Source organism: Lynx rufus, unplaced genomic scaffold, assembly GCF_022079265.1.
Source record: "Lynx rufus isolate CCGP_SWC_20201006 ecotype Redwood Valley unplaced genomic scaffold, mLynRuf1.p SCAF_16, whole genome shotgun sequence".
Lineage (NCBI taxonomy): Eukaryota > Metazoa > Chordata > Mammalia > Carnivora > Felidae > Lynx > Lynx rufus.
This window is the reverse complement of record NW_025814830.1, coordinates 30,663,968-30,803,028: the sequence shown is the minus strand read 5'-3', so window position 1 is coordinate 30,803,028 and position 139,061 is coordinate 30,663,968. Positions and strand designations below refer to the sequence as shown.

General features: G+C 52.9%; 4 protein-coding genes across 9 annotated transcripts; 1 reads left to right on the top strand and 3 right to left on the bottom strand.

Annotated features, from left to right (window-relative positions):
• The first annotated feature begins 19,262 nt into the window (after positions 1-19,262).
• Positions 19,263-58,601, top strand: KIFC3 (kinesin family member C3). 2 transcript variants are annotated; one of them, XM_047078492.1, is made up of 21 exons: positions 19,263-19,461; positions 22,018-22,160; positions 26,007-26,145; positions 29,162-29,364; positions 46,688-46,753; positions 47,281-47,424; positions 47,562-47,801; positions 48,326-48,499; positions 49,172-49,319; positions 49,401-49,531; positions 50,686-50,797; positions 52,022-52,203; positions 53,014-53,118; positions 54,822-54,952; positions 55,480-55,603; positions 55,814-55,943; positions 56,034-56,263; positions 56,485-56,619; positions 56,990-57,098; positions 57,686-57,714; positions 57,904-58,601. In XM_047078492.1, exons 1-20 carry the CDS (start codon positions 19,296-19,298, stop codon positions 57,688-57,690), a joined length of 2,817 nt encoding a protein of 938 aa, XP_046934448.1. In that variant the 5' UTR covers positions 19,263-19,295; the 3' UTR covers positions 57,691-57,714; positions 57,904-58,601. The 2 variants fall into 2 exon arrangements, with proteins under 2 accessions (XP_046934448.1, XP_046934449.1); XM_047078493.1 differs by lacking the exons at positions 26,007-26,145; positions 29,162-29,364; positions 57,686-57,714.
• Positions 58,602-59,597: 996 nt separating this feature from the next.
• Positions 59,598-80,462, bottom strand: KATNB1 (katanin regulatory subunit B1). 2 transcript variants are annotated; one of them, XM_047078490.1, is made up of 20 exons: positions 80,381-80,462; positions 78,927-79,231; positions 74,650-74,780; positions 71,473-71,590; positions 66,109-66,209; positions 65,444-65,485; positions 64,734-64,817; positions 64,397-64,512; positions 63,898-63,969; positions 63,586-63,736; positions 63,295-63,485; positions 63,050-63,180; positions 62,588-62,638; positions 61,665-61,732; positions 61,406-61,525; positions 61,166-61,315; positions 60,805-60,881; positions 60,651-60,725; positions 60,278-60,394; positions 59,598-59,998 (listed from the first exon to the last, which is right to left on the bottom strand). In XM_047078490.1, exons 2-20 carry the CDS (start codon positions 78,964-78,966, stop codon positions 59,866-59,868), a joined length of 1,968 nt encoding a protein of 655 aa, XP_046934446.1. In that variant the 5' UTR covers positions 78,967-79,231; positions 80,381-80,462; the 3' UTR covers positions 59,598-59,865. The 2 variants fall into 2 exon arrangements, with proteins under 2 accessions (XP_046934446.1, XP_046934447.1); XM_047078491.1 differs by lacking the exons at positions 71,473-71,590; positions 74,650-74,780; positions 78,927-79,231; positions 80,381-80,462 and adding an exon at positions 68,432-68,513.
• A 3,379-nt stretch (positions 80,463-83,841) lies between these two features.
• DRC7 (dynein regulatory complex subunit 7) lies at positions 83,842-101,461 on the bottom strand. The gene is made up of 17 exons (XM_047077437.1): positions 101,265-101,461; positions 100,693-100,867; positions 99,545-99,670; positions 98,590-98,784; positions 96,727-96,885; positions 95,662-95,880; positions 92,838-92,966; positions 90,462-90,534; positions 89,546-89,674; positions 89,231-89,359; positions 87,756-87,976; positions 86,750-86,965; positions 86,061-86,171; positions 85,857-85,967; positions 84,761-84,955; positions 84,028-84,167; positions 83,842-83,935 (listed from the first exon to the last, which is right to left on the bottom strand). The coding sequence occupies exons 1-17, from the start codon at positions 101,459-101,461 to the stop codon at positions 83,842-83,844; spliced, it is 2,619 nt and encodes an 872-aa protein (XP_046933393.1).
• A 9,199-nt stretch (positions 101,462-110,660) lies between these two features.
• On the bottom strand, positions 110,661-138,691 carry ADGRG3 (adhesion G protein-coupled receptor G3). 4 transcript variants are annotated; one of them, XM_047078485.1, is made up of 13 exons: positions 138,577-138,691; positions 133,885-134,044; positions 121,743-121,878; positions 120,050-120,196; positions 119,059-119,193; positions 118,480-118,519; positions 118,210-118,310; positions 117,964-118,076; positions 116,619-116,834; positions 115,647-115,927; positions 115,358-115,451; positions 113,516-113,799; positions 110,661-111,646 (listed from the first exon to the last, which is right to left on the bottom strand). In XM_047078485.1, the coding sequence occupies exons 1-13, from the start codon at positions 138,635-138,637 to the stop codon at positions 111,534-111,536; spliced, it is 1,881 nt and encodes a 626-aa protein (XP_046934441.1). In that variant the 5' UTR covers positions 138,638-138,691; the 3' UTR covers positions 110,661-111,533. The 4 variants fall into 4 exon arrangements, with proteins under 4 accessions (XP_046934441.1, XP_046934443.1, XP_046934444.1 ...); XM_047078487.1 differs by having other exon boundaries at positions 116,619-116,804; XM_047078488.1 differs by having other exon boundaries at positions 133,885-134,075; positions 138,577-138,666.
• Between the last annotated feature and the right edge of the window lie 370 nt (positions 138,692-139,061).

Genomic DNA, 139,061 nt, shown 5'->3' with positions numbered 1-139,061 from the left:
AAGAAATTTTTTAAAATATTAAAAAAAAAAAGAACGGTTCCTGAGTTTTTCTTTGTATTTCATGACATTGACCTTTTGGGGGAGGCTAGGCCAGTTTCTTTACAGAATGAAGGCTCCTCTAGCAATGCCTGGCACATAATTCGCTCCTAGTAAGTGCTACCATACCAGGCTCTCACACACATCGTAGTCATTCATCTCTTCAACAGCCCTTTGAAAGACAACAGTTATATCCCCATTTTGCACCAAGGAAACGGGCTCAAGGAGGTTTGGGGGTCTCCTGAGGTCATTCAGCCAGCAAGAGGTGGGCCTTGATTTTAACCCCAGAGCCCATTTTCCTAACCACTGGGCCACTGTGCCCTGGGGGAATTTTCTTGGTCTTTATTTGCAGATGTTGTTTTTGTTTAACTCCTGGAGCAATGAGGTCAGCAAATTATTGTAAGATCTCCAACCATCCCCTACCTGGAACCCTCCCCCAAGCACCTATGGAGATAAGAAGGATGACCCTTGTACTTCCCCCGGGCCTGTAAGATGCAAGGTGGCAATTCGCTTTAGGAGCCTTGGAGAGATTGCATGCAAATGAGTGCAGAGGATTATGGGATGAAAGTTCACCTTTGAGTCTAACCACCCCTGCCCCCTCATCCAAGTTATGTTATGGGCTGGAGGAGGACGTGGACTAAGGAGCCCTCCCTGGTCAGGTCTCCATGTCTGTGGCTATAGCTGGAGCAGCAGAGGGTCACATGGCTCCCCTTCCTGCCTCTGCCTCTGCTCAGAGCTGCAGCCTGAGGCAGAGCATCCTCTCAGGGGGTCTGGTCACTCTCCTCCAGGAAGTCCCTCTGGCAGCCCCAGGCATCCTTTACCCTATCCCCGTCCCTGACGCCACTGCCCCCCACCCCCAGAGCAGCTCTCCTCACTGGTGGCACCTGACAGGTGTTTGATACTCATGAATGAATGAAGGAATGAGTGAGTGAAAGTGTGCAGGATGCGTCGGGACCTACTTTTTGTTTGTCACCCTAACAAGTAACTTTTCTTACCAGACTCTTCGTGGTCTCATCTGCCCACTGGTTGGCCACAAGGTCTGGTCTGCACGGCTGTTGAGAAAACAGCCTCCTTTCTGCCTGTTTCTGCCCTTGTTTGTGGCCAGGCAGTGCCTCGTGGCTCATACACTCCTCACCTCTCCCCGATTTCCCCAGCGGCTTCCACTCAGGCCTTGGCCTCATGGGCCGCTCAAGGGCCATCTCAGCTGCTGGCCTGGTCTTTCCCCAGGCTTTCTTTGGGTGATCCATCGGTGACTCTATATCTCTGTTGAATTCAAGCATTTATTTATTCAACAAACACCTATTGAGCACCCGCTATTGTGGGAGGCACTGTGCTAGCTGCTGGGGGAAGCAGGGGACAAGACAAAGTCTTTACCTTCTTGAAGGAAGACAATTAAGGAGCGGACAATAAATAAACAGGACAACTGCAGGTTAGGGAAAGTGCTCTGAAGGAAAGATAATCGGAGAGGCGGGGATTAGACAGATGATAACTGGGGACCATTGATACTGGATTGGTGGCCAGGGAAGGCACCGTGGGGAGGGCACAGCAGAGCTGAGATTCTGAGGGTGAGGAGTTAGATGCACCAAGTTGGTGGAATGGTGTTCTAGGCAGAGGGAACAGTAAATGCAAAGGCCTGGTGGCATGCTTGGGGAACAAGAAGGAAGCCTAAACAGCAAGAACTGAGTTGAGCTGAAGGAGGTCATTGGAGCCAGCCCTGCAGAGCCTCGTTGACCACAGGAAAGAGTTTGGATTCTGTCGTGAGCAACATGGGAAGCCACTGGGGCATTAAAGGCGGAAGGTGATGTGGTCTAGCTTTTCATGTTAGGACCTCTCTGGCTCTCGTGGTGGATCAGAGGAGAGGTCCTCCAGGGTCCTGCCTTCTGGCCTGCACCACTTTGTGACCCACCCACCCCCTTTCCCTGCATGGCCCAGAGCGCACTGGCTCCCGCGGCTGCTGGTCCTCAGTCTGCCTTCCCTCTTTCAAAACCTCCTCCAGTGCCCCCCACCCCCACATCCCTTGCATGTTCTAAGGTGCTCCCCCATCAGTGGTCATGCTCGTAGCCCTGGACCGTCCCTGAGCGCACTTTCTGCAGAGAGCAAGACTGGGGCTCTGGACTCAGAGGCCTGGGACCAAGTCCTGGCTTGGCCACTCGCCAGCAGTGTGAGCTTCCTCGGAGCCTCAATCTCCTCCTCCGGGAAAGTGGGGGAACCAACTTTGTGGGGCATTTGTGAGGATTAGCGGAAAGTGCTGCACTGTGCCTGCAGCCGGGCCAACGGTGGGCTGTGTCTGTGTCGTGACCCCTACTGTCTGGGAACGACTGGAGGGACGGTGCCCACTGTATCTCTTGCTGTGGCGGGGCTCCACGGCTCACCTGTGGGCTGTGAGCTCCTTCTGCGGTCTTGACCCGGTTTGCCTCCGCTTGGTAACCGCTTGAACAGCTGGCCTTGCTGCTGGCAGACAGCAGTCTGGGACGAGGGGTGAAACCTGAGGAGGTGAATTTAAGCCGCAGATTTACAATACCGTTTATGGGCTTGGTAAGTGTAGCTGAAGTAAACACAGAATGGGCATTGATCACGCTAGGCAAATGGCCTTGACTGGCGTGGCAGAGCTTTGGAATGTTCCCGTGAGACCCCCATTTGGAGCCTATGTAACAGGGAGTGCTGGGCCTGGGGTCTGAAAATCTGCTACTCGTTAGCTGTGTGACCTCGGTCAAGTTAACTAATGGAGCTTCCATTTCCATATGCTGTAAGCCAGGCCCTCAAGACCTGGTGAGAGGAAAACATGACGATGGCCAGGAGAAGCTTTGTGGCCACTGAACCACTAGGCCCCCGTGAGGAGATGGTGATGAGGATGTCTGGCACAATATAGTGTGAGTTGTAGAATCAGAGAGACTGCGTTCCATTCGTGGCTGTGTGACCTTGGGCAAGTTGCTTAACCTCTCTGAGCCTTAGTTTTATTACCTGTAAGATGGGGTTGTTGGGAGAATCACAGGTGATGTACTGGGTTGAATAGTGTCTCCTACGAATTCGTGTCCACTTGGAACCTGTGAATGTGACCTTATTTACAAGTAGGGTCTTTCTGCAGAGGTTATCAAGTTAAGATGAGCTCATACTGGATTAGAATGAGCCCTAATCCAATTTGACCGATGTCTTTTATTAGAAAAGGGAAATTTCGACAAAGAATACAGACACACAAAGAGGAGAACACCACGTAGACCCGGGTTGTGGTAATTTGTTACAGCAGCCACCGGAAATCCATATACGCGATAATCCAGAAAGTGTTCAGTGCGGTACCGGGCATAGGGACACGTATTATTGTTAACATTCTTATCATCTCTGTAGTAATGGTTCAAGGTGGGTTCTGTGATGGCTACAGACTTGGTTGGGGGAGAGTCCTGCCACCCCTCTGCCCTCCAGTCTTGATAGGGGTGAGGGTAGGGTGGTTGTCCAGGCCACGGTCCCCGAAAGCCCTTGCCTGGATGGGGTGGCTGCCTGTGGGGACGGTGGCTGGCTCCCATGAATCTCGGGGGTTATGCTGAGGTTTGGGGGTGGGTCTCCATGAGCCCTTGTTGTGGGGAGGGGTGGTGGCTGCCCCGTGGCCGTGGCCTCCTGGGAGCCGCCTGGTGTGGCAAGAGCCCAGGTCTGGTTTCTGGAGCCCATCTCGGCAGATGCCTCATAAACCTGTCTGGCAACAGCATTCCTCCGACAGCCTGAGCAGCCGGCTGTCACTCCACAGCCCGTTGTGGTTTTGTAACGCGTAGACGAGGAATGTCAGCTGTGACTCACTGAGCCCAGAGTTTCCCCTGTGTAGGCAGAACCCTTGCCTCCTGCCCAGCTTCTGTTCGGCGACAGAGGTGGGTCTTCTGAGACCTCCTTCTGAAGAAACTGAGGGAGGGCCCCGCCTTCCCTGGGGACCTGTCATGGCCTCTGGGTCTGGGTTTGGGTTTCAGGTAAGAGTGGGCAGGGGAGAGAAGTGGCCTGGATGCTTGGTTCTGGCACTTTCTTTGAACTGGCCACTTTATCTTTTAGGGCCTCTTATTGCTGTAAATGGGGATGTTTTGAGGACATGAGGAGCTATTGGAAGTGGCGGGCGTCCTCCCTCCCCTCTGCCCAACGGCACCAGGCACATTTGTGAATGACTATTAGGAGCAGGTCAAATGGCCGGTGACAGAGTTTGACCACATCCTTCCTGTTTGTGTCCAATAATTTACATCAGGGCCTAGGAAGCCTCAGGGAGAAAAGGGCACAGGAGTCCTGACCACCCCAGGTGAAGTTCAAGGATGAAAAGCCAGTCTGCTGGGCAGGGGCAGCCCGGCTGAGTCTATCACATGGACGCAGGGGCCCCGGGGCAGAGCTCACCACAGGACATGGACTTAGTCTGGGTGCCCAGCACTGCCTGTGTGCCCAGGTGGGGCAGTGGCAAAGAAAGGAGCGTGGGGGTTTTGGGGGTGTTTCTGGGAAGCCAGAACATTGCGACGCCATGAACCCAGGCAGCCTTACTGTGGGACAAACCAGGCCAGGCATAGTTGAGACTGCGGACCATTCTCCCCTCTTCCCTGCCACGAATGGAGTGTTTCTCAGAAGTGTGCTTCGCTTTTACTTTTGGACCTGGTGTTTCCAATGTCAAGAGGCAGCAGCACCCCTTTGGGGGTGGCCCCAGCTTCCCTGGTGAGGGGGTTCAGATGTTCAGGTTGAACAGTCAGGCCAGGACCACTGATGTGGTCCCAGCTCAGCCAGTGGGGGTGAATGGCAAAGATCCTTGCAAAGTAGCCCCTAGGGCTTCTGAGAAATGGTGGGGGGTGTGGGGGTCCTAGAATTCACTGGGGTGTTTAGAGCTTGGAGCACGAAGACACGGGGCATTCTTTGAGCTGGCAGAACCAACCCTGAAGCTATTTTAGTTATAGACGTATGCAGAATTCTGCTCCCGGTCAACCTCCCAGGACCCTCAGAGCCTCAGTCACCATCCACCCAGGAGGCCCGTTCACCAAGGGGCTCCGAACACTGCAGGGTGGGTTTGAGCAGGGTCTGTTTCTGTCTGTAAAGGCAGGGCTGATGGCCGAAGTGAAAACAGGCCACCCACCCCAGGTCCCCAGCCTCAACCATCTGCTGGCGTCAGCCTCCAAAGATGGAATCATCCCAGCCGGGACAGGGCTGGGCTGAGCACTCTGGAGCGCTTGGAGGGCCGTTTCCTCTGGAACTCTTTTTCTATTCAAGTCCCCTCCCGTTTCCACCACATTTGAACTTAAGGATCAGGATTTGAGTATCTGTTTCATGCTTGGCTTCGGGACAAAGAATGGCCATAATGTTAGTGGTGGTAATCCTAACAACAGTGATGGTTTCTGCATCTGTAAAATGAGGCAACAGTACCTTCTTCCTAGGGTGCTGGAAGGATTAAATGAGATCATGTACATAAAGTACTTACCACATAATGCCCCGATCATAATAGTGCTTAAGAAATCATAATATTTATTATTATTACGGCTGCCATTTATGAGGACAACGAGGCTCAGAGACATCAGATGCCTTATTAAGGTCACACAGCATAGGAGCTCCATGCCCAAAGGAGGATCCTGATAAGTTCCCCACAAGCTCTGACCCAGTGCACTAAGTGAGTTAAGGGAAGGTTCGGTGGTCCTGGGGGAATTCTGACTGGGTAGTGTCAGGAAGGTGCCATTGAGGTGATATTTCCACTGGGCTGTCATCATGGAGGTACAAAGGTGAAAGGCACAGACACACGGTAAACTCGAGGAACAGAGAGAGCTGCCTTGGGGGGATCGATGAGAGAGAGGGCTGAGCAGGTCAGCTGCAATGGATGATAAAGAGCCTTGAACGCATGCTGAGAATTAACACAGGTGACCAAAAGCACACTGACAGCACCCTTGAGAGGCAGTATGGTGCAGTGGTTCAAGACCTGGACTCTGGAGCCAGCCGCCTGGGGTCAAAGGTACAGAGTGGGGCCGATAGCAGTGCACCCCTTAGTAGGAAGAAGCAGGCAAGGGCCCTCAGCCCAGGGCTGGGGTATATTCCCCCTCGGCCTGTATGCCAGGCCCAGCATGGCTTTTATGCCGAGGGAGCATTCAGGTCTCCTCCCTGTGATGAAGCCCACTGCAGAGGACTGAGCCCATCCGGGTGAGGGGTGCCCCGCCCAGACGGCACCGGCCGTCCAGTGCCATTTGCCCCAGGAGGCTCACGTAAAGAGGATGTGAGCCGGGGGAGGTCTGTCTGGGAGAGGCGCCTGCAAGGTCGTCTGCCTTTGGAGATTTCCACCGGGAGGGAGGCCGTGGCTCCCAGACCCTCTGGGCGTCTCCCTTTTCAACAGCAAGCTGCCCTAACAGCAGGAGTGGATTGGGCTCCTGCCTCTTATGGACCAATTTTGCCCTCATTTTGGGTCCCCTGCACCTGTGCCCCGGCTCGGGGTCAAGTCTGGGCTGCCGTTGCCTCTGGGACAGCTGCATCGGACCGTTGGCCACTTCTGCCAAGCAGAAGACAGCGGTGCCGGTTTGCAGGGTGGGGGGCAGGTGGCGCCCGGGAGCGCAGGTGTCTCTTGTGCTCACTTGCTGGTGCGCCACAAGGGTTCCAAGCAACCGAGAGAGAGCCCCTGGCCGGCCCCACGTTTCCCAGCCGGGGTCTGTGTCTGGGCCCTCCCGACCGGAGCAACACTGTGCCCAGCTCAGGGCCTCTTCCTTGACACCTCCCTCTGCATTGGCTTTCACCCATTTTCTTGGCATCCCCACCCCTCTTCCCCTATTCCTCCAGCTCTGTGCCTGCTCTTTCGTTCATGGGTCCTTCGGCCTTCAAGGACAGCAGGAGCTCCTGACGCTTCCAGTTAGAACCTGGAGCCACCTCCTGCCACTTGGGTGTCTTCTTCACAGACACCCTCCCCAGGGTCTGGAGCGTGGGTGCTTGGAGGAGAGAGAACCGGGGAAGGGCTGGGTGCCGAGGGTCCCACTCCCAGGAGGTAAATCCCAAAGACAGCTCTGGCCCAACCTCTATACAGGTCTCCTTCCTCCCTCCCTCCTGCCCTCCTCTTTCCTTTCCTTCCTTCCTACTTTCCTTTCTTCCTTTCTCTCTTAAACAGCTTTATTGGGATATAATTAACGTACCATAACATTCACCCATTTAAAGTGTACAATGCAGTGGTTTTTGCATATTCGCAGGGTGTGCAACCATCACCGTAATCTAATTACAGAACATTTCATCACCCCCAAAAGGAACCCCATTAGCAGTCACTCCCCATCCCCACCCCCGCCCCTAACCACTAATCTCCTTACTCCTTACTGGCACTTATTTGTGAAGTGACTGGTAAACAGTGAAGCCGGAACCAGGCTGGAATGACCCCTCCCTTGGCCCAGGTCTTCTGCGGGTAGAATCTTGGAGTCATCCCTTCCATCTTGCCCACTCACTCCCATTGGACTCCATGGTCATGGAAAGGTCACTAGCCCACCCTTCCCATTTATCCAGGGAGTGACATGAGAGCCAGAGCAGGGGAAGAAATCTGGGCAAGGTCCCTCAGTGGTTGGGAACAAGGGCTCCTGCCCCAGAGTACCTGCCTTTTGCAGCGCCCAAAGCCATCTCCCCACAGCTGCCCCCTACTCATGCATGGGCCTCCCCCTAGCCATTCTTAAAACATAGTACCTCAGTTTCTCCAACTATAAAATGGGATGATAACATTGCCTGTGTTGTTGAGAGGATTAAATGAAACCGAAGACAATCCTTTCTGTCAAGAGTTCAGCCCAGTGCATGGCACTGTTAAAAAACAAAATTCGGGGCAACTGGTGTCTTGGTCGGTTAAGCGTATGACTTGGGCTCAGGTCATGATCTTGCGGTTCGTGGGTTTGAGTCCCGCATCAGGCTCTGGGCTGACAGTGTGGAGCCTGCTTGGGATTCTCTCTCTCTCTCTCTCTCTCTCTCTCTCTTTCTCCCTCTGCCCCTCCCCTGCTCTCGCTCTCTCTCAAAATAAATAAACTTAAAAAAATATTTTAAAAAATATAAATAAAAAACAAAATTCATCTGAATAAATTTAAAGATCAAATATTTAATGATTGGTGAATCAGGCAGCATCCCAACTAGAAAATGGAAACGAACCCTGTTGAGCTACAGACCAGAAAGGTTTTTAAAGGCAGAGAGGGAATGAGAAAAGAGGAAATTATTAGCAAAGAATGCAGTGTTAGGCAAGGTCACCTTTCTAAGGTGTCCGGAAGGGGTCTATCAGCAAATCTAGTGCTGACCAGGAAATTCCTATATTGCCTGGTTACAGATTACATTCTTGGGGGTCAGGGAGTGGAAACTGTAGTCAGATCAAGTTTAAGTCTTGGTGTACTGATACAGGGCCTCTGACACAAGTGACTGCATTTTGGGCCTGTGGTTTTCATTTTCATAACACATAGCTGTCTCTCAGCACAGGCAGACCGAATCAATTTAGATTAAATTCCCGCTGTGGCATTCCAGGCCCTGTGTGCATTCCAGTTGTTTGGGATGGATGGAGGCTCTCTCTCCCCCCTCCTCCACCCCCCCATCCCTAAGATGACGGATGAAGGCCACCGAAACTAGCGAGCTCCTAGTCATTTCTTCGCCGTCACTGTCACCTGAAGCTGGTGATGTCGGAGGGGCAGGCGGAAGGTTGAGACTTGCCACGATGACTAAGAATGCAGAGCCGTGGGAGTCTGGTTAATCAGCAGCGTCAAAACTTCCTGTGGCTGTTTGCAAACAAGGGCCACCCCCAGAGGCGAGGACCAGAGTCAGGTGGTGGGGGGGGGTGGTGGAGACCTCGGGGCTGCCGCAGAACCTGGGCGAGCGATGCCTGCCGGCAGTGCCAAGGGACTGACTGGGTGGTCCGGAGCTGTGGCTGCAGAGCACACAGCTTCCCTTACCTGGAGGCTGCTCTGTGTCCCTCCCCCCCGCCCCCCACCCCCAGGAACGGAAAGCTGACTGCAGATCCCAGAGCCTCTTGAGGGATTCTCTTTCCAGGAGTGACGGACTGACTTACTGTAAGAAGCCACAGAGAAGTGCCCGGCTGGTGTCAGAACAGGGATAACCTTAGTAACACTAAGGATCACCTGAAGGGAAACTTCCAGGGTTGTGGGATGGCCCGAGACCCACCTGGGCAGGTGTCTGGGGGCCAAAAAGCAGGCAGGGAGAGGGTGCACTGACTCAGTGCTCCCAGCCCCACCCGACCCAGCCCAGCAGACAGCAACATTGGCAAACAAAGCAGACACTCCTCCCCTCTTGACAGCCATCATTCAGACATCTTTTTATATGTCTCATGCTGCACAGGGGAACCAGCCGGGGCCGGAATCTCAGATCCAGGAGAAAAACTGTAAATTAGCGTAAGGAATAGTTCTCGTCAGAATTGCTACCAACGACAGCGTAAAGTGTAAATTTGGTACGGCCCCTTCTGATGGCAATCTGGCAACATGTTTAGAATGTGTAAAAAAATGCTCAGATTCTTTATTCAGAAAGCGTTTATGAAATTAACAACACCCCTTCCCCTGGGAATGAACAGGCTGCGCGTAGGGAGATGTCAACAGCAAGGCTGTTTATGCAAGTGAACATTTGGGAGCTACTCACATATCTGACCTCACAGAATGATCAGCTCAGTTGGGGCACAGCCATTCAGGGAATATTATGCAGTCATTTAAAATGATTGTTCTTTCCAGGTGTCTGGCTGGCTCAATCGGTAGAGCATGTGACTCTTGATCTTGGTGTGGTGAGTTTGATCCCTATATCGGGTGTAGAGATTACTTTACAAAAAGAAAGAAGGGGGGCGCCTGGGTGGCGCTATTAGTTAAGCGTCCGACTTCAGCTCAGGTCACGATCTTGCGGTCCGTGAGTTCGAGCCCCGCGTCAGGCTCTGGGCTGATGGCTCAGAGCCTGGAGCCTGCTTCTGATTCTGTGTCTCCTTCTCTCTCTGCCCCTCCCCCCTTCATGCTCTGTCTCTCTCTGTCTCAAAAATAAATAAACGTTAAAAAAAATTTTTTTTAAATTAAAAAAAAAAAGAAAGAAGGAAAGAAAAGGAAAATGATTATTCTTTCCAGTCATTTTTACTGAGCACTGGGCGTGTCCCCAGATACTGGGATCCCAAAGTTGATCGGGACCTGGCTTTATCCTTAGTCTGGGGCATGCAGTTCAGAAAACAGCAGGACATAGTAGAAACAAATAACTCGGAAAATGCTTATTATATGTTTTTAAGTGAGAAAAGGCGAAGTAGAAAATTGCATTCACACTTTACCTCCTCCTATACCTGAGCTAGTGTTTGTGGATTACTGAACACGTGCCAGATGCGGGCACATGTTTACCTCTTACAACGATCCACAGGGTTAGGTATCAGGGCTACTTCCATTGTCACAGGAAGAAACTGAGGCACAGAGGAAGTGATTGAGCCAGGGTTCAAACCCAGGACTACCTGACCCCTAAACCCAGGTTCAACCATTTTCCTACACGTCTCTCCTTAATAGGGAAATAATGTCTGCTCAAGGTCAAATACTGAAAATAAAACCTGGGCCAATGACAATAAGATAAGGGTGGTGGGATCTGTTTTTTTTCTTTTTTTTTTTTCCTTCCACTCTTGATTTCTACCACATTTGTGCTGGGAAAAAAAAAAATGAAGTTAAAAAAAATGCCAGCCACCTAGAATTTGCAGCAGATGGGTAAAAATGAATGGAGAAGCTGAAAAAAAAGTGGGAACGATGTTAATAATGCATGCCTTGGCTTCGAACAAGGAGGTAGAATGATTTAGGAGCAAGAAGCGAAGCGGGGTCAGGGGTTGGGGGGGTGGCGGGGAACGTTTGGGTGAGGAAGACCAGGCAGCTTCTGGATGGCGGGCAGGCAGGATGCGCAGACTCAGGGAGGAGGGGCAGGGGCAGGGGCAGGGGCAGGGCTGGTCTCTCATGGCCATTCTTGCTAAATCTTTTTATTACCTGGCGCATGAGTACATATCTTCTCAGTGTTTGCATTCCTCTCATTTTTTTGACTACAGGAAATGATAACGGAAAAAAAAAAACCCTCTGTTTGCTTATCACCCTGGAGTGCCAGGAGAGGTATCTGCCAAATTTTTTCTCAGGTCAGGAAGAGGTTTCAGTTTTCCCTCACCTGAGAGCCCAAGGAAGCACTGCTGGGTCCAATCTCCCTGGCAAATGCAGAAAGGTAGTCACTGTCTAGACATTCTAGGGCAAGGTGGTTTTATTGAGGGAAGAGTTGCTTGGTTCCCTGCAGAGACTTTTGTAAATAGGAGAACTGTTTCCTCTGTTAATACAGCTTTTAGAAAGAAGGCACCCTTGGGCAGGGATGGGGGAGTGGGCGGTGCACAGAGGGAGCTGGAAGGGAGAGGAGAGAGAAAGGTACCAATTGTTCAAGTGTCTATTGAGCACCTAGTGCCTAGAGCTTAGTGTGTAGCAGATGAGAACGACGGGAACTTACAGACCAGCCAAGGGTTGTCCAAGCCCCCACCCCTTCATGTCCACTGAGGAGCGTGGCTTCCTGAAAGCTGGCAGGTGTGAGCCAAGAACCGAGCCCTCCCTTCCCCCCACCCCCCAATATGCTCAGAGGTTAAGGTGCCAAGTCCTGCAGCTGGGAGTCAAACTCATGATTGCAGGGCTGGGTTCAGAACCCATGGGATCCTCCATGGGATTCCTCCCCAGCTCTTTCTGCGCTGTCCATAACAAACTCTTTCAGGAGCATTGGAACGTGTGGCTTCAAAACAGTGGCTAATTGAGTCAGGACTGCTTAAATATTTGACTCCTAACTCTAGAATGTTGCTCTTCAACTTCAAGAAACTGTTACCCAGAATCGTGCAAGGATATATACTTTTCATAACTGCAGGGTGCTCCTTATTGACCACATTGAAATAATTGTTTAAGGATTTATCTCTTATCTCCTTTTGATAAGAATTATCATTAACTTACACAAGAAGAAAGTCTGTTTGCAAATGCTTTAAAGTACCTGTTCTTTCCCTCTGAATTATATGTAATCTATTTATGTAGTCAACGAAAATTTACGTGATACCAGGCACTGTAGGGGTTTTCCTTGGATCAAGTCAGGAAAGGGCCCTGCCCTTCCAGAGCAGTGTAGACAAAAGAGGCCATTATAATCCAGTGTAGTGGTGTGGTGGGGGGATGGGCAGTCAGGAGATATACTGCCTGGGAGGGTCAAAGAGCGTGACCTCTAAGCTTGAAGGACTTGAACAAGCAGGAGTCAGCCAGGTGGGTGGAGGCAGGTGGGAGTCGGTGGGAGGAGAGAGGCCTTCCCGGCAGAGAGAACAGCATTGCAAAGGCCTGGAGGTGATTGAATCTCAAGGTCAATCATTAAAACTGGAAAATCATGTAAATCTTAGGTGTGCTTTATTCTAGCTTACTGTGAGAACCAGATCAAACCCAATCCATGTTATTCCCCCTTTTTACTTCCCTCTGGGTGTAGAAGTCTTGGGCTCCTGGCTACATCTCAGACACAGACCTGAGAGTGAAGGAGTTTCAGGCTCTTTGAACCCAGAGATGGTGCTGCCGTCCCCCGGCTGGAGGGCAGGGTGGATACGAATATGGATCTGCTGTATTTTGCCTACTGCGTCTTGTGTGGCCCTTCCTATGTTTCTATATTTCTGCCAGAAGGTGGGCAGGAGGTCAAGGCCGAAGGCTGAACCGAAAAGTCCTCACTCCTGGGTTCAGGACCTCAGCATTGGGATGGCCAGGTTTCTGGCAAATCTCTACCTTCCCTGTGGCCAGGAGAGAGTTAGCAGCCTCCATATCAAGGCATCAGTGAGGTTTCTGGCATAGAAATGACCTTGAAGTCATTGGTATGTAGTTCTTGGTGACATTTTATATTTTAAACTAAATTCCAACAATCATAAAGCAATTTGCTTTTACATTTCAAGTCAGAGTTTTGTGAGAATTCCAAAAATGTGTCCATCTAATACCTCAATTTTCTTTTTTCTTTGGTGCTTTGATCTTAATAAACTCTTGCATCTGATATCTGAAACTCATTACATATCACAGTATTATTTGTGTGTACTATGTATTATACATACACACATACCTATGTGTGTAAGGTACATTTATCCTATGAGCTCTGTCACACACTGGGTTTGTGAATGAACTATTAGAGGCTCAGTTTCCTCTCCTGAAAACTGGGGATATAATGGTGTCCACCTCCTAGGGTGGTCAGGGTTAAATGGGGTCTTGTTTATAAAGAGCTTAGCCCAGTGCCTGGCACAGTGTTAGCTTTGGATAAATGGTAGCTATTATGTGCATACAAAAAAAAAAAAAAAACTACTAAAATGTTGGCAGCACTTATCTCCAGGGGGTGGGATTATGGTTACAATGAACATTTATTACTTTTGCAATCAGAGAAAACGAACAATAAATGTTATTATTAATTTAAAAATCTGTCTTTGGCTTTGTCGGAAGGAACCTGCAGTTAATGTGACTGTACCAGCCTGCAAGTAAGACAAGGCCTCCAGTTTCATATGAGGACTTTAAAGACAAACAACCTTGTTCAGTCGAATAATAGAGACTGTAGCAAAGGGAGATACTTAGTCAGGATTCTAGAGAAATGCTGCCCTCATCCAACCCTGCAGTCCCCCTGACCACTCTTGTCTGGAGAGCAGGCAGGGGGTTCAGAGAAGGTAATTCTCAAATTACAGCCTTCTCTCCTATTGGGAGGTTATCTGGGGTTCTTAGTTGGAAATCTGTAACTCTCCAAGGAACCATTCCAGGAGAGTGACATTTATCCTCTTCTGGGCCTTTACTTGGGTGTCTCAGAAAAATAAAACACACATTAGCCCACTTCCAGTAGGGGGATTGTGAGTGTCCTATTCTGGCATCCAGAACAATCTGAGGCCCAGGACCTTGGCTATGTTTCCGGCTGAGATTCTTGACTGCCAGCCCAGTGCCTGGAGCGGCAGGAGATAGAACTCTCCTTGATCTGAATGCCCCACTCCAATCCCTCCTTGCACCTCTTGGGCCATGACCTGAGAAGCAGGAAAGAGCCAACTGCCCACCCTTTGCCGATTATCTGCAGAACCATCAGCCTGCACTGGGCTGGTTTCTGAGCTTCTTTCTCCTCCTTCTGCACCCTGGAGGGAGAATACTGCTGCAGACTCTGGAGTAAAATGCCGCCTCTGTTTGGAAGACAAAGAACAGAATAGCTCCTCTGGGTCAGCTGTCTCTCCTTGGCTGGCCGGCTCCCTGGCCTCCCCTGTGCTTCTTCTGAGACATAAGGAGGGACTTCTGGGCTACCCTGGGTGCCGCTGCCTGCTCCTGAGCGGTTGCATTCTGGACGTGTTTTCACTGGAGCTCAAAGGAATATTTTACTTTGAAAAATCTTAAGCACTGGAAGACGTTAATTTGGGGGTGGTGCTGTGGCTGGGGAGGCAACTGGCATGTGTATCCCTACTAGAACTAGTGAGAACATGTGTGCATAAACAGGAATGGTAACGTGTGACACGCATGCATACCCATGCATGCTAACCCGAGTGTGAGAAGTGTGTATGAAAGCGTGGACTCAGGTTTAAAAGGATGTGTATGTTACAGTGTTAGAGAACGTATGTGAGCAGGAAGAAGGAGATATGTGCACTAAGGAGCAAGTAGACCATTTGTGGGAAGGCATGAGTCTGAGCTCCAGACCATAACGTGAGTGGGTGTGTAAAGTGAATAAGAACGTGGAAGTGTACACATGTACCATCTAGAGTGTGTGAGAGCATGTGTGAAAGCGTGTGTGTTAGAATGTCAAGAAACGTGCTCGCGTAAGGGAGTTTGTGAAGGGCAGCACGGGAGAAGCCTAAGTGTGAGTAGTAACGAGTGTGTGCGAAAGTTCCGTACGAGGGTTAGCAGATGTGCGCGTGTCGGAGTGGAAGTTTACCTGCAAAAGCACGTATGTAGGACTAGCGTGGGGACGTGTGTTGAGAACTGAATGTGTGCGTGTGTGCGGACTAGAGCATGTGTGAAGGCATGTGTGAGGGAGGTGTGTACTGGCTTACGAGAGCCCATACACGAAAGCACAAGCACGTATGACGCTCCGTGTGCACCAGTGGGTGTGCGCGCACGTGTACACTAATGTGTGCCGAGCGTGGGGGACCCCGGGGACGGGCGGGAACATCCGGGCGGAGCTGAGAGGCAGCCGCCGAGTGGGCGGCCGCGCGTGTGAATGTGAGCACGCGCGGGAGAGTGAGCAGGAGCGCGCGCGCGCGCGCCGCCGACCCCCGCCTGGGAAAGAGCCGGTTGCCATGGGAACGCGCCGCGGCCCGAGTTAATCATTTCCTGTGGAAAGTGTGCGGGAGGGGCGGGAGCGGGGCGGGCCGAGGAGGCGGCGGCGTGGAGCTGCCTCCCGCCGGCGGGCCGGGTCGGGCCGAGCCCCGGGCTCTGCGGCGACGCCGGGATCCTGCCTCCGCCAGGCCGGTGAGTCGGGGACCCTGGCGGGCGGGGGGCGGGCTGGGCTCTCGGGGTCTGCCCGGTCCGCTATTCTGGGCGCCGCGTCCGGGCCCGCCTTGCCCGCAGGACCCCCTCCCCTGCCCGGACCCGCCGCGGGGCGCGGGGAAGGCCGGGTGCCGGAGAACCAGCCCTGCGCAGTCGCCAGCCGCCCCCCGCGCCGTCCAGCCGGAGCCGAGGACCTTGCCCACAGCACGGCCTGGGGAAGCACGGCCCTTGGGGTCCGAGCAGCCTCGGGACCCCCCCCCCCTTCCAATCTCTTTGGCCCAGGAGAGCCGGAACCTACCGCGGGAACCGCGTGTCCCGTCCGCGCACCCCCCTCCCTTTACAGAGATCCTCCTGGACACCCAAGGATCTCTTAAGGCTGCAGTTTCCAGCCCTCCCACCATGTACGTTCCCTGGGCAGTTCGCTTTCCCCCTGGAAGGGCAGGGGGAGGGCAGGCCAGCCTAAGGTTGGCAGGAGGGCCTGGGCCAGTGCCCTCCTGGGCAGTGGGGAATTGAGCCACTGACAGCAGCAGCCTAGGGGATCCCAGTAGGGAGAGCAAGCCAGAAGCCACCTCCTTCAACCCCCTGTTGTGAGTTAGAGCAGAACTCTGGCGCAGTGAAGGGCCTGGTCCTGGAACATTTTAAAGAGGAAGCTGTATTTAAATTCTCAAGTACTCCCCCAGTCCCCAACGTATCTGTCTCAAGGTTGTGGGTCAGCTGTCCCTGACCTTTCACCTTCCCCAGCCCTGAGGCTGAGTGAGCACCTCTCCTTGCCCAGGCACACTCCCCATGCCCTTGATAAAGTAGTTGTCTCCTTGGCCAGAGAGTCATTTGCAAGGAATGCAGCCTCAGAATGGGGCTGTATTTGCAGTGACTGGACTTTAGGGACATAGGGTGATGAGTTCTGCTGTCCTTATGGAGCCGAGGTTTTGAAGTCTGTGTTGTCCTGGAAAACCCAGGACGTGTGACTGTGTGCAGGGGAGGGCCCAGCCTCTGTCCAACCTTCCTGACCTTTTCCCCCAGAGAGACTAAGCCCTCCCCAGCAGCAGTATCTGGGCAGTTGTCAAATCTGTCCCTCAGTCATTGCAATATCCCTGGTCTGGGGGCAGTGGGGGCTGCACTCTACTGCCATAGCCTAAACAAAGAGGGGCAAATCTGTTCCTCTCTCCAAGCCAGCCCCCCTGCATTCACTCATCCCTGGAGAGAGGGAGATCACTGAAAAATAAAGATTTTCAGTTCCTTGTATATGCCAGTATTGTTCTGAATACTTTATATATGCTTTGTCTAATTCTCATACCAACCCTATAAGGTGGAGTTCTCCTCATTTTCAGATGGAGATAGTAAGACATGGAGAGGCAAAGTAATTCTCCCAAGGTCACACATCTACCAAGTGGCCAAGCTGGGTCTGAACCAGTTTTTGGTCATAGCCACTCCACTACTTGTCCCCATTACCCCACCCCGTGAGTCCTAAGTTGGTAGAAGCCCCAGCCTTGGGCTTATTTGAGTCCTGGATACTTTTGACCTTCCCACCCTTCTGGCTGCTAAATTCAGCTGCTTTTTCCTCTTCAGGATCTTGCACACACCCTTCCTCTTTCTTCCTGATATCTTCCTGGCTGCTCCTCTGACTTCCCTTCCAGAAAGCCACAGCAATATTGTCTCCTCCTGTCCCCACCCCTCAGACTTAGAGGATCTCCTTAAAAGTCTTCTCCCTCACCCGTGGAATCGACCTTCAATGCCCATCTCACCTATCCGGTGGCTTTGGCATGTAGGTGGAGCCTCTCTCCCTCCTTGCCCGTTGCAGCTGGTCCTCAGCGTTGGTCGTGTGCCCAGCTCCATGCCAAGCAATCTGGAGCAAAGGACATCTGGCTGTTCCCCCTGGTTCCTTCCACTCCACACTGGTCCACATCCATTTTCCTCAGTGGGATCCGGTGCACATATTTGAATTAGTGTCTGCCCTGTCCTATGGACCATAGTCCAGTAACACTGTACCCAGGAGCTTCCTCCAAGTTGTCTTCCTCAGTCCAGGAGCCTGGCATTCTTCCAGAGCTCAGCTCTGTGACCTTCGGTCACCAGATCTTCTGCCACCCAGCCCTGAACTCTTCTTTGTCTCTCCGTGCTCCGGTTGTTCCTGGCTCTGTTGACCCAGCATGCTCAGATCTCTCCTATTCTAAATACCACATTCTCTGAATTCAGCCTGTCCTCCTCATCCTAGCCAAACTTCCCCAAAGAGAAGGAAGTGGCGGCTTCCTTTAGCCCCGCCCACCTCTTGGGCCTTCCCAGGTCTGCCCTCTGCCCTGCTCCACTGATATGCTCCCTTCAAGAGCCCCAGCCGCTTTCTTCCAGTTTGAGCTCTCTGTGGCGTCACTCACTGGGAACTGACCATCCTCTCCTTCCCACTCAGCATCCAGTCACGTCTGAGGACTCTGCACCTGCCTGGTGCTGTTGTCACCTCCGACCTTCCTTCTCCAGCTTTCCTTACCACCCAGAGTGAGCTCTGGTTACCTCTAGTATCACTTTTAGTGATTGTATCCTCACCTGTGGCATTGGGACGCCCAGAAGCCTCTCACCTCCGAGTCTCCTTGTTTTTTTCCAAGATGCAGCCCGAGCTTCTGTCTGCATTTATTTCAGGGCATTCACCCATCAAGCCACTGCCCGGAGCTTAGTGTGGGTGTTGCTGCAGCTCCAGGCTGGGTGGTATGGGGCTGCACAGATGATCGTTCTGTGGGCCCCACCCTGGGGAGCCATCCAGGGTCAGGGGAGTGGACACCGATCAACCAGATAATCTTTACTGTCTGGTAGAAAGCAGTCTGCGGCCCAAGTGGCACCATTAGTAAGTCCCCGGGTGCCTGAAACTCCCATTTTAAAACCAAAAGCAAATTCCACATCACCTCCCTGAGCTGACTTGACTTCTTCTGTTAACGGCATCACTGTCTGAGTCTGGGACTGTAGCTTGGTACTTTAAATGCCCTCACAGCTGCTTTGCCACACGATAGGTGCTCCATAAAGACTCGTGTAGTGAATGCTTAAAAGTCTGTCCTGTCTATTGCTCAGTTCGTGAGGGACTTCTGGGGCTTTCTGTCCAGACCAGTGCTCCCCACCCCCTGCCCCCCATTCTCCCATACCACCTGGTGCTTCCCTGCATTCCTGTTCTGATTGTGAAGGTTTGTTGAAGTGCTTACCACCCTCCTGACAGGGAGCTTTGAGGCCCCATCTCTCCAGATCAAAGAGGACCCCTGGTAGGTGTCTGACACACAGCAGACACCAGATAAATAATTATTAAATGAAGAAGGAATGAATCTTTGCCTCTTACTGCCTGCCAAGTTGTAGCCACAGAGTGAAGGCTAGTTGAATACATGAATGAGTGGCCTGTAAAAGAATTTGATGTATATAAGCTTAGCTTGTCACTGGCCACAGTCAGGCCCGGTCTGATTACGTTTATGGAGATGCTGTTGACTTTTGCTTCCTCCTTGTGGGGCTGTGACCTGGTGGAGGCTGCCAGGCTTCCCGTGGAGGGGCTGAGATGTGAGGTCTCCACAGTGTGCCGCAGACACACCTGACGGGCTCCTCACCCACCTCTGAGCCTCCTACTTGGAAAAAAAAACCACCCCGAAATGGTGCCGTGTTCTGTCTGTTTTATCCCACAAGCCCCGGGGATCTTTGGGGTGGGATGGCGGGAGGGGTCGGGGGTGGAATTGCAGTCGGGGCTGCCCTTCTGGGTAACAGGTGACCCTGTTGCGGATGGCGGGCTCCGATCTGCACCCCGCCCCCCCGGGGTGCCGGCCAGCCCGCTTAGTCTCGCCTCCCCTGTTCTGTCCTCAGGCTGCCCGGCGCCCCGACGACGAGGCCGCTGAGCCCCGGGCCATGGTCCCGTCTCGCCGGCCGTGGAACCTGGGAGCCACGCCCTCGCTGCGCGGCCTGTGGAGAGTGGGCCGGGCCCGGGAGCCCGAGCCCGGGATGGCTCGCCCCGCCCCCGTCAGCCCGGCCGCCCGCCCTTTCCCACACACCGGCCCGGGGAGGTTGAGAACTGGTGAGTCCGCATTTTTAAAATGCCTCTTTATTTCCCTTCCTTCCTCCAGATAGCAGCGATGAGGCCGGGCTTTCTCGCAAGTTCCTAGGCTCAGTCAGAGCTGTCAGGTAATTACAGGGTGCCCGGCAGCCCGCGGGCCGGCGCGGAGTCAGAGTCGGGGCGTCAATCTCGCCGGCGCTCCTGCCCCGCGCCCGCCTGTAAAGAGAGGTCCTGGACGCCGAGTTAAACTTCAACGCGGTCGCTGGAGTCGGGGGACAACGCCGCCCAAACCACGCGATCTCCGGCCAGCCGGGTCGGGGCGCTGCGCGGGCGGCCCGTCCTTGGTCCTTGGCCGAGCGCTTGCGGTCTCCCTCCGGTTTCTGCCCACAGCTGGTAAACAAGGTAGGTGAAGTGGCAGCCCGGTGCCCGGCGCGGCACTGACACCTGATCGCGGCCGGCCCGCCCGCGGGGGACGTGAGGAGCGGACCGAAGCCGCGCCGGAGCGTGGCCCCGCGGAGTTTGGGTGCCATGCGCTGGGTTTCAGGTGCCATCTGGGGCGGATCCTGTGGGGGCCCCGACAGCAAGTGGGCAGTGAAGGAGTTTGAGTCTGGACCCCTGCTGCCCCTTGGGGGAGTGTCCTTCTTTCTGGGTCATGTCCCCTGGTGCCTCACACGCCAATAAGTGAGGCACCTCTGATTTCCAATGCGGACTGGATCATCGGGTCTGGCGCACTGCCCCATGACTGTCTCCTGAGCTGAGCTGGGGCAAGTCATCCTGGAAGTGTGGAGGGACAGAGGGGTCTTCAGTCAAGATGTCTTCAGAGGCTTGCTGTCTGTTGTTCTGACCCCCAGAGGAAGAGGGTTAGATTACCAGCCTGTCTGAACTAGCAAATTCCCTCTGGGCCATCAGATCCAAACCCTCTGATGTACAGAAGGGGAAACTGAGGCCCAGAGAGGGCACACAGCAAACTCCTGTTCAGTTCCTTCTCTCCCACCACTTTGTGCCACTGATGGCAGCCAGAGTGATACTCTACAGAGTTTCTCTGTAGGGGACGGTGAGGCTGGGGATGGCCCCGGGGGGGTCTCTGGAAAAAGCTTGGGCTCTTGGGTCAGATAGCCTCAATTGTCTGGAAGGGGATGAAGATGTACTCCACAAGGTTTTCCTAAGGATTACAAATATAATATGAATGAGTATTGCTTTTCTGGTTAAAAAAAAAAAAGGAAAAGAGCAAAAAGAAAACAAGAAGCAAAAGACGAAAACAGGTTCCTTAGAACACTAAAAAAAACCCTTGAAAAATCAAGAACACAGAAAACCCCAGAAAAAGTATAAAAAAGAAAATAAAAATTACCTACAAGATCGTTAGTGAACATTTTCTATAGTTCCTTCCAATCTTGTGTATGTGCGCATGCACGCATATAAATGAGTATTATGAAGATACAGACTTAGCCACTTTGAAAATTTAAGACAAAGGTCAAATGAAATCCTGTGTGTGAAATGCTAAGCAGAGTGCCTGCCACTGAGTAGGGTTCCAGCCAGCTTGGTTCCCCCCCTCCCCTGCTCACCCCAGCCCCTCTGTCTCCACCCCCACTCTTATCACTACCTTCAGAGGGATAGTCAAACAGAGGGTGGTGGGTCAGCACATGGGACTGGAATACTGGGTCAGCGTGACCCTGGTCATGTTATTAACCCTTCTCAGTTGTGGTCCTGACGGCCTGCATTTGTGGCCACTTTCTGTGTACCTGGCACAGAGTGAGCGTTTTACATGTGTCATTCCGTTTAACCCTCACCACGGGACTATGAGCTTGGTTCCTTATCCCCATATTCTTGACAAAGAAACTGAGGATCGGGAAGGGCATTAAGGACTCGGAAGCGCTTGGCCCAGGATATCATTACCCCCCAGCGCGGTGGCTCTGCAGCTTGCCCCTGTGAGGTGCACCCCCTTTCCCATCCCATCCCACCTCACGAGCTGTGGTGGGGGGTTGAGGTGGGGTGCATGGGATACCCATACCCCACTCAGCTCTTTCCCCCATCCAGTGAGGGAGGCAGTGTGTCAGAGGCTCAAGGGGATGTGCTTTAGCTGGTCCCGAAGATGCTTTTGGAGGCTGCAGGGACCAGGCCACCCGGTGTGGGGTTGGTCTTTATGAAGGCAGGGGAGAAATTGCCACCTAGAGGCAGCCTTGGTAATAAAACCACAGCCCTGGGGTGTACCTCCTGTGAAGGTTGGCACAGCCAGGTTGGTGTCGGCTTCCCTTTGCTGCTCTCTGTAGAGGGTGTTCATGAACGAGCGCCAGCCCCAGAATCCACTGTGGAGTGCGGGGAGCACCCCTCCTGCCCCGGAGGCCTTGGGTGCCTTCCTGAGGAGAAGCTTGGGGTGGCTTTTGGGAAGAAAGGAGCACAGCCCCTGCCTGGTGCCAGGCCTTCCCTCTGAGTAGGTCAGGCGTGTGAGGGCGTGTGAGTCCCTGCTGGCCGCGCCTGGGCCGGCCCGGAGTGTGGGGAAGCAGAACTCAGCCAGGGCCCTGGCCAGCGGTCTTCAGCCGGGGGCCTAGCATCTTACCCATACTCTCTGTCCCGGAACAGGGCGTGGAAAAGATACCCCAGTCAGCGGTGACGAGGACTCCAGTGCCCGAAGCGCAGCTCGCCCGGCCCTAGCTCAGTGCCGGGCCCTCAGTGTGGACTGGGCCGGCCCTGGGAGCCCCCACAGGCTCTACCTGACCGTGCAGGTAAGCACTGGGGCCTTCGGGAAGGTGAGGGCCCAAGCCAGGCTGATGTGTCTTCGCCCTCTGAGCTCCCGGCAGCGGGGTCCCCAGCAGGCTCTCTGGGGAAGCAAGCACTGAGAGAGAGCCGGGGACCTGCCTTGGTAAGCTTCTCAGCACGCAGAGCCCGGATGGAGCAGTTTGCTTTACTGGGTTATCTCAGGGAAAATCGCAGAGCAGATGACAGAAAGCTTTCAGCCACGCCCTGGCTGAGGCGTTAAAGTGAGAACTGCGGGGCCTTCGCTGAGAAGCTCTTAGGAAAACAGGCAGGTTTTGGGGTAGCCGTTAATTCCTACTCAGCATGTTTGTCCGTGGGGCAATACTTGTATTTCCTATTTAACGTGAGGATCCAAAGCCAGACAGAGGACTTTGCCAAAACTTGGATTCTTTTCTCTCGCAGTTATCACCAACTGACTTTCAAAAGACAAATTTTATATATATTTGTATATTTGGTTGTAGAGATCATACATAATGATAGTAATAATAGCTGCTATTTATGGAACACTGGTTTTGAACCAGGCACCGGTGCCATGTATTATATAGCTCACATTAGTACTCATGGTCCTCGTAACAATCTCAAGACACAGCTACTGTTTTATTGGAGGTGTATGGATGAAGTAATGGAGGCCCAGAGAGGTTATGTAACTTGCTACTGGTCCCACAGCAAGCGGGGATCTGAATAGCTAAGCATGACGTGCTCGATAACGTATGGTATAAAAGAATTCACACAGGGATATAACATCTCGAAGCTGAATGTTTTTTCCAGTCCTGCATCTTTTGAGAAATCCACTATTAAGAGTTTGGTGTTTATGCATCTTTCCTATATAATCACTTAATTATATTTATACAATTTTATTATTTATTTTTACAAATTATTTTGTGACTAGCTCTTTCCCTCGACAGGAAATCTGGTGATTTCTTCATGCATGTCAGTATACAGAGAACTACCCCATTCTTTTGAACTGCTTCATAATATTCTACTTCAGGGTTTACCATAGGTTATCTAACTGGTGCTCTGTATTATTTCTGGTTGCAATGAGCTACTTAAATATCGATGCATTCTCACAACTGTGGCTTTGAATAATTTAAGGATGGCATAGGCACTGCACTTTTTAAAGGAATACAGATATTTATGAAGTGCCTCTTCTGTGCCAGGCTCTGCGCTAGGTGCTGGCCCATAACCCAGCGGAGAAATAGACCTGATAGCCTGGCAGGCGTGCCACAAAATAATCAAGTGATCACAAGTGTATGAATGCAAACTGGACAAGGACCATTGACACAGTGATGGAGGATGAATGACCAGAGTCACTTGGGCGGGTTGCAAAGCTCCCTGCCCAAGAAAGATTGCACACAAGAGGGCTCACTTTGAAGGGACATGGGCACATGGGGGGCAGGAGGGAGGGGAAACCCAGGTGCCCTTTGAGGGCATATCCTCCCTCATGCAGATGAAAGTCCTGGGCCTGGGCGGCATGTGGCCCCAAGTCCTGATCTGAATGTGGCCCAAAGCTTGATGTGGCTTCAGGAGCAGTCTTGGGCTTCAAGGCTTTTCTTGGCCCTTCTTGTGTGGTTCATCTGCAAACCGAACCAAACAGTCCTTCTTTTATGTTAAGGTCTGCAAGAAAAGCAGGTCTGGTGTGGGAACAGTTAAAGAAACTGGAGAAGCCATTTGTTTTTCCTCTGAGTTGAGCCATTGGTAGTTAAATCGGGAGGTGGTCAGAAACCGGCTGCCTTGAGTTGGGCGGTGGCTCTGTTCTTGAATTTTGATTATGGGGTGTTGGGTTGTGGTTGCTGCTGAGTCCTGGGGTCAGCAGATCTGCTGAGAATCTGTGAGGAGCTCCTGTAAGCAACCAGTTTCCATGTTGGTGTCCTTCTGGGCCCCCATGAAGCTCCATTGTGTTTATAGTTTGCTTCGAGGACAGGGATGTGGGGCTGAAGGAGGGACCCGGGCACTGTGGGGTGAGCAGGTAGGCTTAGTGAACCTCCCCCCTGCCCCAGCCTCTCAAGTAGTTAAAACCTGAGATGCTCCCTCTGAAGGTGCTGCAGAAATCCCCAACCCCCCTGGCGTCCCGGCTGCCCTTCCTGTGGCTTGGCCACCAGGCCAGAAATAGCGTGACCTTTGCTCTGGTCGGCAATTGGAAACTTCCAGCTGCTGCCATTGCCGCCACCACTGACAAGCCTGCTCGTGATGGTGTGGCAGTTGGTCAAAGGGTGGGGACAAAATAAAGTCGGGGGGGGGGGATTTTCCTACATATGAGAGACTGTGCTCGCCACCCTCCCTTCTCAAGTAGAAGGTGAGGTCGAGAGAGAGGGAGTCAGAGACGGTGAACGAGGCTGCTGATGTTGCTCTTTTCCGCTTTTCCATTCTGTTTATTGGATTCGGGGTTACAAAAGTTAAAAAAAAAAAAAAGGAAGAGTGCAGAAAAAGTACAATGCTAGTGGCTACCTGATATCGAGCCCTTTCTGTGTGCCAGAGGCTTTGAGGACTTTGCACAGTTCCTGCAGTTCCCCTTCACACCAGTGGCATCAGGGGGCTAGTACTGTTTCTCTTGTAGGAATGGGGAAAATGAAGCTTCAGAGAAGGTAAGTAACTTGCCCAGAGCCACACAGCTCACCTGAGGCGCAGCCATGTTTCACACCCAGCTCTTGCCGACTCTGGACTCAGAACGTTCTTTTAGACAGAACGTTTGTCTTTTGTTTCCAATACAGTGGGCACAAAGACACCAAAAACGTGTCTGTAGGAGCACCCGGCTGGCTCTCAGTCGCATGAGCGTGCAATTCTTGATCTTGGAGTTGTGAGTTCGAGCTCCCTGTTGGGTGTAGATGACTTAAATAAATAAAACTCAAAAAAAAAAAAAATGTGTCTGTAATGCCCCTTCCCAGATAATTTCTATTGACATTAAAAAAACAAAACAGAACACTGTAGATGCTTATAAGGCTAAAAATAGGTTCAAAGTGAAATGTAAGGACTCTTTGCCCTTTTCCCCCACATTCTCTTAGTTTCTTTTTACTCCCCCAAAAGTTTAAATGATGCACGTTTCTCCTCCTAGTTGCTGCGTCACCTGACCTGCCAGAGACAACCATTGTTTATACAGTTCCCCAGATTTTTTTCAAGGCCTGTTTTATTTCTCTTATCCTCAAATGGGATTGCACTTTGCATGCGGTTCTGCGGCTTGCTTTGGATGTCTTTCTGTGTGAGCTGCAGGTGATCGTCTCCAGATGACTCTTTCTGCCCCTCCCTTCTCTCTCTCCCTGCCTGTCCACCTGTCTGTTCCTCCTTCTTGGCCTCGGATTCTCCTTGACCAGGAGATGGGGGGCATGGGCTTCCCCTGCTTGTGCGGATTTGTGTGCCCCCCTCTTGGCAGTCTCGAGCTGGGGGCAGCTGACGTCGCGGCGGGTGTTGCCCTGAGATTGCCGTGTGCCTGGTGGGGCTGGACAGCCCTGTGAATGGTGGGGCTGTGGGCCCGCAGCAAGTAGGCTGCTGCACTGGTGACTCCCGCCCCACAGAGCCTGCAGGGACAGCCCAGTGAGCTTCACCTGAGAACTTCTAAGTGCCCCAGAACCTTCTTTGCCGGTGCAGATAGCTGGCTGCCGAATGGGGGCCAAGAGAATGCACTGCCACTGTCCTGTCGTGGCATCTGGGCACATTTCCTTCCAGACCCCAGGCCTCATTGTCCTCACCCACTCACACAGCAAGGGCTGGGTCCCTGTGCCCGGGATGCTCCCAGCTCCAGGAGCACACCATCCGCAGGCTCAAGGGGGTCCCCTCCCGCCTGTAGTCCCCTTCACGTGAGGATTCTGGTTGTGTCTTGGCAGCAAGCCCTGCTGGACAAGGGGTGCGAGAACAAGAGTCAGGGGACGAAAGAAGAGAAGCTCCTGAAGAGGCAGGCGCCGGGCCCCAGGCGGGACCGGGAGGCCCAGGAAGCTGGTGGCGCCATGAATGTAGAGAAAACAGGTAAAGGAGGTCTGCCCGCCAACCTGGAATAGCCCTCGCTAAAGCTGGCACTGGCAGGGAGGCTGCTGTGGCATTTGGACTGTCCTCACACCCTGTCCTCCTCACCTGGAGGTGGCCCAGCCAATGCCTGGCCACCTTGACGTGGAACTCAGAGACCCCGGCCTGCCCATCCCACTCCAGGGATACCCTCCTCCCACTGCCCGTAGGGCCCCACCAGTGATAAGAGGCTTTGGCCCGTGTGGGCTGGGGTTGAGTTTCCCTGCTTTTTGTCTTTTCCCCAGTGCTTGTCAAAAGCAGGCCAAGGGTGGCAGCCTCAAAGACGCCACGGCCTGTGGAGAGAAGCCTGACCCCATCCCCTTTATCTGTGGATGCGTCAGGGACCCAGAGGCTCTAGGACAGGGCTTTGCTCTGCTCCCTCAAGGCCAGGGTCGAGGAGCCGGTGGCTCCATTCTTCTCTGACCAGGATGACTGGTTCTGGAAGATTCTATGGACCCCCTTTGTGGGGCTTCTCCAGCTCAGGGAAACCTGAGCTCAGTAATTGGGGAAAAAGCATCCTCAGGAGCCCAAAAGGAAGTCCAAGACTGTGTGGAGAAAAAGCAGCTGGTCTTTCCCCTGTTCTCTTCCTCCCGTCACCAGGGGTTGATCTGTGTTTCTGAACTTGCTGTGTGGTGGAAGGAGCCACTCCCTTCTCTGGGGTTGTCCCAGAGCTGCAGTCGCCTGTCTGGCATTCAGGGACAGGTGTTGGGGTCTGGCTGAGGTGTGGGCAGACAGGACTTGGGAAGGGGTGAGCTGTCCAGCCAGTCAGATCGGCTCTCCCAGTTTGTGGAGAAGAGAGAGACCAGTTTCTGTCAAGGGGGTGGACTGAGCCTTGTCAGTGGGGCTGGGGCCAGACTTCCGTCTTCCTGAGCCTAAGGCACAGTGAGCAGGCAGGGTCTCTGAGGCATGCTCTCTTTTAAAACTTGCACTGACATCCGACCCGCTGAGAGGCATGTGGCCTTCTCAGGGCCAAGTCCCATTCACTCCCTGGCCCCCAAGTGCCTCTTTGACCTCACCTCTCCCTCCCTCCTCTGGCCTTCCCTTAGCTTCTTCAAGGTCTTTTCTCCCCTAGCAAGTGCTCTCTAGGCCCTGTTTCAGCTCCCCTGGCTGTGCCCCTCTGCTGGGGTCAGGATGAACCCCCGTGTGGGCTCCAAGGGCGTCTCAGAACCTTCCGAGTGTCCTGGACGAGAAGGACTATTCTGTGTCTTGTTCCAGCCCTATGGTCTGTGGGATGACGCTCACTCACTTCTATGCCTCCTTCATGGATCCCAGGCTCCTTTCCCAAGGTTGCCTCACTGGGACCATTGTCCCCACTTCACAAAGGAAGACCCCCAAGCCCCCCCTCCCCACACCCCCATCTCCCAGGTGGCAGAGCGAGCTCTCAGGACCTAGAGCCCTGGTGTGTTCCCCACCACACCATGGCAGTCTGCAAAGGGCTGAGGGCCACGCTGGTCACATGCTGCTCATGGCAGCCTCGTGTGCAGGCCTGGAAGCATCCACCTGACCTCACTCTCTCTAGAACAGATAGCAGAAGCTTGGCCAACTGTGTATGATATGCATGCTGTGTCACATGCAGGCCACACTGCCAGGGCCACTAGCCAACCGGTAACTGAGCCTGCTCCAGCTCTCCAGAGGGTCTCGAGTCGAAGCTATTCCAAGGGATTGTGAGGAAGGGAAAAGCCAGCCCGTGTGTGCTTTACTTGCCCTCTTGAGAGATCCCTCAGGGTCTACCCTCCTGGGAGCAGGGCTGTGACATCCCACCCAGCCCGGAAACTCTATTGTGGCTTCTCTGAAGTCTCAGTGAGCGCACTTGCTGCCTCCCGGTGGGTTGAAGCTGCCAGCAGGGTGTGTGACTTCAGGTGCAGAGTCTGGAGGTCCTCCAGTCCTGCCCCATAGGGCTCTGGCTCCTGGGATGTAGCGTGGGGGAGCCCCGAAGCCTGGCTGCCCTCAGACTGGAGGCTTGGAGACAGCAGGTGCCACTTGTCACACCTTGGACCCTTCTTTCTGCCTCCTGGGGCTTTGGTTGGGTCCCAGTTCAGGCTGCCCAAGGGGAGAGGCAGATCTCCTGCCTTCAGAGCCTCTCCTCTACCCCACTCCTGCACACCCCCTGCTCCCCACCTGCAGAGACCATGAGCGTTCTTGGTATCCTCCAGGCAAGCTATGACAGGCATCCCAAGCCCTATTGGCACATCGTGGCCCTTGATTCTGTCTTTGTCCTTCCGTCAGTCTGTCTGTTTCTCTCCTGCTCCTGGTGACAGGACAGTGGAAGGCCGTGGGAGGAGGAGGATTCAGGCTGAGGTACCACCCTCTCCCGCTGGTATTTATCACTTTGTCGTGCCTGTGCAGTCCCTGTGCTCAGCGCAGGTGTCGGCCCCAGAGCGGGCCTGGCTGTGTTCCTGCTCACATGCTGTATCTGTCTCTGTGCGTCCTGGTCTGGCTGCCCCTTGCACACGCACACCCTCCCCTTGCCCCTTCTCTGTGTGCAGGTGACCACTCCCTGCAGAGGTCAGGGCACAGGCTGGGGAGCCTCTGCCTCTCTTCTGTACTCTAGAGGGGGTTTGGGGTTTAAAGAAATCACGTTTTCCCCCAAGAATAGTGTTTTCTGGGGAGAGAACCCCGGACTCTTAATCAGCTGTTGCCAGAAGGCATGTCTTTCTCAGCTGCGATTCCTTGCGGCCTGGCCACAGGGAGGGTATCGCCCATCAGACCTCGGACACATACTTTGAAGGGAGTCTAGGGCGAAAGTCTCTTGCCTCAGTCCTTATCCAGGCAATTCTGTCTCCCAGAAGCTGCCCGCTGAAGCGGCTTCCTCCAGGGCCTGCCCCGGCCAACCCACGCCGCTGCCGCCCCCAGCCCTCGCCCCGCTGGCTTGCATCCCCTCCCCATCCCTGACGGTCTGCCCTGCCGTGACGGGCCCCCTCTCCTCATCCAGGGTGGGTCCTCTGCTGTCCTTTCTGATCGGCCACTACTTTGCTCATAGGTGGGCGGCTCTTTGGCAGCGGGAGGTGCTCGAGCCTGGCGGGGCCACCAGGTGCAGCCCCCATGGTGCATAGGATGGTGGAGGCCATGTCCCAGCTGCAGGAGGAGAAAGCCCGGCTACAGGAGGAGCTGGCAGCCCTACAGGAGAGGCTGGCCCTCCGAGACAGTGACCAGCAAGCCACATCCACCCAGCTGCAGAATCAGGTACCTGGGGAGGATGGGATGGGCAGAGGCCACTCCCCCCCGTGGAGCAGATCAGAGGACACTGCGTGGGCCGCCCGGAACCAACCCACCGGGCGGCCGACGTGATGGACAGATAGGATCTCCTCTCTCGGCTCAGGAATGCATGAGGGGGCAAGGTGGCAAGAGTCAGAGGCCTGGGTCTCCCATCCTGCTCATCCTTGTGCCCCATTCCTCGTGGTTCCGGGGGGCCAGGACGTGCCTCTCCAGGAGTGACAGGCTGTGTGTGTAGATGTGAGGGAAGCAGGGAGGTACGGGGTCGCTCCCAGCCCTCAGGCCGGTGCCGAGTCCACCCCATCTTATTTGGTGCCTTGGACTGGGCAGTCCAAGTGGACAAAAGTCACTGCAGTGGTCACCCCAGGGAAAACCGGTAGGAAAGGAGAGGCTGGTGTGAGTGCCTGTGGGAGGAGAAGCATTCAGACTCTGGAAGCCAGGGAGGGCCTCAGGTTTATGCTGGCGAGTGCTGTCTCCTTCCTCGGCTGGTCAGGACATTCGGGACCTCGGCTGCATGCCCTGTGGGACTGACCGTGGGCCCTCCTTCCCCACTTGCACGTGGACCCCGAGGCCCCTTTCCAGAGGTTCAGCTCCCCACACCCATGGCCAGTGTCTGTCTTTTGTGTCTGTCTGAACTTTCCCACTTCCCCAAGGTCCCCCCACCCTCTCTCTACATCATCTCTGCCTTGGATCTGTGCCCTGAGCTGTGGGCCCAGGACTCTCTGTTGACGGGCCCGCCTTCAGCTGGAGCCAAGTTCTTACTCTGTGGTTACCCACCATGTGGACCTTTTGCTTGGGGAGACATCACAGAATACTGTGACTTGTTCTCAGTTCCAGGGAGCAGCAGATTCTTTTTATGCATTTTTAATTTTTATTTTTTAAAGAGGGAGGGAGAAAGAGGGAGCAGGGGAGGGGCAGAGAGAGAGTGAGAGAGAATCCTGAGTAGGCTCTATGCTGTCAGCGTGGAGCCTGATGCAGGGCTCGATCTCATGAACCGTGAGATCATGACCTGAGTTGAAATCAAGAGTCAGATGCCTAACCCACTGAGCCACCCAGGCGCCCCTATGCATTTTTTAATGTAGGATTTTTCCCCCAGCTTACGGATGTATCCTCTTCTCCGGAACTATCTGTTCTGACCACTTGTTCCTTGCTGGGCTAGGTGGGCCTCCTTGGGGCATCCCTAGTGCCCTGTGTCTCCTTCATACACTGACCCCGTTGTTTGCTGCCTCTGGGCCTGTCTGCCTCACTCTCAGGGGTTCTTCTAGGCAGGGTGATACACTAGCTTTGTGTCACTGTTGCTTCCTTCGGTGCCTGCCTGCCTCTCTCCCTCAGCTGTTTGCTGAGTGCGCGGTGTGCCCTGGGCACCAGGCTAACCACTGGGGATGTCCAGGTGGGCAGGTGTGCTCTGGCCTGTGGAGGCTATGGTCTAAGGGAGGACAGACATTTGTTACATGTACCCATGTGAAGTTAGAAGAGCGACAAGGGCTCTGCAGGTGGGCACACACACAGGGCATGAGGGCTTGTACCAGAGGCCTTTGTGAGGGACATCAGGGCCTGGCGGGGAGGTCAGGGACAGCCTCCTTGAGAAAGTGGTGCTGGAGCCAAGGTCTGGCACAAAGCAGAGGAAGGGGGTTCTGAGCTAAGGGAATAGTCTGTGCAAAGGGACTGTGGCAGGAGGAGCAAGATATAGGGGCAGAACCAAAGCTTGGGTAGCCCTGTGGGACTGGGGGCTCGTCCAGGGCCCACCCCACAGGGCACGCCTGGCCCGTGGCAAGAGCTTATCCGCAGCTCTTCCTTCCTTGACCTTCTCCAAGATAGACTGTCCAGGCAGTTAATTTTTGAAATAAGTTTTTTTTTTTAAAGAGGTTTACTGAAATATAACTCACATACCATACAATTCACCCCTTTAAGGTGCACAATTTAAATATATTAAGTATATTGAGATGGTGATACCACCATCACCATCATCCAATGTCAGAACATTTTCATTACCCTAAAAAAGCCTAGTCACCCTCCTTTCCCCCTCCCCCCACAACCCCTGGCAACCGCAGATCTGCTTTCTGTTTGTGTGGACTTGCCTTTCCTGAACATTTCATGTAAATGAAATCATAACCATGTGTGGCTTTTTGTGACTTTAAATGAATTAAAAAAAAAACATTTTTTCCCTTTCATTAGCAAAGTTGGCTTACTTTTTAGAGGGGAAGTTGAAGGTGAAGGATCTTGGCTTTTTTGTGGTCTTTGTGCCCCCAGGTCTGCAGATATCCCCAGCCCCTGTCCTCTCCCATCCCCAGCCCCTCTGGATGATTGAGAGAATTCAGAATGGTTCTCCGTCTTTGCTCAGGCTTTATCCTTGAACTTCTGACTGCCAGCTCTTTTCTGAAAACTTCAGGGGGTGCACCTGAAATTCCAGGTCCCTGGAAGGTCCGACTCTGTGGAGCTATGTTCAACCATATGGGCCGGGAGCCAGGTTCAAATCCTGACTTTGGACACTACACAGTTTCAGCTGTGGGACCTTGGGCTGGTTAATTACCACTCTGCACCTCAGTTTCCTCATCTGTCAAGTGGACATAAAAGCACCTGATGAGATGATCCAGTATTGTGGTTGTTGCTGCCAGCACCGCCATCTTTACTGGGAAGAGTTTTGGATTTGGAACCACACAAACAGGGTTCTAGTCCTGGCTGTGCCACTCGCTAGCTGTGCGGCGGTAGGAAATGACTTCCTCTCCGAGCCTTCGTTTACCATTCTCTAAACTGGGACTAATCAATGTTGCTTCATGGTTATTGGACAGATCAATTGTGAGACTGGACAGAAAAATGGGTGATAAACTGTAAAGTGCTATTGCCTCGTGAGGTATTACTTCTGTGTGCTCTGGTCTTCTGTCTGCCTCACTGTGGTTTGACACAGATTGACCTTCCTCCTCCTCTAAGAAGAAAAGCCCATCAGTGGGGGACACTCTGCCTCACTGCCATGGTGCCTTATTCCCAACCTTTTCCAGACTTGCCTTCTGGGTGTGGCTGTTCCTGAAAGGCAGGGTAGCCTAGTAGTTGAGTTTGAGGGCCCTGTAGTGGGGGTGGTCACTCAGACCCAAGTTTAATCCTAGGTCCACCACTTAGTGGTCAGGTGACCTTGAGCAAGCTGCTTAACTAAGGCTTTCACCTCACCCCACCCCACTCTGAACCATGTCAGAGTTCGCGGTCAGACTTGAAAACACTTTAAACCAAGTCCTTGGCAACCTCCAAATTATCCTTGGTGACTCTGATATCCCTGTGGCCATAATCTTGGGACCAAAAGGGCATATAAAAAGCCCCCTTAACTAAGGCTTAATCTCTTGGAATCTCAATTTCTCTTCCTGCAAAGTGGGGATGATAATAGTGTCTACCTCATAGAATTGGGGATTCGAAGTGATGATCTCAGGAAGTCCTGTACCATGCTGGCAAAGCTGACTCAGGAAATGGGGCTGCCATTATCACTGTTGGAACCTGGGCTTGTTGGGGGCGGTGGGAGTCTTTTGAGGCTTATGCACTGATAAGTGTCAGATGGCGATAGCTGTATTTACCAGGAGCCCACCGTGCTCCTTGTGGGGAGCACGCGGGCCCAGGTCCTCAGTGCTCAGGAGGACCCAAGCCACAGAGGCCACTGGTCTTGGTCTGGCAACAGGAGAGAGACCGTGGCTGGTCTGGATGACCCTCCCTGATGTTGGCAACTATAGCCCCGGGCCACATGCTATAGCTCCCCTCCCCTTTTGTGGATGTGCCTGGAGCAGTGGCCTCCACACTCCCAAGGCCCTGCCAGTGTTACACATTCCCAGACTGGCCACCCCCCCCCCCCACCTTAATGCCCCTGAACCTCCAGATAGAAGCTTAAAAAACTGCTCAGAGACCACAGGCTGGTAGACTAGATCAAGCCTTCAAGTGTGTCTGATTTGTTTGCCTTTTTTTTCTTTTTAACCATTAAAAAATTGTGGTAGAATACGCATAACAGAAAATTTATCACTTTAACTATTTATTTATTTATTTATTTATTTATTTAATTAATTTTATTTTTTAAATTTACGTCCCAATTAGTTAGCATATAGTGCAACAATGACTTTAGGAGCAGATTCCTTAATGCTCCTTACCCATTTAGCCCATCCCCATCCCACACCCCCTCCAGTAACTCTCTGTTTGTTCTCCACATTTAAGAGTCTCTTATGTTTTGTCCCCCTCCCTGTTTTTATATTATATTTGCTTCCCTTCACTTGTGTTCATCTGTTCTGTGTATTAAAGTCCTCATGAGTGAAGTCATATGATATTTGTCTTTCTCTGACTAATTTCAATTAACATAATACCTTCTAGTTCCATCCATGTAGTTGCAAATGGCAAGATTTCATTCTTTTTGATTGCCTATGGACATTTGGGCTCTTTACATATTTTGGCTATTGTTGACAGTGCTGATATAAACATTGGGGTGCATGTGTCCCTTTGGAAAAGCATACCTGTATCCCTTGGATAAATATCTAGTAGTGCAATTGCTGGGTAATAGGGTAGTTCTATTTTTAATTTTTTGAGGAACCTCTATACTGTTTTCCTCAAAATGGCAGCCCCATTTTCTGAGTCAGCTTTGCCAGCATGGTACAGGACTTCCTGAGATCATCACTTCGAATCCCCAATTCTATGAGGTGGACACTATTATCATCCCCACTTTGCAGGAAGAGAAATTGAGATTCCAAGAGATTAAGCCTTAGTTAAGGTGACTTTTTATATGCCCTTTTGGTCCCAAGATTATGGCCACAGGGATATCAGAGTGGCTGCACCAAGTTGCCTTCCCACCAGCAATGCAAAAGACATCCTCTTTCTCTGCATCCTTGCCAACATCTGTTGTTGCCTGAGTTGTTAATGTTAGCCATTCTGACACACGTGAGGTGGTATCTCATTGTGGTTTTCATTTGTATTTCCCTGATGATGAGTGATGTTGAGCATTTTTTCATGTGTCAGTTGGCCATCTGGATGTCTGCTTTGGAGAAGTGTCTATTCATGTCTTTTGCCCATTTCTTCACTGGATTATTTGTTTTTTGGGTGTTGAGTTTGATAAGTTATAGATTTTGGATACTAACCCTTTATCTGATATGTCGTTTGCAAATATCTTCTCCCATTCTGTCAGTTGTCTTTTAGTTTTGCTGATTGTTTCCTTCACTGTCCGGAAGCTTTTTATTTTGATGAGGTCCCAGTAGTTCATTTTTGCTTTTGTTTCTCTTGCCTCCGGAGATGTGTTGAGTAAGAAGTTGCTGCAGCCAAGATCAAAGAGGTTTTTGCCTGCTTTCTCCTCGAAGATTTTGAAGGCTTCCTGTCTTACATTTAGGTCTCTCATCCATTTTGAGTTTATTTTTGTGTATGGTGTAAGAAAGTGGCCCAGGTTTTTTTTTTTTTTTTTTTGCATGTCGTTGTCCCGTTTTCCCAGCACCACTTGCTGAAGAGACTGTCTTTATTGCATTGGATATTCTCTCCCGCTTTGTCAAAGATTAGTTGGCCATGCATTTCTGGGTCCATTTCTGGGTTCTCTATTCTGTTCCATTGATCTGAGTGTCTGTTCTTGTGCCAGTACCATACTGTCTTGATGATTACAGCTTTGTAGTATAGCTTGAAGTCCGGGATGGTGATGCCTCCTGTTTTGGTTTTCTTTTTCAAGATTGCTTTGGCTATTCGGGGTCATTTCTGGTTCCATACAAATTTTAGAATTATTTGTTCTAGCTCTGTGAAGAATGCTGGTGTCATTTAGATAGGGATTGCATTGAATATGTAGATTGCTTTGGGTAGTATCGACATTTTAACAATATTTGTTCTTCCTATCCAGAAGCAGGGAATCTTTTTCCATTTTTTTGTGTCTTCTTCGGTTTCTTTCATAAGCTTCCTATAGTTTTCAGTGTGTAGATTTTTCACCTCTTTGCTTAGATTTATTCCTAGGTATTTTATGGGTTTTGGTTCAATTGTAAATGGGATTGATTCCTTGATTACTCTTTCTGTTGCTTCATTATTGGTGTGTAGGAATGCAACCGATTTCTGTGCATTGATTTTATATCCTGCAACTTTGCTGAATTCATGAATCAATTCTAGAAGTTTTTTGGTGGAATCTTTTGGGTTTTCCACGTAGAGTATCATGTCATCTGTGAAGAGTGAAAGTTTGACTTCCTCCTGGTCGATTTGGATGCCTTTTATTTCTTTGTGTTGTTTGATTGCAGAGGCTAAGACTTCCAGTACTGTGTTGAATAACAGTGGCGAGAGTGGACATCCCTGTCTTCTTCCTGACCTTAGGGGGAAAGCTCTCAGTTTTTCCCCATTGAGGAGGATATTAGCATTGGGTTTTTCATATATGGCTTTTACTATCTCGAAGTATCATCCTTCTTTCCCTACTTTCTTGAGGGTTTATATCAAGAAAGGATGCTGTATTTTGTCAAATGCTTTCTCTGCATCAGTTGAGAGGATCATGTGGTTCTTGTCCTTTCTTTTATTGATGTGATGAATTATGTTGATTGTTTTGCAGATAGTGAACCAGCCCTGCATCCCAGGTATAAATCCCACTTGGTCGGTCATTGTGAATAATTTTTTTAATGTATTGTTGGATCCGGTTGGCTAATATCTTCTTGAGGATTTTTGCATCCATGTTCATCAGGGAAATTGGTCTATAGTTCTCCTTTTTAGTGGGGTCTCTGTCTGGTTTTGGAATCAAAGTAATGCTGGCTTCATAGAAAGATTTGGAAGTTTTCCTTCCATTTCTATTTTTTGGAACAGTTTCAAGAGAATAGGTGTTAACTCTTCCTTAAATGTTTGGTAGAATTCCCCTGGAAAGCCATCTGACACTGAACTCTTGCTTTTTGGGAGATTGTTGATTACTAATTCGATTTCTTTACTGGTTATGGGTCTGTTCAAATTTTCTATTTCTTTCTGTTTCAGTTTTGGTAGCGTATATGTTTCTAGGAATTTTTCCATTTCTTCCAGATTGCCCATTTTATTGGCGTATAATTGTTCATAATATTCTCTTATTATTGTTTTTATTTCTGCTGTGTTGGTTGTGATCTCTCTTCTTTCATTCTTGATTTTATTTATTTGGGTCCTTTCCTTTTTCTTTTTGATCAAACTGGCTAGTGGTTTATCAATTTTGTTAATTCTTTCAAAGACCCAGTTTCTGGTTTCATTGATTTGTTCTACTATTTGTTTGATTTTTGGTTTTGATAGTATTAATTTCTGCTCTAATCTTTATTATTTCCTGTCTTCTGCTGGTTTAGGGTTTTATTTGCTGTTCTTTTTCCACTTCTTTAAGGTGTAAGGTCAGGTTGTGTACCTGAGATATTTCTTCCTTCTTTAGGAATGCCTGGATTGCTATATACTTTCCTCTTATGACTGCCTTTCCTGCGTCCCAGAGGTTTTGGGTTGTGGTATAATCATTTTCATTGGCTTCCATGAACTTGTTAATTTCCTCTTTAACTTCTTGGTTAGCCCATTCATTCTTTAATAGGATGTTCTTTAGTCTCCAAGTATTTGTTATCTTTCCAGATTTTTTCTTGTGGTTAATTTCGAGTTTCATAGCGCTGTGGTCTGAAAATATCTCGATCTTTTTGTACTTGTTGAAGGCTGTTTTGTTTCCTAGTATGTGGTCTATTCTGGAGAACATTCCATGGGCACTGGAGAAGAATGTATATTCTGCTGCTTTAGGATGAAATGTTCTGAATATATCTGTTAAGTCTATCTGCTCCAGTGTGTCATTCAAAGCCATTGTTTCCTTGTTGATTTTTTGATTAGATGATCTGTCCATTACTGTGAGTGGAGTGTTGAAGTCCCCTACTATTATGGTGTTACTATCAATGAGTTTCTTTATGTTTGTGATTAATTGATTTATATATTTAGGCTATCCCACATTTGGAACATAAATGTTTACAATTGTTAGGTCTTCTTGGTGGATAGACCCCTTGATTATGATATAATGCCCTTCTGCATCTCTTGGTACAGTCTTTATTTTAAAGTCGAGATTGTCTGATATAAGTATGGCTACTCTGGCTTTATTTTGGTGACCATTAGCATGAAAGATGGTTCTCCATCCCCTTACTTTCAATCTGAAGGTGTCTTTAGGTCTAAAGTGGGTCTCTTGTAAACAGCATATAGATGGATCTTGTTTTCTTATCCATTCTGTTACCCTGTGTCTTTTGATTGGAGCATTTAGTCCATTGATGTTTAGAGTGAGTACTGGAAGATATGAATTTATTGTCATTATGTTTCTTGTCGAGTTGGAGTTTCTGGTGGTGTTCTCTGGTCCTTTCTAGTCTTTGTTGCTTTTGGTCTTTATTTATTTGTTTTTTTTTTTTTCATCTTTTCTCCCCTCAGAGAGTCCCCCTTAAAATTTCCTGCATGGCTGGTTTAGTGGTCACAAACTCCTTTAATTTTTGTTTGTCTGGGAAACTTTTTCACTCTCCTCTATTTTGAATGACAGCCTTGCTGGGTAGATAATTCTTGGCTGCATATTTTTCTGATTCAGCACATTGAATATATCCTGCCACTCTTTTCTGGCCTGCCAAGTTTCTGTGGATAGGTCTGCTGCAAACCTGATCTGTCTTCCGTTGTAGGTTAAGGACTTTTTTCCCCTTGCTGCTTTCATGATTCTTTCCTTGCTTGAGTATTTTGTGAATTTGACTATGATATGCCTTGTAGATTGATGGTCGGCTTTTGTTGAATCTAATGGGAGTCCTTTGTGCTTCCTGGATTTTGAGGACTGTGTCTTTCCCCGGGTTAGGAAAGTTTTCCGCTATGATTTATCCATATAACTCTTCAACCCCTATTTCTCTCTCCTCCTCTTCTGGGACCCCTATGATTCTGATGTTGTTCCTTTTTAATGAGTCACTGATTTCTCTAATTCTTAAATCATGCTTTAATCTCCCTCTTTTTTTCTGCTTCATTATTCTCTATAATTTTGTCCTCTGTATTGCTACTTCTCTGTTCTGTCTCATCCATTCTTGCCTCAGTGGCCTCCATTCAAGATTGCAGCTCAGTTATAGCATTTTTTATTTCATCCTGACTAGCTTTTACTTCTTTTCTCTCCGCAGAAAGGGATTCTAATCTGTTTTCGACTCTAGCTAGTATATTCTTATTATCGTGATTCTAAATTCTGGTTCAGACATCTTGTTTGTATCTGTGTTGGTTAAGTCCTTGGCTGTCGTTTCTTCCTGCTCTTTCTTTTGGGGTGAATTCCTTCATTTTGTCACTTTGAAGGGAGAAAAGGAATTAATGAGTTAGAAAAAACTAAAAATAAAAAATTAAACACACACACACAAAATCAAATAAATGATGCTAGCTCCTAGGTGTGTTTTGGTCTGGATGTTGAAAGTGGCTTGATAGGTTAGAGAAAAAAGGGGGGGGAAAGGAAATTGTTTGAAAATTTGAAAAAATGAATACACTGAAGTAGACTAAAGTGAAATGATGGAAGTAAAATAGAATTTGAAAAAATTTACACAAAAGTAAAAAATATAGTAGAAAAAAATGAAAGAAAAATATTTTTAATAAAAATTGAAAATAAAAATGATTTTTTTCTCTTTCTGTATTCAAGAAAAAGAAAGGAAAAAGAGAAAAAAGAAAAAGAAAATTGAATAGATGGACCGGTAACAGACTGAAATGCCACTGCAATTACTTCATTTTCATCTAGAAGTCAAACTATGAAGCACTTTATAGTTCGTAAACTAAGCAGGTGGAGAGACTTGTGTTCCTGAAGAGCGAGGTTGGCCCAGTTGGGCGGGGCTTAGTGTAATGGGTCTGTTCTTCACTAGATGGCGCTGCTTAGTTTACTGGGGTGGATTGTGGTGGCGCTTATAGGTGCGTATGCTCATGCGCAGGAGCGGTGAAAATGGCATCAGCCAGCTACCCATTCTCTAGTATCGGAACTCTGTTCTCCCAGATTAGCAATCGTGCACCTGTACTTTGTCTTAAGCTTCCCTCCACCCCCCCCACCCCGCTTTTTCACAGTCTGTGACCAAGCCCCAGGCAGCACCTCCCTCCTGAGTTTTGTCTCAGATGTGGCTGTTTTTCTCATCCTCTTTCTTCTGAGGGACTGCAGCTTTGACCTGCTTCTTCCCTCTGCAGAGGGTCTCACTGAGCAATGGCCAGGTGCTGGCCACACCCAGGAATGTTTGCAGGACCGTGCCTGCTGCTGGTGCCCAGACAGTGTGGCCAGGTGCCAGCCCTCCCCAGAAAAAATTTGCGAGATAGTGTACCAGCAGTGTTTCAGGGATTATGGAAAATCACAACACACATCTGGCACCAAGCTTCACCCATAACGACCTTGTTCCAGCACCAGCGATGTGGTTGTTCTCTGGGGTCTGCTGGGACCAGGTGGCCTCACAGTCTCTACCAAATGTCCTTCCAGCAGTGGAACCGCTTTTCTCTGTGTGGCCCGAGAACCTCCCGGACCCCACTCTGCTCCTGGGGACTCGCCCTTCCCACCAGAGCACCACCAGGTATCGAGCTGCGGAGTTTCAGACTCGGCGCTCCCCCTGTTATAGTCTTAATGGAATTTAAACTCTCTTCTTTCTCTTTTCTCTCTTAGTTCAGTCCCTGTGGCTGTTTCCACTTTTCTACTTTCTCTTTAGCTGCTTTTGGAGGGTGCTTTTCCCATATTCTCCTCCCCCGCCTCCATCCTCTCTCCATGTGCAAAAGCGGCTCCCTGCCCTCCACGGCTTCTCTCTCCCCAAGTTCACCTCTCTGTGCCAGGTACCTGCTGAATTTTGTGGTTTAGGTTGTGCAGATTGTTGTGTTAATCCTCAGATCATTTTTCTAGGTGTGCAGGATGGTGTAGTGTTGGTCTGGCTGTATTTCATGGATACAAGACACACAAAAAAACTTCCATGCTGTTCCGCCATCTTGGCTCCCCCTCCCATCTTAACCATTTTTAAGTGTATAGTTCATTGGTATTAAGTATATTCACATTGTTATTCATGTTGCAAACCTGAAACTGTTCCCATTAAATACTCACTTCCCCCTCCCCGCTCCTCCAGCCCCTGGCACCCACCATTCTACTTCCTGTCTCTATGAATGTAGCTCTTCCTGGTACTTAATATAAGCGGGATCACAGTATTTGTCTTTTGGTGACTGGCTCATTTCCCTTAGCATAATGCTTTCCAGGTTCATCCATGTTATTGCAAATGGCAGGATTTCCTGTTTTTAAGGCAGAATAATATTCCATTGTATGGATATACCACACTTTGCTTATCCTTTCATTCATCAGTGGACACTTGGTCTGCTACCACATTGTACCTATTGTGAATAATGCTGCTATGAACATGGGTGTGCAAATATCTCTTTGAGACCCTGCTTTGAATTCCTTTTGGGCAAATACCCATAAGTGGAATGGCTAGATCATATGGTAGTTCCAGTTAAAATTTTTTGAGGAATCCACCATACTGTTTTCCACAGCAGGTACACTGTTTGACATTCCCACCAGCAGTGGGACAAAGGTTCTAATTTCTCCAGATTCTCATCAGTATTTGTTATTTTCTGAGGGTTATTTTTTTTAACTAATAGCCATCATAATGGGTTGAAGTGGTATTTTATTGTGGCTTTGATTTGCATTTCCCTAATGATTAGTGATATTGAGCATCTTTTCATGTGCTTATTGGCCATGTGTATATCTTTCTTGGAGAAATGTCCATTCAAGTCCTTTGCCTGTCTTGAATTGGGGTTTTTGGGGTGGAGTTGTAGGGGTTCTCTCTATATTCTGAATATTAACCCCTTATCAGTATACGATTCACAGATAGTTTTTTCCATTCCACAGAGTACCTTTCTACTCTGTGGATGGTATCTTTTGATACACAAAAGGTTTTATTTATTTTGATGAAGCTCAATTTATCTATTTTGTCTTTTGTTGCCTGTGCTGTTGGTGTCCGATCTCAGAAAGCACTGCCAAATCCAGTGCCATGAAGGTTTTCCCCTATGTTTATAGTTTTGGTTTTCACGTTTAGGTCTTTGATCTATTCTGAGTTAATTTTGTCTGTGGTGTAAGGCAAGGGTCCAATCTCATTCTTTTGCATGTGGATGTCCAGTTTTCCTGGCACTATTTGTTGAAAAGACTGTCCTTTCCCCCTGGAATGGTCTTGGCACCCATGTCAAAAATCAATTGACCACACATGTGAGGGTTTGTTTCTGGGTTCTCTATTCTAGTCTGTTGATCTGTATGTCAGTCTTTATGCCAGTACTTTACTGTTTTCATTGCTGTAGCTTTGTAGTAACTTTTGAGATCAGGAAGTGTGCAACCTCTCACTTTCTCTTCTTTTGCAATTATGTTTTGGCTATTTGGGGTTCTTTGAGATTTCATATGAATTTTAGGGTGGATTTTTCTATTTCTGCAAAAAATGCCATTGGAATTTTGATGTGGATTGCATTAAATCTGAAGAACGCTTTGGGTAGTATTGATATGTTAGCAATATGTCAATCCATAACCTGGGATGTCTTTTCATTTATCAGTGCCTTCTTTAATTTATTGAGCAATATTTTATAGTTTTCAATATACAGATCTTTTGCCTTCTTAAGTTTATTCCTAAGTATTTTATTCTTTCTGATGCAATTGTAAATGGAATTGTTTTCTAAATTTCCTTTTTTGGATTGTCCATTGATATTGTGTAGAAGCACAACAGATTTTTACATAATGATTTTGTATCCTGTGACTTTGCTGAGTTTATTAGTTCTAATTGGCCTCCTTTTTTACTGATCAGATTCGTTGCCAATTTTTATTTTTATTATATTTATTAAATTTTTTAAAATATAATTTATTGTCAAGTTAGCTAATGTGCAGTGTATACAGTATGCCCTTGGCTTTGGGAGTAGATTCCCATGATTCATCGCTTACATACAACACTCATTGCTCATCTCAACAAGTGTCCTCCTCAATGCCCATCACCCATTACCCCCCCCCACCCCTCTATCAACCCTCAGTTTGTTCTCTGTATTTAAGAGTCTCTTATGTTGCCTACCTCTCTGTTTGAAACTATTTTTTCCCCTTCCCTTCCCCCATGGTCTTCTGTTAAGTTTCTCAAATTACACATATGAGTGAAAACATATATCTTTCTCTGACTGACTTATTTCACTCAGCATAGTACCCTCTAGTTCCATCCACGTTGTTGCAAATGGCAGGATTTCATTCTTTCTTATTGCCAAGTAGTATTCCATTGTGTGTATACACACACACACACACACACACACACACCACATCTTTTTTTATCCATTTATTGGTTGATGGACATTTGGGCTCTTCCCATACTTTGGCTATTGTTGATGGTGCTGCTGTAAACATTGGAGTACACGTGCCCCTAGGAATCAGCACTCCTGTATCCTTTGGATAAATTCCTAGTAGTGCTATTGCTGGGTCGTAGGGTAATTCTAGTTTTAATTTTTTGAGGAACCTCCACACTGTTTTCCAGAGCCAGTTGCCTATTTTTAAACCTTAGTTAAGTTCACATAAAGATCTGGAATTCCTATTTTGTCAGAATATATTGGAAGACGTGGCACCTCTGGCCCGACAGTCCCACGTGGCACCCACATGCCTGGAGCCTTGTAGCAGCTCCTTCCTTTGGCAGAAGTGAGTGTCCTCCTGCTGGTGCCCAGTGGTGCCCCAGCCTCTAGCACCCCTCCTGGCCCCACCCTGCCTGACAGCCTCACTCACAGACCCTGCTCTACCCAGCCCCTTGTGCACTCATTCTTCCTACATGTGTTTACAGAGCACCTGCTATGTGTCAGGCACTGTCCTAGGCACTGGGAATTCGTCACCCACACTACAGACAGATATCTCTGCTCTCACGGGCCTTTATTCTAACAATAGAACTCGCTGTGTGCTGGGGTCTGTCCTAAGCGCTTTACTTACGTTATCTCATTTAATCTCACTTAATGCCCAGGACATCCTTGTAGGGGTAGCCTCACTGTCCTGATGAGGAAAGCAAGAGGCATGGTGAAGTTGAGACTTTTCCAAGGTTATCCAGTGAGTAGGGTGATGTCTATATTAGAAAGCTGGGCAGTCAGGCCTGAGAACCCCTGTGCCCGACTGCCCCTCAGTGGCAGAAGGACCTGAATGTGAAAACTTGGCAGTGGGCAGGGCAGGGTGGATGGGGCCAGATGGGCACAGTCAGTCATGTAGCCATATGTCCTGAGAGGGGGAGTGTGTTGGTGACGGGATGGGGTGCTTCCGGGGGCCGCCCCTCTGGCCTCTGTTTCCTCAGGGTGTTCTGGGTCCCGGGACCTCTTGCCTTTTCAGCTCAGCAACACCTTGGTCTCGCCACTGGGAGAGCCCTCTTTTCCTCAGAGGACAGACAGCTGGTGATCAAGAGCCAGGCTTGGTGGGAGGTGGGCAGGTAATCAGCAGGTTGTCTCCACTGATGGGAGCAGACAGCTGAGAACACAGACCTGCGCAGGGCAGCCCCACCCTCTACTGAACCCACTTCTGCTGAGAGATGGAAATGTGGATTTGTGTCAGATGGGCCCCGGCTCCCCGCTCCCACTGAGGCCCTGTGCACCAGGCCCATGACCCAGTTTCTCTGGCTGACAAGGAGCCTGGGCCTGGGAAGGGACGTTGCACAAATCTAGCCTGGTCCCTTGGTCAGCCCTGGGGTTGACATCATACCCTCCTGGGCACCAGCACAGCAGCCTGCCGGGGACCTGCTTCCCCTTCGGCCTGGCTCTTTGCCCTCAGGAGTGTGCATCCCGTTTGTCTGCTGTCACTTCTAGTGTTCATTGGGTGTCTACTGCGTGCTGGTCACCTGCCGGGGTCGGGGCTTATGATGAGTAATAGAGAAGGTCCCTCCCCTCTTTGCGGATAGATGCCAGCACGATTGCTGACTCAGAGCCCGGGCGGGTGTGGACAGGATGCCTCTGGGGGCTCTCTCCTGTGGAAGGCCTTCCTCGCTGCTCTGGTTCACCCTCAGCACCCCGCTCTCTGCTCTCACCGCTCCTGAAATAGACCCCTCTGGGTAGAGGGCAATGGCCCCACTCCTGAGCAGCATACATCCTGACTTCTCAGCCCCAAATGCAGCTGGCCTGCTGGGGCACGGTCACCATGCACCACAGCGGTGACTGGTGCCTGACAGGCCACACTGCTGTGTTGGTGGGTCATGTCCCCCGCTGTCTGAGACAAGCCAGGAGATGACTGTCTGACATCTCTGACAAAGGGAGTCTTTTATAGCCTCTTCCTCAACCCCTCACCCTCACCCCTAGCCTGCCCCATTTTGTAGCCACCTCCTTTTGGGGCACCCCTCAGAAATTCCAGGTAGAGCCTAGGAGTGCCCAGAGTTCTGATTGTGATGCAAGAAAGGAGCAGGAGCCTGGGCTACAGGCAGGTGGCGGGCAGGCGTCCTGACCCCGCAAGTAAGCACTTGGAAAACCCCATTCTCGCTGCATCTGGGGCTGAGTGCTGGTGGCGAGGTCCCAGCACACCCAGCCCGGTGCTGAGGAAGCAGCCTGTCTGAGGCACCTGTTCAGTGCAAGTGGATCTTCCTGGGGTGCTTTCTGAGGGAAGGAAGGGGGGTGGGGGGACTCAACCTTTCAAAAGGAGGTAGACCCACCTATATCAGGATGGGGGGAGTGTGTATGAGAGGAGTACGTATTCTTTGAGGCTTACAAGTTACTGAAAAGCATAAAGAATTTGGCAGAATTCTACAGTCCAGAGACTCCTGCTTCTTGGTGTTACATTCGCAATTTTGTTTTCAGACTTTTGACTTAACTATGTTCGGGAGCCTTTCTCCAAGTCACTTAAAACTTCTGCTAACCCTAACCGTGACGACTATGCACTAGTCTGCGTGTACATACGCCATAACTTGCGTAACCATCCCCTTAATGCTGGGGATTCACGCTAGTCCCGATTTCACCACCAAGGAATGAAAGGCTGCCTTCTGTGAGGTGTCCCTCACTCCCCTCTAAGGCCGGGGGATCTGAGTGCTCCTCCCACCAGGGTCTCAGCAAAAGGGGGCATCGGAGGTGGCACAGGCCTGGTCTGCATGCTGCCCATGCTACTCACACACTGTTGATGACATCTCAGCCATGTAAAGTGAGGAGATTTGACATATCCCCAAATCCCAACATCTGGCCTGTCTTGAAAGGTCAGACGTTTGGAGACGTGGGCCTGCATGTCTCTGGCCGCGGCCTGCAGGGAGTGCATTGTGGCTGCCTCCTAGGGGTGGATAGCAGGTGTCCAATCCTGCACTGCCCCTCGCCTGCCTTACCTGGCCCTGGCTGGCCCCTGCAGGCAGGGGACTTTGTCACCTGTCGCTTAGTAATAAGAACCTAGCGCTTCTTGGTCCGCTTGTGTAAAACCCACCTCTCCTAAGCCCCCGCCGAGTGAGTCTGACTCTTACTGTGCCTTCTCAAGGTGAGGTATGGTAGGGTATGGTCCTCATAGAATGTTCTGCAAGAAAACCGCCAAACATGCTCTAATGAATGCTGGTGCCAAAGTCATTGGCTGCATTTGCAGTTATCTCCCGAGAGGTTCCTGCAGGTGGGCTGATAGAGAACCAGGGTTTGGGGCCTGCAAGGAGGATGGCCAGTGGGGAGACAGCTCTAGGGGAGGGTCGCCATCCTGGGATGTGCACTCTCGGAACTGGCATCGTGCTTGCCCCCGCCCTGGGCTCTGGCTGAGCCAGGCCACCCTTGCCTCCTCACAGAGCGTGCACCCCTCCTCTTTCTAATAGCCTCTGCTGGCCATGGCTCTCCAGCAAGACAGGCTGGGAGCTGGGGTGGACACAGGTCTGAGATGTGCCCTGGTCACTGACAGACCTGTCTCCACAGGCAGATTGACCAGGAACCACTTGAAGTGGAAAAATTTAGGACTTGGGCAAGGACTGATCCAGGTTTTGTAGTGCCTAGAGTTTATACAATTTGGAAGCCTTTTTAAGGAAAAAATAAAAAAAAAAAAAAAATATATATATATATATATATATATATATATATATATATAATTACAAATACCTAAGTAGACGCAGGGGCTGATGCAAGGCAGGCGTCCTGAGGTCAGCCTTCTGAGTCTCCCAGGGAGCTGCCTCTGGCGTGGGCTTGGTGGTACACGGGTCACCTCTGCTTTGCTTGCTCCCCAGACTTTTCCTGAGAGCCCAGGCTACCTGGGTCTTGAAGTGGGAGAGGGTGCTGAAGGCTATTGGGATGGGGCAGGTGTGTGTCACCTGGAGTCCCAGGTGTGGCCTGATGCTTGAACACAGGGAGGGCTGGGGCTGAGAGATCAGGCCTGGGTGTGGGCTGGAGGTGAGGAACAAGGCTCACCGTGACCGTGACTGTGGCTTTGTGCTGGCAGGTGGAAAACCTGAAGGAGAAGCTCATTAGCCAAGCCCAGGAAGTGAGCCGCCTTCGATCAGAGCTGGTGAGGCTCAACACTGCCATCCTAAGGTGGGCGGGGGAGGCGGGGGTTGGCCGGGTCTCATGCAGACTGACCCTTCCAGATGGGATGTGTGACCCCATCTCTCCAGGGCCCTCACATCCAGCCCAAGCCGGGGCTGCCCGTGTGCCCATCAGACTGCCATCCTGCCTGGGAGACGCTCCCTGAATACTTGTCTCCACTCACTAGGTCCTCAGAGGTCATGTGACCCCCAAAGGGAGGGAGGTTAATTCTCGTTTGCTGATGTAAAATAGGAGTGTGATCTCTGTGTATAAATACGACTTTCTTGTTACTTTCACACTCAGGAAAATAGAATGAACAGGGCGGGGTGAAGTCCGTCCCTCCAGCTCCCCTTTCCTCCTGTCTTCTCATTTCCCTCTGGAGCTCCTGCTCTCTTCCCTCCCTCTCCGCCTTTCTCTTTCCCTCTCCTTCTCCCCACCTGTCTCCTCTCTCCCCTGCCCTGGTAACCCTCTCCACCTCACATGCGTCCCCTGTGCTCCGGCCGTCTACAGGGAGGCACGGACTTGGAGAAGCACCGGGACCTGCTGATGGTGGAGAATGAACGGCTGAGGCAGGAGATGCGGCGCTTCGAGGCAGAGCTGCAGGAGCTGCGGGCCAAGCCGGTGGCCCCCTGCACGGGCTGCGAGCACAGCCAGGTGAGTGGGCTGGCCCCGGCCCCACCCGGTCCCAGAGGGCTCAGTCCCCAACGGTGACCCAGTTCCTCACAGTGACCCCTGCCCGCTTGTCTGTCCTTCCCTGGGTCCCGGCGTCGCTCGCCACCGCCTGCCTGCAGGAGAGCGCCCAGCTCCGGGACAAGCTGTCACAGCTGCAGCTGGAGGTGGTGGAGAACAAGGGCATGCTGTCGGAGCTGAACCTGGAGGTGCAGCAGAAGACCGACCGGCTGGCGGAGGTCGAGCTGCGGCTCAAGGACTGCCTGGCTGAGAAGGCGCAGGAGGAGGAGCGGCTGAGCCGACGCCTCCGGGACAGCCACGAGACCATCGCCAGCCTGCGGGCCCAGTCGCCGCCAATCAAGGTGAGCCGTGGCCACGTGCAGGGCCTTGGGAGCGTCCTCTCCATCCCGGGCCCAGGGCGGGGCCTCCCGGAGGAAGGGCTTAAGCCTCTTGGTGAATGAGGAGGGGCAAGTGGTTGAAGGAATCACTGCAGGTCTGCCCTTAGTCTTGCCCCTTCCTCTCCTTGCTGTCCAGGGCCAGGCGCGTAGTGGCCATCTGGCAACTGAGGCTTGAGGTGCCTGTGCGTGCCAGGCATGGATGTGATGCACCGCGGGGTTCTACCTTCATCTTTGCCCTTCTTGTCTGTCCTGTGCCCAGGCTGGGGCCACAGCCAGGCTCTTGGTGGGCTAATTAGATGAGAGCATTCCAGGAGGCCCTTGCAGCATCCTGGAAAGCCAGTACCTCGAGGCCTCTCTAGTTTTTTCTGGGGGCTCTTGGCGGGATGTCCCTGAAGGTCCCTTCCCAAGGCCAGCCGCGTCTCAGGACCCCCGGGTGAGGTCGAGGCACCAACGCGCCGCCACGCGCCCGTCCCTCCTTCCCCTCACAGTATGTCATCAAGACCGTGGAAGTGGAGTCGTCCAAGACCAAGCAGGCCCTCAGCGAGTCCCAGGCCCGGAACCAGCACCTGCAGGAGCAGGTGGCCATGCAGAGGCAGGTGCTGAAGGAGATGGAGCAGCAGCTGCAGAGCTCGCACCAGCTGACCGCGCAGCTCCGGGCGCAGGTGCGTGGGCTGCGGGGGCGCGCGTAGCTGTGGGAGAGCATGCGCACGCCCGGCTGGAAAGCCAGAGGCGGGCCTTCAACACAGTATGGCGGGTCAGCGCTCCAGGGTGCGACGCGCCTGGGTTCCGGTCCCTTCTCTCCCTGCTGGCTGCATGACCAAGGCCAAGTTTTGTTAGTGTCTGTTTCCTCATCTGTAAAATGATGTGATCGCAGAACTCCCCTCCCAGTGGGGCTCAGGGACATAATCATTAAAGGTTCCTCACACAGGGTCTAGCGCACACGTTCTTAGAAAGGAACCCTGGTCACTACTGTACAACAAGTGCTCTCCCCTGCCCTCCTGGGGCCTGTAGCTTGTGCACCTGTTACGTGCCAGGACCCAGGCTGGTGCCGGAGGTAACGCAAGGAAGTAGCTGCACGGAGCTCCCAGACCTTTCCAGGAGCGAGATGGCCATCTACCCTTCTCCTGTGTGTGTGTGTGTGTGTGTGTGTGTGTGTGTGTCTGTGTGTGTGTCTGTGTATGTGTCTGTGTGTGTGTCTATGTGTACATGTAGGGGTCAGTGTTTGCTCACGTGGGCTGTGGGGTAGGTGAGGGGCTTCTTTCTGGCTCTCCCCCCCTCTTCTGAGCTTCTCTCCCCCCCACACACATTGAGCTGCTTCTGGTCTTGGCCATCAGATCGCCATGTACGAGTCAGAGCTGGAGCGGGCACACGGGCAGATGCTGGAGGAGATGCAGTCTCTGGAGGAGGACAAGAACCGGGCCATCGAGGAGGCCTTTGCCAGAGCCCAGGTGGAGATGAAGGCTGTGCATGAGAACCTGGCAGGTGAGCCGGCTGGCCGGGCCCTGGCCTGCCCCGTGCCGTAGCCCCTCCCCCTGTCCACTTTATACCTCTGTGTCCCCATAGGTGTCCGGACCAACCTGCTGACGCTGCAGCCAGCGCTGCGGACCCTCACCAACGACTACAATGGGCTCAAGCGGCAGGTGCGTGGCTTCCCCCTGCTCCTGCAGGAGGCTCTCAAGAGCGTCAAGGCCGAGGTGAGTGCAGCTCATGGCTGAGGGGACGGGGGAGGCTGGGAGAGGCCCTGGAGCCCAGGGCTCCATTCCAAAATGCGGTGAAGCCCCCCAGACAGTAGCCCCCCTGCCTCACCCACACACTGCCACCCCCAGACCCTGTTTGAAAAACACACTGGTCAGGGGCAGGTATTTGGGTATTTGACTTATTGTGATGCTTTAAACCAAACATATTACATGTATTCTTATATCTCAAACATGCTGCACATATTCTTATATCTGTTAGTTTTGATTTTTTTAAGCTATACTTGTACAGTATGAGAATAGCCAGCGTCTCTTAAGTGCCTCCTACGTGCTAAGCCTTTTATAGCTGTCAGCTCCTTGAATCTGTACAACAGTCCTGCAGGGTAGAGAGACTGATATATTTTGGGAATAGAAAATAGTTCTCTTTCTGTGAAACAAATTATGTCAATAATACATGGACGTGGTAGAAAGTTCAAACTATGCAGAAGAGCATCAGAAGAAAAGGAAGGGCCTCTCTCTGCCACCCTGGCCTGCTCCCCAGAGGCGGATGTCTGTCAGAATTTACCCCCCGAGCGTTCTGAGCATGATGAAGCCTGTTGATGTATTTGCGTGCATGTGCACACTTCCCTTTTTACCCAACGAAGGGCAACATATGCACACGCGGTCTGCATTTTGGTCCTTTCCCTCATGAAGTGTAACGTGGAGGTCCGTACCTACCAAGTCCTACAGATCCGCGAATTAGATGGTGTTCTCCCCAGTTTACAGAGGAGAAAAAAGAGGCTTGACGACTGAGATGGTTGCCTTAGGTCCCCCCAGCTACTTGAGATGAGGGTAGAGCTGGAGTATGGGTCCAGCTGAATCTTGTAGTCAAGTGCTAGTGCTGTGAAGTGAGGGCTGAGTCCTGCTGTTTGCTCATCAGCAGAGCAATAAGCCTCGTTGAGACTCAGTTTATTCCTCTGTAAAATGGGCCTAGCAGCAGTACATGCCCACAGGGGCTATTGGATAGAGTTGGCCTGTGACAGCGGACCTCAAGTACTCAGCCCAGGGTGGGAGGCAGTGAGCAGCTGCTGGGGTGGGGGTGGGGAGGTGGCAGGCAGTGTGTTAAGCCAGGTCGGTGGAGCCAGCCCGTGACAGCGCTGCGCACCCCCCACCAGATCGGCCAAGCCATCGAGGAGGTCAACAGCAACAACCAGGAGCTCCTGCGCAAGTACCGCCGGGAGCTGCAGCTGCGCAAGAAGTGCCACAATGAGCTCGTGCGGCTGAAAGGTGACCGCGGGGGGTGCTGGGGGGCCAGGGGTCCCAAGCTGGCTCGGAGGTGATGCAGCCCTTCCCCCCAGCCCAGCACCACTCCTTGGAGCTGTGCCCTGCCACCGAGGGGCTGCTGTAGCTCCGTCTTTGTAGATCCGGAAACCCAGAGAAGTCGGGGAGCTTGCTCAAACCCGCATGGCTAGTAAACGGTCTGCCCTGGATCTGGACTTGGATCCGTCCAACTCTGAAGCCCTCACCCCAGTGCCCATGGCAGGTGACCCCTGGGCCCCGAGGGGGCCGGGTGGGCTATTGAGGCACTGGGTGGGGTGGCTGGTATGCCGGTTGTTCTGACCAACGGCCTGGCCAAGCTTGAGGGTACCTGTTTGCTACACAAAGGTCTAGGGAGTGCTTGCTGTGTGCCAGGTGCTGTTCCAGACACTGAGACATGGCCGCGAGCCCACACGGATGCTGTCGCTGGCCTCACGGTGCTCGCTTCAGCTGGGGCAGCAGTGATCGTTAATCACCCAGAGAACCTCAACACTACCCCTGTTACCGGGGCTGGGGAGGGGCTCTCAGAGCCCCTTAGTGTCTGACAGTCGAGCGTGTCAGGGGGCTTCCCGGAGGAGGTGCAGCCAGACCTTGGACCTGGATGGTGAGGTGGAGTGTACAGGTGAAGGTGAAGATTCTGGCTGTAGTGGGGAGTTTGTTCTTCATTCCATTGAGATCCCACTGAAGGGCTTGAAGCGATCAGATCTATGTGCCCACACACCCCAGGGCTGCCTCGTTGCCTGGTTCTATCTGCCTATCTGATTCCCAAGCCCTGTCCTGGCATCCATGGTATCCTTTTAGAATGACAGAATAAGTCTCTTGGCTTACTGGGACCCAAGCCCTATCGTATAGAGAAAACTGAAGTCCAGACACATAGAGAGAGTGTCCATTTGGTATCCCACCCAGACTGGGCGCAGGGCCTGAGCCCCACAACTGACCTTTCCTCCCTGTCCCCAGTGTGAAGCTCCCACTCTCAGCTGGCTTGCCCAGGAAGAAAGGGTACTGATACTTGAATTCATGATAGTGTGAGTGACTGATCACAGCTTTGTGGGCTACCTTTCCTTGGGGGGCCTTGCTTAGAAGGCAGCAGGTTCCTGAGCCGCTGGGTTGCTCAGGACACCAGAGGATGCCAGTGTAGAAGCAGTCTGATCTTGACCCAGCCTGTACCCTTCTCTCCTCCCCCCCACAATCCAGGGAATATCCGAGTGATTGCTCGTGTCAGGCCAGTCACCAAAGAGGACGGAGAAGGACCCGAAGCGACCAATGCTGTGACCTTCGATGCTGACGATGACTCCATCATCCACCTACTGCACAAAGGAAAGCCTGTGTCCTTTGAGCTGGACAAGGTCTTCTCCCCGCGGGCCTCACAGCAGGACGTGAGTGTGGCCCTGTGGGGAAAGGGACAGAGCAGTGGAGGGTGGGGGGACACACAGGGAGAGATGATGGGAGCATGGACCGAAAGAAGTATAAGAGTGGGGAAGACACGATGGGGAGGCGTGGGGCACTGGGATGCCTTGCTCCCTCCACTGGAGGAGAGAAGAGGGTGGGAAGCTAAGATTGAAGCCTCTGCAGGGAGGGAGATTCATGCACAGCCTGTGGCACCTACGTGGCCCCGCCCAACCTCAGGACCCTGGCGGGCGTTGCTTCTCCAGCCGGGAGCACTTACGTAGGTCTGCCTAGGGACTCCCCCGCTGCTCCTTGGCCCCACTATGGAACCGTTGGCCTGTGAGAGCCATGTGGTCTCAGCATCCTTCTTTTCTCCTCTCTGCCCTGGCTGACCGGCCAGGACTGTCTTGCCTGTGCCCTTCTGTCCCTGTGCTGAGCTTTACCTTTGCCCCACCCTGTCTGCTGGTGTACAGGCAGGCTCTGGGTGCCGGGCACACGCTGGCCTCTGCCTTCAACTCACTGAGCACTCCTTTGGTGCCGGAGCAGTAGAGGCGGGGGCCCCTGAGCTCCAGGGCTGGGCAGCAGGCACTGCCCTGTCTTCCCTTCAGTCTTGGCAGCTCGACTGATGCCTATTGTAAGTGACTTATTAGTCAGAAATTCTTCCACAGTGAGCCACTCGCCAGTAACAATATGCGTTGTACTGTTACTGAAGGAGAGAGTGGTCAGGGGAGGTGGCTGGACTTGGAAATGGTGGGTGACCTGGGGGGGCTTGCAATCTCCATCCTATGTCACCTCCCCAGGTGTTCCAGGAGGTACAAGCCCTGATCACCTCCTGTATTGACGGCTTCAACGTCTGCATCTTTGCCTATGGCCAGACGGGTGCCGGCAAGACCTACACGATGGAGGTGGGTACCCGCTGCACGGGGCAGGGGCTCGGTGAGGACCCCACCCTGTCGCTGTCCTTGTGTCTGTGGGTTTTGTTTGGTACAGGAGCAGAGCTGGTGGTTATCTGTGTTAGCCTGGGGCACCAGGCCTGAAGAGAGGGGCACCTTGCTCAGGTGGACTTGGGATGAACCCCTGTGGTTCTGGAGGGGCAGGTGTAATGCCCACAAGCTCTGGCACCAGAGGGGTCTCTGCCTGAGGTTAGAGCCCAGGGCAGCCCGCCTCTGCATCTCCCCGGATGGACCTTTGTTTCACCCATGTGCATTTATTGGGATCCTGCCATATGGCTGCCCTATGCTGGGCCCTGGGGTATGGGGATGGAGGAGGGCAGTCTCTGCTGCTGGGGCCAAGCCCACTCTGGGAAGGGCAGCGGGAGATGGGAGCTTTGAGGGGAGGAAGAATCTCAACCAGAGGTAAAAATGGAAGGCCGCCCTTGGGGGTTTCTTTGGTTTGTTAGCATGTGCCTGGCTCTTGAGAGGGTGCTGTGTGGTTCTCTGGGAAGGGGTGAGGACAGGCGTCCCAGTGTCTGAGGAGGGGGGTGAGAAGGCTAGACAGGCACCTTTAGGTGACAGGCTGTCATCATGGCTCTTTCCTTCCAGTCTGGGCCCCACTGTTGCCCTCGTTCTGGGATTCGTGAAGACTGGTTAGTGGGGGCCAGGCCAAGCAAGGTGGGGGAGCGAGGGTGTTGGGGGGGCTCCTAACCCTATCTTGGGTGCTCAGAGTTGGGGTGACCCCCAGGAACATCTCTCCTCCAGCAGTGCCTGCCAAGGCCCATGTGTATCAGGTGCCGTTCTGGGCGCTGGGCACAGTTTGGCCACAGAGTGTCTGCTCCCGGGAGCCAGCTCACCGGTGGGGAGGCTTCAGTGCTCACAGCACATCGAGCTGTGTGTCCTGGCAGGTGCCAGGGAGAAAACTTAAAGCTGACTATGAGGAATCAGCAGTGAGGGAGGGATCAGATCAGGTGTTGGTGGGGAAGATAAAGCCATCTCCCCAGGAGGCGGCATTGGAGCCAGCCATGGGGGTGTGTGGGGAAGAGCATTCAGGGACCAGGAACAGCAGGGCTGAGGCCGCGAGGCTGGAACATGCTAGGGGTACTGAGGCCTGGCAAGGAGGCCTGAGCAACAGACGGGAAGGGGCGTGGGTGGGCTACTTAAGGGGAGGTGACCGCTCAGGTGAAGACTCCAGATTTCTTTCTAGAAGGGCCGGCCAGCCCATCTGGCCTCAGGGCACACGTGTCTCTGCTTGTACCCCCCTTCTGCCACCCACAGAGCCCAGCTCGTGGCTTCCCTGATGTGAGCCACCCTCTAGGCGGTGGCACGGAGATCATAGGTTCCCAGTGCTCCCTCCCAGGTGGCCCCCCAGGACCAGGTGTGCACCTGGTGCTCAGTGGCCCCTTGTGCGGGGCCGCGTCGGGTGCTTCACCCAGTCCTCTGCTTTACGTCTCAGGCTGGTCCTGACAGGGCAGTACCGTGGAAAGGAGGGGAAACTGAGGCCCAAGGTGATGAAGTTGCTTGCAGCTAGTGGAGGGAGTTTTGGGGCGGACCACTAGGCACGGACAGGGAGGCTGGCCCGTGGGGTCGCCATAGACACCACATGGGCATCTGCACGGCCCCCCCCTTGTGGTGGGGAGAGGCCTGGCTCACTGGGGCCCTGCTTCTGCCCCCAGGGGACCCCCGAGAACCCAGGCATCAACCAGCGGGCCCTGCAGCTGCTCTTCTCCGAGGTGCAGGAGAAGGCGTCCGACTGGGACTACACCATCACCGTCAGCGCTGCCGAGATCTACAACGAGGTCCTCAGGTGGGCGGTTCTGGCGCGGGGCACGGCCCGCCCGGTGGCTTTGTGGTCCGCGGGGCCATGCAGGGCTGTGTGTGACGAATGTCGGAGTCGGGGCTACATGTCCGGATCAGCCCAGGGATCGGGTGGTCCCCGGCCCCCGCCCCACACCGGAGGCGGCAGGGAGAAGGCCTTGCTCTCAGTCCCCCCAGGACCCCTAGACCAGACCCAGGTGCTGCTTTTCCTGCCGAGTCTACCCAGTCTCCCTGCAGGCTGCACCAGGTGGTGATAAGTGAGAGTGAGGGACTTGGGGGTCCCTGCCCACAAGAGCTCCGTGCATCATGTGGGCGGGAGTAGTGCTACTACAAGACTGGGGGGAACATTTGGCCTCTGCCCCTCAGCAGACTGAGTGCAGGGGAGGAGCTGGAGGAGAGAGGGGCTTAGCCCTATGGTTAAGGAAGGCTTCCTCAGGGTGTGATGGGGGAGCGGGGTACAGTGCAAGCAGAGGCAGAAGTGGGAGGAGGGAGTGACCGTGTCGTCTGTCCCCACAGGGACTTGCTGGGGCAGGAGCCCCAGGAGAAGCTGGAGATCCGGCTGTGCCCAGACGGCAGCGGGCAGCTGTATGTGCCGGGGCTGACAGAGTTCCGGGTGCAGAGCGTGGAGGACATCAACAAGGTGCAAGGCCGGGGCACCTGGAGGCAGGGAAGTGCCGGGGAGGCCACCACGCGCAAGTGGGGCCGGGCAGGAGCAGGACATAGGCAGCCTGTCCGCAGGTTTCCTCCTCTGTGAAGTGCGTAGGGTGAGCCTCCTCGGGGACAGGGTGATTGCAAAGACCTCACTCCAAACCCTGGGCCTCCGCCCTCCCTGCTCCCTGCCCCCTGCCAGGTGTTTGAGTTTGGCCACACCAACCGCACGACCGAGTTCACCAACCTGAACGAGCACAGCTCCCGCTCACACGCCCTGCTCATCGTGACGGTGCGCGGGGTGGACTGCAGCACGGGCCTCCGCACCACGGGTGAGTGAGGGCGCCGGGCGGCCTGGCCGAAGACCCCTGGCACCTGCCCCCACTGGGGCGGCCTCGACCTGCCCGGCACCCTCCCCACAGGGAAGCTGAACCTGGTGGACCTGGCCGGCTCGGAGCGTGTGGGCAAGTCAGGGGCTGAGGGCAGCCGCCTGCGGGAGGCGCAGCACATCAACAAGTCGCTGTCAGCCCTGGGGGACGTCATCGCCGCCCTGCGCTCCCGCCAGGGCCACGTGCCCTTCCGCAACTCCAAACTCACCTACCTGCTGCAGGACTCGCTCAGTGGAGACAGCAAGACCCTCATGGTGGTGCAGGTGAGGGCCTCGGCTGGCCAGGCAGGGTGGCCCTTCGTGTGTCGGGCTTGGCCAGCACCGTGACCAGGGACCCCCTCCCCCTGTGGCCCCTGTACATCAGGCTGTGCAGGGAAGGGACACCCTCGTTCTCTGCAGCTTCAGTCAGTGAGCATGCTGCCCCCTCCAGTTCTGTCAGGGAGACCTGTTGGCCTGGGTGGAGAGTGAGCTCTCGTGTCCCCTAGGTGTCCCCCGTGGAGAAGAACACCAGCGAGACGCTGTATTCCCTGAAGTTTGCAGAGAGGGTGCGCTCTGTGGAGCTGGGCCCTGGGTCCCGCAGGGCAGAGCTCGGGTCCTGGTCCAGCCAGGAGCACTTGGAGGTATGTTGACTGCCACGGGCCCATCTTGGGCAGGAAGGAGGATCTGGGATGGGAGACGGCCTAGAGCGGCAGGAGAGGGGAAGATGCCAGAAGGGGGTGGACCTAGAACTTGAACCTGGGAGCCTTGGTCTGAATATGTCGCCTTGACCTCAAAGATAACCTGGGGAGGTCCCCAGCTGGTTGCGGGGGGGGGGGGGGGGGGGAGGGGTGGGAGGGAGGGGCTGGTTGCAGGTTGGCACACAGGTGCTCAGTTATAACTCATATTCTTCTTTACATGTATTATCTCATGTAATTCTTGCACTAACTGAGCACGGTGGAGGCGGGGAGCCAGGACCACGGCCCCCGCCCACCTGCTCACCCCTGCCCACAGTGGGAGCCGGCTTGCCAGACCCCACAGCCCTCGGCACGAGCACACTCAGCCCCCAGCTCCGGGACCACCAGCCGCCCAGGCTCCATCCGGAGGAAGCTGCAGCCCTTGGGTGAGCCTTTAGGGAGTGGGCCAGGGTGGGTGGGTGAGCCTCCCCTACGGGCGGATAGCCACTGGACTGCCCTTGCCTGAATGGACTTTTTGTTTTCCTTTTTGGTTAAGTTTATAAAACCCATCCAGAACCTGTTTTACCACCTTTTCTAGCCCTGGGAAGTAGTCAGGGCAGACCATGCTAGATCCATTTCACAGATGGGAAATCACAGGCTCCCTGGAGAGGGAATAGTGTAAGGAGGAAGCAGCCCTTCGGGCTCCTAGCGGGGCTACTGACTTGAGGCCCAGGACCCAGTTCTCCCAGGCAGGGCTCCAGCAATACACACCTCCCATAGCAGGCCAGGAACCCCCTGTTCTGGGCCTTGGCTCCTAGGGAGGGTGGGGGGGCAGGGCCCAGCCCGTGTCCCGGGTGAGGAGTGAGCCCGGCCGGCCGTAGGACTGGAATGCAGAGCTCCAGCCCCCTGCCTGGCCCCACTCACAGAAGGGCCTGGCAGGTGCTAGAGTGCAAAGAGGTAGGGGCAGCAGGATCCTGGGGAGTCCTGGCCCAAGGCAAGCCCACCAGTGAGACGCCTGTTGCTTTGATTTCAGCCTGACGGCTGGGGCTGCAGAGTCTCCAGGTGAGTGTGGGGCCAGTGGCCCGGGCCTACCTGCCCACCTGCCTGGCCATCTTGGGTTGCAGGGCTGTGCCGGGGAGATGGCTGCTCAGGGCTGGGTCCGTCCTGCTGCCTGCTGTTTGTGCGCTTCTGCCTGGCTCCCTCCTGCCTTTATGCACAGAGGCTGACGAACCCCTCCTCCCCCTCCTGCAGGGAAGTCAAGGCCGGTGCCTGTGTGATGGACGTGTCCACCCTACCAGACCGGGGACTGGGTCGTGAGGCCTTGCTGGCCCGCTCCTGCTGTAGCACTGGGAGCCTAGGAGGCAAAGGCCAGGGTGGAGGCACCTCTTCCACCCCGTCTCCACTCAGAGATGAGAAACATGCTCAGAAGGAAATGGTGTGTCTCGTCCGTGGCTGTGGGTTCAAGTGGCACAGGCCGGAAGGGTAGGGATGGCCCACTCTGCCTGGCAGGCCCGGGCCATCAGGGGGCCCTCACGGGGAGGGCAGGAGTATGCGGGAAGGTGGTCCTCTCGCCCAGCCTGGTCTGACTCTCCCCTGCCTGCCGGGCCCCGTCTCTAGTGGGTGCGCTGAGGAGCCCCCGGGGGGCACAGGAACCATGACACCCGGGCAGTTTGGTGGGCACCCTGAGGCAGCCCTGGCCACACGCGGGCCCTGTGCTGGACATGTACATAGTGTTCTAGGTGTACATAGGGGCACGGCCCTCCCCGCCGAGGGCTGGCCTGTATTTATGGCTGGCAGGAGGCCAGTGGGCGGGGATTCTGCTGCTCCCCTCATCTGCCTGGTACCAGGCTCTCTCCTTGCTCACTGGCCTCTTGACATCTTCCCCCCTTTGAAATCCTATTTAAGAACTTTTGGAAGGTTAGCCATTTTTACTTAAAATAAAAACCTTTTTACACAAGTGTGGTCTCAGTTGGTCTCGTGAGGCCCTGGTCAGATTATGGGGATGAGCCTTTGGCTCCACACTGCTAGCTGGTCACCCACAGCCCTCCTGGCCTCTCCTGAAGGCCATGACTGAGTAGGTCCAGTGCCCCCTGGCCACCCTTGTCACAACTGGCCCACCCACACATGTTATCGCCTCCATCCTAGAAGATGGGAAACGATGGCTCTTCAAAGGCTTGAGAGCCACAGCCGGTAGGGCTGGGCTAGCCTGGCTCCCCTCGGTCCTGGCCTTGCCCCTTAAGTGGACCAGCTGTAGGTGGGTGCCAGCCTCCTCCCAGGGCTACCGGACCCCCACCACAAGCTCAGTAACTCCCCACTCCCACCCCCCGCCGTGGGGGTTGTCAGCCTGTACCTGGTCTTGGCCTCGAGGGGGACTGCACAGGGGCTCAGTGGGGCCCCCTCTCCAACCGGGGCAAATCTACCAGCTGCTGCCAAGGAGCACAAGGGATCAGTGCTGGGGGATCCTGCAGGGAGTGAACACAGTTCAGAGCCCTCATTGGAGGACAGGGCAGCTGCCCTTCCAGTCCTGTCCCTGGAGGCCTCTCAGAGAAGGGGGAGTGGTTTGGGGAGGGAGGTGGGCTCTGTGGCAGCCAACCTGTGAGGCTGGGGTCCTGGCACCCTGAAGTTTACAGCTGTCGGCTGGCCCTGGAGGCACCCACAGGACAGCTGGGAGTGTGGCTGAGACAAAGCGATGGGCCGGTGGGGGCGACCCCTTGCCTGTTTCCCTGAGCCATGAAAGGGGGGAGCTGCTGCCCCCCCCCCCACCATAGGTCTGAACTTGCCCCTTCCTGCAGGCCTGGCACTTTGCTGCCCCCTGCTGGCCACTCTGCCTGGTGCACTGCCTCCGGGAGGGGGAGCGGTCTCCTCCGTGAGGGGCCAGGCAGGCAGCCCTGGGCCTGAGAGAGCCACGTGGCCAGAGAATGCCCCTCCAGGCAAACAAACCCGGGAATAGTTACAAATTTAATAAAATCCACCTTATAAATTACAGCAGCAGCCCCAGGGCGCTCTCTGCTGCCCCAAGAAGCGGGAGTTGGCAAAGCTGGGCAGCCACTGCTGGGGAGAAGTTGAGAGCTCAGGGCTGTGCAGGTGGCCAGTGGGCCAGCGCCACCACCTCCAGGATGGCCGCAGGGCTGCAGCAGAGGCCAGGCAGAGGCTCACGGGCCCAGGAGTGCACAGGGAACAGGAGTGGGGGCTGAGGCCAGACCCAAGAGCTCCTCAGTCCAAACTGGCCATGAGTAGGTGCAGCTCGCGGAAGGCACTGCCGTGGCGGCCACTCAGAGCCGACTTGCTCTTGACGAGGCCACTGATGCTCTTCAGCTGCTTGTAGCAGAGCCGGCACTTGTGTAGCCTGTGGGCAGAGAGGTAGCGCTTGAAGTGCCAGGGCCTCTGTCAGACCACTCCCGCCCTCCTCTTGGAGGCAGGCCAGGACGCAGGACTCATCCAGGCCACACCCGGGCTCAGGGCAGAGCAGGCCACCCCCATCCCATGGGGGTAACACGGCCGAGCCACTGTTCCAGGCACAACCTCCTCTATAGGCTGCCTATAGCAAGGCCGTCGCTGAGCAGGCTGGGCCCCCAGGCCCGTGGACCCCGACATCCCAATGCCGACACACGGCTGGGCCCCTCACCTCTCCTCCCGGCTGATGTCCACACCCACAGATGGCGGGGCCGCCAGGATGTCAGTGATCAGGGGCAGAAACCGCTGCAGGATCAGCTTCAGGGAGGTGCAGCCAGTCTGGACATAGCTTCAGAGGCAGATGAATGATGGAGCCACAGACAGAAAGATAAACAGAGAGCAAGGTCCACAAAGAGGGGTAGACGGAGGAACAGGGACAGCACAGGCTTGTTCTCAGCGCAAACTCTCCCGACTTGGCGGGGACGGTAGAGCTGCAAAGCCGCTTCACACGGGCACCAGCCCTGGGGTCCTTCCCGTCGTCCCCGAAGGAGCCTCTTGCCCCTCCCATCGCTGACGTGAGGCAGTTGTGGCTTCCCCACGCCTACCTCTCGTACTTGCTCTGCAGAAGCTTCTCGATCTGCGGCAAGACCGTGGTGCACAGGTCCAGCTTCCACAGGGAGCTGGGGAGAGGGCGGGGGACGTGGCCCTTAGCACCCAGCCCGGCCCGCTCCGCCAGCCCCGTCCACCACAGCGACTTACGCTTTCTGGTTGACAATGTTGAGGAGGTCCACTACCACCGACAGGTCATTGATAGCCACGGCTGAGTCCACCGACGTCTGTGTAAAGAGAGCACCTGTCAGAGGGGACCGGGGACACAGCGGCCCCTGCCTGGGTGTGGTGTGATGGACTTTGTCGTGGGGTGTTAACAAGACTGCACCTAAAGTGATGACCGTGAGGCCCACAAGAGGTGTTCGACAAATGGCAGCTTGTGAGGACGATGGTGGCAGAATGGGACATGAAGTCAGCCAGTGTGGTGACAGGGGCCACCCAGCCCCACTGCCCCGCCTTGCGCAGCCGCCTTCTCGGCCAGCCCGACGCCTGGGGGAAAGGTGGTGCTTGCCTTGATGTCACCTGTGGTCCACACGGCCCGCACGGTGTCCAGGTTCTTGTGGCGGCTGGTGAGTACCACGCACATGGTGTCGTGGCCTTTGCGGATCTGCGACATGGCGTCCTCGTCGACCAGCTCCGCCTGCTGGGGGATCTTCACGGCCTGTGTGGGACGGGTGCCCACGTGCTGGTGGTGAAGCTCCGCCCTCGCCCATGGGCCTCCTTCCCGCCCTCAGGTTGGACCCCCACTCACGGGAAGGAAGTCAGAGGCCTTCAGCCCAATGGGCTCATTCCGGGTGGCAGGGATGATGGCAGGCTCGGCCTTGGGTGCAGGAGTGGGAGTGACGACCGGGGGCCGGGGCAGGACCTCGAGCTGGTAGGGTCCAGAGCTCAGCGGGTAGCCAGCCTGAGGCCTCCCTGTCTGCCCACCCCGGCACGGGAGGCCCCGACCTTCGCTGGGGACCTCGGCCCCTCTCCCAGCCCCACACTGCGCCCCCTACACCTAGACATACATTTGGCACCGGGAACTGCGAGTCCATGGGTGGGCTGGGCTTTGCCGCCTCCTTGGCTGTGGCCGTGTCTGGAGGAAAAGAGAAAGGTCTCTGGGTCAGGTCAGGCCAGAGGGACGGGCGGGAAGAAGGCAGGCCTTGTGGTGGACCTCTGGGTGGCGCCTGTTAACTGGGGGAGATGGGCAGGAACCAGTGGGGCAGCTGAGGAAGGAGACATCAGCAGTGGGGGGTTGGGATGGGGGTGGGGGGGAGGGTTAGGTGTGGGAGGCTCCTGGGAAGGCCTGAGGGTGGGGGTCGGACCTGTCCCCTCCCTTTCCACCCACTCCACCACAAGTCTGGCAGAAAGCAGGCATCAAGTACGGTGTGTGGATGGGACCCAGGGAGCTCCCAGGAGTGGCCATCCTGTCACCTCACTGGGAATGGGGTGGGGGTGGGGACATGCAGTGAGTAGATGGTGAGTGGGAAGCACAGGAAATACCACCTTGAGGGCGAATGATGAGATGGCCCCTTGAAGAGGAAGCCAGGTGGAGGAGGGGAGGGACGTGGGGGCTAGCCTCCAGCTCCCAGACCCCAAGACCCGCCCCCCTCCCACCTCCCTCCCACCTGCTGCTTTTCCTGGCTCTCTCTTCTCCACCGGCCCACAGGGGCCCTCTCTCAGCACACCACACCCCTGCCTCCACAGCACGTCCCATCCGCAGACCTAGCAGTGTGGCTGTCTGTCTGCCGTCTGTCCTCCTCCCTAGGGTGTGGGCTCTTGGGGGGAGCACCTGCCCGCCTTGCTCATGCTCCATCACCAGGGCCTAGCAGGGGGCCGGCGCACAGCAGGTGCTTTTGGGTGAGCCCAGAGAAACTGGAGATGGTGCCACGGCAGATGAGGCCTGGGGAGCTGGTGACCCTGCGAGGCCAAGCTCCGCCGCCCGACTCACCGTCCTCGGGGGGTGCCGGGAAGGGCTCACTTCTTCGGGGTGGTGTCCGACCTGCAGAGGCAAGGAGGGCTGGGGACTGATAATGGCCAGCCTGGGGCTCCTGCCTGAGCCCTCAGAGCCGGGTTGGCCTGGGACACAGGGGATAGAAGGTGGTCCCCAGGTGCACACACAGCTGCAGACCTGTGACCCTGTTCCTGGTCCCAGGAAACCCCAGGCCTGCGCCCTCCCATCTATTTGCCCCTATGGGGCCTTCCCTTGCTCGGGATGGGCTGGGGCAATGAGTGACTTCGGGGCCTCTGCTGGGGCCTTGAAGACCTGGGACAGAGCCTGGGTTCCAGGTGTAAGCTGGGAATCAAGCCTCGGAAGCACAGCGACATCCACACCGTCCCCCATAAAGCACCGTTGGCCTCCATGCACAGATGGGGGCCCCGGGCTGGGCAGGGGCCGGGGGGCGGGCCTCACTGATGCTGTTCTTGGGCTGGAAGATCTCGTTGTACTCCTCGGCGTTCTGGATCTCGGCCCGAGACTCCCGCTCGTCCCGGTCATCCTCGCTGCTCGGGCTACGGCGCTCGCTCTCCGAGTTCTGCTTCACCCTGTGGGGCGGGGCCGAGCCGATAGGAGGCCGGCCCCGCCAGCTGGGGCCGGTCCCCCAAAGCCTTCTCAGTGCCGGCCCACCTCCTGAGCCCTCTGGGGTCTGAGCACCCTACCTCTGCGGCTTGCTGCAGGCCGTGCTGGGCCGCTCATAGATGCGCCGAAGCGGGGCACTAGGGTGGGCTGACTGTTGCGCCAGGGGCCGGCTGTCCTGCACAAGGTCCTGGGCCACGGTGCCTGTCCTGGTGACCCGCGTCAGGTCCACCACATAAGAGGAGACGTTGCTCTGGGAGAAGGCCACACCTATCTGCAGGAAGTGGCAGAGCTGGGGTACGGGAGGGCAGGACCCCAGCAGGGCTGGGGGGGACATGAGGGCCTGAGGGGGAGGCGGTGGGTGGCTCTCTCACCAGCTGGTCGTTGCAGACAGCCAGGTCGGCCACCTTGCCCCAGCTGACCAGGACCACGTCAAAACAGCGCTCGGGCTCCCAGCCATAGACGCGCAGAGAGTCCTGGCAGCCACTGTACAGGCAGCAGCCGTCGGGGTTGAAGAGGACGCTCCTGGGCCAGGCGAGAGTGGGCCGTGGGTCCCAACAAGTCCAGGAAGGCTGTGGGGAGCCCCGGACAGAGGGAGCAGAAGCGGGGACGGGAAAGTCCCACCCATACCCACATCCCATGGCCCCGGAGGAGGGCCCAGACCCGCCACCCAGCTGCCTGCGCACCTGACAGGCCCTGGCTCTCCTTCGATGCAGCTCACCACCTGGAACTTCTCCAGATCCCAGAACCGGATGGTCCTGCAAAGGCAGCCAGGCTGTGCCGGGGAGCCGGTGGCCCCGTGCCAGCCTGCATGCGGGCCCGGGGCCTGGAAAGCCCGCTTCTCTGCAAACGCCCGTCCCTCTGGGTTGTGGCCACCAAGAGCAAGGCCTAGGGCCAGGGGTTGACCCTACACAGGCAGGCGAGGGGCCGTGGCAGGTGGGAGGTGAGCATGGGCTTTAGATCTGGACATGCCATGACGGCCCAGGACGCTGGGGCCCGGGAACCAGGGCTGGGGGTGAGATGGGGCCAGGACCCCACCCTGGCACGGCCGGAAGTCAGTTCGGTCTACAGAGCATCACCGGCATAGGACACCTCGGGACAAAGATGGACTGGGACAGAGAGACACACACAGAGGACAGAGATGAGAGGTGGCAGTCATGGGTCACAGGCCTTGCTCCTCCTCACCTGTCAGAGCTGCCAGAAGCGAGGAGGTACTCATTGGGGTGAAACTCCACCACGTTGACAGGCCCCGTGTGACCAGGAAACTCGGACATCATCTTGCCAGCAGTCAGATCCCAGAGCTGGGGCAGGGCGGGAGGGAGGTCGGGACCCGGCCTGGGACCTCGTCTGCCCGCTCTCCCTCTATTCCCGCCCCGGCTCTTTATCCATGACCCGCCTTCCGCTCTCGACAGGCTTGGGATATTCGAGCCCGACTGGGGGTGGGGGTGATGGCGGAGGACCCAGGCCGAGCGTGATCAGCAGACCTCAGCCCGCCCCGGGCCCAGGTCAGGCCAGGAGCTACCTTCACTGTGTGGTCATCTGCGGCCGATGCCAACCACTTCCCGTCGGGGCTGAACCGCAGACACCGCACAGCCTGGCTGTGTCCCTGAGGAGAGGACAGAGCGCCGAGCTCACCGTAGGGGCCTAGGCCCAGCGGGCCTCCCTCCTCACCACCCCGCCCTTGACAAGCAGGCCTGTGAGGGAGGGGTCACGGAGGGTGTCACAGAGGGACACTTCTCCTCACGCACTCAGGACTCGCAGTCCTGCAGGATGCTCCAGGAAATGCAGATTTATCGGTCATTCATACTAGTTTGGAAAGCAACATATCTCATGCCTCTTTTGCAGACGTTCGTGTCCCCTCTTAATGTCAAGGGTCTAAAAACGTCCAAAATTACTTACTAAACTCGGTGCTTCCAAACCCATATGAACAGGAATGCTTTTCACCTAATGACACCTGTCATCTGCCTACAAAGCCAGAGTACGGAGCACAGTTTGGTAAATACGGCTCTGGGAGGAGTCATGGAAAGCGGGGGACCCAGGTGGACCGCCCACAGCACTCCTGCTCCGCTCTAGGTTCACGTTTCTCACTTGGACCCTCATTTCCCACATCGTCACCCATATGGGACAGAATTCCGCCCTCACCCCACCCCCCGTGCCAGGGTCTGGGCACCACCCCATGCTCCACGCCTGCATGGTGCTCGCAGAATGACCGACAAAGGGCGCCCTCCTTACCCTGTATCGGAAGACACAACCTTTCCTCCTGATGTCCCAGAGCTGTGGGGAGAAGAGCAGAGGGGCAGAGTCAGGACAGGTCATTACCAAGGTGGGCTTGGCCTCGAGGGGCCAAGCTCAGTCCCGGTGCCCAGCTCAGAGGGCGGTGTGCGGCCATGAGCAGAGAGGGGTTCTAGGCACCCCCAGGTCATTATATCCCAAAACGACAGGGTTCTGGAAACTGTTCACTAAAGGTGAGTTGTTTTTTTTTTTTTTTTGCTGAAAATCTTACATTTTAATTTTTATTTCTTTTTGAGAGAGAGAGAGAGAGCGAGAGCTAGTAGGAGGGGCACGGGGACAGAGGGGACAGAGGATCCGAAGCAGGCTCTATGCTGACATCAGTGAGCCCAACGTGGGGCTCGGACTCACGAACCATGAGATCATGACCTGAGCCAAAGTCGGATGCTCAGCTGCCCCAGCCACCCAGGTGCCCCAAAGCTGGGCATTCTGAGAATGTCTGGCAAATGTTTCCACATCCCTCTTCCTTGGAAGGTGCAGACACTACCAGAGGGAAGACGCACCCCCCACAGAGCCAAAAGCTACCTGTGTCGTCCTCAGGTACGACACACAGCCCAGGGCCCACTGCTGGCCCAGCGGGAGACACAGGGCACAGAACAGTGTCACACCTTGATGTTCGTGTCCTGGGAACCTGAGGCTACGAACTCGCCGTACGGGTGGAAATCCAGGCTGCAGATGTTGGCTTTGTGTCCCATAAGTGTGCGAAGAACTGTCAAGGAAGAGAGCAGAGACGGGGCATGAGGCGAACGAGACACCCAGTGGGTGAAGGGCTGCCATGTTCACTTGTGTGTGTGCCTCCGTGGTAACCACACAGCAAACCCAAACAGCGATTTTAAAAATAGGGAGACAGATCAACCGGGGTCCTACCACGCCGACTGATTTTCCTATTTTCCTCCTGATAGATGAAGCCACTTCTGTCATTCCCTAAACCCCCAGGAAATGTAGCGCACGCTCCCTGTAGCTCACGCCCCTGGGCTCGTCCCAGTGTGTGCTCACAAGGACGCTGCCCTAGAGTCAGCAGAGCCGGACAACGATTGCACTCGGTTCACTTACGCTCTCCTGGGCCCCCCCGCCACAGCTGAGGCAGAAGAGGGGTGCAGGAGAGGTCCATGCTGGGGGAAAAGCTGCTTGGTTGAAGAGAGAAATCCAGGAAGGCTTTTTGGAGGAGGTGGTATTTGAATAGGACATCAGTGGGTGGAGGATGAGGGAGAATATCAGGCAGAGGGAAAAAGGGGACAAAGGCCCCAACGAGGGCAGTTGGAGGGCATGCCTGGAGTGGCCGTGGTCCTTACACCGGCCCCATGTCCAAGGGATCTGGAGGGTGGCTGTGAGGATGGGACGGGTGCCATGTGAACTGAGAACACAAGGAGGACATGACTGCTGCCCTGGGGAACCTCAGCTCCCATCCATCAAGCATCTGCAGGCAGCTCGGTGGCCAGGCCCAGCCCGACCCTCAGGCAAACCTTGTGCTTCTATCTCAGAGTATTTTGGGCACGACTCAGATTTGCTTCTTGTCTCTGGCCTCAAGCGTCTTGCTTGTTAAAAGATTTATAATTTCACCACCTGAATGAAACTGATCATCCCATAAGTGTAGGGGCCAAGGGGTGTGGAATCCAGCCATCCTTAGGTTGAGCCAAGGTGAAACAGTTGCCTCGTGAGGTAGTGAGTTCTCCATTGGAGGTGTTCAAGCAGACTCCAAACATAATGCTTTAGGGACAAGAGAGTTGAGCTCCAAGTACTAGGTCAGTTAAACAAACTCTAGTGTATGATTGCCTCCTTCCCTCAAGGTCCAGGTGCAGGACTCTGGAGCCAGACAGAAAAGGGAGCAGTCTGGCTCTGCTCCTTGCTTGCTACGTGACCCTGGGCAATCCCTTACCCCCATCTGAGCCTCGTAATGGTCATGATCAGAGTTAAGAAAGTAGACATAAGGTGCTTAGCACGGGCCTGCACGCAGTAAGTGCTCGATGATGCCAGCTACAGTTATTCTTGTAATTCCTTTCTGCACGAAAGCTGCTTCCTCTGTCCCCCCAGTGGAACCTTCGCCCGTCCTCCGGCCTCAGAGCACATATCCTGGTTCTCTGTCTTCTGACACCAGTGATGACTCCTCAGTGCCCATGACCATTTGGGCGCTTCCCTCGTCCCCAGGACATGTGCTGAGCACTTCTGGTGTGTGGAGAACAGCCTGAATGACATCAGCACATTAGCACCGCCCCCAAACACCAACAGGAGGTGGGCGAGGACCTAAGGCTCAGAGGGTGAAGCAGCCTGCCCGAGGCCGGTCAGCAGGGCGCAGAGCCAGAATTTAAAGCAGGCATCGGCGTCCTGAGAAGCATGCTTCACCACGTGACTCTTTACCTGAGTCAAGGGCGCTCATTCGTCTATGGCTCCTAACACGGAGCCAGGTGCACCTAAGGGCAGGATCAAATGAGCTGCTCCGGTCTTTATCTGCCTTGAGGTCAAAGTGCAGCCCTCTGCCCCCTGCCCACCACATCCACCCATCCTACTCACTGCCACTCTGCAGCAGGCCCTGTCAGGCGCCAAGCTGGGACCGACCCATTTTTAGCTCCTCCAGAGTGTGACGAGGCACACATCTGTTGACATCTGTTGACTAATTCAACCACCACATCTGTTGCCTATCTAATTCAACCACCAAAACCTGAGTGGCCGCCTCTCCCCACTCTCCGGAGCCGTCACATGCCACGGGGGGGCTCAGGGGCTGTTTTGCTGGCCAAATCCGGGGCCGGAGGGTACAGACGTGTGCTGGCCCCTGCTCCAGGCCACGCCCACCTCCCAGCCCACTTGCTTTGCACCCCACGGCAAGGCTTCCAAACTCCAGCCCTGCCCCGGGAGGATGTGGCCGGTTCCACCCCTGTGTGGGCCAGATTCGCGAAACGCAGGCTACCTTCCTGTGGGATGGCTGGGCTGACCCACCCTTGCCCTCTGGCTGCGCTGTGGAAAGCAGGCAGGACCACATTCTTCTGGCGTGACTTCTGCCCTTGCTCTTCTGTCCCGGGAGGGCCCCTGGAAGTCCTGCTACTGCAGGGCTCGGTCACAGGATCCCGGAGTCGCGGAGCGGAGGGGCGTCCTGGATCCGTCTGCCCGGTGTGAGGACCTCCAAGGCGTCCTAGCTGAGTAGCCGTTCGACCTCTGCCTAAACCCTCCAGTGATGGGCTGCCTTTCGAGGCAACCCACGTGACAGTCAGGCAGCCCTTTTAGAAGCCCCTGTGCACCTGGGATGCCAACTGGCCCGTTGTTTTCACTTAAGCTGTGATGGGAGGGGTGGAGGTCGGCCTGAGGTCTTAGCTCTTCCCGCCAAGGCTGCTGACGGCAGGTTTCCGTCCCAGCATCGAACCCCCCGAGTGGCAGGGTGAACGGCACTAGGATGGGAGTCTTGATGCCAGGATTTGAGTCCTAGGTTCTGCCACCCCAGCCACGGAGTCTTTATGGGGGCCCTCCTTGGGCCCCACTTCGCCCATGTGTCAAATGAGGGGGCCCTGCCGACCTGGCTCTGCATCAGAATCATCTGGAAGCGTACTGAAAGCCAGATTTGGGCCCACGCCACTGCTGAATCGGGTTCTCCGGGAGTGAGGTCTGGGCCATGTGTTTGTAATGAGCTCCCTGTAGAGTAGCAAACACTGAGAGCCCAGGGCCCGGGAATCCCACGGGTCGTCGGTCTTCATTCTTTGCCTGCCTCGAGCTCCTCACATTTCTCTCATGTGTGAAGTAGTCACGGCTGAGAAAGCGTGGCACCCTTGGCTCCTCCCTTTCGTCCCTTGCTCCTCAGTGGATGGTGAATGGCCGGTGCTGTCCACTGGGATTCCGATCCGGGTAGAGACTTCCCAGGCACACTGCCTTCTGCCCGAGCCATTCTGCTTTCTTAGCTGGAGCCCAGTCAGCCGGAGCTTGCTCCTCCCCGGGCCCCGGAGTCCAGCAACACCCAAGCACAGCATGCCCTGCCTGGCTCCCGCGTGTGGCCGGGCAGTGGGAACGCACGCCGCCGAGACACTAAGCGCGCAGCCCCAGTTTGTTATCTCAGGGGCTTTGTCTTGCACATGCAGCCCATCACCGGGCGGGCAAGCATCACCCAAAAGGCCCAGGGGTGACATCTCTCTTGAGGACCATCTATGTAAGAAGACCGCTATTCTTGAGCACAGAGAACCTGGCCACTGGGCATGCGTGGCTGATGGCTGCTGTCCTACAGCAGAGGTCGAGCACACACCGCAGGAGAGGCCCAGAAAGACCTCTGGGTCTCAACCAGGCAAGGGGGCTCTCTTCTGGAAAAAGCAACCTCAGCAAGACCCCCGCCACAGTTTCCTCTCCTGTCCTTCAGGTACCGGAGGGCCTCCGCCCGGCATGCTGGCACTGGCAAAAAGCAGCGAGCAAATAGGTTTTACTTGGACCTCTCACTGTTGGCCTGCATAGTGTTCTGCAAAAATACTGAACTAGCTGTCAACGTTCAGAAACAGGGGGATTCCACTGAAAGTTCCAGATTCCCAGCTTCTCTTTAAAAAGTCTGTACGGCGGGGTGCCTGGGTGGCTCAGTCGGTTAAGCGTCTGACTTCGGCTCAGGTCATGATCTCGCGGTCTGTGAGTTCGAGCCCTGTGTTGGGCTCTGTGCTGACAGCTCGGAGCCTGGGGCCTGTTTCAGATTCTGTGTCTCCCTCTCTCTCTGACCTTCCCCCATTCATGCTCTGTCTCTCTCTGTCTCAAAAAAAATGAATAAACGTTAAAAAAAAAAAAAAGGCAAAAATTAATAAATAAATAAAAAGTCTGTACGGCTGGCAACACTGGGCCCAGGCTGCCATGTGGCAGCCCCCCCTTTGAGGGAAGGCAAGACGCCCCACGTGGCCCGGAAGCAAAGGCGCAAGTTTACACACTGAAAGATCCCAGCAAGGATTTAGCATAGGACCAAGGGTCACCACTGCAAAACCTCAGGACACCGGGACAAAGTGCCTGCGAGCAGATACGGGACCCAGGAAACTGCACGCGTCTCCCAACAGCAACCAAACGGGAGCCTAACATGCGATGTCGCCGCACCTTCAAAATTCTGAGGGAAAACTATTTCCAATCTAGAGTTCTACAAACTCTAAAAAATAAATAAACAAGGATGAGGGTAGAATAAAGTCATTTTCAGCCGTGGATGGTCTCTAAAACTGAACCCATCACGCACCCTCTCTCCGTGAGCTATGAAAGAACGTGCTCCAGCAAAAAGAGGCAGAAAACCAAGGAAGATGGCAAATGTGGACTCTGGCGCAGCCAGGCTCCCGTCACAGAGCTAACTCCTTGACTTCCGTGAGAGGAAGGCAGCAAGAGACGCACAGAAGGGACGGGAGTTGCCACGATACCATGTTCCTCAGAAAAGCGGAGGTAGCGAGACACGAGGCAGAAGGACAGAAGGGTGAGGCCCCTGGAGGATAGGAAGGAGTGAGGTGAAGGCTTCTCATTTCCGTCATGATTATTTGGAGAATGGCCGGCATTTGGCTTTTTAAGCTCTGTACAACTTCTATAAAGATGAAAACCAAGTTCAAACAAACAGAGCACAAGGAGACAGAAGACCTACCCACCCTAGGCCCCATTCCTGCAGGCAACGGTTGCCCAGAGCTGAGAGGCGGCGCCCCATCACGGCGCACGCACCCCGGTTCTCCCCACGGGCCCCCACACTTGTTCCTGTGTCTCGCGTAGCCCCTGATGTTCTCCCAGGTTCTGAATCCACACCTACACCCACCCGCCCATCCACAGGTGTCCGGGACATCTCCTGGGCGCCTCCTGGGCGTCAGCACCCGGAGGCGGCAGTGACGTCGCTGCTGCCGGGCTCACGGGGGCGGGCAGTCGCCACCCGGTATGGTCAGGTTTCCAGGAGGGAAGCACCCAACACAGTCAGGACAGGCTTCCCGGAGGAAGCAGCTCATAGCAGAGCCTGAGACAACACGACTGCAGGCGTACATGTGGGGAAAGAAAGCGCAGATGCCTACTTTTGGCAGCTTCTAGGTCCCAGACGCGGATGGAGCCCGACTGGGAGCCGGCCACAATGAGCTCCTCCGGGGTGTTGAGGCGGACGCTCTCCACTGGGGACGTGTGACCTGTCAGGCTCTGTGGAGAGAGGGTAGCAGCTTCAGGGCACTGTGTGGAGAAGCCCCCGCTGCTGCCCCAGTTTCTGGCTCCCCAGGAAGGGCATCAGCAAGAGGTGGCTCAGCAGGGAGGCTGTGCTCCACGGAGCCACACCGAGGCTCTCCCGCACGCAGGCTGGGCAGCCACTTCTCTGGGCCTCGGCCTCCAGGGCCCAAAGGGAGCCAGAGCCCGGTCACGCTCCAAACCCCTCCCGCTGCCCGCTGTGCCCCAGATGAGGACATCGTTTGCCCAAATGGCCCTGGGCCCCTTACAGGGGAGCCGCTGACCCTCCAGCCCTGAGTCCAAACCACTAAGCTCTGCTGCCACCTAGGCTCTGCTTCCATTCCCACTCTGCCCAGCCATGCTCCTCAGGAGGAGAAACCCTGACAGAACCGAGGCCCGGCTGGTCAATGGCACACACCTCACCCCTCTGGAATGCCTGGATCCCCGGGGGTTGCCCCTGGCGGAAAACCCAGCCACACTCCCAGGCAGGGGCTGGTGGAACCCAGAGAGCTTGGCAGTGACTCTACTGTTAAAAACTCTCATCCAACTCAGCGCAGGCCAAAGCGGGGCAGGGCTGGGGCAGGGCTAAGCCAGGTCCCAGCCCAGCCCCTTAGAGGGGTGGGAGGTGCTGGCATTTCCAGCTTTCTGGAGAGAAGGCTGGAATGTGAAGTCCATGGCATCTGTCACTCCCCGCCCAGCACTGACCACCTCGAGGCACAGTGGTGACTCCATCATTGTTTGCTAAGACGATGTTCCGAGGGAGGGGTGGAGATGGCAGGGGAAACTGCTCCCCAGCAGAACTACCCAAAGGCCAGACAGTCACAAGCAGCCTGTGTGACTCACAGACGTCACCAGTAGGAGTATAAATGAGTAGAAACTCCATGGGGGGCCAGTGGGCAAAATGTGTCCACACTTAGAAATGCACATTCCCTGCATGCCACAACCCTACCTCTGGGGGCCTCCTCTGCACACGCTCAAACACATGGCAAACAAAATAGACACAAGGTCGTTCACTGCAGCGAATCTTTTACACAAAAGACTAGAAGCCACATAAGTGCCCATCGGAGGAAATTGGTCAGCTAAGCTGTGGTCCTCCATGCAACAGAAAACTTATTACTTGGCCATAAAAATGAATGAGGGAACCGTCCGAATTATAATAAAGACTCATCTTCATGACACTTCAGGTGAGAAAAGGTGAACGGTGTATACAGAATACTGTCTGTATATTAAAAAAACAAAAACAGAAACAAAAACAAAAACAAAAACAAAAAAAAGAAGGGGGAAAATTCTGGAAGGATATAAACTAATCAGAAACTGTGCTGTGGTGGTCCGTAGGGAAGAAAGTGGGAATCGGGGGAGGAAAGAAGACCTTTCACTGCTTACCCTGGATCATTTGGATACTGAACTATACAAAGCTCACACATACTCAGAAACACACAAACAGGTAAAAGTGGACCGTCTAAGGGGGCGTAGCATGGGCCTGAATCCGAAGGTGAGCAAGAAGGTGGTGGGGGTGAGGAGCTGAGAGGCCTGGTATGCAGTGTGTAAGCAGGGGAGACATGGGGGAAGGCCTGCAGGCTGACCCCAGCGTAAGAAGGGGGTCCCCCACCGTCTGGCGGGGGACGCGAGCATGGGGTCACCTCACGTCCATTTTGGTTGGTCTTTATTGATTCGTTTTCAATCAGTATGTGTTACTTGGGCATTTTGGGGGTGGGGGTAGGACACACTTGAATCCCAAGAATAAAGTGAAGCGAAACAAAGCAATTTCAATTCTGTTCTTTACCCTGGCCCTGATTCAGCTTGGATCTCAGTTCTTGGCTGCATCTCACAGAAATACTGAGGTGATTAAGTTTCTACTAAAAAAAAAAAAAAAAAAAAAAAAAAAATCACTTCCTATCCCTTATCTTTATCTTCACGTGGCCAAGAATCATAAGAATGTTAATACCCTGCGCTGGCAAGGTCGTGGGGGGGATGGGGGGGAGGGCAGGTCCCCATTCTTCTGGCAAGAATATAAATTGATTTCTGAAGGGCAATTTGGCAATATGTTTCGAAAGCTTTTTAAAAAGTGCACGCCCTCAGATAATGCAACCATCGCAGATCTGTTCAAAGATTGAGGTAGATGAGGATGTTCCCCTCTGTGGTTGAGCAGAGCCACAGCACTGGAAATAACCTTTAGGCCGGGAACAGGGCAATGGCTAAGCTAATTCCGGCTCATCCCTACAATGGAATACCAGGAAGTCATTAAAAATCACGCTGTGGAAGGATATTTGTTGACACCGGAAAATGCTCGCAAACAATAAAGACTGTTATCTTTCCAGGCTACAGAGGAATAAGATAGTGCTCCAAAAATATATGGTTATATATTGCTATGATGCGCATGTGTGCACGTTTGCACGTGTGTATATGTATGCCTGTATATGTATCTGTATCAGCACCCAGAAGGGCATAGACCAAAATACCACGTGTAGTGGTCTTTGGATGATGGAAATAGATATAATTCATTTTTGTATTTTCCTCCTTTATGTTTTCCTGTTTTGGAGGCAGTTTGGGGCAATGAATTCATTGTGTGACTGGGAGAAAGTGTTATTAAAGAACCAGCTCGCTAATCAGCTTCAACCTGGTGCCCTCAAATCTTTTTTGTGGAGGGAGACAGGGAACGATTCAAAGTAACCTCCAAGCGCAGCTGACAGGTGGGCGGATGGGCCAGCGGGCAAACCTCAATCTTGAGCCCGTGGGCTTATTTTAGCTTTCTCACATAGGCTCCCTGGAATTCTGTCCACCAGCAGGGGACTTCCCCATTCCTGAGGGCTAGCTACTGTCCCAGCCATCGGGATTGTCCTGGGCCTCCCTTGAGCAGATGGCTGCAGGCCGGGGAGGTGGGCACTGATGTCGTGCTGTGTCCCCCTAGCCTCCGGGTGCCCTAGACCTGACAGAGCCTGCAAAGCCACCTGCTCCCCAAGCCCCGACCCCACCCTGCTCCCCAAGCCCGTCCCCTCCCTGGGCTTTTGTCCTGTTTCCCGCAGGCTAGCGAGGCTCACCATGATGCAGTTGGGTTTGTTGATGGACCATAAGTTGACACGGCAGTCATCTCCACCAGTAGCCAGCAGCCGCCCGGAGGCTTTGCCCAGTACCAGTGAGGACACATTGCTGGCGTGGGCAACAATCTCCTCTACACGAGAAAGGACAGGAGGAAAAGGCATTCAGAGAAGGCGGCCCCTGGTCCTGGCACGTGAAGCCCAGGCGGAGGGCTCTGCCCACTACAGCTCCCCTTTGGTGACACCCTGCCATGAGCCGAGGCCTGGCTGCTAGGACAGGCCTTGCACCTGAGGCAGAAGTGACTATTTCTCAACCTCAGGCATTCCTGTTCCACACTCCGGCCTGACGGTTTTCTCCTTTTTCTGCATATAAACTGATAGTATTTTTATGTTTACCATGCTCAACTTAAAAAAATGACTTGCCTTTTGTATTTAGCTCTTTCTAAATAAAGACAATTAAGCGGTAAAATTCATAAAGTCACGAGATTGATATGTTCATTATACTTTATCTATAATACAAAACAAAAACAATTATTAAAAGAAAAAATATTGACCCACATACCACCTAAGCATCTCTCTGGGGCTGCCTGCTACACACATAAACCCACTTTGGAGAACATACTTGGACCATTCAGGTCAACTCTAGACAAGCTATCTCCAAGTGAGCTCACCCAGGGCTTCAGCCCCCAGCTTCAGAATCATGGACCAGGTTCTGGTCTGAGCTCTGCTACTGTGGGCTGTGTGGCCTTAGAGTAGTCACTTACCCTCTCTGAGGGCTGGGTTCCTCCTCTGGTAAATGGAGGTAATAACAGTGCTTGGTTCATTGAGTTGCTGAGGATTCCCTGAGAACATTCTGTTAAGCCATGCTCCGTGGTTGTTAGCAAGGCTAAGGCACAGAGAGTGGGCACTGGGGGCCCCGGCAGGCATAGGCGGGTGGGCTGCCTGGGGGTGGGAGGCCCGGGTGTGAGGGGTGGGAGCGAGGGCTGACCAGACAGAGTGGGAGGTATGGCCCCGGTGGGCAGCCATGAGGGCCCCTAGCCAGGACTGCTGAAGCTGCAGCGGGGGAAGCAGACGTAAACCACAGAGGGTCTCATCAGTGCTCCAAAGGGAACAAACATGAGCAAGGAGCTAAGAGGCAGCCCAGGCCTCGAAGCCAGGCCCTAAGTGACTTCCTCCTGGGAATGAGGAGGACAGAGGACAGGTCTCCCCACACCAGCATAGGGAAACCCCCAATATGCCGACGTCCTGAGGCAACCGGGAGGCCGGCTTGGGTGACGCTGAGGAAAAGGGCTTGCGGTCGTTGCACAGAGGGCCTCTCCTGCGCTCCGGCCTCCACCCTGCCTGGGGGTCTCTGTGGCACTGGCTTCGCACCACAGGGCGGGTGGGAAATGGGGCCCAGGAAGGCTGCTTGTCAGGAAGTGTGGCTCAGAGGGGATGTCATCAAAACTGCCCTGAGAACCAGACCCCCAGGCTCACTGTCACAGATGATGCGCCACCTCAGGGCCCCGCCCGGCCAAAGCCCTGCACAGGCTGAGTCCAGCCCCAGCAGAGGCCCACGTGTCAGCGGACGCCTCGGGAACCCCATCACTGGACTCAAGGGAGCTGAGTCCCTCCCTAATCTGCATCTCAACTACGGGCAGTTCTGTCCTCTAGACACTGTAGGGACAGATGCCTGGGGTGCTCTGGGGCTTTGGCCACAGACTCTTGTCTGTTCAAGAGCTTCTGTTGGGACCTAGTGACTTCCCAACCCAGAAAGAGAGCACCCACCTTCTCCCTGAGCACTCAGTTCCCAAGCCTTGGGCCTTCTCCCCTTCTCTGAAAACACTCCCTGCATACACTGCCCTCCTCTTGTGACCTACCTAAAGGCCTGGGTGTCTACCTTGGCTCTCACCCTTCCCAGGGAAACCTCTGGCTGGGCTCCACCTCACCGGGCTTTCTTGGGCACACTGCCACCCCTCTCTGGGCCTCAGGACTACTGCCCCTTAATTCATATATAAATGTTTCCTGGGCAGCTGCTCCAGGCCCAGCACTGGGGAGAATGTGGGGAACGACAGTGAGAAGGTTCCTGTGTTTATGCTATAGCCTGATCAGATGGGTCCTGGGACATGGCATCCCTCTCGAAGAACCACAGATGTTGGGGTAAGAAGGATGTGGAGGTTGGGTCTTTCTAGAGGGGCTCAGCTCACTCCCCTCTAAGCAGCCTGACCAGGGTCTGTGGCCTGATTGGAGCCCCTGGAGGAGCCGGGGACCAGCAGGAGAGGGAGGTACACCACGGGCACCAGGCAGAGGAGGCTTCGGCATGGGGCACTGGCCTAAGAACTCTCCCTCTGGCCTGAAGGACAGCAACCACCAATGGCCCAGGCCTGGGTACCGAATTTTAGTGCAAACAAATAAAATTCCTCACAGCATCTCTTGGCAGGCCAGGCTGATGGCTGCTGCTCCACCCTCTGGCCCAGGCCTGTGCCAGTTTCTCAAGCTCAGTTGGCACAACCTGGGCCCTACGTCCCAGCTAGAGCCGGGGACACTGCATTCTGACAGAGGTGCTGAGGATTTGCATCCTAAACGGAAGGTGCAGAGAATTGGGTTTCAATGACCCAAACTGGCCTAGCACCTTCTGATCTTTGCTGGACTCTAGAGCCACAAGGAGCAGGGATCATTTGGCTTTGGATCTTCAGACAGGTTATACTCGTGGCGGCTGCTACGCACATGAACTTGTCAGCAGAACCGACATGCCTGATCATATTACCTCTTGTTTGAACACTTTGATGGCTTGATCTTGCCTTCAAGATAAAGCCAGGGCCTCAGAAGGGCTGGGGTCCCGTGGACAAGTGCCCCCAAAGGCCCCAACAGCCTCATGTGACACACTCTCTCCACTGCCGTGCGGCAGCCTTCTTTGAGCCCTTCCAACGTACCGAGCTTCCTGCCCCAGGGCCTTTGTACGTGCTATTTAGGCAGCCTAAGCACTCCCCTACCCTGACCATTATCTAGTTAATGGACTTGAAGCACAGGTCTCAGCTTGGAATCAGAGAAGGAGAAATGGAGGGGTGTGGTTATTTGATTCCTGCCTGTTGCTCTCCCCAGGCTCTGAGCCCCGCTGCACAGGGACCTCATCTATTTTGCACGCCACACCCCCCCTCCGGACTGCCTCCTCAGTGCCTGATTCTATGCTCAGGAAAGACCAGCTATGAGGGAATATATAAGCCCCAAAATTACAGAGCCACTCTGTCCAAACTGTACTCTCCTTGGGAGTCCATAACAGGGTTCTCCCAGAACAATTTGAAACTGCCCAAACTTCTCATTTTACACATGAGGACACTAAGATCCAGCAAAGGGCTTTGCCCAGGTTCTGAAAACAGCTCAGAGGAGCCTTGCACAGCTTCCGAAAACAGCTCAGGGAGAGCTCATAGCAAAAGGTGACCAGTGTGGGCACAGCAGATCTATGACAACCAGTTATTATAGGTCAGAGGGACCTTTGGATCCTCAAGATCCTTTCCAGGGGTCCAAGAGAAAACTATTTTCAGAATAACACCGAGATGGTACGTGACTTTTACCCTCTCGTTTGCTCACAAGCATACATGGGATTTTGGGGGGGAAGACGTGATGACATCATCACAAATGGCATGTTTGACTGTATATGCCTGTGTTTTAAAATGTCTGGGTATTAATTCCTAACGTGTAAATATGGATAACTCCCATAAACAAAAAGCCGTCAGGGTCTTCAACAATTTTTAAGAGTATAAAGAGGTACAAAGATCAAAACGTTTAGAACTGCTAGTGGAGAATAACGTGAAGGTGGGTAATGTTGCTGCTCAGTCACATTCCAGACCCTTTTGCCAGCACCCCTCAGCCTCCCTTCTCACCCCCACCCCCGCTCCAAGATGCCCCACCTCACGGGGGCAGTCCAACTCGTGAGATGTCTGCAAATGCCAAGAACACCTCTTGGCATTTCTCTAATCCCGCCTGTCAGCCTAACTGCGCTGAGAGCTGCTTTTATGTTCACCACCTCGCTTGGGTCTCACAGCAACTCTGGAATGTAGGTGTGATCATCTCACTACACAGACAGGAAATTAAGCCTCAGAGAGGCTAAGTCACCTGCCCAGTGTCACCCAGCTAAGAAGGGCCAAAGTCATGATTTGCTTCCTGGTGTATCCTACTGCAAAGCTGGGAGTCTCTCTCTGTGCCAAGAACAGGAGACAAAGCTGGGGGTTCTGGCTTTCCAGCAACAAGCAGCTAACAGAATAAACGGGGTGAGCAAGAAAAAAAGAGAGAAAATCACTCACGCAACTTCCAGGCTGTCTTGGTGACCACGGGGGTGGCCATCCTTCAACCGGCTGCACCTGAAGCTCTGCCCACAAAATAGACTGTGCTTTCCTCCAGGGGTGGGGGTGGATCCCCCCCAGGATCCGCCAGTCAAGTTGGCAAGGAGTTCCCACACATCCAGGCAGAGGGAATGCCTCGACTCTCAGCTCCGGATTGCCTCCTGGTTTTAAATCATTCACAGCAGCCACAGCAGCAGACTGTGTGTGCCCGTCAGGATCCTGGATTGTGGAATGTCAGGCTTGAGCCATCTCAGCTCAACCCTGGGCTGGAACACAGACAGAAACGATGGCTTGTTAGAAAACACTTGGTATGAGTTCGCCGAACTCTGGGCTTGCAGAACTACAGCTGCAGCTCCCTGGATCACCAAGGCCACTTGACAAAGAGACACCCACCAAAGCCACCAGAGCCAGGAGCTGCACTGCCAATCGGGTTTGAGAATCTGGAGGAGGCACCTCAGGCAGGGTGACTTGGGACCCAGGGAAAAAAGGTCCTCCCAGATGCCGGGATGATGGGATGGGAGGAGGCTCTGTTCCAGGAGGCTGGCCGCCTGAAGTGCAGCAGCCGCAGTGGGGCGGGGAAGACCACATGTCCGCAGTTCAGAAAGATCTCTGGGAATGACTGCTGTGTCTGACGCTATGGCAAGGGGGTGGAGTCAGAGGCTAAGCTTATGGGCCCAAGAGAGGCACTCCAGAGACAGGCATTTAAGTCTTCTCTGGGTAGAATCTCAAAGAGGGCCCCGAGGGTCCAATCCCTCCGTTCGTGGCAAGGAAACTACTCCTGGCCCTGGCAATTCCCAAGGACAAGACTGGTAACTAGGTCTCCAGTCTGGGCATGAGTCGGTAGGACTCCTCAACTCTAAAAGGCCACCTCATGAAGCCTTCTACCCTTTTCTTCCAAGCCTCTTTCCCATGAACCCTCTCCTGTCCGTCCCCTCTCTCCTGGATTCCCCAGTTCTGCCTCTCTAGTCCGCCGTTTGTTCCCTTTCTCCTTGCTGCCTGTGTCCCCCATCCGTGCATATCCTGTCTCCTGGGCTCCCTAACTTGACCCCTGCCTCGCCAGACCCCCTTTATTTCCCTCCCCACTCTGCTATCAGTATCCCCCCATTCATTCACTCTCCTACGTCCAGTGTCCCTAGTCACCGCCCATCCTCCTGCAGACCCCCAGCTCCGCTTCCGGCCTCCCGGCTTTTCTCCTCCGGCCCCCAAGCCCGTCCCGCCAGTCCCGCCCGTCCCGAGGCTGGGGCTGGTCCCACGGCCTCGCCAAATCCTCCCACTCCTCTCGGCTTGCGGGGCACGGGCTCCAATTTCCCCCCGCCCGGAGCTCTCTCCGCCACGGCGCGGCTCGGCCCGGCCTGGAGTGGCCCGGTCCAAGGCCCATAGGCCCCCTTTCCTCCTCGCCCCCTCGCCCACTCCACCTGCAGCTGAGGCTCCGGAGGCCGAGGCTCCTCTCCAGGCGCGACCCCCACTTGCCTCCATCCCCTGCCCTGATTGGCCGCTGCTTGACAACCGACCCTCACAACAAAACCTCCGGCTCAGAGCCCCGCCCTCCTCACCACCCGCACCAATGAGCCGCCGCGAGCGCTCCACCTCCAGCCAGGCTTGACCAATCGAAGAAGGCGCTTCTGCCGCTTTTCCTAAGTACCCGCCCTCTTTTCCTGAATTGGGACTAATCACGAGGAAGGAGAATTCAAGAGCCTCCCCTCAGCTTCTAATTAACCAATGAGGGCTGTCATTTCCTTGGTCCCGCCTCCACCTCAAACTTTCCCTTTCCTCCGCTTTCCTTCTCTTCCTCAAACTTAATTCGCGTTTGAAAGCATTTCGAGCCGCCCTCCAATGCCGGCTGCGCCAATCGCTTTAGCAACCGTCCCAATTTAACCAATAAGCTTAAGCCTTATTGGAAAACCCAGTTCCCAAGTAGCCAATGGGGCGGGGACATCGGGAGCAGCGTGAAGCCACGGATCTTCCATCTTGGAGGGGGGCGAGGAGGTGAAGTTTTATCACTTTGCGGTAGTTCCTGCTCCTTCCCTCTAGTCGGGGGCGGTGCTGCGGTGGTCTAAGAACTTTACTCCTCTTCTCTGGCTCGGACTGGAGACCTTCAGGGAGACGGAGCTTGATCCCGGGTGCGAGCCGAGAGTGGAGATCCCGGGTGCTGCCCCACGGCCCGGCGTCGGTGAATGGATGTGTGGGCTGCCACCTTAAAGGCACCACCAACCAGAAATCGGAGAGAGGCCGGCTTCATTTGATTCGTGGGCAGGAAGGGCTTAGGGAAGGGCCGTGACCGGCTGGAGCCGGGGCCCCACACGTGGCCAGGCCGCCTAGGAACCGCTCATTAGGGACTCGAGCCCACTGGTGATGCCCAGGGCCTGGTGCCTAAAGACCCCCGAACCTCCCCGTTTATCCGCGAGCCGCTCACTGCAGCTCAGGGCAGCTTGATCTCTTGTAACGCACCTGACAATCCTAAGAAGTAGGAATTCCTGTTCCGATTTACGGATAAGGAAACTTGAGGTCCAGATTAACGCGCTTGTAATAGGCCACACGATAAAAAAGAATGGTGTCCGGATTTGAACCGTTGTTGTTAAAGCAAAGTCTGCGGATTTCTCCACGGTACTGCACCCCCTGCCAGACAGAGGCAGAGGGTCCACCCTCACGTTGTACTTTTGGGAAGTGGGTGGAGAGAGGTATCAAAAGAGGACTAGATGAGCAGAATAAAATCTGATTGATCAAAGCTGTCCACTCTGTATTTCCCCTCAACTTTTTATTGTGAAAAACTTCCCAGAGAAAACTTGCAAAGAATTCTACAATGATGTGTGATAGTTTTAATAGTACAATTCACCTGGTGGATAATCCAACACTTGCTAACATTTTTCCGTATTTGCTTTGTTCATGTATGTATGTTTGCTGAGTGATTTGAAAGTTGTTAACATCAAGACATTTTGCCCTCAGTGGCACTAAAATGCTGAGCACGTACCTCTTAAGAATAAGGCTCTGGTCCTGATAAGCATTAAATCATCACATTTAAAACAACAACAACAACAACAACAAACTAATAACTCCCTAACATGCAGTCCAGATTTCCCCAATCATCCCCAAAAGCTATGTAAAACTTTTTCTAGCTAGGAAACAAGATTCACCACACCTGGCTCTTTAACTCATTTTGTTCCAGTCCAACTTTTTTTTTTTTAAATAACATTGATCTTTTGAAGAGATTGATCAGGACTTTTACCTTGTAGACTGTCCCACATTCTGATTTTGTCTCACTGTTTCCTTCTAGTGTTGTTTATTTTTGTTTCTTTCCCTCTGAATTTCCTGTAAATTGGAAGTTAAAACTTGATTAGATTCAGGATCAGCATTTTAAAATACTTTGTACTGAAGTATCATGCACATGCTCCAAAGGGCATAGACTCTAAGTGTCAAAGTGAGTTTTCACAAACTGAACATGCTCAGGTAAGGAACATTACAAACTTCCCAGAAGCCCCCCATGGTGCTCCCTCACATTCACGAACCCTTACACCCCAAGAGCAGTGATTATTCTGATTTCTAATACCATCAATTAATTTGTCTGGGTCCCCCCGCCCCCCATATAAATGGAATCAGGCAGCATGTACTTTTTTGTATCTGGAAATCTTTTGATATTGTATATGAGGAATCTCCATGTGGCTTATAGTTCATGCATTTTCACTGAGCCTAAGTAGAGTTTCTCAACCTTACCATTACTGATATTTTAGGCTAGATCCTTTTTTGTAGCAGGGAGCTGTCCTGTGCATTGTATAATGTTTAACAGTATGCCTGGGCTCTACACACTAGAAGCCAGGAGCATTCCCATACAGTTATGACAAAAGTCTCTCAAGACCACAATATATGTCTCCATTCTACTCTTGATGTGCATTTGGGTTCTTTCCAGCTTGGTACTAATAACAGTGCTGCCATGAATGTTCTAGTACATGCCTTTTAGTGGATGTATATGTGCATCTTGGTTGAGTTGTTCATCATTCTTGTTCATTGGATGAGCGGGTGAATAGATGGATGGGGGAGCGTGGATGGATGGGTAGATGGGTGGATGGAGTGGAACCTAGGAGCAGAATTGTTGGGCCAAAGCTTAGTCCTAGATACCTCCAGTTTTCCAAAGTGGTTGTACAGATTGACCCTTCCACTGGGAAAGCTACGGGAGAGTTCCATTTGCTTCTTATCCTCCTGACACGTATTCATGGCATATATACTGGTGGGTTTGCGGTGGCATTTCATATCCCTGATGACTAATGAATTTGACACTTTCATGTGTTTCTTGGCCACTTTTTAAGCTAACATTGAGTGCTTTCTAAGTGCCGTTTCCAGCCCTCTGATTTACAAGTGTTATGGAAGACAACAACGCCATCCCATTTCACAGATGGCTAAATAGTAGTTGGTAAGAAGAGGAGCTGGGGGCTGTTCCTGGCAGTCTAATATGGAGCCCCCAGGTCCTGGAGCATGCACCTTGGCTTTGCCATTCCCACATTGTCAGCTGGGCCACCCTAGCCACATTGAGATCTAACCAGTTGTTTGAAGGTGGCTGTGGGACCATCTGCAGAGGTGCTGCAAAGACTCGACATTCCAATGGGAAGACGGACAGGAAGCAAATAAAGAAGGTGGCCAAGGTGAGTGGGCAGGTGGTGGCCCCTAGGCTATAAAGACTAAACATGAGGTGCAAGCAGCAAATTCTAAGTGTGTTTATTTACAGGAAGGTCATGAGAAGCAGGAACAGACAGGGCCACAGCGAGGCGGTGTGGCAGTGAGGTCGCCCAAGTGGACTGTCATTTTCCGGGTGTGGGGGGCACAGGGGCCAGGCTGTGGGGGGAGGTTTCTTGCCCTGGCAGCTTTGGCCAAGGCCCCATGGCGGGCATCAAACAAAGACTTTCATGAACTCCACCAGGCGTGGGTCCTTGTAGAGCTTTTCCTCCAGAGCCAAGTACTTCAGCGGGGCCAGCTCCTTGTGCCTGAAATCAGAGGCAGGAACAGGAGGTGGTGAGGGTTCACAACGCTCTGCTCCAGCCTCCTAAGGGTCCTGTCCAGCTCCCCCGTCCCTCACCGGTTGAGCCGCTGCTCCAGGATGCGGATGCGGAACATGGCCTGAGAGCAGTAACTCAGGTACAAGTCCTCGTCCTCGACCGTCAGGGTCACCTGGTTCTCCTGGTACCACTGCTGCTTCTTCTGCAGCTCCTGGGTCTCCTGCGGGCATGGGGAGCAGAGAGCAGAGGAGTCGATGAGGGCCGGCCTTGCTACCACCATCCACAGAAGCCAGAGCGGCAGAGGCAGGGGCCACACAATGTCTTGCGTGGGAGCCAGTGGGGGGGTCACATTTAGAGAGGTGTCGTGTTCATGAGGAGCAGGCCTCAAGACTGAGAGCCTGGTGAACAAGTTTCCAATATTTTCAGAGCTTCCAATTCCTTGTCTGCAGAATGAAGGGCACTGTATACCCTTGCACACACCAGAGAGCATTGTGTGCAGGTTAAAGGAGATAATGCATGGAAACTACATGGCACGTAGCTGAATATGAAATGCAGCGAGGACTAGGGGTTGTTATAATGTACCACCCCTCCATCCACCCCCCACCCCTCCACCCCTCCACCCCTCCCTCCCCGCTTCCACCCAGCAAACAACGAGGAAGGACAACTCGGTCTTCTGGAAAATTCAAAGCACTGATTGACTCATTCCCCCTCACCGCTCCCTCAAAAGTGTGGAGATGGCGAGCAGACAGCCCCGGGTCCATTTTCTGGACGAGGATGCCGAGGTTCCCTCCCCTGCCCAGGCCCTGGCCGCACCTTCTCGAACCGGGCCTGGATGAGGTTGGCCTTGTCGATGAGCCGCTGCTTAAAGTCACTGAGGCACTCGTCCTTGACACGCATGGCCTGCCAACGTGTCATCTTCTCACTCGGCGGGAGCTGTGCCAGGAAGGGGGCCAGATAGTCCAGCGGGGCCTCCACCTGCCGCAGGTGTTCCTCGTGCATCACGCGCTCCTGTGGCGGGGGGGGGGGGAGGGTCAGCTGGACGAGCAGGAGCCGCAGAGACCTCCCGACCAGCTCTGCATTAACATGTGACAACACAAAACTAGGCCTTAAATCCAGATCCCAGGGCCAGGTGCCACTGGGACGGAGCCCGCGGAGGGGCTCTTCGTGCCGGCCCTCGTAGCAGTGGTCATAGTCGGTAACAGCCAACTCTGCATACCTGAATTCACATCTCTCTGCCTGAGCCCTGGCAAATAACCAACGCTCAGCCGATGCTTGTTCAATAAATGGTAATAAATGGTGATCATAGTAACGGTAAATCAAAAACTGTCAATAACTCCCTTCTTTTTCTCTCTCACCCGCGGTCTTCTAGCCTGTATCGGCTGAGAACCAGTGAGTGGTCTAATGCCCTGTCCTGCCTCGACAACCCCAAACTATTTTTAGAAACCTCCACACTTGGTGGGTGAAGGAGATTTAGAAGCTGGCCTTGAAAACCCAGCTGGGCCTTGCAACCCGAGGGTATCACCCGAAAGTCCTTTGCGGCAGGTGCCCGAGAACTCGGGCCTGTGGCCAGAGTGAGCTCCCTGGGGCTACCGGCCCAGGTCCTGACCTTGAGGGGAGCCCTGGGTGGAGGTGGGTACACGGTTTCCATTATTTTCCCATGTGGCGGAGGGCCTTGGCTTGGCCACAGCCCCTGGAGGTGGGGGGAGACCTTCTGGATCCTGAGCACCCTTTGGTGTTCATCACAGAAACGGTCAGCTCAACAGCAAGGAGGACCACAGTGGTGTCAATAGCTTTGTCCCCTATAAGGAGCTCCCTGGCAGAGTCCCTGATTGTCCTCACTGTCCCGGAGGCCTGGGGGGGCAGCGGTGTCCAGGAAAAGCCAGGGCCTGGGCCAGGACACGAGGCTCACCATGGCCTCCCGATACTCTTTGCTCTTCTCGTTGCGCTTGGTGTCATAGATGGAGATGGTCAGCCTGTGCTCCTCCTCCTCCTCCTCTCGAAGCTTCAGGATCTCCAGCACCTAAATTGGAAAGCGGGGGATGGCATGGATAAGACACCCTCTACCCTTGCCTCCTCCCACCCACCCACCCACCCACCCTCGCCACGGGACCACCTCCAGCTCCGACTCCCAGGCCTGATGTCTGGACAACTTCTCCTCATTCTTCAGCTTCATCATGGCCTCATACTGGTAGAGAAGCTTCTTGGTGTGCTCCATGGGCTCCAGCTGGGACAACCACAACCACAGTGACAGGGAGAAGCAGCAATGGCTAGGGTCATGGGCAGACTCTGGAGCCAGACTGCTTGGGTTCAAATCTTCCCTTGCCATCTTCTAGCTGTGTGACAACAAGCAACTTGCTTGACCTCTCTGGGCCTCAGCTTCTTCATCTATGAAAGTATAGATTATAAAAGAAGGTGAACTGGAAGCTCAGAGGGACTAAGGAATGTGCCAGAAGAGTGAGGAAAGCCAGCTCCTCAGAGGTGGTAGGACCTTCTCCTACTCCAGCGTTGGTCCGGGATCTGGGGTCAGCTTGGTCTAGGACTGGGGGGGAGGACGAGTAAGGAGAGTAGCCTGCTGGGTTGCCTTTCTTGATGGAAAAAGGGCAGATTTTCAGAGGAGCTGCAAAGACGAAGGTCCCCAGATGGGAGCTCTTGATTTTCCCAAGGGGCAGAGATGAATTTCCGGGCTGGGAACCATGAGTTTCCATCCCAGTTTCCCCAAGTCGTTGGGATGGCACAGAGGGCCCCGGGAACTTCTCCTCACCCACCCGGCCCACCCGGGCCAGCCACGGCGCCCAGGCCCACCTCAAAGCTGATACACATGTCGGGCGTCATGACGATCTTGTTGCCCTTGTTGTCCACCTCGGAGCGCCGCAGGAACTCGCGCTTGGAGGCCGTGATGTGGTCGTCACGGCAGTGGTAGCGCAGCTGGATGCGCTCCTCCGAGATCAGAAACACGCGTTCCGCCACATCCTCATCCGCAGGCTGCTCGGGGTTGCGGGCAAACCGCTCTGTGATTTTCTGGGAGGCCAGATCATCATAGGATGGGAGGTGGGGAAGGGGCTCTCTGTGCACACCCCTGAGGGTGGAAGTAAAGGACAATCGGACACTGGGCTTTGGGGGCTTTGGGGACTTTATATGGAGCAGTCCTTCCCAGCCAGACAGTGGCTCTCTGGCTCCGTGGGTTCTCAGCACCCGGCCACCTCAGCCCTGTATGGTGCGGCGTTTCTTCTCTAGCTCTCTCCACAGGATTCTATTTGCTCACCTCCAGAGATGGGGAGCTCACCATCTCTCCAAGCACCCTGCTTTATCATTAAACATCCCTTACTTCCAGGAAGAGCCTCTTTGGTATACAGCCGTTAAACACAGTTGCCAAATAATTTGTAATGATGTAGAGGAAAAAGCGCGAATTTAATGTTAAGTGAGTGATGAGGGATTCTACCTTCCCTCGCACACACACACACCACACACACACCTCAGTTAGACTTAGACTCTCAAAACCAAACCTATCAACACATGGCAATATCTAAGAGATACCATCCCGAGATACTTTTCCTTTTCTTGTTATATTTTTCCATATTTTCTAAATGTTTGGTCACGAGTGTGCACTTTTTATAATAGTAAGGAAGTAACACATCCATGGCCCAGTGGCTGAGGGCACAGCCTGGCATCTGACAGCCTCAGGGTCACAAAACAGGAGAGGGCACTTGGGAAAGATGTGGCTCCAGAGTCAGAGCTGTCCCCATCCCAGGGTCACCTCAGCCTGCCGGAGAGAGTGGGCACCCTATCCCCAGGCCCAGTGAGTGCTCACCACAATCGGCCGGGGGTTTGACTCTGCACTGTTCAGAGACAACTTCTTGACCCTGTCCCCAAAACCGACATGGCGATAGAAGAGGAAGTCAGACCGTCCTCGGTAGTACTCCGTCATTGTCTTCGATGTCTCCTCCCGCTTTACCAGGCCGTCCACACGGGCTCTGTCATAAAACTCCATGATGCGGTCCGTTTCAGGTTGCATAGACTTGTACGAGTGCACTGTAGTGGGAGACAGGGTCCGGGAGATCAGCAGGGTGAGACCAGGAGCTCTGGCCACTGGCTTGAGAACCCAACCCCAGACCCCAGGGACAAGGCATGCCCGTGAATGCTCATGGATGACCACGAGTTCTGTAACCAACCCCCTACTGCTGAGTATTTAGGTTGCCTCTGTCCTTTTCGTTATTATAAACGACACCATGTTGAACATCTGCATCATGCATTTTTCATTCTTGCCCATTATTTGCTCAGGACAAATACCAGCAGTAGCACTGCTGGTCAAAAAGCATACATAGTTGAGGGGCACCTGGGTGGCTCAGTCAGTTGAGCGTCCTACTTCGGCTCAGGTCTGTGATCTTGCCGCTCGTGGGTTCGAGCCCCGCGTCGGGCTCTGTACTGACAGCTCCGAGCCTGGAGCCTGCTTCGGATTCTGTGTCTCCCTCTCTCTCTCCCTCTCCCCTGCTCATGCTCTGTCTGTCTCTCTCTCTCTCCCTCAAAAATAAATTAAAAAAACATTAAAAAAAATTTTTTAGAAAGCATCGTTGGAAGCTACTATTGATTATTTTGCCCAACTGCTTTCCAGGGACATTGCACCAGTTTTCTGTCCTACCAACAGTGACAGGGGGCAAGTGTGTTTGCTTACACCCAGTAGGACCATTTTCTTCATCTTTGCCAACATGAGGCTCGTAAGATGGTCCCTTATGGATTTCCTTCCTTCCTTTCTTCCTTTTCTTTCTTTTCACTTCAACTACCAAGTGAGATTGATAATTTTTTTTAAGATGTATATTGACACTGTGTTTTTCTTTTGTGAGTCTTGGGTTAGGGCTGTTGATTCTCTCCCAACACATGTCCTTCCCTCACTTCCCAGACTCTGGGGCTCATGGCCACACCTCCGCCCCCTGCTGCATCGTCCTTGCGGAGCACATTCATTGGTTTTACTGCTCAGCATTCTGACCCCTTGGAAATGTGACACCCCCCCCCCCCACTGTGTCCTAGGCCTAGCCACAGAATGGGCCCCGCGCCCTGGTTTTGACTTTCCTGGAGGGACATTTGTCACATTTCCTTGGATTTTCTGCACTTCCCCTGACCTCCCACACATCTGATTTGCTCAGGGAGGCAGAGGCGAAGTACACTGCTTGCCGCCTAAGAGCCCTGCGGATGCCTGGGTACTGGCTCCTCCCAGCACAGGCCAGCCACATGGAGGCTGCTCCAGGAATGAGAAGCGTCCCCACCCCGGCCTCCCAGCCGGACACTCACCACGCAGAGCCTGGGGGTGGCCTGGCTTGAAGTAGTCGACATTCAGGCCTGTGCTCTTGTCTATGTGCTTCAGCTCCAGCATGTCCTCCCGATTCTGAAACCACTCCTTTATCTCCAAAGTCTTGGTACCTGCGGGGCGCGATGGGTGCTTGGTGCAGCCAGGCCGGCTCCCCTGGCCTCCGTCCACCCTGCCCAGCACAGAGGCCGGCAGGGCCCGCACTCACACCGAGAGAGTGGCAGCGACGTGCCCGAGGTCACACACCAGGATGGGGACCCCGGCTCTCCTGCTCCCACGGGCGGGGCTGCCCCCCTTACACTCCAAGTCCTCGTAGGTGGTGAGGCGGCACACGAGGCCGTCGCTGTTGAGATATGGGGCCCACTTCTCCAGCTTCGCCCTCTTGTACTGGATCACCTTCTTTCCATTTGGGCAGCGGGTCTCGAAAGCTGCAGAAACAGAATAGGCTGGGGTCGCTCCTCCCCAGATCAGGGCGGTGGGGGGGGGGGACCGGAGGGCCACCCTCCCCCCCTCCCCAGCCACTCATCTAGTCGCTGTCCGCTGTGCTGTCTGCTTAACTCCAGGCCCCCAGCCCACTGCAGGGAGATGGAGGAAAGTGGTCACCAGGGTGGCTCTGCCCCGGGGGACTTCTCAGGTTTGAGCCTGGCCGTGGGAGCTGTGACCTACCACACCACTCACCCACTGCCAGGCCTTGAGGTCTCCCTGCTGGAAACACTCTCTGCCAGGAGGCTGGGCCGGGTGTTCCTCCCCTGGTTCCCATGAAGCCCCCTCTAGCCCTTCCCACCTATTAGAATAGCCCATGCCCTCACCGTGGGTCTGGGCACCCCCAGACAGGCACCTTAGCACCCAGTAGATGCCGGCATGGGACACGAGTGTCCCTGCCCTCCTGCTTTCTCTGCCTTCTCCTCCTGGTCCTGACACCTCCACTCCCCTGTGCCACCTGTACTATGCTTGGCCTCCTCCTGGCAGGGAGGGTGCGGGAGGGGAATGACTGCGTCCTGGTCCCCTGTCCTTTATCACCCACCCTGTGTCACCCAGCGCGGCTTAACTGAGCCCCCTCCCGCATGCCAGGTGTCAGGCCCTCGGCCACAGAGCTACTGCATGTAGCAGGAAGGAAGGACGAGGGTGCGACAGAAGGCAGAAGGGGTGGAAATGAGGGGCTGGCCCCCCCCGAACGGGTCCTGGGGAGGTGGGTGAACACATACGTGCATATACCTTCTGGGGAGATCTCAATCTGCTCCACCCATGAGGGCGGCATGTCGAAACTCTTATCCTCGTCCTCCTTGCCCTGTTGGGGGAGGGTGGAGGGGGCAGGCTCTGGTCAGGGCTGGGCCTTGGAGTGGCAGTTAGAGGCAGAGCCTCTGTCTTGCCCCCCAGGGCCAAGCCACAGTGGCCATCAGCTCCCCCAGGGGAGCCAGAGGTCACGGACGGTTCTGACCTGGCGTGACCCAAGGTAGAGAGGAAGAGGGGTGGCTCAGGAGCCCTCCCTTGACAGCCTGGCTAGGGCAGGAATCCCCTGCCCTGCGTGCCCCACCTCCTGTCAGTCAGCACGGGCACCGGGAACAGCTACGCATCCTTCCTTAAGAAAGGGGCTTCTGGAGTCAGGTGGACACAAGCCCCACCCTCCATCTGACACCAGCCTGGCGTCCTGGGGAAGTAAGTCCCTTAACTGCTATGAGCCTGTTTCCTAACTGTTAACTGGACCCCGTGGGAGGACTAACTGATAGAATATACAGGGACGCCTGGGTGGCTAAGTCGGCGAAGCGTCTGACTCTTGATTTCGGTTCAGGTCATGATCTCACGGTTCTTGGGATTAAGCCCCAAGTCTGGCTCTGTGCTGACAGCTCAGAGCTTGCTTGGGGTTCTCTCCCTCTCCCTCTGTCTCTGCCCCTCCCCTGCTCATGCTCTCTTTCTCTCTCTCAAAATAGATAAATAAATAAACATTTACTAAAAAAAGAATGTACATAAACCACTGAGGCACTGCCTAGCTACTGTTTTTTTTCCCCCTCTTCAAGCCTTAGTTTCCCCATCTGTAAAATAAGGACTGGTCTACACAAATGGTTCTCAAGCTAGGTAACCACAGAAATGTGGATAAGATTTTCTCAATGTAAAACTGTTCTCCCACAAACATGGCTCACACCTCTGCCTCTTGTTCATCTAATCTGTGCTCCCTGGAGGCCAGCAGGGGGCGCCTGTGTCCCAGGATTTGGGGCCAACGGAGGCTCTCTGGTCTCCAGAGATGAGGACGATGAGACAAGTTCGTCGTACCTATGGTCTCCTTTTGTCCCTGAGCAGTCCCAAGAGGTAGAATAGAGTCACTGTTCAGAACCCAAGCTTGGGAGTCAGACTGTCAGATCCCAGGTTCAAGCCCCAGCTCTGTCACTTACAGGCCATTTACCATTGGGTAAATTACTTCACCCCTGTGTTAAGTCTTCTTGTCTGTAAAATGGGATGATGATAATCATGAAGGATCATACGAACACCCACCTCACCAGGTGGTTGTAAAGACGTGGACGAGTTAGTTCAGGTCAAGTGCCTCCTGGCACTTAGGGTCATTCGAATGTTACTGGGGTGGGCTGAACTGTGTTCCCCTAATCATGCCCCAAAACCAGTACCTCAGGATGTGGCTACATTTGCAGACAGGATCTTTAAAGAGGTAGTTAAATTAAAACTAGGCCATTAATCCAACGTGACTGGGTCCTTGTGAGAAGAGATTAAGACACACACACAGAGGAAAGACCGCGCGAGGACCCAGAGAGAAGACAGCCATTTGCAAGTCAAGGAGAGAGGCTTCAGCAGAAGTCAACATGCCCACACCTTGATCTTGGACTTCCAGCCTCCAGAACCGTGAGAAAATTAATTTCTGTTGTTCAAGCCCCCCAGTGTGTGGCACTTTGTCATGGCACTTCTAGCAAACTGATACACCTGGTACTATAACTGACCCCACTCCCCCATTTTACACACAGATGGGGAAAATGAAGCTCTCCATGACTGGGAAGTTTGCCAAGGTGTCGCAGCCAACAGCTAAGGCCTCTGGGCCCCTGACCTCCAGGCACGGGTCCTCACAGAGACCTGCCTGGAAGGCCCCCGGCCAGGATATAGGAGAGGGGATGTTGATGCTGTGGGGAAGGCCCCAGGCCAATGGGCTGATTAGACAGACAGAGAAAGGCCTGGAAGCATGTGAGGGGGACCGTGGTGGCTATGCAGGAAGGTCTGCAAGTGAGGCCAGGGCTTGTGGGCATGGTCCCATCACCCTACTGCGGGGCACATGCTCTTAACAGAAGCAGGGCAACCACTGACCAAGGCGGGCTGTGTGTGGGGCAGGAGCCATGGATGCAGGTCTCAGCCCTTCCCTACCCCACTGGGTGTCCCGGGCAAGTCAGTGGACCTGCCTGGGCCCGAGTTTGCCCACCTGTAAAATGAGAGCAGGGTCCAGGCCCTTCTGCTTTGAGGGATCTATAACTGGTCTGTCTGGAACATTCCCCACCAATACACATACATGTGGTGGGGGACAGGGGTCAGGTCGGCCTGAAGCAAGACAGGGCGTGAAGACCCCGTCCCACTGCCCAGCCCCGCGCTGCTGAGACTCACCAGGTTTTCCACATCGTCGTCATCATTCAACCCATCTTCCTCTTCCTCAGTCAAGGACAGGTGAGACTTCTCGGTCCCCAAGAGCAGGTACTCCCATCTCACAGGGTCTCCCAGGTCAAAGACCAAGTCCTGGTGGGGGAAGGATCGTCTGAGTGCACCCCACCGCCAGCACACCCCCTCCCGTTCCACGTGGTAGCAGGGAACAGCCGTATCCGGAGTAGAGGAGGGACCTGGGCCAGGGTCTCAGGGGAACAGAATGTCGGTTCCAGGCCACCTCTCAGAGGCCACGCCCATCCTCCTCATTTCAACAGGGAAACTGAAGCCAGCCCCGCTGTCCAATCTCCCTGCGAAGACAATCCCGCTGTTGGTCTCTGTGAGACTGGGCCACTCTCCGGCCTGGTACGGTCCTGGATATGGGGCTTATCCTGCTGCGTCGGCGGGGGAGGAGGTGTCCCAGGCGGTGTTCAGAGCAGATGCAGGCCAGCAAGACTTTACGGATGGGGAAATGGTGGGTTTGAGAAAGGGCCAACTCACGGTTTCTACCCGTGCCAGGGAGAAAGGAACCAGGCAGGCACACGCAGAACTGTATAGAGGAGGCAGGCGGGAATCTCTCCTCCATGGGGGGGGGGGGGGGCTCTCACCTTTTCAGCCCAGCCTACCTGAGCCTGGGTTCACCTGCCAGATAACTCCCAGCAGATGGGGGCACTCAATGTCCCAATCTACCTCCCCAGGATGGCACCCCCTGACCCCAACACCCCCAGAATCAGTGTCCCAGAGGGAGGTCAAAGGCTTAAGAATAGCTTCCCACAAAGGATTTCAACATGACGCTGTCCCGAAGGCAGCTCTGATCTGAGACCACCCTGAGTCCTGGGGGGCTCTTACTCTGCTCTAGCTGGGAGGTGGGGGGAGAGGAACGAGGAACATGGTGGAGGGCAGGGAGGGAGAGAACTGCCCGCAGATGTAGTAGTGACTGCGGATAGTCAAGGCTTAGAGGAGAGGAAGCTAACCACACAGATGTTTGTATTTCTTTAAAGCACGTCCTCCATTCCATCACCTTGGTAACCAGAAGCAGTAGTTAGGTGTTCTGATACTTTAACTTAAAGTTCTGTTTCCACAGAGAAAGCATACATGAATGGACAACCACCACGTCCGTGAGCCTGGGATGTGTTTGCACCAGGCAGTTTCTGTGTGGGTGCCTCGCGTGGCTCTCTGTTCTCAATGTCATTTCAGGGTCGTCCAAAGGAACAGAGCAGCCGCTCCCACTCTCCCCTGGCAGAAGTGACAGCCAGTGTCATGATCTATTTCTTCATGGCCTCACTTGGTGATGCAGTACAGCCTCTCTGGCTTCGCTTTCCACCAGACCACCCTTCCATCTCCACCTCATCTCATCATCTTGTGCTATCCCCGCCACAGATTTCCTTCTCCTGGCACTGGTGCAGAGCATGCTGGGAGGGAGAGGCTGAGGACCTTCAGTCCAGTCTGGGAGGGGGCGAAGGAGGACTGTAAGCAGCCTCTAAGGGTCCATTAGCCTTTAGAGGGCACTGACCACCATGGCAGTTAGGAGACTGGGCTCTGGGGGAGGGCAGTCTGGGCGCTGCTCTATCTGTGTGGTGGGGTAGAAGCTCTTTCTGTAAAATGAGAGTAACAATAGCTAACATTTGTTGCACAGGCAGGGACTATTCTAAGCATCTACTGCACATCTACCCCACAACGTTGTGAAGTCAGTGAGAGCCAAGCCTGGAATCAGGCTGAGAGGCCAGCGTGGTGACGGGAGCGGGGCTGGGCTGATCCTCACTTCAATCAAGGCAGAAGTTTCCCCATCTCAGAACATCTGACTTCCACACAGGGTGACTTGCACTGGGGCACAGGTGCATCAATTCTGCCCATCTGCCACAGGGGTGACAGCAGTCCCCTTGGACAGGGTCACCTTGGAAGAGGGGGCAAAGGGCCCAGGATCCACCTTTGGGAAACTGGCCTGGTTGGAAATGGAGGAATTTGGAAACAACAAAAGAGCACAGGATGTGGAGCCTGGAGCCTGGGTCTCATTTGATTTGTGTACAGCACAATGAATTTCTAGAAACTGAATGCACTCTGGTTCCCTGCACCCAGATTAAGAAATAGAACATTGCCCACACTCCAGAAAGTCCTTTTGTGTCCAGTTACGACTCTCCCTCTCCCCCAAACGTGTGCATGTATTTTTAACTTACGTAAGTGGCACTGAATTTTATACACACACACACACACACACACACACACGTATGTTTGTATACATATCTACACACACATTCATGGGAATTCGTTGGACTATACATTTAGGATGAGTATATTTTCTGCATGAGTATATTCTTCTACACTTTAATACATTGTTTTAAAAAATCACTCATATAGGGGCGCCTGGGTGGCTCAGTCGGTTGAGCGTACGACTTCAGCTCAGGTCAGGATCTCGCAGTTCGTGAGTTCCAGCCCCACGTCAGGCTCTGTTCTGACAGCTCAGAGCCTGGAGTCTGTTTCAGATTCTGTGTCTCCCTCTCTCTGCCCCTCCCCCACTCACACTCTGTCTCTATCTCTCAAAAATGAATAAACGTTAAAAAATCACTCATATAAACAACAATCCACTTTTTATAAGGATACACAAATCAAGAGAGAGACAATAATATTAGAATGGTTATTTATGGACAAAGGAGTGGGCTATGGGGACTCAGCTAATGGGGAAAGTCTGAAGCTCGGTGTGGCCAGCTCACCCCACAGGTCACTCCCCCAGCATACCCCCCCACCCCCGCCCGACTGTGCCTGTCACATCGCCCCCGCCCCCTGGCCCCAGTACCTTGCAGCAATTCCAACAGTCCTGCATGTTGACCCAGTAGTTCTTATGGTTCCAGAGGCTCTCAATGCCCAGGAAGTGGTCGTCCTGGGTGCTGTAGCTGTGTGCCGTGAATGGGTCGATAAAAAAACTCTCAGGCACCTCACGCTTCCCCGACAACACCAGGACCCAGGAGTGCACACGTAGGCCATGCAGGGGGTCAGTCTTTGCTTTCTCCACATCCTGCACGGGAAAGGTGGGTGACTATGGGCCAAGGGGTGGGAAGGGGGGTGTCAGGGGCCCAAACATCTCCCCAGGGCTGGGGAACCAGCAGGCGAGCCAATTTCTGATCCTGACGGCAGCACTGGCCGACTGCATGACCTTGAGGACATCACCCCCCTTCTGAGCCTGTTTTCTTATCTGTAAAATGGGACGGTCTGGATTTATCTGTAGTTTACAAACTGGGCCCTTTGGAGTCCCGAAGTATCTGGGATTTACTGGCTTTCTGCGTTGTGATTCTGGGTGAGATATCATCCAAAGGAAGGTGGAGGGGTACTGCGTGGCCTCTTTGTCTTCTTCCCTCTGGAAGAAGGGTGACTGTGTCATGTTCTTCTTCTTTGTATCCCCAGTGCCTGGACCACAGGAGATGCTAGTAGATACTATATGGAAGCGAAGGATGGGAGGGAGGGAGGAAAAGAGTGGGGGGGACGGGGAGATGAGAGTGTGGATGCATGGATGCATGGAAGGAGAGCCGGGAGGATGGATGGGAGGATCCAGACCTGGGATGATGGGGAACCAGGGAGGATGGATGAGGAGTATATACAGGTAGGGAAAGAGTCTGGAACAAGGAGGACACCAGAGTCCGGCACAGAAAGGCTGGCTCCAGGCAGCAGAGCACTCTGACATTAGAAACCCGTGGCAGAAGCTGGCTGACCACCAGTGGGAGCTTCCCACGTGGCTGGACTGATGTGGGGGATGGTGAGGCGGGAGGAGGGGATGCAGACCCGGGTGTGTGGATCTGTGTCGGTTTACAGTTGCCAGCGGCCTCTCCCGGAGGACTGAGTGCAGGGGCTGAGGACGCGGACCCACCAGGAGGCGCTCTTCCTCCTCCCTCAGCCGCCTCTCCTCCTCCGCTTTGATCTCCTCCTGCTTCTTTGTCTCCTGCTCTTGCTGGAACCTGCTGGTCAAGTCCCTGGGCGGTTTAATGGCATACTTCTTAGGTGGTACCTTTTCTTCCTCCTGGACCACCTGTCTCCCAACGAGAGAAGGATCAGTGGCCCTGCGTCGCCCGCCCCACTGACCAGGAGGTCACAGCTGCTCCTGGAGTCCCCAGGCTTTCTGGCCCTAAATGCAAGAGCCTCAGCTCCCATTCCCTGACTTCAGGCTCTTCTGTAGAATGGGACGGGAATAAGAACCTTCTCTCGGGCTTGTTCTGAGACCTAAAGACAGGAAAACGCCCATGGGAGGTGCCAGGCGTGGCAGAGCTCAGGAGATGAGATTTTCGCCCCTTCGCCCCCCACTGCCCTTATTAGCTATGATCTGGATCTGACCCAGAAAGCGGGAGAATTGTCAGGAGTCGGACTTCCCAGATTCTGGCATTGGAGGGTGTCTCGTGTTGACCTAAAGACTCTTCTGGGCTAGGAAGGAGAAGAAAGCCTGTATGCGTGCACGCACACGTGTACAAAGTGTGCCAGGTGGTCAGCACAGTGTCGAGGGGAGAACACCGCAGAGGCTGCGGAGGGGGCCTGCCACAGTGAAGAGGGAAAATGGCCAGTCTCCGCAGCTGCCCATCAGCCAGGTGGGGCCTCAGCCCCTGTCTCCGTTCACCAGCCGTGTGGCTTCGGCCACGTTAGTCCATCTCTCTGTTCATCTCTACATACTCGTCTGTGAAATAGGAGAGATAGCACCCACCACACAGCGCTGTTGTGAGGGGAAGCCACGTCAACGGACGTGAAAGCAGTCTATAAACCCGAAAGTTCTCTGCATCTAGTAGCTATTCTATCACTTTAATTATTAACATTTTGGCTGGGGTAAGAGGCCCGAGTGTGGGCTCCCAGGCCTGCGGAAGCCAAGCGGAAGGCAAGGCGGCCTTCGCTCCATCTTCCTGGGGGAGGTGGACCTGCGAGAGCAAGACTCTCACCCGGTGCCTCCCTCCAGCAGAGCACCAGCCCCAGGGCCCCCGGGAGCTCGCTCAGGTGTGACACAGATGCACATGCATAGTGCTGGAGGCCCCAGGCCCCCCGATGCCCTGTCCTGAGCTGCGGACACCCACAGGGGCTTAACTCTGATCACAGAGCCCTGGAGTCAATCCAGTTCCCCAATAGCATTTTCTGTCTGTACCGTGGCTATTTCCCAAAATGCAGAGATGCTTTTGGAATCCTAAAATTAAATTCATTTCAGAGCGTCTCTTGTGTTCACAGCAGCCTCTGGCCAGTTGGGAGCTGTCATGTCAACAGATATAAAAACACACCCACCACCTGCTGGAGAGTTGGTGACAATTTTTTTGCTGTTAAAAAGGGGTCTTTTGAATTGGGAGGAAATAGTGGGGCGGAGTGGGGGGGAGGGGAGCGAACTAAATGCCCACTTGTCTGTTTTTTTCCTTACATGAAAACGGCTAGGGGGATTTTTATCAAACACGGAGGATAAATCTGGGAGAGACTGACTTTAGAAGCCGGTGGAAGCTGGCGGCAGTCACAGAATTCACCTGGTGGGGAACAGCCGCTTGGAAGTGAGTTAGGACAAGGGAAGGAGGACAGCGATTCGGGGAGCCGGGCTGTGTGTGCTGAGACACCGGGACAGACACACCAGGACAGACACACCGGCAGCGTGAATGAAGTCCGGGGCAGCGGGGGGCTGCTTGTGGAGCCGGGGAAGGGGCAGGAAGGGAGGGGACGCGCTGCGTCACCAATGGCACGCCTTGCGGGATGCCCGGGGCAGCACGAGCCCCCGTACCTCCTGGTGCTTCACGGTGAGCGGGCACACGTCCCGCGTCAGGTCCATTTGACACATGTCCTGTGAGCCGTAGCCGTTGACACAGTAGGCGTCGTAGCCAGCGCCGAGGAGCATGGAGCAGAGCAGCGTGCTGAAGTCGAAGCAATTCCCCTCCTGGTACTTGAGCACCGTGGTCGGGGAGTACAGGTGGGAGGGCTGGCCGCAGAGGGCTAGTCAGCGCAGCCGCCCCGCAGCACCCCTACCTGTCCTCCCACAGGCCAGCAGCCTGGTGTTAGGGCCAATGCGCATGCGGGACCCCTCCCCACCCCAGGCTCCTCCCCTTTGTCAGGCCGAAGAGCCTACCGAGAATGGGATGGAAACCTCGAACCATGTGTAGAAACTGCAATCCACATTTGCCTATAATTTTAAGTGGCTGTGGACTTCCTGATAGGAAAGACCATCTGGACTAGTTAGAAGCTTCTGGTCTAATGCTCTCTGATTGGTCGTTTTACGGTTTTATCCAAAGTTGTCCTCACTTCTTCTGATCGAAGGATCTTGCCTTTCTCCCCTCTCCCTGTGCATCTATCCCTCTCTCCCTGTCTCCCTCCATGATCAGTGGGAAACACATTGAGCTAGACAGAAGCCCAAAGATGAGGCTGGGGGTCACAACCAGCAAGGCCCTCCCCTCTCTCCTTTTCTCACCTCCTCAAGTCGTGAGAGGAAGACTCTGAAGGCAGAAGGAGGCAAAGGAGGCAAAGAGGTAGGAGCCAGGAGACCAGGCTTGCTGTGTGACCTCAGGCAAGTGGCCCTCCCTCTCTGGGCCCATTTCCCCACCCCACCCTAGAGGGGTCTCTGAGGGGCTCAGACCAGATGCAGTATGGCCTGTGGTGTGAACCTCACTGAGCCTCCTTCGCCATATCCCTGGCTTTCCCTCCTAGGTCCCATGGGCCTAAGGATGCAGCCAAGTGTGGCTTACCGGCTTGAGGGGGTCCGGCAGGGGCACCATGGAGAGAAAGTCTGAGACGAACTGGGCACAGCTGTCCCAGTTGTAGAGCTCAGGGTAGGGCATCAGTGTGGGTCGGATGGTTGTGCTCACGAACTTCTGCAAGGGGAGAGACCACAGACCCCCGGAGGGCTTTCTACCTGGGGGTTGGTGGGGGGAGGCCAGCACTCCCAGCAAGCCAGAGCCCTGGGTGGGGAGGCTCTCTAGGCCTCTGCCCCTCCAGCCCAGATGCCAAATAAGCTTGTGCTCTGCTGAGTGCTGCCAGACCAGGCACCACCTCCCGATCCCCCCAACAACCCTGTAAGTCAGGCCCAGTGGCAGATGGGGAAACTGAGGCTCTGAGAGGTGAGCTGACTTGTTCAGGTTCACAGTCAGTAGCAGATCTGGCCTGTCTGGCTCTTGACCACCACCCAGTGCGAGGGAGCTAGTGCTACCCCTTTGAGGGGCTGCTGTCACCCCAGGGCCCATGGCCCAGTCCTCCGTGGTCTCCCTGCAGATTCGAAGAAGGCCCGCCAGCATAGGATGTCACATGGCCCCACCCGTGCAGGCCCGCTGATTGCTCCAGGGGAAATGCACACCTGGGGTTACCAGATCAAGAGAAGCGGGAGCTGGGACCCGTATGGGAATCACTGAGTTTCAAATGCTGGCAGCTAATACCAATGTTAAAAATTACCATGTGGACCAAATAAAACAGTCTGTGGGTCCCTATCAGCCTGTGAGCTGCTGTTTTGCAACCTTTGCATTCATCCTATGCCATTCTACCTAGAGATGGGGGAAACTGAGGCCCAGAGACACTCAGGACGTGCTTGGGTTACAGGGCTGGAGGGAAGGAGGCCAGGGCTTGGGTCCCAGTCTATCTCATCTTATTTCTCTGCCCTTCCCTGGACAGAGCTGGGGTCCGGGGCTGGAGACTGCACCAGGTGTCTAGCTGTCCCGTAGCTGGCGTGGGGTCTCCAAGCCCCCAAAGGCCCCCAGGGGTGATTCACATCGACCCTGCTGAGGTCTGCTGGCATTTGGATTTATGCTATCTCCGGATATAAACTCTGACCCATGAGCTTTGGCCCACCTCCCTCCACCCTCTGCTCTCCAGCCCTTGCCCTACCCTCCACGACCCGGCTTACGGGCACTTCGCACTCGTTCAGTGGGTGCAGGAAGAGGGGCACGCGGTCTGGGCACAGGTGGCTGTACTGGCGGGAGAAGCTGTCCGCCACCTGCAGCAAGTGTTCCTCCTTGAGCGTGTTGCTTTGGTAGGAGAGGGGTAGCTTGGAGATGGCGATAGTGTCCTTGGTAAAGGTCCTGTGCCCGTAAGAGGGGTGGCATTAGTCCGTGTGAGGCTACGCCTGGCACACAGGGAACCATCAACCCACCTTAGCTGCCGTTGGCTCTATCCTTTCCTCATTTAATCCTCACAGCTGCCTAGAAGCATCATCATCCTGTGCACTTTTAAATAGAAACGGGAACGGAGGCACAGAGGTTGAATGACTCACCCAGGGTCACACGGCTAGTGAGGGGAAGAGAGGGGACTTGGACCAGGCCGATTGAAAGCAGAGCCCTCCTTCATATCTGCCTCCCTCTATGTCCGGTCCTGCCTCCCAGCCCTAGGGCCACCGTTCTGTCTGGCTCTTCTCTCACCCAGCCCTGGTCTGACCCTCATCAGGGCCGCCAGGCCCAAAACCCCCACCCTGGCACGCACGAGAGCTTCTCCGGGATGGCCATCTCAATGTCTGACAGCTTCTTCTCCAGGTCTCTGAGCATCTCCTGTGTCATGGGGGCTTCCTCCCTCCGCACCTCCATCGGCCTCACCACCTTCTCGCCCCTCTCAGCCCGCACGGCCGCCTCCTCCCGCTCGGCCTCCTCCTCCTCCTCCACTTTCTCCTTCAGGACCTCCATCCTGGCACGTCTCTGGCTGCCTAGAGGCGGAATGTCTGTGGGAGGGATAAATGCACTCAGAATGGCCCACTTCGGCCACCAAGACCACCTGTGTCTCTGGGAGGTGGTTTAGAGGGGGGACAAGCGAGCCCCTCTTAAACTTCTCTTCTATTGGGGAGAGTCTTGCTTGGTGCTGGCATGCCTGTAACACCTTTCTGACATGTGCAGACCTCTCTTAAAAACAAAGACACAGGGGCGCCTGGGTGGCGCAGTCGGTTAAGCGTCCGACTTCAGCCAGGTCACAATCTCGCGGTCCGTGAGTTCGAGCCCCGCGTCGGGCTCTGGGCTGATGGCTCAGAGCCTGGAGCCTGTTTCTGATTCTGTGTCTCCCTCTCTCTCTGCCCCTCCCCCGTTCATGCTCTGTCTCTCTGTCCCAAAAATAAATAAACGTTGAAAAAAAAAAATTAAAAAAAAAAAACAAAGACACAGCAGGCCACAGGTTGAAAGCTATTGTCAAGGCCAGAGTAGGTCCTGGTCCAAACTTACTAATGCTGCTTGCCAACCTTCCCTCCATCCCTCCTTCCCTCCTCCCTCCATTCTTTCTTTCTCTCTCCCTTCCTTCCTTCCTTTTCTTTTTCCTTCCTTCCTTCCTTCCTTCCTTCCTTCCTTCCCTTTCTTCTTTCTTTCTTTCTTTCTTTCTTTCTTTCTTTCTTTCTTCTGAAAGTACCTTCTCTTTATGGCAAGCAACACTAATACCATAGGGGTTACAATGGTATTATGAAGTTTCCTATTAAGATAGACTTATTAACTCGGACAAGTGAATTGGAAAATTATTCATAACAGTAAGGTGATATGGAATATGATGAAAGGAGGAAGAAGGAAGGAAAAAAAAGTAACATCACCAAATTCGGAGTTGAGGCACAGAGAAGGCAAGGGCAGGGCACCCGGCCAGGGGGCAGGTATGTGGGGTGTGACATAGCCTGTACTCTCCGGGCCAAGCCCTTTGTCAGCCCACAGGATGGAGGTCTTTTGGGGAGCCACATTGAGATGACATTTGTGCTCATGTGCCCTAGGGAAGCCCTTACCCGCAGCCACAAGGCAAAGCCTCACTGTAGTGGACCACTAGTTGCCTCCCCAAAGATCCAGTCCCCTCTTCCATATATGGCAGAACCCCAATTTCACTGGTGGCAGCAATGTGCTCGGTTTGAAATGTTCAGTTCCCGGCCTCACTTGCAGCTGGGGGTGGCCTCGGCGATGTGAACCTGGTTCTGGCCACTGAGATGTGAGTCCAAGTTGTCGGATGGTAAAGTGCAGGGCCCAGATGGCACGGACTGTTTGCCCTTCTCTTCTTCCTGCATAAAGCAGGAGGTGGGACAGCCAATGCCTGATCGTGAGATGACCACACATGAGGACCAAAGCTGCCTGCTAAGGACAGCAGAGTGGAGAGACAGGGGGATCTGGGGTCCCAAACGGAACCCTGGCGGCCCTGAGTGCCACCTCCAGACTTCCCGTCATGTGAGAAAATCCAGGCTCTGCTTATGGAAGTGGCCATGTCGGGTTCCTATTACACCAGCCCAGCTGATCCAATGGCCTCCTGCCTCCTGACTCCATCTCCAGTCTTTGGTATTTGCAGTGCTCTACCTCAAACGTCCCGTTTCTTTATGGCACACAGGGCAAAGGTCCAGAGGGGAGGGAAACCAACCCAATGCCCAGGGTGTGGTGGAGTGGGAACAGGGGAGAAAAGAGCAGGGTCTCCCCAGATTTGGGTGGAGCCAGGATCCAGGGGGGGTCAAAAGGGACCAGGAGGTAAAGGCTGGGCCCACCTCCCCACTCCAATCCCTATCTGGAGCCTCAGCTCCTTGGGGAGGCAAACTGACCGCCAGCCTGGCTAAACGGAGAACTTGGCTGTGCCATCAGTTTCTGCTGGGGCCTTGGGCCACTCCCTGCCCGTTTCTAGGCCTCGTTTTCCCCTTCTGCAACATGAAAGGAGAGACATATGTTTTCTGTCCCATGCTGACATTCTGTAGGACTCAGGACCCAGTAATGCACCTGTTACTGGAGGTCAGCCCACTTGAGGCCCAGGTGGCCGACATCACGGTGGAGGCCTGTGTCTAGCAGGCTCACTCAGGACCCCAGTTCTCTGCAGGCAAACCTCCCACTGTGCCTGCCAGCCCCGCAGCACAGCCCAATGCTCAGATCTGTTTGCCCCTTGGGCGCGAGAGTATTCCTCCACAGGGAGGACAGTAATAACCATCACTAGGTGCTTACTGTGTACCCGATACCTACTGTGTGCCAGGCACCGTGCTAAGGGCTTCCCAGAGATAATCCCACACATCCTGCAATGAGTCAGTGAGATCCCAGAAAATATGTATTGGTCTGTGCCTCAGTTCCTGGCACAGAGCTCCAGAAACGCTTGGAATTTTCTGAGTGATGAGAGCAGAGGGAGCATCTTTTGTTCTGACGAGGGGACTCTGGGTGGGCTGTGGATGGGGCTGGTCGCCGCGAAGGCCATGCTATGCTTAGAAGCTCAGAATATTCAGCCCCACGACCCCCCACTTCTCTAAAGAGAGGAGAGCGGTTTGGAAATGAAGTTAATAATTGATGGTGCTAAATGAGGAAGCCTCCATAAAATACCAGCCGGAGGGGGTTTGGAGAGTTGCCAGGTGGGTGAACCTATCCACCTATATGACACCACCACCCCCACAGGGACGGAAGCTCCTGTGCCTAGGTCCCTTCCGGACCTCACCCTATTACCTCTTCATCTAGCTACTCATCTGTATCCTTTTTGGATCCTTCAATAAACTGATGAATGCAAGTAAGTGTTTCCCTGAGTTCTGTGAGCCATTTGAGCAAATTAATCAAACCTGAGGAAGGCGTCATGGGCACCAACCTCCAATTTGTAACCAAGGGAGACAGAAGTTGTGGGTAAACCTAGGGACCTACTACTTGAGATCGGTGTCTGAGGTGGACGGGCCATCTTGTGGGCCTTAGCCCTGAATCTGTGGGGTCTGATTCTATCTCCAGGTAGATAGTGTCAGAATTGAGTTACGTTGTAGGACACCCAGATCACAGAGAATTGCTTGGTGAGTCACACATTTGGTGACCAGAAGTGTCAGGGGTGAAGTGTCCCATGTAAGTAGTAAAGGAGAAACACAGGATATAGGACACTGAATTGAGTTTTTCCATTACGGACTCTAAGAAGCAGACAGTGCTATGATACCCACTTTGCAGATGAAAAAATTGAGTCCTAGAGAGGTTAAGTGCAGTGCCTAAGGTCACAGAGCTAGTAAGTAGCAGATCTGGGGTTAGAAGCCATATATTTCTGGCTTTGAAAGCCAGGCACTTAAGGGTCTACTGAGATGGGAAAGTTCTAGAAGGGATGAGACGGGGGGAGTGGGAGAGGTAAGTAAAGATAGAAATGGGGATAAGGCCAAGGTATCTGTGGGCTGCAGAGGGTTACAACTGTGACAGGCACTGAGATGGGCCCTGAGCCCAAGGTCACAGAACACCTTTATCAGAGGTGGAGCTGAGCTAAATACTCCCCAAACCAGACTGCCTCCTCAGCTACAGCCCAGTGTGGGGAGGGCAGTCCCTGCCCAGAGGCCCTCCCCAACCCTCGCAGGCCCTTTTCTGCACCCGTCCCTGGCAGCAGCCTACACACACACACACACACACACACACACACAGACACACCCCTTCCCCAGAAAGATCAGGGCTGGAAGCCCCCCAAGCAGAAAAAGCCCCCTCCCACCACCACCCTACTTCTTACCCTGCCACCAGCTACCTCAGGTCCTGGGCTCCCTCCTCACCCCTCTGAGAACAGCCTGCACCATCTGTTAGCCCATCTCCATGGTAACAGCTTTCAGAAGCTGAGGACAGGTTCTGGGAGAGGAGGCCTCTGGGAAATGTAGTCTGTCACTGTCCCGGCCTCGGTCCGGAAGACCACCTGCTATAGGTCCCTCAGCGAGCGGCAGGCTGGAGCCAGTTCGTGCCAGTTTGCAAGAGCTGATTGTTAAAATTTCAGAAATGTTTGCAAGCCCGTTGACAAACAGCCACGATTACACATTAAATTAGAAAAACTTGTAAATAAATAGGTTATATTAAAGCAAAGGTAATTAGGGGTGCCTGGGTGGCGCAGTCGGTTAAGCGTCCGACTTCAGCCAGGTCACGATCTCGCGGTCCGTGAGTTCGAGCCCCGCGTCAGGCTCTGGGCTGATGGCTCAGAGCCTGGAGCCTGTTTCCGATTCTGTGTCTCCCTCTCTCTCTGCCCCTCCCCCGTTCATGCTCTGTCTCTCTCTGTCCCAAAAATAAATAAACGTTGGAAAAAAAATTTTTTTTAAAAATAAAGCAAAGGTAATTAATACTCAAAATTCATCACTTGCAAATTATTTTACTACCTTTCTCTAGCATGTATGTTCTTGGAGTTGTTTACTACTATTGTATCTCTATAATGGAAATAGGCAATGGTGAGCTCCTCTGTATCTCTTCCCAGCTTCTCTTCAGTGATGTCGTATCAACGGCTTAAAATTGGCCATGGGGTTACTTACACCACAGAACCAGCCTGCCTAGCTGAGGCCTGGGTTCTAGTCCACCCTGGGCCTCTGACTTAGTGTCTAACTCATGGGACAGGGAAAACTTATCCAGAAGGTTAGTGGTCTATAAAAATTAATTCTAATTGCTTTCGAATTCAGAAAAAAAAATGAACAGACTAATAATAAGTATATAATTATGAGTCCACTCTGGATTGTATTCGCCTTTGTACCGATGAGGTAAAAAAAAAAATATTTTTACTCTTTTGTTATTGGAGGAAGGAGCCCACAAAAGTTGTAAAGCACCCTGTGGGGTGTGGGGGGCCGCTTCTGGAGAAACACTGTCCTGACCAGTTTACACAGTCGCTGCTACTGGGGGAAACATAGCAATAACCTCAATTCTCAATAATAAATTATGATTTTAAATTCTGGCTGGAATATTATGCAGTCACGAAAAATAAAGTGTGAAGGATAAATTAAACTGTCGTGGGACCGTGTGCCCTGCAATTACCCCTGAGGAATCCGCCTGGGGCGAGGGCAGGCAGGGAGGAGCGAAAGGTAAACACAGGGTGTTTCAGGCTAGTCTCATTTCTTTTGTATATTTCTTTATTCCTTTTTATCCTCATACCCACTCCAATTATCTGATTCTTTTTTTTTTAAAGTTTATTCATTTATTTTGAGGGACGGAGGGGGAGAGAGAGGGGGAGAGGGAGAATCCCAAGCAGAGAGCCTGATGCGGAGCTCGATAATGAACTGTGGGATCATGACCTGAGCTGAAAATCAAGTGTCAGAAACATAACTGACTGAGCCACCCAGGCGCCCCACCCCATTCTCTGACCTTTATAGGCAGCCATTCTGATACATTTTTTTTTTGTTTCAAAATGAGCATTCTTTTGCACGTTGTTGTTTTTAACTCACGTAAGTGATACGGTGTTACTACCTCCTCTGTTTCTTATATTATTGCTAAAAACTGCGTTTTTAGATCCATCCATGTGGCTGTGTGTCTGCTGTAGGGATTCATTCTATTCTCCCTGTGATGGACCCTACCTCCCCTTTGCCACCAGCTCCTTTCCACTACAAATAATGCCATAAATAATGCCACACACCCGTCCTCGGTCGTGTCCCTTCTAGGCATGTAAGAATGTTCCTCTGGGGTCAATAACCAGGAGCAGGATTGCTGGATAATGAACAGCAGCACCCCATTTACTCCAGGCCATGAAACCTACACCCTACACAACCTCCACAATGCCCCAGGAAGCCAGCATCCATAGTATCCAGCTTCCTATCATGCGTCTGCCAGTTTAATAGGGATACAATGAGGTCCCTCTGTCATCTTAATGTGCAACTCTGTGATCACTCATGACTTTAAAATTTGTTTTAAATTTTATTTTTGAGAGAAAGAGAGAGAGAGAGAGGGTGAGCAGGGCAAGGGCAGAGAGAGAGACATACACACATACAGAATCTGAAGCAGGCTCACGGTCTGAGCTGTCAGCACAGAGCCTGCCCCGGGGCTTGAACTCATGAACTGTGAGAGCTCATGACCTGAGCTGAAATCGGACGCCAACCGACTGAGCTACCCAGGAGCCCCTTTTTAAAAAAAAAAAAAAAAAATTGGGGGGGGGCACCTGGGTGGCTCTGTCGGTTGAGCATCCGACTTCAGCTCAGGTCATGATCTCTTGGTTTATGGGTTCAAGCCCCGCATTGGGCTCTGTGCTGACAGCTCAGAGCCTGGAGCCTGCTCGGATTCTGTGTCTCCCGCTCTCTCTGCCCCTCCCCCACTCGTGCTCTGTCTCTCTCTCTCTCTCTCTCTCTCTCTCTCAAAAAAATAAACATTAAACATTTTTTAAATTTTTTTTAATGTTTGTGGTCACTGATGACTTTAAATGTATCTTCACATGCTAAATTCTTACTTTTAGATATTGTCTTCTCTGAAATTGCCTTATAAAACCTCAGCCCATTTTTCTGTATTAGGGAAGTATCCTTGCTTTGATTTGCAGGCCTTCCAGATGTTAATCTCTGGCTTCAGATGTTGCAAATACCTCACCCTATTCTGTCCCATGCTGGCTAACATCGCCTATGGTGTCTTCCATGGAACAACAACAAAAAAACTCCATAATTTTGATGTACTTAAACTCACCAGGTTTTTGGTCTGATGTTTCGTGCTTATCGTTTTTTGTTTGAGAAGTCCTTCCTTGTCCTCAGGTCACAAAGCTATTTTACTGCATTAACTTTGTAGTTTTGCCATTTTGTTTAGAACCTTTACTCTGCCTGGAGCCCATCTCTGGATGAGGAGTTAGATATGGATCCCGTTTTATTTTTCTTCATATAATAAGCCAGTTTTCCAACACCGTCATCAGACCATCTGTCCCTTACTGGTGATGCCACTAGTATTGTGTCTTAAGTCCCCCAGGTGTATATAAGTCTGCTGCTGAGCCCTTCATTCTCTTCCACTGGCCTTCATGCCTATCCCTGCTCAGACCCCATGTTGGATTTACCATGATGGCCTCGTAATATCTTTCTACCAAGTCTTCTTTCCATGCCCTCTTTCACTAAGGGTGACTAGCTATTTGAGGCCTATATGCCTCCAAATGAATTTCAGAGTACATTTGTGGGAAGTCTAAACAATCCTTTGGAATCTATTAGAACTGTGTTGTATTCATAGGTTAATTTGTGAAGAACTTTTGTCTTTCGATATTAAGTTATCCATCTGGCACAGAGCCAGTATGTCTTATTTCCTGTACATTTGTTATAATGTAATGAAAAATACAAGGAATGAAGAAGCAGGGGCAGAACAGGAAGAACCAGCCATGGAGGCATGCTGGGGGACCCTCCTTGCAGCACACAGATGGCCACTGCAGCCCAGGGCCTGAGAAGCTGGTGGCCCAAGCAAAGCTCTGGCTTAGTCACTTTCACGCTGGGCCGGGGGTCCGGGCACTGGGCTCTCCGCCATATCTCTTGGAAGCCTCATCCATTCCGTGGGGCAATTACTGCTCTCCCTGCTTTATGGGTTCAGTAGGTGAGGAATTGGCCCAAGGCCAGTTGCAGAGGAAGAATTTAGTCCAGACAGGCTGACCTCAGACTTTGTGCTTTTAATCATGGTGCTGTCTACCTCCTAGTTTGCTACTGTATCGCGTGGTGATAGTGGAACCCCATCCATCCTCACCGGGCCTTGGGGTGCCTTTTGGCCATCACTCCACCTGGCCTTAGTACATGCTCAGCTGGACACTCAGAGTCACTTTTGCAGTGACCCCAAGTAATGACGGACCCCGGCCCCCCTGCCCCTGCCTGGCCCTGTGGTAGACAGCCAGCTGGAAAAGGAACACATCCCTGCCATCGACCACATCTTCCCATCTTCCCTCTCCAGCTGCACCAGGAAACCCCGCGCGTTTGGGACTCGTGGTTTGGCTGCCCCCACGTCCGACTGGGAAAGCCAGAGCCCGGGGTTTCCTCTGAGACTCAGGGACCAGGACTGAAGCAATAATTCTTGAACCCAGGAAATGCTCTAGGAGGAAGCATCAGCAACCCAGAGAAGCCTCGCTCTGCATCAGCCCAGCTTGGAGAATAGCCTTGGGCAGGTTGCTAGCCGTCTCCCGGCCTCCATTTTCTCCTCCCCACACAGGGCTGGTCTACTCGGCAGAGCTGTAGAAGGAATCTGGAAGGGATTTTTAACGTTCACACCTCTCGTATTTTACACACAGGTCGCAAAGGTTCCTGTTTCACACAAGGGTTCCACCTGATCTTTCTGTGAGCCTCAGGGGTCTTAATTCCTGCTGTGTCTGTACCCGGCACTTTACTTTTGTCCCTTCACTTAATGCTCTCAAGTCGGGGCAAGAATTTGATGATTTCCGTTCTATGGATGGGGCACCTGAGGCTCAGAGAGGTGAGGTGACACACCCAACATCACACAGCCCCTAAGTGGCAGAGGCAGGCCTGTCAGACAATGAAGCAGCCGTGGAATACAAAGGTTTGTCCTCAGAAACTCTGAGACTTTGAGGTAAGAGGGCCACGACCTTCAGCGTGAGAAATTGGTGTCAGTGAAAGAAAGTAAGTCCCCAGACCCACCAAGTTTGTCCACAAAAACTGATATACTGTGGCCCGGCTGATGCAAGGTCCACACCCTAGAATTTCCCTTCCAGGAACACAGCGACTTGCATAAAGCGAGGGCCCCTGCCTTCCTGTCTTTCATCTGTTTGTCGGGCGGGAGGAGGGAGAAGGGAGGGCGTCCACTCAGCATAGTCATTGGGGAGCAGGAGATGGCTGGCGGCCCAGAGGCTGTTGGGGACGGTCTGATAACAATAGCTTCTCACCTACAGCAGGTGCTTGATCTTGGCCAAGCCCACTGGGGAGGGTGGGGGTGAGTAGGGGAGGTGAGATGTCCCCGGTGGTTCGGAACTCAAGGCTAGACTTGGGGCGTGATCGTGGGCAGTGGGGTGGGCCAGGGGGCTGCTGTCTTTCTGTCCCCTCCACTCTTGTTTTCTTTCTTTGTGTTGGCTTATCTGTTAATTCCCTCTCTCTAGCTGGCTTTCTCTCTCTCTTATCTCTGTCTCTTTTGTTTCCTACTGAGGAAACCAGCAACTGTTGCGAAATGGAGGCCCAGCCACTGGAGGTGACGTACCCAAGCCAGGCCTGGCCTGAGACACTCCCCTGGCTCCGAACCATGCAGGCTGATGCCAAACTCATACATCCATCTATTCAGACAACAGATATTTATTTGGGGCCTGAAACGTGCCAGGCTCGGGCTGGGCTGAACCGGTGAATGAGGCTGATGGACTTGCTTGATAGGAGCTCAGGTTCTGGGGGCAATGCCTGCCCTCTCTCTGCTCAGCCCAGCCCTCTCCCCTGCCCTGCCCCTTGGCCCTCAGGTGTGCAGAGCTCTGGACCATCTGCCTTCCACCCCACTATGACAGCAGATCAGAGGTCAGGCCACACGTGTGGCGGTCAGGGTGGGGAGGGGAGCCTGCTTATGATATCACACCCACTATTGAGTAAGTGGCATCCTCTGAAATTCGGTGTCCCCAGACAGCTGGAGGGTGGGCGGCCCCCGGTGGCAGGGGCTCCTGCTTATCTATCCATAGATAGACCCAAACCTCTAGTGCACAACTGTCCAAGTGCCTGAGAACAGGCAGCCAGAGGGTGGGGTTGTGAGAGGGCGGTGGTAAGAGGGAGAAGAGGAGAGGCTGGGACTCCTTCAAGGGGCAATTCTGATAACAGAGTCCCCTGTGACTAAAACCAGAGGTGGCCAATGGCAGAGATGAGCTGTTTTGCTCGGTAGGCAGGAGGTGCAGGTACAGGTACAGGTGAGGGCACTGCTCTATGCTGGCAGCGGTCTTCAGACTCTCGCAATCCTGGATTTGTGGACTCTAGGACCCACAGAAGTATCTGGATGGAACCACTGAGGCCAGGTGGTCCAAACTGGCCCCCATCACCTCCCTTCCCCAGCCACATCGTACAAACATAGAAACTGAAGGCCAGGAGGAGGCAAGGAGCAGCCTGAGTTCACACAGGGAGTCAGAGCCGAGTCCACAATGTGCGGCCGGCTCCCAGCCTGACCCCACGGAGGCCCCCTATTCTTGAGACGCGGTGTGGACCTGGTCAATTCTGGCGGTGCCAGAAGAGGAGGCCACGGCAGTCCGGCTGGGGAAGTAGAGCACGGCGAACCAGCAGAAGATGAAGACACCTGTCAGGAAGGAGAAGGACTGGATGAGCTTGGGGTCGGACCGGCAGGGCGCTGGGCAGCCTGGCTGGCGGCCGTCCGGAGGAGAAATCTCTCCACTGCAAAAGCTCAAGAACGTATGGAAAAATCAGGCAAAAATGAAGCCAACCCCTGAAAGAGAACCAAATGGAAATCTTGGAAATGAAAAACGGAGGCCATGAAATCACGTATGCGTACATCTATCACAGAAAAGAAAGAGCAGGATAAAGGCATTTTCAGACCTACAGAACAGCCACCACTATAGTGACCTTCCTCTACCCCCCTCCACGAAGGATGATTACAGGATGCACCCCAGCAGGAAGAAGGGGGAAGGTGGGAGCTATCAGAAGTGTAGCAAGTACAGACATTGATAGAAAAGTTAAAACTTTGTGTGTGCTTAAAAGGAATTTACACCGCAAGTTTTAACCACGATAAACTATTGAGAAGCGTTCAAGGGCAGCTGAAGTGTAGGGACTGTTGCGTTTGGGAGGAAGAGAGATGGACTGAGACCCGCACACTCAGCTGAGACAACTCGGTAGGGTGAAGCGTTCAGGCGTAAACATTAAGAGCAACCTCCAGAAGAATAATGATATAATCTAGTTTCAAGGTGTGTCCCTCCCCAGCCCCAGATGTTCCAGATGTGGGCTCCTGTTTCTTCCCCCGGGGATCGTCTCAGAGAGCCTGCTGTTACTGACAGAGTCCGCACAGACCGAAGGCCTACTGTGTCCCCCACAAGTACTGTCTCAGGTACTCATTATGAAGTCTGGTGAGATGCTTGGGTGGCTCGGTCAGTCAAGCATCTGACTTTGGCTCAGGTCATGATCTCACGGTTCATGGGTTCGAGCCCCGAGTTGGGCTCTGTACTGTCAGCATGGAGCCCACTTCGGATCCTTGGTCTCCCTCTCTCTCTGCCCCTCCACTGCTTGTGTGTGTTCTCTCTCTCTCTCTCACTCTCTCCCTCAAAAATAAGTAAACATTTAAAAAACTTTAAAAAATAAGATGGGGGCGCCTGGGTGGCTCAGTCGGTTAAGCATCTGACTTCTGCTCAAGTCACGATCTCGTGGCCTGTGCGTTTGAGCCCCACATCGGGCTCTGTGCTGACAGCTCAGAGCCTGCTTGGGATTCTCTCTCTCTCCTCTCTGCACGTCCCCTGTACTGTCTTGCTCTTTGTCTCAAAAATAAATACATTAATTATTTACCAAGCTGTGTGTATGGCACAGTGTGAGGAGCGAGGAGGATGGGGGGACCGTCACCCACACCCCGGGCGCCTTCTCCTCTGCTGGGAAATCAGAGGGAGGATGAGGTGGGGAGCAAGGAGCACACCTACCCATCGTTTCCTCCGCTAATCACTTCCTTCTGCCAGCACAACTCCTTACAGACTGTCCATGTCATGTGGCCATCACATCACGTGACCTTGCCCTACAGGTCACAGCTGACCGGACCAAGATGGCTCAGTCTGATCCTTGACTCTCCTAAAAACATGGACCGGACTGAATCAGAGCACCCTCCCTAGACAGAGGTCACGGACGGTGGAAGAAGCCGTCTGCGAGCCTGGGTAGGAAGGGATAGAAGGGACAGAGGACAGAAGGGACAGACAGAAGGTGAGACACTACACGCAGCTCCAGAGAAAAAGACGGAGGCGGTATCTGCTTTGGTTTGGGTGGCTTTTCCTGACTCTGGTACCCGTTCCCACGAGGCCGGTCAGCCTTCCCGTCCTGGGGTCCTTGGGAGAGCCCTTGATTTGAGCCAGCCTGAGTGGAATCCTGTTTCTCGCCGTCTGCCTCCTCCCCGTGCCCCCAAAGCACCCCCTTGCAGGTGAGGCAACCCGCCACCGCCCTGGCCCGGAAGCCTCACCTTGCAGGGAGTTGAACAGCGCGAAGACATAGATGGTGGATCGGCCCAGGGGCGTGAGGATGGCCAGCCACCAGGTCACACCCACCAGGCTCGAGAGGCCCAGCACGGTGAGCACTCCCTTCCAGTTCGGTCCCTGCTCCTTGCCTGCTGTGGCAGTCGACAGAGTGAAGATCTTCCAGGCCACCAGGCCCAGGACCACAGCGCTGAAGAGGCAGGTGATAAGGAAGTAGCCATGGACGGTGACGTAGAGGGCAGAGACAGCGGTCTTCTCACGGAACCAGCACCTGGAGGCGGTAGATGGCCCCGGGGATTGGAGAGGTGGCCCTGTCCAGCAAGCCCCACGCAGTCTTCCCTAACTGACCTTCTGTGCTCAAGAAGACTCCTTCCCCCACTGCTACCCACCAACCCCCTATTCTCCTGGGAAGGGGCTGTCAAAAGGCTCCTGTCTGCCATCTCTTTAGGCCAGCGAGGGCAGGGGCACCTGGGTGGCTCAGCCGGTTGAGCGTCCGACTTCGGCTCAGGTCGTGATCTCGCGGTTTGTGAGTTTGAGCCCCATAGTGGGTGCTGACAGTTCAGAGCCCGGAACCTGCTTCGGATTCTGTGTCTCCCTCTCTCTCTGTCCCTCTCCTGCTTGTGCTCTGTCTCTCTCTCAAAAATAAACATTAAAAAAATAATAAAAATAAAATTCTTCCTAGACCAGCGAGTGCAAAGGGGCAAATTTAGGCCCAAAGACATGTTTCATTTGCCCCACATCATGTTGTTAAGCAATTGAATTAACAACCACCCTTTAAAAAGTGGGAGGCTTGGCGTAAGCATCCAGATTTCTGCTTCTCTTGTAAAACGACACCCAGCAGCTCTGTGGATGCCCTCCAGAGGGACGATAGATGGGTGTGTGACTGCCAGTCTACTGCAGTCTCCCCCTGGGCCACCGCGTGCGCTCATGTTACCTCTCTAGCCCCTGTGGCCCCTGCATTTGAGGTCCTGGGAACAAGACCAAGGCCCCACCAACCTCTCTTAGCACAGAGCCATGGGCCCGGGGAAGGCATTCTGGGGGAGGCTCAGCTCAGCCCCGTGCAACACGCACTGCAGGGCAAAAGGTGTGAAAGAATATGTTCATCACACCTCATTGTACAGATGAGGAGACTGAGGCCCTGGTAGGGGCCAGGCTAGGCCACACAGCAATTCAGAGGCAGAGCCCAGAGAGAACCAGGGCTGTCACCAATGTTGGGCAGGTTGTGTCCTGCACAAGGGCAGCTGGCTGAGGGGGCAGGTGGGGCTGAGCCCCTGGCATGACAGGTTGGCAGAGCACCTTTTTATTTTTTTTTTTTTAATTTTTTTTTTTCAACGTTTATTTATTTTTGGGACAGAGAGAGACAGAGCATGAACGGGGGAGGGGCAGAGAGAGAGGGAGACACAGAATCTGAAACAGGCTCCAGGCTCCGAGCCATCAGCCCAGAGCCTGACGCGGGGCTCGAACTCACGGACCGCGAGATCGTGACCTGGCTGAAGTCGGACGCTTAACCGACTGCGCCACCCAGGCGCCCCAAGCAGAGCACCTTTTTAAATTTGCCCAAAGGTACCATATGGGCCGGTGGTGGCCCAGGCTAGAGCAAGGCATCCTGCCTCCGCTCACTTTCCTCCATTTCAGACCCTCTGTCTCATTGAGCTTTCTCCATCCAGTCCTCAGTTTACCACTCCAGGCCATGAGCTAGCTGGAGGATCCTTTGCCTTGACTTACTCAGTCTCTCTTCCCAGGATTCCCTCCTCTCCCCACATCCCTCTGGCCCAGATATGTGCAGCCAGGGACCTGATGTCACCCCTGCTCCCACAGCCACCACTCACAGCTCCAGCGTGGCCATGTTCTTCTTGTCGCGGATGGCATAGTGGCCATAGCTGTTGGCGCTCCCGGTGCCAATGACGATTAGGGCAGGCAGGCCTGTGCACAACAGGAGGGGCTGCGGCATTGCTAGGCTCCCTTGGCATGTCCTCCTCCCAAATCCCCTCCAGAGGCCCATCCCCCAGGTCCTGAGCCTGTACCACAGAGGGAGCCCCTTCTCTGCCCTAGGCGGCTCTCCCTCCTGTCCCCCTCCCAGGGCCAGCCATGCTCACTGCCTGTCTGAGCTGCACCTACCCCAGCCCACGAGGCTCAGCTTCAGGAAATAGTGCCCAAAGTAGGTGTTGAAGACCTTGATGACGAGCAGGTAGAGGTGGAAGGCCTCCAGGCCCATCCAGGTAAAGGTACAGAGTAGGAAATAGTGGAAGATGGCCCCCCGGGCCCAGCAGGTGGCATCTGACGGCTCACGGCCATGCCCCACATTGATGAAGAAGGCTAGATTCAGGAGAAACAAGCTAATGCTCAGGGCCACGTGGACCTTGGGGGCATCTTCTGACTTGAACCGCTGCCGGTAGAACCTGGGGTGAGAAGGGCCAATGAGAGGCTGCAAGAGGACACAGCTCCCATGGGGCACCACGGCCTCTCCGTTCCACCTCCTCTGTTCTGCCCCTGCCAGCAGCTGGAGTGTGGATGCTGTCCGGTTCAAGTACAGAAGCCATCTCATGGCCCTCAGGGTCCTGTGGGGTCCAGATCCTGCTGGCCTCATCCCTTGACTCAACGCTCTGGCCAAACTGCATTCCTTGCAATTCCCTGAGCGCATTCTGCTTTTCCACACCTCCTGGACTTTGCCCCTGCTCTTCCCTCTGCTCTCAATGCCTTTCCCTACTCTTCCTTCAAAACTTCCCCGGGACTTTCCTTCTGAGGAAGCTGTCTCTGACTGCCACTTATTCCAGGCTGATTTGGAAGTTTCCCGCAGCTCACTGTAGCCACCCCCCTCCTCTCTGGCTGTGACCTCAGGCTAGCACAGTAGGCCGGAGCCAGCCTTGCGTCCATTTGGTTGAGTGAGTAGATGGACTGCGGGACTGGGCACGGGTGCAGGAGGCTGGGACGTCGTAGGGAGAATGAGGCCTGGAGAGGGCCGGAGGCTCACTCCCTGTCCGTGGAGTTCACACTCTGAATTCCTAGCAAACAGATCCCCAGGGCTCTCACTGGAGGGATGAGAGCCCAGGGCTGCCTGGACAGGAGCATGAGGCATAATGTGCATCTCACCTGAGACGCCAGGGCCCACCCTCGAGAGTTGGTGACGATTCCTTCTGGCGCTCCAAGCCGGGCTCACAGGGTCCAGCGGCGCGGCCAGCTGGCAGGTCATGCTCAGCTTGTTGGGGATGGGGGCTGTGTCCCAGGCGGGGGCTTGGTTGGGGACAGGGGTGGCACCGCTCACACTCACGGCTTGCTCTGAGACGGAGGGAGTGGGGCTGCTGGGGGCTGCAGCCCAGGCCCGCATGGTGACAGAGGCAGAGAGGCACGTGGAAAAGGGCAGTCAGAGGGCCCCAGACTGAGTCAGGAGACCCCAGGTCAGTCACGGGTGGGGAGGCTGGGGTCCAGGGCAGGCTGGGGCATGTGGCTGCTCCCGCAAGCTCCTTCAAGCCCACAGTTCCTGTGGGTCCCTCGGCCATGGCCTGGACCCAGAGAACCTGAGCACAGGCCAGTGATCTCTGCCTGTCGGGCACCCACTCCTCCTTCTGGAACGGGTTTCCCTGAGGAACCCCCTTTCCCGCTCTCAGCCCTGCAGTTTGGCTGAGGTTAACCCTTTGTTAGTTCAAATAAAAGCAGGCACATGACCCGGCTTGGCCAATCAGTGTAACCCACCCCTTGACCACAGTGACCTGTTCCATCATGGGCAAATGGTTCAGGTTAGAGCAAAACTCAACTCTGGTATACATGGGATAAAATTGCATAGAAATACACACACACACACACACACACACACACACACACACATGCACAGAGGAAGGAATGCATGTAAAAAATTGTGGAAACTGTATTCTAGTTAGTAGCACTGTTACCAACGCCAATTTCCTGGTTTGGGTATTAATACTACAGTTATATAAAATGCTATCACTGGAAAAAACTGTGGGACTCTATGTAGTATATTTGCAACTTCCTGTCAGTCTATAACAATTTCAAAATAAAACGTTAAAAGAAAAAGGCTTTAATTCTGGAACTTCGTTTAGAAAATTCACTGCTTAGGCAGACAAGCCTGGGACTCCCTGAGTGTGAAGAAGCTGCTTGACAAGGCTGACAAAGGAGAGAGCAAAGTTGGGAGAAGCAGAGGGAGAGCAAGTCTTTTGAGCCCCTGGATCCAACCGTGCCTGAAGGCTGCCTTACAGGAACCACATATGCCCCATTATATTTGAGTGACTTTGAGTTCCTGCCACTTTCAACCGAAATAACTCTGACACATTTCAACCCCCAACCCCATTTTGCAGATGAGGAAACTAGGGTTTGGAGAGGATATCTATAATGCTGCACAAGCAGTGTACTTTCTAGCCGGCACCTCTCCTGACTTTCAGGACAAGAGGGAGACATGGGGTGGGGGGAGGGGGTCACCCACCTCAGGGCAGCATACAGGAGAACAGTGAAGGCCAGGAAGATCATCGAGGCTCCACAGCCAGCCTGGGAAATGCGAATGAGGGCCTGCACCGTGGCCCGGTCCAAGATCGGCCTCTGTGGGCAACACCCCCGGAACCGGAACCGCATCAGTCAGAGGCCAGGCCCCACACATCCCAAAGCCCCTGGCCCCTGCCAGGCAGCCTCGGTGCCTCCAGACCTGCTGGGATCAGGGCGGGTGAGCTGTTACCAGCAGCAAAGCGAAGAAGGTCAGGTGGTCACAGCGACAGACAGTCCTCTTGGCGCTGAGCTCTGTGGAGCAGCCTGTGGAAGACCAGTCTCCTGTTGACCCTGGAGAGGAAGGGAGGGGAACATAGGAGAGTGTGTGGGAATGTGGGGGAGTGGCGGGGACCTGAGAGGAGGGGAGGGGAACAGAGAGGAAGGAAGGGAGGGGGAGGGGCCCTGCCCGTGGCGTTCTGCCCCCCACCGCGCCAAGGGAGCCCGCACTCTCCCTGCCTACCTTTAGTCACATCCCAGAACACACAGCTGAAGGTCATGTTCTGAAACCAGAGAAGGGGCATCAGGGTGGAGGCATGGGGCGGTTGGGAGAGGAGAGAGGGCCGAGGAGAGTGTGGGGAGAGGAGGGGAGAGGACAGCGTGCCCCCCCACCCCCCGCTGAGTGCGCATTGGGTAGAAAGCAAGGCTCACCCCCTGGGTCACACAGGACCATGGATTGCACCATTTGGAGTGCCGTGGACCAGCGCGTGAGAGGCGTGGGGCTGTGAGTGGGAGGGTTGCATGTCTGTGTGCATGTGCCTTTGAGGGAGCACCTATGTGGGTGGCATACTGGTGGGTTTGCCAGGCCCTATGTGCACGCCCAAAAGCACGAGTGGGAGGGGACCTGGGGGTCAAATGGACATTCGTGTGCAGGTGGCATGTGTCCCTGGGCACAGCCGTGTGTATGGTCTTTGCGGCTTCTGCCGGGTGGGTGTGGAAGGATGGGAGGTGCCGAGTCCTATGCGTGTCTGCCTGTGTGCTTGTGGGTGACCACCCGCCTGTCTGCCCCTTAGTAGCTGCCAGGCCCGGACTGGGGGCTCACAGAGGGTGGGCGCTGGTGGGAGAAGGTGATCTCCAAAGGCTCAGCCAGCCTGCTGACAGATATATTGCCCAAACTCAAGCCCACCAGGCGGTTGTTCAACACGCTGCTGCTGTCCTCCAGGCTGAGCTCGGGGCCCTGTGGAGGGAGATGGGGAGCTGGGCTTAGGAAGGGGCTGTCCCAACCAAACTCTGTGGGGTTCCTGGGAACGTCCAGGACCCATCACCCTTGCCTAGAGAGTAAAGTCTGTGGCTAGGGGACCAGGGGACCGAGGGATCATGGGCGACTTTCCTCCTGCTGCTCCCTGTAGTCCCCTGCCCAGGCTGGACCCCAGTGAGCCCAACACCCCAGGCCAAACGGTCACAAAGCCATGCGGCCAACAGCTCTCCATTGCCGGCCCCAGGGCTCCTCTGCCCACTTAGGTGGAGAGCGTAGGGCTAGAAGAAAGACCATCTGTCCTACTGGAGGGCAGTGGGTGCCTACGGGGGGGTGAGCACCAGCCCACAGCAGCACTCATCGTGCACTGTGTCTACACGTGAGCGGATTACACACCTCTGGACAGGCATGCCTGGTACACATTTGCAAGAACCTGGGTACCTTCGCTTGTGTGGACACGGTCACACAGGAGCACACGCGATTACATACACACCTGGAGTCTGAAAGAATATGCGCATCTGTACATGCACAAGGACACACAAGGGGACATGAATGCTTGGGATACACGTACAGGTCCAACCAAGGACACTGGTGCGTGGGGTCCAAACATCTGAGTGTGTGTGACCAGTGCGAGTTTGCAGTGCTTAGACTCCGAGGACAGAAGTCTGGGATGACCTTGGGCTGCTTTAGAAACGTTCTCCGGAGGATCATCACCTCCTCCATCCCTGTTGGGACCCACAGCAAAGACCCGAGAGAGGGCAAGCTGGGGCACAGGTCCCTGGTGAACCGAGCACTGACCCACTGAGCTGCCCTGAGCCTCCATCAGGCCTCTCCTCACCTTAAAGAGATTCCCTGGACCGATGTCCAGGAGCGTGATGGCCAGCCGGACCACCGACCTGCTGTCCTGCAGGGATTCAAAGAGACTCCGGGGCAGCCGGACTCTGTCGGGGGGCTCATGCTCCTCCTCTGTCACTGGCCTTGGAACCTGTAACCACAGACCCCGCAGCTCCCGTCTTTCCCCCAGGGTTCCAAGACACCCGTCTTGCCATTCCCCTAGTTGGGATGGGAAACTGAGGCATTGGGTGGAGGGGTGGTGCCCGAGGGCATCACTCTGAGAGGCAGAACACCTGGAGGCACACTGCAAGCTCTGCTCTGTCCAGACTGTGAGCCCCTGGACAAGCCCCAGCCTCACGGCCCCTCAGTTTTCCCAATATGGAGAATGGAGCTAACAAGTTGCCTGTGTGGCCACCTGTCAGGGTCAGGCCCAAAGAAGTCGGTGAAGTTCAGTTTACAAGTGTGAGGGAGGGTCGGCCAGCTTCCTGCCAGCCCTTGTAATTACGTAGGGTTTTATGGTGATGGTGTCTGGCTTCTGATGAAGGAATAACTAGAAAGAATAAAGTCCCCCAGAAAGGGAGACCATGAGAGCAGAGGTGGAGAATACAAAACACATAGAATGTGATTTCCCCTCTGCCTGATGACATATTTGGTAAAAGCTGAGAATGGTTAAAATACTAAATTTCATTGGTAATTTGTTCATTCTCTGAACTCACTGGTCCACTGGGCTGCAGCCGGGTCCCAACTGGTCCTGCTTCAAAAGCACCCCGTGGACACTGGAACAGGAGGAGCTAAGGGTAGGAGGCGAGAGCCCCACCTTTGTCCTTCCCATCTGGACCCTTGTCAAAGCACATGGGGGTGATCTCTGGGGCCAGCGGGTGCCCCCAAGCAGAGGGCTCAGCTGCTTGGGTCACATAAATAAAGGGTTGGGAAAGGTCTTCTCTTTCATCGCTCCTTTTCCAGACAGACCTAGAAGTACCCTGATGATAGCCAACTTGTCTGCTGCCTGAACATCATCCTCAGCTTCCCTCCTTAAGGGAGTGAAGTCCCTGCACCCAGGACTCCCTGTGCATTATCTCACTTGCTCCCCCCATAACCTTGAAAGTGGATACTACTGTCACCGTCTTACAGATTAGGGAAACCAAAGCTCAGAAAATTTCGGTCGTGAGCTCAGTATCACATTAGCTGGTAAAGGGCAGCGCCGGGATTTGAATCCAGACCAGTGTAAATCTAGAGTCTGCCTGTGGGGCCCTTTGCAGTATGGTGAGGTGCGCCTTTACCTGGTTTCAAATGTGTTCCTGGGAGGGAGGGCAGAAGGGAACCTCTGACCTTGGAGGAGCCTTAGTGCTCATCTTACAGATGAGGGCTCCGGGGCCCAGAGACAGGAAGAGGTTTCCTGGAAGACACCTAGGGAGGGGGTGGGGAGCCCAGGACTGGAACCCAGATGCCCTGACTCTCAATTTGATGATCTTCCCTATGCGTCTTCCTCCACCCTGGGTAATCTGTCACCAGGATCCACTCATCCCAGTAACTCCCTAGCACCCATTAGCAAAGTGGCAGAGCACTACCAAATGGGACAGGCGAGGGATATAGTTTGGTGGGCACCAAGCACAGACCAGGAGTCTCTTAGAATTCTGAAAAATACGTCTGAGGGAAATGGAGCCAGAAACAGCCAACAGGGACAGGGACCTCTTCACCTGGGAAGGCGTCAGAGAGAAGAGCAGGTCTTCTGAGATGTTGGTGCTGACACTCTGGACAACAGCCTTCAAAAAAGACGTATTCACTATCCCCATCTGATTCTCCACCAGATGGAACTCGTATTTCAGCCAGTATCTGCAAAGGGCCGGGAATCAGGGAGAATAGATAGAGTCTTGCAGGCTAGGATTACGCACTCACCTGGTCCCCAGCCTGGATGACGAGGAAGCCACCATCAGGTTCCTGGGGGAGGAGGGGTGACCCAGAATATCAAAGAAAAGACCCTGGGATCACGGCGGGAGAAGCAGGGTGTCGTGAGAGCAAGCCAGGCTCGTTCTGGGAGATTCCGGCCAGTAATCCCTCTGAATAGTTTATGTGTTTGTCTTTTTTGGTAACAATATATACGTAACATAAAGTTTACCATTTTAACTGTTTTAAAGTACACGATTCAGCAGCATTAAATACATTCACAGTGTTGTGTGACCACCATCGCTATCTAACTTTGGAACATTCTCATCCCTCCAGAAGGAAACCCTCTACCCGTGAAGCAGCCATCCTTTCCCTCTTCCCTCAGCCCCTTGCAAACACTAATCTGTGAATTTGCCTGTTCTAGAAGTTTCTTATAAACGGAATTGTATATCTGGTCTTTGTGTCTGGCTTCTTTCATTTAGCCTGTTCTTAAGGTTCATACATGTTGTATAAGCATGTGTAAGTATTCCATTCCTTGTTATGGATGAATAAAACGCCATTCTATAAATATACCACATTTTCTATATACACTTATCCATTGATGGACATTTGGGTTGTTTCCACTTTTTGCCTATGATACCCAGGGCTGCTTGTATTCAAGTACAAGCTTTTGCTTGAGGACTTGCTTGGAATTCTTTGGGGGTATATACCTAGGAGTGGAATTGCTGGGTCATATGGCAGTTCTGTGTTTAACTTCTCGAGGAAGTGGCAAACTGCTCTCCACAGCTGTACCAGTTGACATTTTCACCACCAACGCTCGAGGGCTCCGTTTCTCCACATCCTTGCCAACGCTTGACATTTTCATTTTATGTTCTTTTGTTTGCAATGATAGCCATCCCAGTAAGTGTGAAGTAGTATCTCATTGTGGTTTTAATTTGCATTCCCCTAATGACTAATGATGGTGAGCATCTTTTCGTGTACTTAGTGGTCTTTGTATATCTTCCTTATATAATCCTCTGAGTATTTCAAACAGTAGGATGATAATTGCGTGGCATGAGTGCCAACTCACATTTATTGAGCGCTGGCTACATACTGGGAATTCACCCTCTAAAGGCTGAACTGTATGGGAAATGGCTTATGGGCACTGAACCAGTGTTAGAAGTACAGAGAACACAAAAGTTAATTGCCATTTATTTTATCACAGCCCCTTTGCCATCAGCTAAAAGCAACCCCCACCCCCCGCACCCCCCCTACTCTCCATGGTACTGAAAGATCCCCATGACCAGAGTTCCTTTTCCTAAGCTGGGGTCCTGAGATGTGCTGCCTACCTTTCCTTAGCAACTCTGAATAGGTGAGGGCTGAGGTAGCAATGGGAGAGAAGGGGATACAGCCAGATACAGCCAGATCAAGGCTGTTGGAAAGGAGTAGCTAAGGAGAGCCTGCCAGGGAGACAAAAGGGAGGCTTTATATTGCCCACTATAGAGAGTAACCCATGCAAATATGTGCAAATGTATTTAGGTGGGGCAGGCAATTAGAACACCATCCAGCTAGAAACAGTGGGGTGAGGTTGTCGAAATCTACTGATTGAGCTACACTGAGTCTAGCTTTTTATTTACCCTTTAAAATTTTAAACAAAAAATATTGTGATTTTCATTGTTACCAAATAAAATAAATTCAATATTTTTTGTGCACTTAATTGTATCTCTCTATGTGTGTGTGTGTGTGTGTGTGTGTGTATGTGTGTGTGTGTTTAAAAATCTTTGACCTCACAAAACAACCTAATTCACTTAAAAAAATATTTTTAATGTTTATTTATTTTTGAGAGAGAGACAGAGAGACAGAGTGTGAGCAAGGGAGGGGCAAAGAGAGAGGGAGACACAGAACTCAAAGCAGGCTCCAGGCTCTGAGCTGTCAGCACAGAGCCCGACATGGGGCTCAAACTCATGAACTGTGAGATCATGACCTGAGCCAAAGTTGGATGCTTAATCAACTGAGCCACCCAGGTGCCCTGCTCCCAATTCACTTTCTTAAGGGAAGATTTCCTGATCTAGTTTCCAGAGCACTTTTAAAAATTGTTTTAGTTGTGAAATGTAACATAGAATCTAATGCATATATGTAAAGTTGAATTTTTAATTACAAAGTTGATACCCATTTAAACATCATATTCTTTGTCTGCTATTAACATAGCTACTCGGATATCTTTGGTTCATGTTTGCATGAACCATACGTGTCTTCCCACATTGTGCCTGTTTTTACATTGTTAAGCGGTGGGAGTTTCAACAGCTTGCCTTTTATTAACCTATCCCCTAGGAGGGGATATCTCGATGTTCTCCAGACCTCTGAATACCTAGGAAATTCCCTGAAGGGAGGGGCCCCTAAACTCTTGTGGGGTTTATTTGCCATGTTCTAGTTCACTTTCATCTTCCTAAGGCATCTTAACTACTTGCCACTTTCTGCTCATCAGATCCAATCAACATGATGTTGTCCATAAAGCAGACCAGGGTGATGCTCTATAGAATGTCAGGATTAATACGGTCTCTGTGAACTATATGACAGAGATCAAGAGAATTGACATAGCCCTGCAGTATACTGTTGGCTTTGCCAGGTAGAAGTAAACTGCTTCCAGTAGCCCTTGAAAATTAGTATGGAAAAAAGTGCATTAGCCATGGAGTAGCTACATATCAATTGCCAAGGGAGGTGTGTTGATTTGTTTGAGTAAACATACTCATCTGGGACAGGAGCTGCAATTGGACAGCAGCTGCTGGTGGTGACCACCTGATTAGTGTAAGACAGTCCAGAGTCATTCTCCAACACCCACCTGACTTATGGTGAGGTAAATGGAGTTATGGGAGCCATCATCACCCCTGCATCTTTCAAGTCTTTCCTGGTGACATTAATCTCTGCAGTTTTCCCCAGGAAGGTAGTTTGGTTTCTGGTTTACTATCTTGGTTGGGAGAAGACATTCCAAATCTTCCATTTAGCCCATCAGTGGAATGCCCTTCCAAAACAATTCAATGGAGAAAGCATTCTTTTCAACAAATAGTGCCATAACCATTAGACATCTAAATGCAAAAATTAATAATAACTAATAATAATATAAAGTTAGACATTTACCTCACCCTGTGCACAAAAAATTAACTCCAAATGCATAACCTAATTATAAGAGCTAAAACCATATACACTTGTAGAAGACAACTTAGAAAAATCTGTAGCTAGATAAACATCTCTTTGATACGATATCAAACACACACACACACACACACACACACACACACACACACACATTTAAATTTGACTTCCTCAGGGCACCTGGGTGGCTCAGTCAGTTGAGCGTCCGAATTCAGCTCAGGTCATATCTCATGGTTTGTGAGTTTGAGCCTTGCGTCAGGCTCTGTGCTGACAGCTCAGAGCATTGGAGCCTGCTTCAGATTCTGTCTCCTTCTCTCTCTGCCCCTCCACACTTGTGCTCTGTCTCTCTGTCTCTCAAAAATAAGTAAATGTAAAAAAAATTTTAAATTTGACTTCCTCAAAATTAAATGCTTTTGGGGCACCTGGGTGGCGCAGTCGGTTAAGCGTCCGACTTCAGCCAGGTCACGATCTTGCGGTCCGTGAGTTCGAGCCCCGCGTCAGGCTCTGGGCTGATGGCTCAGAGCCTGGAGCCTGTTTCCGATTCTGTGTCTCCCTCTCTCTCTGCCCCTCCCCCGTTCATGCTCTGTCTCTCTCTGTCCCAAAAATAAATAAACGTTGAAAAAAAAAATTAAAAAAAAAAATTAAATGCTTTTGATTTTCAAAAGACATCGTTAAGAAACAAAAAGACAAGACATACACTGGGAGAAAATATTTGTAAATCATACATCTGATAAAGGACTTGCATCCAGAATATAGAAAGGATTCTTAAAACTCAATAGTGAGAAGATAAAACCCAATTTAAAAGAAGAGGGAAAGGTGGGCAGGTCAACAGTGGGCAGAGAAGTAGGGGGACCCGAAGTTCTCTTGTCCCTCAAACGCAGCAGTATTGAGGCTAGAGGATTTGGAATTCCAAGAATCTGGGCTGAAGAGTGACAGAAACGTCTCTAGGGGCCCACGGGGACAACTTGGCAGGCCATAGGTGCATGATTGTGAACTGGGAGAGATAAGACAAGTGGTGTAGGAATGGAGGGCAGGGATCCCCTTCTGTGCAGAGACAAAAGGAAGAGAAAGGTAGGCTGTGGAAGTGTGGGATTGTATTTGGACAAGAGAAAAACCACGGACCGGGGATCAGAAAAAAACAGAAAAAGATCCAATTTCTAACTTTGGGGTTTTCCCCAGACTGGGGCCAGCTGCCCAGTTCACATGCCTGCGGGGAGGGGAACCAGCCCTGGGCTCAGTAGCCAGCTCAGAGGCGCAGTCTGTGGTCGGTCGGAGAAAGCAATCCCCTCCCTGGAGGGCAGTGGGAAGAAGGCAAAGAGCTGTTCCAAGGCCAAAGACCCTGCTTGCACCCACCAGCCAGAGACCCTTGGCCGGCTGGGTGGAGTGGCACTATCCCGGAACCAGGGTGTGTGGGGCGGGATCCTTTAAGACATTGGGGTTTGCATCCCAGCATCTGGGAGGAATGGGAGACTGTGGAGTGGAACTAATGGGCCTGCTCACGCCTGCACAGCACTGTGAGGACGGCCTGAACAGAGTGGTTTGGGTCACCCAGTCCGGGGAGGAGAGACTGGGGTGTCACCATTTTTCTTCCCATCACCAACAAGGTGGGGCTTCAGGAACAGACAGGGGGCTGGCAGTGGAGGCAGGACCTGCCTGCACCAAACCACACCCCTCCATGCCTGGTAAATGTGTATCTACCAGAGCAAGACTGACACTGAACTCCCCCGGCGGCCCCTCCTCCAGCACAGCCACCGGTTCCAAGGCACCATCAGATATCAGTCCAGTGGTTTTGCATCTTCTGACTTAATTCTTGGTCAGTTCTTATTACATATATATATTTTTTTCTTTTCGTCCTCTTATTTCTTCCCTTCTCTAGTCTGGTTACTCTGGCCGTTGGTTTGTTTAAGCAGACGTGATTAATCTATTTGTTTTAAACCTCTTCTGTACCTCCTTCTTCTTTATTCTCCTCTCTCTCTCTCTCTCTCTCTCTCTGGATTAAGTTGTATAGTTACTCTCCCTGGTCAATTTTCTTTTCTTTTTCCCCACCCCTGTCATTTCTCTCTTTGTATGGGATAAGGCTTCTTCCGCAACCACCACCCCCGTTTTTAAAAATTTTTTTTCCAGGGTTACTTCAATGAACAAATCAAAACACACCTGATGGAAGGTCCAAACCACCACTGCGAGTAGAGAGATAAAGCAACCAGAGTCACAACAGCAGACAGCACACAACACACTCCAAAAACACCTCCTGAAGGGCCAGGCCCTGGACGGCATATGACCCCTTTTTAATATAGTAGTGCTCACAGGTGCAGGACACATAACAAGCTATTAAAACACATAAAGACAGAAAACTAGCCAAAATGATGAAATGGAAGAATTCTCCTCAAAAGAAATTCCAGGAAGAAATGATAGCTAAGGAATTGCTCAAAACAGATATAAATAATATATCTGATGAAGAATTTAGAATAATAGTCATAAGATTAATCACTGGGCTTGAAAAAAGCATAGAAGACAGCAGAAAATCTATTGCTGCAGAGATCAAGAAACTAAGAAATAGTCACAACGAATGAAGAAATGATGTAAATGAGGTGCAAAATAAACTAGATGCAGTGACAGCAAGGATGGAAGAGGCAGAGGGGAGAACAAGTGAAATAGAAGATAAAATTATGGAAAATGATGAAGCCAAGAAAAAGAGGAAAAAAAATACTGGACCACAAGGAGAGAATTAGAGAACTAAGTGACTCAATGAAATGGAATAATATCCGTATCATAGGAGTTAAAGTAGAAGAAGAGAGAGAGAAAGGGGCAGAAGGTGTACTTGAACAAATTACAGCTGAGAACTTCCCTAATCTGGAAAAGGAAGCAGACACCCAAATCCAGGAGGCACAGAGAACTCCCTTCAGATTCAACAAGAATAGGTCTTCTCTATGGCATATCATAGTGAAACTGGCAAAATACAAAGATAAAGAGAGAATTCTGAAAGCAGCTAGGGACAAATGGGCCTTAACCTACCAGGATAAACACATAAGGGTAGTAGCAGACCTGTCCACTGAAACTTGGCAGGCCAGAGGGAGTGGCAGGAAATATTCAATGTGCTGAATAGGAAATATATGCAGCCAAGAATCCTTTATCCAGCAAGCCTGTTATTCAGAATAGAAGGAGATAAAGGCTTCCCCAGACAAACAAAAGCTGAAGGAGTTCTTTACGCTAAACCAGCCCTGCAAGAGATCCTAAGGGGGACTCTGTGAGTGGAGTGCTGCAAAGACTACAAAGGACCAGAGACATCACCACAAGCATGAAACCTACAGATAACCCAATGACACTAAATCCAGATCTTTCAATAGTAACGCTGAATGTAAATGGACTAAATGCTCCAACCAAAAGACATAGGGTATCAGAACGGATAAAAAAAAAAAAGATCCATCTATATGCTGTCGACAAGAGACCCATTTTAGACCTGAGGACACCTGTAGATTAAATGTGAGGGGATAGAGAACCATCTATCATGCTACTGGAAGTCGAAAGAAAGATGGAGTAGTCATACTTATATCAGACCAACTAGATTTTAAACTAAAGGCTGTAACAAGAGATGAAGAAGGGCATTATATCAGAATTATGGGGTCTATCCATCAAGAAGAGCTAACAATTATAAATGTTTATGCCCCCAATTGAAAGAACACAAATATATAAATCAATTAATCACAAACATAAGCACTCTTATTGCTAAGAATACAGTAATTGCAGGAGACTTTAATGTTCCATTTATAGCAATGGACAGATTATCTAGGCAGAAAATCAATAAAAAAACAATGGCTTTGAATGATACACTGGACCAGAGAAACTTGACAGATATATTAAGAACTTTTCATCCAAAAGCAGCAGAATACACATTCTTCTCAAGTACACATGGAACATTCTCCAAGATAGATCACGTACTGGGTCACAAAACAGCCTTCAATAAATATAAAAGAATTGAGATCATACCATGCATATTTTCAGATCACAATGCTATGAAACTTGAAATCAACCACAAGAAAAGGTTTGGAAAACGTCCAAATGCATTGAGGTTAAAGAACATCCTACTAAAGAATAAATGTGAATTAAAGAAGAAATTAAAAAATATATGGAAGCAAATGAAAATGAAACCATGACAGTCCAAACCCTCTGGGATGCAGCAAAGACAGTCCTAAGAGGAAAACACATTGTAATCCAGGCCTATCTGAAGAAACAAGAAAAATCCCAAATACAAAATCTAACAGCACACCTAAAGGAACTAGAAGCAGAACAACAAAGAAACCTCAAACCCAGCAGAAGAAGAGAAATAATAAAGATAAGAGCAGAAATAAACAATGTAGAATCCAGGGGCATCTGGGTGGCTCAGTCAGTTAAGCATCCGACTTTGGCTCAGGTCATGATCTCACGGCTTGTGGATTTGATCCCCGAGTCAGGCTCTGTGCTGACAGCTCAGAGCCTGGAGCCTGCTTTGGATTCTGTGTCTCCCTCTCTCTCTGCCCCTTCCCAGCTCATGCTCTGTCTCTCTCTCTCTCTCAAAAATAAATAAATGTTAAAAAAAATTTTTTAAAGAAATTGAAGAAGACACAAAGAAATGGAAAAACATCCCATGTTCATGGATTTGAAGAGCAAATATTGTTAAAATGTGAGTACTACCCAAAGCAGTTTATACATTCAGTGCAATCCCAATCAAAATTGCACATGCATCTTCTCAAAGCTGGAACAAACAATCCTAAAATTTGTATGGAACCACAAAAGATCCCGAGTAGCCAAAGTAATGTTGAAAAAGAAAACCAAAACTGGAGACATCACAATTCTGGGCTTTAGCCTCTACTACAAAACTGTAATCCTCAAGATAGTATGGTATTGGCATGAAAACAGACACATAGACAAATGGAGTAGAATGGAGAACCCAGAATTGGACCCACAAATGTATGGCCAATAATCTTTGAAAAAGCAGGAAAGAGTATCCAATGGAAAAAATCTCTTTAGCAAATGGTTCTGGGAGAACTGGGCAACAACATGCAGAAGAGTGAAACTGGACCACTTTCTTACTATACACAAAAATAAACTCAAAATGAATGAAAGACCTAAATGTGAGACAGGAAACCATCAAAATCCTAGAGAAGAAAATGGGCAACAACCTCTTTGACCTCAACTGCAGCAATTTCTTGCTTGACACATCTCCAAAGCCAAGGGAAATAAAAGCAAAAATGAACTATTGGGACCTCATCAAGATAAAAAGCTTCTGCACTGCAAAGGAAACAATCAACAAAACTAAAAGGCAATGGATGGAATGGAAGATATTTGCAAACGACATATCAGATAAAGGGTTAGTATCCAAAATCTATAAAGAACTTATCAAACTCACACCCAAAAAATAATAAAGTGAAGAAAAGACATGAATAGACACTTTTCCAAAGGAGACATCCAGATGGCCAACAGACACATGAAAAGATGCTCAACATCACTCATCATCAGGGAAATACAAATCAAAACCACACTGAGATACCACCTTACGCCAGTCAGAGTGGCTAAAATGAACAAATCAGGAAACAGATACTGGCAAGGATGTGGAGAAATGGGAACCCTCTTGCACCGCTGGTGGGAATGCAAACCAGTGCAGCTGCTCTGGAAAACAGTATGGAGATTCCTCAAAAAATTAAAAATAGAACTACTCTATGACCCAGCAATAGCACTGCTAGGAATTTATCCAAAGGATACAGGAGTGCTGATGCATAGGGGCACATGTACCCCAATGTTTATAGCAGCACTTTCAACAATAGCCAAGTTATGGGAGGAGCCCAAATGTCAACTGATGAATGGATAAAGATGATGTGGTTTATATATACAATGGAATACTACTTGGCAATGAGAAAGAATGAAATCTTGCCATTTGCAACAATGTGAATGGAACTGGAGGGCATCATGCTGAATGAAATAAGTCAGTCAGAGAAAGACAGATATCACATGTTTTCACTCATATGTGAAATTTGAGAAACTTAACAGAAGACCATGGGGGGAAGTGAAGGGGGGAAATAGTTTCAAACAGAGAGGGAGGCAAACCGTAAAAGACCCTTAAATACAGAGAACAAACTGAGGGTTGATGGGGGGGTGGGGAGAGGGGGAAATGGGTGATGGGCATTGAGGGGGGCACTTGTTGGGATGAGCACTGGGTGTTGTATGTAAGCGATGAATCATGAGAATCTACCTCAAAACCAAGAGAGCACTGTATACACTGTAAGTTAGCCAACTTAACAATAAATTATATTTAAAAAAATTTTTTAATAAAAGATGAGGGAAATATTTGAATAATCATTTCACCAAAGAAAAGATACAAATGGCTAATACGCACATGAAAAGATGTTCAACATCATTGGTCATTGGTGAAACACAAATTAAAACCACAGTGAAATACAACTCACACTCACTGGATTTGCAACTGACAAGGTTGCAAAGATGTATTAGACCTGAAGTCCTTTTGCATGCTGATGGAAAAGCAAATGATACACTTTGAGGAATAGTCAGGCAGTTTTTTAAAAGCTAAACATATGCTTACCAGATATCCCTGCAATTCTGTTCCTAGGTTTTTACCCAAAAGAAATGAAAACATATGTCTACAAAGATTTGAATTCAAACATTCATGGCAGCATTATTCATAATCACCAAACTGGAAATAATTCAAATGTCCATCAACTGATGAATGGATAAACAAAATGTAGTATGTCCACACAAGGGAATATTACTCAGTAATAAAAAAAAGAACTATTGATACATGCTAATATATGAATATAACTCAAAACCATGGTAAGTGAAGGAAGCAAGATTTAAAAGACAACATATTGTATGAGTCCCTTATGGAAAATATCCAGAAAAGGCAAATATATAGGGTAGAAAGCAGATCAGTGGTTGACTGTGGCTGGGTATATGAGCAGGGATTGTCTGCAAACAGGTATGAGGGTACTTTTGGGGCTGATGCAAGTGTTACTAAAATGATCATAATAATGGTTCCACACACTGCATAATATACCATAAATTATTGAACTGTACCCTAACAATGTATAGATTGGATGATACATAAATTATACCTTAATAAAGCTATCAAAATTAATAAAAAGAAATGAGATACCACTATATCCTTTCCAGAATGGCTAAACTTAAAATGACTGGTAATACCAAGCATTGCAAAGGTGTGGGATAACTGGAATGCCCACACATTACTGGTGGGAATGTAAACTGATATGGCCACCACGGAAAATTATGGCAACGCTTACTAAAATTCATCATACCTTTGACATCGATTCCCTTCTAGGTATTTACTCAAGAGAAATGAGTGTATATGTTCATGAAAAGACATGTACGAAAATGTTGATGGCAAGATATATTTTAAAAATTCATGCCAGTGTTATTCATAATAGGCCCTATTACGGACAAAATGTTTGTGCCCTCTCCCTAAATTCCTATGTTGAAATGAGTTGATGGCCAGACCCACTTCAGAGGGTTGTGAAGATAAAGGAGGTAACTTGGTTAACTGATGACTTGGGAACAGAATCCACATCTTCTGATCCCAGAGCCCCTGCTTTTTCCAAAGTGTTTATCCCCATCGTAAAAGAGCACAGACAGGAGAGCACAGGCTATCCCTGAATAGCCTCCCAGAGCTAAGAAGCTACTGTAGCAGGTGCCGGTGGGAATGGGAGTGTTTTCAGGCCCCTGAAATGACATAGTTCAATCAGATTGCCATCTTAACACCGAGCCTGAGAACACAGGCTTTTCACTCATTTTTTTTTCAGCAAGCATGTATTAAGTGCCAGCTATGAGGTTGTCCTGCATATCTTAGAAGAATTCAATTATAGCCAGCTTTGATTGGAGGGGAGAGAGGCGAAAATTTTTGGAGATGATTCTTAGAGACGTTGTATTCTAAACCCCTTCTCCCTCAACCCACTCTCTCTAATTTTTTGGCCTTATCAGTCTCTTGGTCTTACTGATTCTGCGTCATACAGTGTTTCTAATTCATCCCTCCTTTCCAGGTGCACAGGGCCAATTGGTGCTGCTGGTGGTGATTTAGCACCTACCCAGGTGATTCACTCCTACGCAGACACTGTGGTTGCATCCTGGTCCACGTCTCTTCCTGCACCACCACCCTTGTATCTTTCCCTGAAAATGGAGTGATCTTTCTAAAGTGCGAAATTGACTATGCTTTTCTTCTGTTTAAAAATCTGTCCTTGCTCTGCCTCCTCCCACATTAGTACGGCTTACGCGACCCTTCACACTTTGGTCCCTGCTTATATTTCTAGTCTCTCCCCTACCCGGCCCACCTCCCCATTGTTGCCTGCATCCCCAGAATGTCACTCTTTCACATTTCAAAGCAGTGTGGTTCTCCCCCCAACACTCCTGAAGTTCTGCTGCCTGTATCCCCTAACATTGCTTGGGTCCAATTAGAAAACTCCCATGGAGTCTTCAAAGCCTTTTCCTGAGTTGCCTCCTCTGTGAAGCCTTGGCAGTCTTCCTTTGAGCTAAGCCGGCACCTTGTCCACCCTTTTGTCTGATCACACTCTAGAATCATCATCCTTTGGGCCCCTGTCTGACCCTCCACAATGGTAGGAGCAGGGGCTGATTCGTCCCTGCATCCCCTGGATCAGAAAGGTCTCAGTGAGTAGATTGGAGGGAATGTGGGTGTCAACGGGGTGGAAAGGTGAGATGGCAGCCTCACTTTCTGGAGCCGTGGGGGCTGATAGCTCTGTCTCTTCCAAACAGCCTCCCTGCCACCCTTGAAGGAGCCCCAGATCCCTGCTCTAGCTCAGAGGGCCCCCTTACCTCTGTAAGTTTTTCAGGTCGCAGGGTTCGTTCCCTGACTGCCTGCATTTTGTGAAGCAGCCAGCTGTGTTCTCCAGGTGGAAGGACTCATAGTTGCCCTCATTGATGAGCCCCAGGCAGACGTTTCTCGGTTGCTCCAGGATCCTAGAATTTTCCATACCTGAAGGAGGGATGCAGAAGGTGGGAAGGGTCTGGGTAGGGAGGCAGCAAGGGCGAGAAGTAGAGGGTAAGATGCTCAGGCCCCAGGATCTGGTCATGTGGGCTGAAATTCCAGCTCCATCCATCTACGCTAACTAAGCACACTTGAGCTGGATTCAGTTTCCCAAGCAAAAGGAGATACTACGCCTGACCTCACAGGGCCGGTGGGATGCTTTGGGGGAAAGTGTGTACAAAGGGCTTGGCACATGGCTCCTATTACCCTTTACCACCTCCTCCAGGGAGCCTGCTGGGCTTTCCACAGTTGTTCCATATCAGACATTCCAAAGCCCTTGCAACCGTGGCCTAATGGTATAACCCTTGGGCATATTCTGTCTCAGTTTGCCTTATTCCCCCACGTTCTCATTACAACCCTCACAGGCTACCTCCTGGGGTAGGGGGAGAACACAGCAAACTGAGGGCTCCTGGGGCACAGTGACTTGAGTGAGGTCACCAGCTAGCTGGGGGGCAGCTCCGGGACGACAGACCAGCTTCTGTGACTTCTCGCTCAGTTCCCCTTTCACCTGGCACGGGGCATGGAATGGAAGCTCTGAGTCATTTACTCGCTGTGTGACCTCAGGGACACTTAAACTTTTATGTTTCCACTTAAACTCTCTGAGGCTCCATCTTCTCATCAGCTAAATGGAGCTAATAGTACCTTCCTTTTGAGTTTGGGGAAGGATTAGAGTTCAAACACATAAAGGGTATCGCTCATCGTAGATGTACAGAGAGTCAGTATTCCTTATTCCAGGAGGTGAGAATTTCATTGTAAAACCGACTCTTTATGTATTTGTGTATTTATGCTGGGTGTATGTATATGTATACATATTTACCTGTCTCTCAACAAAATTAATACACGGACAGAGGTTTCTTTTTTTTAAAAAACCGTACAGGGCACCTAGGCAGCTCAGTCGGTTAAGCGTCCAACTTCAGCTACGGTCATGATCTCATGGTCCGTGAGTTCGAGCCCTGCTCCAGGGTCTGTGCTGACAGGCCAGAGCCTGGAGACTGCTTCAGATTCTGCGTCTCCCTCTCTCTCTGACCCTCCCCCTCTCATGCCCTGTACCTCTCTCTCTCTCAAAAATAAATAAACATTAACAAAAATTTAAATAAAAAAATACATTAAACTGTACACAAGGACATAAAATGAAAAGTAAAACTCCCTGCAGTTCCCAGGTCACACTCCAGAGTTCACGACCCTTTGCAATTTACTGCACAACCTTGCAGAAATTTCCTATGCGTAGGCAAGTGTTGTGATATAAATCATTTTAAAATGTACGTGACTGGGATCGCTCAGCAATATATGTTGAAGAACCTTCCACGTCGGCACCTGCCGATCCGTGTCTTTCTGTGGACATTTGAACACTGTTCCTTCCGTTAGGTGGGTCTTGTGACCCTTGTTCAACCGCTCCTCTGTTGGCTGGCTTTTAAGGTTGTCGCTCTTTTTTTTTTTTTTCCTGTTTTGAACAACACTGCTTACCTCTTTGTCAGCCTGTGTTAAGAATTCATAGAAAACATTGCTATCATAGGAATCTCTGGGTCAAAATGTTGAGCTTTTAAAAATTGGTAGGTGTTACCAAATTTCCTTCTAAAGGGGATGCACCTATTTCTACCTGCAGCAAACGGGGTGGCTATGGACCCACATGTTCCTAATCCTAGACTTCACCAAACCTGCAAGCCTTTGCCAACCTGAGGAGTAAAATTATATTTTTGTTTTAGCTTAAGAAGGAATTGGAGCATCTATTTGTATGTTTTTTCCTGTGAACGGCATTGTTTTATCCATTGTCCATTTGTGGGGGTGTCTTGACAACCTGTGCACCTTGGCCTTTCCGATGGGCACACCAGGAACGGTTAAGGGGGGGCTACCTCTAGGATGTGCGGTGCTAAGGGTGAGGTGGGTGGGGCGACACTTACTTTTCATTTCTTGTACCCTTCTCTGGTGTGTGGGTTCTTTTTCAAGAAATCACACACAACATGACTTTCGCAATAGAAGAAACAAGCTAATTTTTAAGATAGAGACACAGATAATGGCAGATCAAAGTTAGAGTAATGTAGGGCTTTAAAAATTACATTTTAGGGGCACCTGGGTGGCTCAGTTGGTTAAATATCCGACTCTCCGTTTCAGCTCAGGTCATGAGCTCGCGGTTCATGAGTTCGAGCCCCGCGTCGGGCTCTGCACTGGCAGCACGGAGTCTGCTTGGGATTCTCTCTCTCTCTCTCTCTCTCTCTCTCTCTCTCTCTCTCCTTCTCTCTCTGACCCCCCAACTTGCGCCATCTCTCTCTCTCAAAATAAATAAATAAACTTTAAAAAATTACATTTTAGAGTGGATTTCATCATAATCAGATCTATGATGACAGTGTTTTAAGTAACCTCTAAAGAAACTTTAACTTTCTGTTAGATTGTAAAAATATTCATGACACCGTTTAATGGGAAGAAGCAAATGCTCAATGAGCATGTGTATAATATGATCTACATTTGCTTTTTAAATAAAGGAGGAAGAGAGAGAGAAAAGAGGGAAAAAGAGAGAGGGGGAGAGAGAGGAGAGGGAAAGGGAGTGGGGGTGCCATTCTCTATGTAATCCTAGCCCTCTTTGTGCCCGAGGGGTCCCAAATGGGTGCTGGGCACAGGTGGCACCCCGGCGGGTGTTAACATAGCCGCCCTCCTGCCTGCCTCAAAATGTTAGCATGGTCGTGTATGTGAAGCTTTTGGCGAGGGCAGAAAAGATGATTAAATATCTTTTTGTGTGAATATTTTTTGAAGACACTGGAAGCATTTAGTCCAGACAGAGACAGCCTGAACCAGGCCCGTGTGAGATGATGACAGTCCCCACCTCAAGACCTACACTGCACTTCCCCATCCTGATCTGCCCCAGGAGCTGGCCTCCAGGAACCACCTCGATCCATGGTCAAGTGGGAAGCAGGCCGGAAGTCAGAGGGCGGTTTTTGCCCCTCCCTACAGCTCAGCATCAGGCGACTGCTTTTCTCTGCCACGGCCCAGCCTCGTTGGCTCAGGGCCTGGCCCTGCGAAGAAGTCACCATCAGTGTTTATCGAATGAATCAATCAAGGAGCAGACAATGCTGAGTAACCCATAAATATCCACAAAAGAAGGAGACTTACCTTTACATATAAACATATAAATCTCTCAGGCCTCCTCATGCTATTCAAATGGCTGACGCTTTGCCCAAACGGGAGCTCCCACATCGACCATAGAATAAACCCAGTCACTGTGGGGAGCCTCGAAGCCCCAACCAGCGTAGTTACCGCTTTTGTGAAGGGCCTGGGGTCCTTATAGTGCCTGCTGAGACCGGACAATAGCCACCACTGGTTATCGTGGTGGCCGGGGAGGGGGTCAATCTGTGAAGCGTTCTGCCTGATGGCCTGTTCTGCCAGGAGGACAACATCATCATTCCCCCCCCCCTTTTTTGAGTCGACTGAACTTTGCACTTGGCCGAATCTCCCAACATTGAAGAGAAAAAGGTTCTTTGAAGCCCAAAGAACTTGACCCCATGTGACCCCATGACCCCACGAAAGCCACATGACCTCGTGTTGGACAGACACGTAAGTGGACCGGCATGCAGGCCACTCACTGAGTCAGGAGCAAAACAGGAGAATGGGGCGTCTGGGTGGCTCAGTCGATTAAGCGTCCAACTCTTGATTTCTGCTCAGGCCATGATCTCACTCTTGTGGGAGTGTGCCCCTGCCTCAGGCTCTGTGCTCTCAGCATGGAGCCTGCTTGGCACTCTCTCTCTCTCCTCTCTCTCTGCCTCTCCCTCTCTTCCTCTCAAAATAAACTTTAAAAACTTGTAAAATAACAACACTAAAGAACAAAACAGGAGGGGCACACAGGGCACTGAGCTGGGAGCACCCCTTCTGCCTGAGAGGGTCACTGCAGACATCACAGGGCGCCAAGGAGGGTGAGAGCTGGCCAGGTGAGCCAGGTGTGGGCTCAGATTTCCCAGGAGAGAGTACAGCAAGGGCAAGACCTGGGGTCCTCAAACTGCTCTGGAGAACCACCACGTATGCAAGGCTGATAGCGGGTGAGGGGCGGAAAGCCTTGTTCCCGGCTTGGCTCACCGGAGACTAGGAGGCCATTGCCAGGTCAGGGAGAGGAGAGCTGGCGGGGGCAGGGGGAGCCATGGGGGAGCTCAGTGCAAGCCCCACCTGGCCTCAGCCTCCAGAGCGTCCTGTCCCCTCCCCCGGGAGCTCAGAGGCCAGCTGGATATGAGCGTGTCCACGGCCCAGTTGTGTCCCAGAGCCAGGCCCGCCAGGAAACCACAGCCCAGAGTAGGGGCGGGAGGAGATCACCTGAGACCCAGGCTGACTCGAGTTCATCATGACGACGTCTAACTCAGGATGAGGTGAGAGAAGGTGCAGAGGCTGGCAGAATGGTCTCCTTGGACACACATGCTCAAGACACCCCGACCGTACCCCCTCCCCGGCCCCTATCCCTAGGTGTCCCGGGCTCGGGAAGAGGGGATGAGGAACCAGCCGCTCACCTGAGGCCCAGAGCAGGAGGAGCAGGAGAAACAGGACCCTCAGGGCCCCGGGTGTCACCATCCTTGGCCAGCCTTGTCCGCGCTGGCCGGAGCCCGGTGTCTATGTGTCCCTCTGGCCCCAGGCTCTGCTGTGTGGCCTGCCTCCACCCCCTCCCCCCACGCAGCGTCACGGCTTCCTGTGGCCTCTTTCTCAGCCTTCCTGCTCCATGGCACCATCGGTTGGGTTGTGAAAGGTGAGCGTGGGGAACTGGCCAGCCCTCCTGTCTCCCCCCACTCTGCGACCGCCTGCAGAGGGGGCCGCTGCACCCACCCAGGGGCGCTGCTGGGCGCTGTGAAGTTGGGGTCCAGCGGCCGCAGAGGCCTCCGCGCCCAGGCATCCGCTTGGGCGCAGAGGCCCAAGCGGACGCCTGGGGATGGTAAGGGGCACCGGCTTTAGAGTCAGGCACACCGAGCGCAGACCCTCCTCTCACAAGCTGGGGGCCTCT

Coding starts and splice junctions, on each gene's coding strand:
- KIFC3 (XM_047078492.1), top strand. CDS start 19,296: ATGGTCCCGTCTCGCCGGCCGTGGAACCTGGGAGCCACGCCCTCGCTG. Junction 29,365..46,687: donor CCACCCAGCTGCAGAATCAG/GTACCTGGGGAG, acceptor TTGTGCTGGCAG/GTGGAAAACCTGAAGGAGAA. Junction 55,604..55,813: donor GCGTGGAGGACATCAACAAG/GTGCAAGGCCGG, acceptor GCCCCCTGCCAG/GTGTTTGAGTTTGGCCACAC.
- KATNB1 (XM_047078490.1), bottom strand. CDS start 78,966: ATGGCCACCCCCGTGGTCACCAAGACAGCCTGGAAGTTGC. Junction 71,591..74,649: donor ACAAACCCAACTGCATCATG/GTGAGCCTCGCT, acceptor CTCTCTCCACAG/AGCCTGACAGGTCACACGTC. Junction 59,999..60,277: donor GACATCAGCCGGGAGGAGAG/GTGAGGGGCCCA, acceptor CTCTGCCCACAG/GCTACACAAGTGCCGGCTCT.
- ADGRG3 (XM_047078485.1), bottom strand. CDS start 138,637: ATGGTGACACCCGGGGCCCTGAGGGTCCTGTTTCTCCTGCTCCTCCTG. Junction 134,045..138,576: donor CCTCCTGCTCTGGGCCTCAG/GTGAGCGGCTGG, acceptor TCCCTCCTTCAG/GTATGGAAAATTCTAGGATC. Junction 116,835..117,963: donor CTCCTGTATGCTGCCCTGAG/GTGGGTGACCCC, acceptor CCTGGGCTGCAG/CCCCCAGCAGCCCCACTCCC.
- DRC7 (XM_047077437.1), bottom strand. CDS start 101,461: ATGGAGGTCCTGAAGGAGAAAGTGGAGGAGGAGGAGGAGGCCGAGCGG. Junction 89,360..89,545: donor CACCTACGAGGACTTGGAGT/GTAAGGGGGGCA, acceptor CGCGCCCCGCAG/GTACCAAGACTTTGGAGATA. Junction 84,956..85,856: donor AAGAGTATCGGGAGGCCATG/GTGAGCCTCGTG, acceptor CCCCCGCCACAG/GAGCGCGTGATGCACGAGGA.